Here is a 144,179-nt window from a genome sequence, read left to right on the forward strand (position 1 = left end):
AAGGAAGCGGAAATCTGAAGTTAGCAAGACTCCCATGCTGTGCTTTGTGGTTTTTTTAACCATGTAGGAAGAGACATTTCCCCACAATCCGAGAATGGAAAACGAGAGAAGAAGTGAAAGAGAGAGAGGGAGAGAGAGAGAGAGAGAGAGAGAGAGAGAGAGAGAGAGAGAGAGAGAGAGAGAGAGAACCACAATAACAGACAGGGTCAGCTGTAGTAGAAAACAGGCAAAAGAAGCTCAGCTCTTCCAGCTTTGAGCCTGGAACATCTGAATGAAGCAGGTGCCAAGAGAAAGTATTATGTGGGGAGAACGACATTTGACCAACTTCTTAAATAAACACATGAGAGTCTACATGTGAGATCTTGCTGACACATCAGGGTGCTGTTAATAAAGAATAAAGAACCTCCTTTATCTGTTGGTTACACCATTTCAGCTTTTCTTAAATAGCTTTTGATGCATTTTAGTTATTTAATTAAAAGTTCCATATAGTGACTACCAGTTTAAGAGCCACTGGTTGTTGCTCATGGAAGAAGTAGATAAAACTACCAAAGCTGATATTATAATAGTTGGAATAATCTCGAGGACTCATCTGGTAGAAGTACCCGCAGAAAAACAATAATATAAAGCTAGTCTAAGTCCACTGTCACCGAGTTTATCTCTTATGCAAATCTGCCAGTGTGTAAGGGTGTGTTTGTGTGCACACATAGTCAAGGAGATCATGGCTGCTGTTTTGCAGTGAGAGTAACAAGAATACTGGAATACTTGGAATACTCGGAATAATCTGAACCCACGCCCCGCAAAACAGATGGCAGAACCGTTGATCACGTTTGTCGCACCCATGTTTCCTTTTGTACTGCCAATGTACCAGTTATGCCTGGAGACATGGACGAGATCAGATCACCTCCACCTCCACCTGTTCTGGCGGTGGCACTGGTCAGATACACACTTGTGATTCTTGCTGATCTTGCTGAGTATCACAGGAATGCTGCAATTTTTATGTACCATGTCCTTTTTGAGCTTGGATAGATACCGTGACATTTTCAGCAAAGTTTCCCACTATGTCCACTTCCTGGTCACCTTATTAAACAGAAACTGTGACCGCAACTATGACTGACGATGAGCAACACTCGTTCAGGCCAAAAATCAACAAGCCTCACAAAAAAAACGTTGATAACAGCTCCAGCACTTATCAGGATACTACGTATTAGACAAGGCCGAAGACAGAATTGTGACACCTGATTTTCACGTTTCAGGCTGGGGTGTGTGTGTGTGTGTGTGTGTGTGTGTGTGCTCGTGCACGTGTGACTGATTATGCAACGTGTGTTTTACCATAAATAAACAAACTTTTTTTCTCCAACCCTGCAGACTTGGAAAATGTTGCGGTTTCTCTTGCTGTGCTTGATTTTCGCAACGTCAGGTAAGTGTACCCTTTTTACCTTCTTTGTGCTAAAGCATTGTACAGCATTACTCTCCTGGAGCATTGAAAGGATTTATTACTCCACCATCACAATGACTGTTTCCATGTTGCTTATGTCACAGACACCTGAGCAAACAGCTGCAAAACGAGCTTTCAGATACGCTGCGTCCTCGTGACCCCGCTGACCTGCACGATACGCGGCGTCATTATGATCTCATGACCTGTACAGCGGCGAGCATACGCAATATGGCTTTACTTTACAGACTAAAAGACTCACTCCTGCAGAGAGGTTCACTTGACGTGAACCTCCTTCTGAAATCATAAGAATTTTAGTGGTGGTTTTAACACTCTTAACACTACTACTAAATAATACTTTTATTCAGCAAGAGACTGAAGAGAAAACATTTTGAGTTCTAAATCCCAACAAAAGTAGGGTGATAGAAGGGCTAACTTTAATAAAAGTCTCGTGTTCACAAATTATTGCATCCACAGGCAGCGAACACTGGCAGAAACAGATTGAATTTATTTCCGATGTTATTCATTGGTTTCAAAGTGAAATTGACTTCCGGACTCAAATGTGACCTGTATAATTTGATTCACAGTCTGAGTTTTTTTCTTTCCTCTTCCTTTACAGATGCTGACTATGAAGACTACAGCCCTATGTACGAGCAGACTGAAGGATCCGGGGGTATAATTGAGGGTATGATGAAGTTTGTGCATGCATACCTTTTTCCTCAACCGCTCGTGTTTTTTCTCCCCATGTGAAATCAAACAGGGGGAAAAATTGTTTCCACAAAGTTATACAATTTATTGAAAGTTATTCCACCTCTTCAAATTGAATTGTTCAGCAGGTTAATATAACTTTGCACCAGGTCTTCAAATGTGTTACGTGAGCAAGCGGACAAGCTTTAGGAAATCACACCTTGTGTTCCTCTCTCTCTCTCCCGTTTTTTCCCACCCTCCTCATTCATCCACAGAAGACGACGAGGAATTGCCCGGTAAGCCTTCTTTAGCACCCACAGCAGATGCGTGCGGAAGACAGGTTGCTGCCATAAGGCCAAGCTGGTGCACCCGTCACATTAATACCTGAAAGCAATCAATTAGCCCATTCCCCCGCGGTGCCCAGCTGGATCTCTGGGCTACCGTCATCCACGAGAAACACGCGCCGGACCACTCGCTCCACTCCCAACTACCACTGTCAGTCTTCATCTGCAGAATGATTGCCTTTTGATAGAATTACGGAGAAGTTACGGGAAGCGCAGTTCGCCTCCCGTCCAGGAGACACAGGCCAAGTTTTGGGGGCGCAAGAGTGTGGAGGAAAGCGAAATTAGCTGGAAAGGAGTACGGGGTAGAATGAGAAGCTGTGGCTCCCCAAGTCTTAAGAAAGTTTCCAAGAAAAGATAAATCATGTGATCATGTGTTTACTTTAGGAGGTGCAATTTTACATATGTATTTATGTTAATGTGTGAGTTTGTGTACATGTCTGTGTGTGAATCAAAAGGGCCAGTTAGTTATAAATATGATACGGGAACTTGGTCGGAATCTTCAAATGGCAGTAAACAAACACAAGGTAAAGAAAAACATTAAAATTAACATGTTTCTTAATGGTGCCTCTTTGAGAAATTGTTCCAGTTTAATGTTAATTGACACATTTGAGAAGCTGGCTTAATCGTGTGTGTGTGTGATTCACTTTTGTAGAAGGGTCCTCCATGATAATCATCATAGCAGCAGTGAGTGTGGTTGCCCTGGCCATCGCGGCCGTCGTAGGTAAGAGGTGCACAGAGTTAGCTGCTAGCCGCTCAGCCAGACTTTTAGCAGGAAGCGCTAGCACCCAGCTCTCACTTTAACACAATTGCCCCGGGTACAGAGACACAGCTGTCATTTACGTCCGTCCAGAGTATGCCCTGTAAGCATGCTAACGTTAGCAGTTAGCACAGTTGCTGTGAAAGAGCTGGTGAGCCCTGTACCGATAGGCGTCTGAAACCAACATTCAGTGAGCTAACATCAGCAATATGAGATGATGCAGGCCTCCTAAAACTCTGTGTCTCTGCAGGTTTAGAAAGGAACATTAGGTCCCTTATAGAACTCCAGTGTAAGGTTGAATCTGGGACCATGGCTTGCTAAAGACGTATTAACTATGATTTTTGTATCCCTTTCTCTTACAGCTATTTTTCTCTTCAAACGTCACTTGCAAAGCCGGGAACAAGGGTAAGAACTGGTCTCATTTAATTATGAATGACGCATGCTTATAGGAATACAAGACTAATGGGGCATAGCAGGTTCTCTTAACATGGAAATAACTCTTCGGTCCTGAGCACTGCCTCAGATCACACTCTCACCACAATAGATGTGCATATGACATATTGCCAGTCTGCTGAGCGACTGAAGCAAGCTCAGCTAAATTGCTCCCGGTACAACAGCGACATGTGTACTTGTTAATTACCATCCATTGGTCCCTGAAGCTACTGCAGTTAAGTAGGATTTGACAGCAGTGGGTGGAAGAAAGAAGACTTTTGTTGAGGCTAGCACATTTTTAGAGCAAACCCTCTCGGGGGTTCAGAAAGTTCACCTGTGACAAAGTCAGACTGGGCCACACACATGAGCAAGGCCCGTGAAGGGCAGTAAAAGCTAAATTTACACCTTATTGCCCGGTTTTTCAGAAGTAGCTTTTAAAACCTCCTTTTTTTCCCCCCGTCATGGCATGAGGAGGGATGTTATGGATGGAGGTGTCGGTGGGCTGCCGGAGCAGTGGGGTAGGTAACAGCTCGCAGACACCCCGTGCGAGCTGCCCCATTGTGGGTGGGGGGTTTCAGGGAGGTGAAGTGGCGGCAAGCCAACGCACGCATGCCTGCAGGCTGGGGTCATCTCCTTTAGGCCCTTTCTGCTGTTGACGCCAAGAAATGGGCAGGGAACGTGGCGGACGCCTGCGAACGGGGATGAGATGCGGCCTGCTTGCAGATCCTTGTGAAACAAAACAGAACAAAACAAACCAGAGAGGGAAAAAAAAAATAGCAGGACATATTGTGCTTGAAATCGGCTCTGCATCACGATCCTATCTGACAGAAAGCGAGAGAGCTGAAACTGCCCGAACCAGTTTGCGAGAGAAAGTGTAACAGCAGAAAGAGATGGGGCGGGGGTTGTTTAGGCAGAGTGTTTATGCAGGTTTATTCTGTAGGTTCTGTAGGTTTGCAAGCTGTGGTTTTCTTAAATAAGTACGTTTGACACTTGGGTGACGCTGTGTTAATATGAACAGGCAATCTTTCATCTGCAGGCACTTGCTGTCCATGTAATAGAAGCGTTGCGGGTTAGTCTCTGGATATCACAATCTCAAGTCAGAATACTAATGGAATTCAGTGTTTATTATCAGAATTGTACAATAAAACCACACATTAGGTAGTTTACGATTGTGCTGCCCTTACTGCAAAATGGGTTATGAGGACACCAGTATTTTTCGTCTCCCTTTTACCCCGCGGGCCACGTGAGACGATGTCTTGCCTCTTGCGTCTGTTTCGCACTGTAATCAGTTTCAGTTTGTCACTTAGTCGGGCGTAGTGATACATGACCTCCTCAGCGAGAGAGAAAGAGCAGGAACGCGATAGAGAGCGAGAGAGATGTGGGGCTCCATAAAACCCGATTGCCTTAAACAGCGGCTCCGGTCTATGGCGTCTCCTGCAGTGGGGCAGGCTGCTTCTCTGAAAATCTGTTCGTCGTTCTATTCTCTGTCAGCAAATCTTTCATCTCTGCCTTTTTTCCCCTCTCTGCATGTCTGTCGGTCTGTCCCTGTGTCATTCCTTTCCTTTAGTCTCTTATTCTCCGCTCCTTTTCTCTTTTTATTGGGGATAAATTCTTTGGAAGGATTACTGGCTCCCGCTGGGGAATATAGTTTGCTGAGCTGAGGTATTTTGCTTTCACCAGCAAGAGATAGGATGGCTGAAAAGGCACAGCAACCCAGGGCCCTGTGGATCAACATCGAGTTTGCCATGGCAACGAGCCCTCTCTGAGTCTGCCGAGGGAGCACTGACACTATGAAAGCTAACATAAGCCAAGCTAAATAAAAAATAATACTGAGCAGTCACGGTAAATGTGCCGCGGACAGAGTGCGGACACTGGCGTGTGCTGTGTACCTGTCGTTATACATATGAACCCTACAGAGTTCACGTTGCAGGATAAATGCCACAGAATTCATCAGGGGAGAAAAGGAGAGTGCGTTTACGTGGATGCCGTGCTCGCGGTGTGCATCCGCCCTGTTTGAACCGTTGCCCGAATACAACGTGGCTTGTTCATACACATGGTTAAGAAATGATTAAGCGTTTCTCTGTTCATACCTGACACCGAAGCTGTTCGTGTAGTGTTTCTACAAGCGCTGCGGTCAATGGGTTTAAAGTCAGGAATATAAGTTGGGAATCAGTAGGAAAACCAAACAATACAGCTGTCTCCGGTAGGACAGTATGGATCAGAGGCACTGGGTTTAACTCTTTCTTTCTCTTTCTCTCTGCAGCATATACGATGTACCAGTTGAGCAGAAAGTAGTCGTCTAAACAGTCTGAAGGTCTCCACTTTTCCGGATTCCTGGATTCCACCAGGGACACCTACACGCAAAAGATATTCTACAGCCATAGCTTCAGGCCAAAGTGGCTGCTAACACTTACAAACCCCTCTGCCTAATTGGCCTGTTTGCTCCCCTTCTTGAGCTTTACACATGCCTGCCAATGGATTGACCTTAAATGAATGTACACTTTTGTTTAAATGCAGTGCCAACACAATGCCTCCCAGGGTCAAAAGCGAGTGAAGCTCACCACTATTATCGTCGCCAATAGAGACGAGAGGTTTTGTAGTTTGTTTTAAATTAATGAATGCCCCCCCCCCACCCCCACCCCACGTGACCCCTGTCTGGCCTCCATTCCACTTTATTTGGTGTGTTTTGAATAGCTTTGTTTGTTCAAGGTGATCAGGTGTATTTCCTGCTAATGTTTCACGTCTCCAGTATGCTTCTAGTACTGTTTGCTGTGCTTGGCACATTAATTTCGACACATACACGAGCGATGCGTGAGTAATACGTAAGCATCTGGCAACAAAAAGAAAAAACAGTGGAACAGGCCACAATGAATGGCCATTTTAATATGATGTGGAAATATGGACAGGGGAGACAGAGCCACAATACTTAATATGTCATTCAGGGATAAGCAATCTCTCTCTCTCTCTCCCTCTCTCTCTCACATCTTGTGTTTCTGCAAGGAAAGTGATAGCATCTCAGATGCAGGTGCTAGATCTGTTTCTGTAAACATACAGAAATGCCCGGCTAGCAGGCTGAGGGGTGGGCTAGATCGTGTAGCAAGGGTGGGGGCAGAGGGGTAACTGGGCACCTTTTTGCTGGGGTCACTTTTTTTTTTTTTTTTTTTTTTTTAGCGAAAGCTCTTATGAACGGTCCTTTGTACATCCTGCTGAGGTGTGGGTGTCTATGGCCATTTTCACATTATTTTCCGTCTTCGGGTGTTTCTTTAAGCAAAGGGGCATCACAGTATGCACATATATGCTTCAGCTTGACAAGGAAGTGTGTGTGTGTGTGTGTGTGTGTGTGTGTGTGTGTGTGTAAAAGCATTTGTTTAAGGCTAGCCTATCTATCCTACAGTACAACAGGGCTGTTAAATTTGTTACTGAAAGTGTTCATGCACTGATGCCATTTCACATCACTACAAAAGCATTTCAAAAGAGTCTAGCCATTGTTTAATTGGATTTTAAGACATGCTGTTTCACATTTTGTTCAAGCCATCTTTGTGGGCCAAATTATAGTTGTCATTTTTAGGACAGAGCATCATCTTGAAACCACTTTTGTGTTCTTTGGGCCAAGTAGCCTATTGATTTTACCCAAGAACACAGATAAAAGATTACTTAAGAGTGCCTATTCTGTCCTCCCTGAATTGAAAAGTTATGTGGGCACCTGTTTTAGTAAAAAATAAATAAACTGAGCCATTTTGCTACATCTGTTGCTGGCTTGTAATAAGGCAATTTGTTATGGCATTTATTGATAGAAGAGGAAAAAAGAAAGTGGTGTTTTCTGAAAACAGCCTTTACTTCAAGCCTGCAATAGTAAGCTCTATCCTAACCCTCTCTAGATGCATACAGTCACCCAAAGGCAAGATCATGTGAAATAATACCTTTTTGCCCAAAAGAGTAATTCCATATAACATGCCTCTAGGTGGATTTGCGTGTCATTTTTCAGTGATTGTTAAATAAAGAGGGGTCACTTATATTTGTACACCTTTCCAGCACTTCATTTGAATTTGTTTTCCTTTAAAATGTTTTCAGTCTTGGAGAATTCCAGCTGGGTTTATTTCTGATGTGACATGCCTTGTTGTTGTTTGCTGATGTCAATATTTTGTGTATGGTTTATGGTATATTTAGATATGTTTTAAGAACATTTTTATACCGCATTGTATAGCAACATGTTCACTTTGTAATCCTTGTTTGTGGATGGTTGTTCTTGAAACATGGGTGGTGCTTTCACTCTGACAGTCATGCTCAAGTTTAGGACTTGGCAAAAGGCCAGGCAAAATGCTGTCAGACTTCTGAGAGGGGAAGAGGTTTTCTCCTTTTTTTGATTATTTGAATTTATCTGCAAGTCCAATTTTAAAAAATCAAATAGCAGTACTTTTTAACATTTAATGTAAATCACATTGTGATTCTTCAGACTTGTGAACATGGAACTGCAAGCCTGCAAGAAACAGCCTACTGCATTCAGCCTTAGTAACTCAATGAACTCGGGGATTTTTAATATTAACCTTCACTCAGAGTTATATGGCATGATTTCTACTGAAGATTACATGATAAAAATGAATGTTTTATGGATAATCATTTTTATTGATGGTTTATTGATAACCATTATTTTCATATATTCTTGAATTATATTTTCATGTATCCTTGAAATTCCATTGTCTTCTTGAATTATATGTTTTTCAAAGACTTTTCTGGATTTTCTTTTCTTTGCTGTTGTGGTGGAGGCAGAGATCTAGATCTAGTATGACCAGAAACAAAACTTTGTGCAATCTTCTGTGTAGAGGGGCTACGGGTTTGATAAGAGTTGTTTTTGCCATCATGTAATTACTTTTTTTCCCTGTAGGTCATGGAACTGTGATGTTACTGAGATGTTCTTCATGATAGCCTTTCGTCTGCTGTCAGCAGCAGACCTATTTTCCACTGTTTAGGGTCCCTCTTCACGCACTGGTGAGCTTTCATACCATGTACAAAGTAAATGAAGCTGCTAAAGGCTTAAAAAAACAACCTCTGGGCAAGTATTGACAGAACTTCTCTAGATGCCCCACTCCCTTTTCAGGGCTGACATTGGAATCCAGTGATGTGATTCAACACACAGCACAAATCAAGTTCAAAGAAGAGTTTTATTTCCTTCTTTAACACTGCTTAGTTCCTTGCTTAAGAACTGTAGTCCTTTTTTGACCTCTTGGGGGCACTTTTGAGCTGTAGATTCTTCCCCCGCCCCCCCATTAAAAAAAAAAAAAAAACATTATTAAAGATGTGATAAACGCAGTGTATTAATGGAACCACAACTGCAGAGTGTTGTTGGAGGGGAACGCAGAGCTGATACTGTTCCACTGTGAAGAGAGGTGTAGAAGGCACAGATGCCTTTTTGAGAACTGCTGCCAGAGTTTAATGCAGCAAGATGGTTCAGAACATTCTGCCTCCAAGACGCTTTTGTTACCAATAAGGAGGTTGGGCTTACACTGTACAAATACAGCCACACACTTGTACTCGCTCGCTCAAACACACAAAGCATTAGGACATTTGAACAAATTGGCATCTCTCTCCATCTTCTCTTTGACAAAGAAGTTTATGTTAGAAGGACACATGTGCACAAAGTGCAACAAGAACAGGTCTGACTGGCTGCCTGTCTCAAGCCACTGGTCTCCTGTTGCACAAGGGTTTATTGCCCCAGGGCCTTGGTTACATTCGAGTCATCTGGTAGGATCTGTATACAAAGGGTCAGACAGAGGAGAATACATCAGCAAAAATCATCCACCTAAAGACTATGACCTGTATGTTGGCATATTTCTATATCACCCTGCCCTAATAATCTGATACTTAAGACAGTGAAAGTTCACCAAGTTTTGGCTAAAGCAAAAGTATTTCAGTTAGTGGCTCAGCTGGTCTTTGTGCTTTTAAGCTCTATTTACACATGGCTGCTCTCATATAAGGTCTACAGCGCTAAGCAGTAGAGGGAGGAAGAGTGGCTACACTAAGACCCAAAAGCATTTTGCGGTTAAATAACTCACGGCATGGCAGTGCCAAGGTTAGGTGCATTAGTGCTTGTATGCAGTGGTTGAAAGTCAACGGTGCCTCATTCAAAATTTGAACCGGCAACTCCTGTACTTTCTGTAATGGCGCTATTAGCTAGTATCCCACCTCTTCTCAAATCTGATGAGCTACACAGCATTTAACAAACCGATGGAATGCCACATTTAACACGTTTCTTGACATTTGGCACGTCGTTCACTTGCTATCTTGCTTTAATTTCAAAGGCAAGAATGAGAGAGTTCACGTGGCATTGAAACCACAGAGGGGTGTTGTAAATTCCTCTGACTAGTGTGGTCATCATAACAGCAGCAGTGAGTCAAAAAAGCTTCTGAGGGAATTTTGGCATTGCTACTTTCACACCAAAAATTATGTGAAAGACTGGGTAACATTACGCCTCAGACTGATCACTTTATACAATTGCATTTTTTTGTACACATCAATTTGGATAATATTTTGCATATGACAGAACTGCCTAAACTGTATTCTCCAATAAGAAATTCAATATTTATTGTCTATTTACTGTCTGGCTATATCAAGAAAACAGGTTACGCAGGTCCTATTTGGAGCGGGTCGCATGTCTTCCTATAGAAATTTAACAATGAACATGCTATGGTAACTGCCTAAACGTGTCTATGTAACGCATGTGAGATTCAATAAGCACACATGAGAATTTGGTAATACTATAACACTAAAGGGCTTTTAGTAACACTATTCCAGTATTCCTTGCATGTGTTCTCTTCAGCTGGAGAACTGTGTGTGGTGAAGGGAAACGTTGGCACTGAACTTGACATTAAACAGGAATAGGGTCCATGTGCACTCGGAACAACCTGTGCACTGAGGACACTCTGTAGCATTACAGAAAAGAGGTCAGAACGTGGTGGAGCGTGCGCTGTAGTCGCCAGTCTAACCCTCGAGCATGGCTCGGTGACGTGAACCCAGCCTCATTCCTCTCTCTCACACACACACACACACACACACACACACACACACACACCAGCCACCCTTACCGTCGTTTGCTGCGACAGCGAGGTATCCATCTCATTTTGCCACCTTGCATTAGGAAAGAGAAAAAGAGAGCGAGTGTGATACTGAGAGAGAGACATGAAAGGGGGCTGAGGATTTCCGTATTAAGGACACTGTGAGAGAGTCACAACAGAGATCTGCCCTTTACTCACACAAGATCACCATGATGCCAAACAGGAAGAGAACAGCCGCAATGCTTAACCCCAGTGTCCTCAGAAACGTATAATCTGCACACATGCGCGCGCGCACACACACGTACTACTGTACCAGACCAACATACTGGAAAACATTTTGCTTACAGAACTAACTCTCAGTGCTAGTCATATGGTGTGTTCAGCTGAAAAGACATTGTTGCAAACATGTACAAAAAGTTCTAAACTGGCTGATATGGTACACAGAGCATGAAAGCCTTACATAAAACTCTGTCTCATGTATGACTAACAAGCTGAGTGTCCACAGCAGCAGGTCTCAGCCTGTGACAACACTTAACTTTAACTACTGTTCACATTTTTCGATGCAAAAAGCATGTTAGAATACAACATTATGTTTAACACTTTAATACATTTATAGCGTTTTACAAGAAAATTGGATTTCATGTTAGAATATATGAATAGCTTTCGTTTAATGCATATAGGTCTAAATAAAAACTCATTCCTAACATTCCTATACCTCATGTTTGTTATAACTAAATGCAGGGTGTTCCAGTTATATAAACAACTACTGTTAGAACTGTAACCAATGATAATAAAAAACTCTTACCATAGTCGAAGGGCAAATCCCATTCTTCTTTCCATTGCTCTGTGGAAGAAATTACATGTGAACACGAAAAAAGAGGCTTTAAAAAACAAACAAACTCAGAAACACACGTGTGTTTGTGCGTGCGTGTTGCCATTAGCAACTAGAACAACTGTAAAAGACCAGGCCAGCCCATGATCAAATCTCCTCTCAAATCTGCACTGCACTGCCACAGTGTCTGGGCCAACTAACCAAAGCAAGAGGAGGCCTATCTATCTCCCTAAGCTCAATAAATCTATTTATCTGATCGGGAAATACGATACAATTGAGCAATATCATTGTATACAGTCAGCTACAATGATGTGATAAACTTGATACGGATCCATTCCTCTGATGTTCTAGGGGAGGGGGCTGGGTAATATTAAATATTACATTTGCGTAGATTGCCCCTTCCCCCAATTCATTTAATATCGTTTCGTTTGGGTTAATTTCGTTTCAGTTCATGTGGATTGTTCCCCCAGGAAAAAGCTCCTGTTCTCAGTGCGTAGTGGTGAGGAAGGGCTCTTACCCTTTATTAGAGTCTTTGCCTGACTACTAGACGGTCCTTTTATCGCTGTCATATGGATCGGGCCATAATTACTTCTAATTAAATTTCAGGTGCGCTCATTTTCCCTTTGACCCGTCTCTCAAATTGAATTTATTTGTGTGTTCAGTTTGACAGCACACCATAAAGCGAAGCTATTCGCCGCCGCGGCCCTGACAATTCAGCAGAAATAACGGATATCTTTAAGTCTCTCTACATGGGAAGAGGGTGGAACAGTTTGTTTTTTTTTCTAATTACCTGCTAATTCGTTTCCGAGTTACGTTTGCCCTTGATATGAAGTGCCTTACTGCAAGTGGGCGCGACGCTCGCACGCTTTCGTTCCCCCCCCTCGAGCAGCTCGCAGCCTTCTCGACGCGGCCTCGTGCTTTAAAGGAGCAGTTTTCGTGTCAGTCTGCTGGTGACACATTTTTAGCCTCTCGCGAGAGGCGAAGGCAAGTCGTTGAGAACGAGTTTGTACTCGCGTGCCATGGTCTTTTCTTGGAACGCAATGTTTCAAAAACGAACGACGTTTTCAGTGTGATCAAAGGCAAAGAGATGGGTAAACCGCAGATAAGATGAGAGCATCGGAAGTATATGGTTTATTTATAAATAAATGAATACCGGTACAACAATGCGCCTACAAATAACTGAATCCGTTAGAGAAGCGATAGCCGCCCTTACGCCCCCACTAATGTGGTTTGTACGGATGCCCTTTAAGCGACGCTTTAGAGCTCACAGTAATCTAACGATGTAGCGAAAGGACGAGAGAGACATTCCTTCAGCAATTAGTATGCTTCATTTGTTCATGAAATGTCAGCCTTTTATCTAAATGTGTTGACGCTCCTTCTGGTCATTTTAACTGAATGCAGGTCTTTTACTGCAAGTGTTTTCCATTTGCACTTCGCATTTTCTACGGTCCCTGGTAACATTTATTTATTCATTTATTAATTCTGTTTTGTTACAAAAACGGTGCTGGCAAAGCAAGTACACATTTGACATGATTGACAGAAAAGAAGCAAAATAAGGAGTGGCGGTTTACCGGGTGTGTTCCGTGGTGAAGTTAGAGTGTTCCGTGGTGAAGTTAGAAGGGTACTGGTTGAACTTACTGAGCTGCTGCTAACAGCAGCAGTGCTACTCTTAGGAGACTGTCTTTCTGTGCCAGTCTGGGGAGTAATGCCAGATTCCTCCGTAAATACCACTACCTTCACATCATCTCCTGCAAAAACACATTAGATGAAACACAGAAAATTACTAACATGAAATGAAGATTGTGGTTATATAGGAGTATGAGTGGAATCCAAATGCAGCTGGAGCCGTTATCGAAACGGTGTTTGGGAGGCTGCTGCCACTGTTGGCTTACCTGTGACTGCAGGTGTGGTCCCAAGCATGACAGACTGCGTTGAGTTGTCTCCGCCTTCAGTCGGAGACATCACATTTTGACTGGCACAACCTTTGTGAAGAGGACACAAGTCAACGACTTCAAAGTGCTCAAAGTTCACCAGGGCATACCAAGATCAAAGCCTAAAAACAGAAGGCTATTTTCAACTATGCATCCCTTAAATTTTTTATAAAAACTCAAGGAAATAAATATATTGGAGGCATATCTCTGGACAGCTGCTATAACATGCAAGAGCTAAATCACCAAGATTCTCCAATAAGAAATTCAATATTTATTGTCTAACTATTTACTGTCTGGCTATATCGAGAAAACAGGTTACGCAGGTCCTATTTGGAGTGGGTCGCATGTCTTCCTATAAAAATTTAACAATGAACATGCTATGGTAATATGATGTGATAAAGCATAATGAACGGACTGCACACTTTATAAGAATAATCTTTTAGGTGCTGGGGGAAAAAGTCCCAAATTTTAGAAAGGATTAGAAAGCACCATCATAATTTACCTACTGCAGTGAGACTATTAAATGAATATTTGTAGCAAATTACACTGCAGCTGTCTGATTTTTTAAAAATAATGCACGATAATGTAGTGCGCAGACTGCTACACATGCAAGTTTCAGAAAAAGTCATATATTCCTGACGGAGATGGCTGCAAATGTTTGCAACCGCTGACACAGTAATAGTGTTGTGATGTAGAGCTCTGTCCTCTGTCATGAAGGGAGCTTTCTCGGGAATCACACAACTGCACGAAGGTGGACTGTGGTGTGCAAGAGATTGGTGGGAGCGTTGCAAAATCTTGCACTTAACCCCTTCCTAAAGAACTCAGTTGCTCTAGAGACAAAAGATTATTTTATGATTTATGTTACTTGAATGTTTTAAAAGGCTTATTTAGGCCCTTGATCCTCAAGCAGAGGGGTTCTGCTTGAGGTGGTTTTTCCCCCACAACTGTTGATGAGGCAGAACAAGAAAGAGAAAAATTAAGAAGAGAAGCGGAGGAGGCTTACCTCTGAAGTAGAGTAAAATGAAAAGTACAGTCCCTCTCCAGAGTGTCTGTAAAGCAGGTACCATCATAAACATGGAAACACATTGCCCATGATGAAACTTAGTCTTCCATTCATGCTGCATAAACAGTTTTATCAAGCATGAAGTTCTTGTGCTGGTTAAATTTATAGCAGCATGATAGATACAATGCATAGTAAACAGTTCTTTATTGCTGATCTGATATTTCAGACCTCTAAAACCATTAAGTGAACACTGGTTTTGCTGTTTCTCAATTTATTCTATAGTGTAAGTGTAATGTTTAAGTTTCTGTAACTACACATATACCTTTTTAATTAAGTTCCACTGTTCATATATTGATCAACAAGCTGATCTTTTTAATGTTTCATAAATTTACTTTTGGCATATACTATTGCACATAGTCACTATTGCATGACAGTCTTCCTGTGAGAGTTAAGAATGTATATACCTACTGCAAAACCTGCCACTAGGTTTTCTACAAGGTCTTTTCAAACTACAAACCACATGGCACTGTTAATCAGGAGAACCTGCGTGACTTCTCACAGCTACTACCAAAATACTGTCACATTAATATTTAATTTGTCGCCCACACAATCCAGGCAAAAGTGAATAGGTATAAAAACTGAAGGCAAAGACGGCACTGCGCCATCTGCTTCAACGTGACCGTCCTGACTCACTACTGTAGGCAGCATATGGCACGAATGGGAACTGAACCTCGGTGCCTATGTAAGAGTCAGCTCTGAGCAGATCTTTTCCTGGGCCTTTTTGAAGGGTTATATGTCAACTAATCTCTGTATTTGCAGTTGAAAGTGTTGGGTTATGAAAAACTGTTCTCTGTTGCTTACTTCCTTTTCTGTAACGCCACAGTGACACACTAGCACAGCAAGGGGAACACAAGAGGGATCGCTTAGCAACTGACAAACAAGCCGGAATTCCCCACAAGCGATGAGTTAGAGCAGTAACCTCAGATTTTGCAACAGGGACACAGACAGAGTCTGTCACATACCACCTAAACTGATTGGTTTGAGGAGTGAATGCAAGCCTGGAGAATGGGTACAGAACTTAGCAGAACTGAGCTGGGATTGGTGACATTCCCCCCTCCACTTTTCCTTTGGTATCTGGTATTCAGTCATAGTAATCACTGACAAAACTTTATTGGTTTTTATGAGATGTTTCCTGTACGTGTCACTGTGTGCAATGTCTGTATAACTTTTTCTGTTGTCATTGCTGCTTCTTAAAGCCCTGAGATCCTTGGGGGCACATTTAATATATTCAATCTGTTTCCTAAACAGCAAAAACCCACGTGGAGAATTGAATTAGCACCTAGAGTGTTGAAATAAATGCACTCTGGACACAAATGAACACTAACTGTAAATTCATCCCATTTGGTGTTAATCCAAAACTGGGACAAACCACAGAGCCCTGTTTGCAGACTGCCTGATCACATGTTTAACTCGAAGTAGTTTCCAAAGCAGCAAGCAAATTCAGATGAGAGATGGGTTAATCTTATCTTTACTGCATAGTTTCCTGATCTGTAATAAGCGTTATGTTTGGTACATTCTTCAAGCTTTAAAGAATAGCAGTTCTTTGTCTAGTTTATTACCCTGATGTCATTTGTTAAACATATTAATGCTGAGAAAAAGTCCATTTCAAAACATGTCATCTATCAGGATATGTATCATTTCGTCTCTTCAAGTAGTGTAGCACCTCTCTTATTTGGTATCTTTCAGTCAGTATAATACTTAAACAGAGTACAATAATATAAAATAATAATACAAAACAGAATATGAGTGCTGGTAATTACAACAGGCAATCAAGCAAAGAAGAAAAAAGAATCCAAATACATTAAGACCATGTTAACAGTCTGAGTCTGAATGAAAGTTTTTGGTCTTCTTTGAAAGACAGAAAGAAATAGTGCAGAGAGGATGAAATACTAAACTATTCTATGTATTTTCACCATAAGTGATTTAGTCTATTTCCAGAATAAAAGGAGAGCTGGCCTTTGTATACTGTGATTGACAGGTGGGATTCGCCCTCAGACACAGAGAACATGCTCCAGGCCATACAGAAACAATTCCTGGTAAAGTTCAGCTCTACCCACCTCTCATTCTCTACAAAATTTGATCTCTGTTTACACATAACAACACCGAACAACCAAATGTTTTCTGCTTACCTTGGATTTCATGCTGAAAAACTATCAGGTTCAGATCTCAGCATCCAACAGTCAACCTGCTACAACTTTGAGCCGTTATTTGACCATGCCCTTTCTTCACTTCCTTTTTTAACCTCGTGTTTTCCACCTCTATCGCTCTCTCGTTCTTTCTTTCTTTTGGTTGTTCTCTGTGTTTACTTGGTCAGGCTCTTTCACACCACCAGCTTGTCTGGAAGCATATGCCTGGGTATTGCTAGCTCTTTGACATGCTCTCTGTTTGCGTGTGTGTGTGTGCCAGTGCAAGCATATCTACTCTGCATCAGTCATTGTTTGATTGCCACCACACACACATACACACACACACACAGAGGCTGACAGAGACATGGAGAGAGAAAGAGATATTGTGTACATGCTTGTGCCCGACTCGTTAAGATGTCAGTAAACTTTTAGAGGCAGACACCTACATCAATTCCCTGTTTTGCATTCTGCTTAATTTTGGTCAGGGACAAGCCTACATGAACGGAAGAGCGAACTTCTCACAGTGAACTGTTATCTCTCGGCAAAACAATTTTGCCACCAGCTTCTACGATTCTTTTTGAACGCCTCCAGATGGAGGAGCATTGCTCTTCACTCTTTTCTGAGTAGGAAGGAAGTGTTGCATGTCTGAGGGCAGAGGGGAGTCTGTGAACACTCGCTTCCAAAATGACAGCAAGGTCTCGCTTGGCTCTCACCAGGTTCAGCGCGCTAACGTGTTCCCAGCGTCCCCGGCTTCCCCCTCCTCTTTCTGCTTCAAATCTGTTTCGAATTCTCTCGAGTGAAGGCTTCAGATGTCATGCGGCGCTGGAGGTGCAATGCAAACAAACATATACAGTATAAAAAAGGAGGGCGGAACTGCTGTCTTGAGCTTCCTCATTTGTTCTTCTGTCACTTCATGACACCAAAGACACAGGCGTGACTTAAGAGAGATGTGTTGATGGGACCCAGTTGGCTCCCAAGCTTCCGTGACAGTTTGATTAGGCTTACTATGGAAATTCATATTTGATATTTGTCAGTTGCGAGGGGCTGCTGTCATTCTATGAAATCAAAATCAAGAACCTGTAACCACACTCATTAGAATTAGCACATGTGCAGATGCTCCCGCCAGGGTAGAGCGTTACTAATGCATTAAGCCAGGTCACACCAGCCGGCTGACCAAACTAAAAATACACTGGCCTGTTTGTAGGCTGCATACTGCATAAGGTACATGCAGCACGACCACTCATTTAATGCCTTGGTGACAGAGTTACATTTTCAATATGCGTGCAAAATCGATCAGAGCAGAACTGCAACTTTACCCCGTATAAACGTTTACTCTCTGCCCAAATGACGTCTCAGTTGCAGACTTATAGGTTATGAGAACAAAACGTTAACCCTATTATTTATAATTTACAGTTTGTTGCCCTGTCATTAACTAATGCGTGGACCTGGTTATCATGTATTTCCAGGCACTCAGAGTGATATTCACAACTTAATATATCTTAAAATATAATTTACATATTCCAACTGGTCAACATTAACTAGAAAGGGCTGTGCTTAAGGTATAGTCTGGAAAAGGCTTTTCTGGGTCATCCAATCATAATTCTATGACAAGGGTAATCACTTGGGGGATAGCAATGGTACATTTAGTCTACGTGCTGCATTAATTTTCCTGAATATCAAAACATCTCGGTGCCCCGTGACTAGCAATGGAGACGTCAAAACATCTGCCTCTGCAAACTGGGCACGTTTAGCTCGTTACACATCATGTGAAATTTTAGTAATGCAATCAACAATGGGATTATGAAAAACAACCCAACCAATAGTTGTCTGTCTCCTGCTGTATGGGCAGCATTGTGTCGCACATTACACAAAACACACGCTGAAATATGCCACTTTCCCAGTGTCTGCCACAACACACTGGGTGACATTCAGAGCTGCACAAAGGCAAGGCAGTCCTGCGAGTGGAGTTGGGGGTGGTTCTGGAACTCATGTTCCCGCCACTGACCCCCGGCCATCCACAGATTCCCGCTCCCTTTTCAAAAGAGTGCAGGTTTGCATGGTCAACTGCATGCCTTTTTTTTCCAATTCAAAGACAGGCAGACTTCAAGGGCAAACAGTATTTCTTTCAGACTCAAGAGCCCTTTGGAATTCTGGAGTTTGAAGATTCTTGAGAACCGCCCAAGCACTCTGCAAGTCTAACTGTGCCCAAATGTTATTGTGTGATGTTAGCTGGCCCAAACTGAACCATCAGCCTCGGGCTTGCCTTGCTGCAGCTTTGAGCGCTTCATACAATCATACGTTACCCTGTCATCCTGGTCCAAATCCGCCATCCCATCCATCCGAGGCTGCCAGTGGGTGAGGTCCTGCCAAGTCAACCCCCCCTGCAAGCCTCCCCCAGGGTTGCTCTTCAGGAAGGACATGGGTTGCATGAGGGTACGGGCTGGGAGCTTCGTCTGGAGCCCAAGCACTGTATACACTCTCTGTAGCAGCTTATGTTTAAGGCTGCCATATTGTCATTTTCAAGAAGAGGGCACAGCTCGACATGCGTTCTCTGAACTGTGCCAGAAAGACATTCTCATGCCAGTGCTGGCTTCGTAAACCGAGACTCTCCTGGCCAGACCATAAGGCCTTAGACTTCTTGCATATGTGTTTACATGCACATGTAGGCGCACACAGAAACGTAAACAAACACTTATAAATGTACTTGTAAATCCCTACTCATGTTTACATGATGTTGTCTGTTTATTTCCTTTTCCATATACTCTACTGCCCTCCATCACTTATAAGTCAAGACACTGGATCGTTTCTGCTGATGTTGCTTAATAATAACAATAAAAAAAATCAATGAACACACAACACAACAAACTATGAAAGGGGGACCAAGGCTCCAGTCTTTCTAAGCAACTTTATATACACACATACACACACACACACACACACACACGTGACACTTTGGGAAAGGTATGTTCCATGTCCGATTTATGGCTCCAAGTCCTTGGGGGATGAAATCAACCATGATTTGTCACCCAGGGGCTTCGCTGTTACACAAAAATCCCTGCTAACATGCTTCCCCCCCCCCCCCCCTTTCTTTATTTAAGTGTACATGATATTGTTTATCGTGGCACCTTTTGAAAAATGGCCATTAAAATGATGTTTGTCCGTGCCACAGCAGAACTGTGCAGAACAACGGCTGCGAAAAAGTGACGAAAGTAGAACACCCCTTGATTTAGGTCTCCTCCTGTAGTCACTTACCCCTTCCCTACCAATCAGAGCATAGAATCGACTTCCAGGAAACAGCACGATCCGGACAAGCAGCATCCCTGTAGGGGATCTTTTTTACAAAGCTCCCATCCTGGGAGGAGGAGCAAATGGAGACGGTTTGCTGCTTTCTTCCTCGGCAGAGGGTATACTAGGTTTAATTAGGCTTCAGCATGAATCTGAATGCAAGGTAAACATCGCTGATGGAAATCACGTAGGCGAGAGCTGTCGAGACTAATCAAGCTATCTCAGCATTTTCACTTGCAGCAGAGATATTAGGGGGTATTTGAGTTACACAGATTTCACATAAACAAACGACAAATAAGAATAACAATAAGTAGTACTCCAACTACTCATAATGATGATAACAAAGGTAATAAATAAAAATGATTAATAATTATAAATGTTACTAAAATTATTAGTTGTCTAAAAAGACGAAAATGCTGACATAATAAGGTTCTGAAAATACTGATAAGTTCACGGCCCAATTACCTCACGTTCAGTGCATTTGCTGAGACTGTAATCATGCACTTGGCCACAAAGTCCATTATAAACCATCAATATTTAAACAGGTCCATTGTACCGTTCAATTTCCGACTCTTATTGGACAAATCCTCATCTAATATTAACCTCCATGTGTTTGTAATGTCTCATCCTGCAGTCAAAGTCTTTTGTAAGAACATTTTGTTCTTGAGTGGGATGTTGCTGTTAAATAAAAATCTGTATTGACATTTGTGTATATTCACTTAAAACATTCTCACTAAGATGTTTTGATGATCTTTTAACCAATCTACTGCATTACTTGACCTCGACCTGGTTTATGTAAAAACAAAACAAAACAAAAACCTCGTTCCCTATGCATCTTGGAAAACGATGTCAAGAAGGACACAGAACCAGGCCTGATGGTATGAATAAAGCTGTCAGCCAGTTAGCTTGACACATTATCCCATCTCAAAGCACTCGATGGCACACCGGGTGTAAACATGACTCCAACTGCATTCCGTCCATCACGCTGCCGCATGAACCAACAGTCACTCAGTAGTGCATAATGAACACCAGGCTGTCTGAAAGATTGAATAATGGAAGGTGTAAATTAGAAACACTGTCAGAATTATCCAGATAGAAGCTAATTATAATCCATTCATTTCTAATATTCAGCCCATTTGGAAAGACCAAACTTAAAAATGTGTACATTATGCCACTGTGTGAGCAGCATTTTATCTCTGAGCCATAGTACCCTCAAAAAGGGTTGCTCTCTTCACTCAAAACCAGACAAAGCCTGGAGCTAAAACGCTGTAGTCGCAGTGTGGCGGCGGATCCGCCGTGCGTCAAATCAAATCGTGACTTTTCTGCTTTTCTCACGTTTGCACTTGTGTTATCTACTCGTGGCACCTTACTGAAGTGCCTGCATTAGACCAGGTCTTATTTCCCATCTGTGTTGTTTTCGTTAACATGGGACACGATTCGTTTTGATGTGATACAAAAAGGCAGAAAAAAAAAAAAACCAGGCTGACAACATCTCAGGGAATACCAGTTGATAGGCTGCAGTAAGCATGCTTCAGTAATATTTCATCTCTCACTGTGCTTTCCAGTAAAAACTCAGGATTCAGTGCAGCGTGTTAATATTGACAGAATTATCGACAGCAATTTTCTTCCTAATTTAATGACAGAGATAGTCTTCTGCACTGCCGTAGTTGGCAATTTGCTCACTTAATAAGAATCACCCCACAGCGTGTGATGTGTAATTTTCCTGGAGGACCTCAGCCTTAAAATAGATCAAGCTCCAACTACCATATTTTCATGAGAGACTTGAATGAGCAGTCTTTATTACTCCACACAAAACATAACCGAGTCCATTTACCGTGGTCTTCCATTGGCATGAGAAATATTCTGCATTGAAGAGGAGCATGCACCGTGTGTGTGTGTGCAGGGATATGCATGTGCATTCTTGAGGCACATGACTCCTAGTGGTCTGACCTAAACGGACATGCATCATTTTACTGTCCATTGTCTTCAGGACACATGGTGTTATCAAGCATTTAACTATAGGCAGTGTACTTCCTGTACAACAGTCACTATACAATGGGCCTTCTGTCTTTGGCTGACCTCTCCATCCTGATTTGGACTGCTGATATAAAAGCATGCATATTCCACTATTCATATTCAGTGTTGAAACTCGTGTAAAGAACACTTAAGAGAAGATGTTACTTAAAAAAACAATAACAACAAAAAAACACCCCACTTGTAATTTGGAAACAGTAGAAAAGAACAACACACCCTTGGGATCAAGCAAAGAAAACATTTGGCTGAATTTGGCTTTAAGCTTTCTTTAAAACAGAGAAGAAACAATAATAATGAACTGTACAGAAAAGTAGGCCACAGAAATGTCAGTAGTGGTCCTTTTTACCTCAACTTCCAGATTTTCCTAATTACCGTCTCAATGCTGAGAGTAATTAACACTGTTTATTTTTATTTTCATAAACATATCACAAATTAATCCAGCGATGCTTGTCTGTGTATCTGGCTAATATGTCTTCTGAACCTGAGCGTCCCCTGCAGACACCCTGGGAAATCTGCCTCAGAAGAATCGTTAGGAAGCGAGAAGGAGAAGGTTCTTAAGGTAAAATGTCTCTTAGGAGCTCAAACTAAATCACTGCTGGTGTCTCTCCAAACACGCGCCGAGTCCAAATCTTTAAAGGAACGGGATTAGGGGCCTGGATGCCGTGCCGCTCCGGCCTCGACGGCACAATGCCACAGTCGATTAGGGACAAGTAGCAAGCTTTAAACGAGTCAAGTTTTACCCTTTGCCAGGAAACACTGGCACAAGACTTGGCCGTGGAGGGTGGAGCGCTTTGAGGTTGGTGTGCGGGGGTCTCTATTCTTCTGCTATGACACTCACTTGTGGCAGTTTGAGGACCACTCAGATGGACAAGGGCCTGATGGGAAAGGAGAGGAGACGAGACGAAGAGAAGGGGAAACAGAGGAGAGGAAAGGGGAGGAGAGGAGGCGAACAAAGAGGGGAGGAGAGAAAAAGGGAGGAGAAGGTGAGGAGAACCTCTTTTGGGGGCGATGGGTGGGGGGGGGGTGGTTCACAGGCTCAGCCGAGTTCAGATGCCTGTAGGGGACGTGGAGAGAGGATGGGAGAGAGGAGATGGGAAGTTTTTCTTCCGGAGCATTTCTCTCCTGCCTATAATCCCTATCATTTAACTTCTTCATTTAATTTTATCTCAGTTTTGGCCATGGCACTTGTCTGTGCTAGTGCTCAGTGCTGCATTATACAGTAATAATACAGTATAACTAGTGTGTGCTAGTCTCATATATTTATTTAATTTGGGTATGTGTGTGTGCACGTGGGTGTATGCTCTCAAGTTCTTTGGAATAAAGATAAAAGATGAATATCAGCCAAAAGTATGAAATAAAATATCACTGTTTATTTCTGGTTACTTTGGAGATTGTGTGTTTTAGAAAATACCATAAATCATTCACAGGCACTGGATGAAGATCAGTACGTAATATTTTTCATCATACCTCCTTATATCTACAAAATCTTTTCAAGAAGCGTGACCAGTCAAACCGGTACAATTACCGGTGCTGTTGCAATCAGAATGATGGAGTGGACTAAATGTTTTAGCGTCTATTATCAAGAACAAACTGTGGACTAATAACAGCAATTAATCACGGTGCCTCTGCGTTCCTTTTTGTGAAACTACCGCGTGCACACTGGATCGAACGGTGCATCGGGATGTTTCTGTACTTTTCGGCGTTCGGTGACAAAAGCCCATTAATGTTAACACTGACACCTGCCAGGACAGGAGCACAGGCACAGGGCTTAAACGGCGATCGGCCAGCCCCTGATCCACGGCGAGGCGCTGACTCCGTCGCCATCTTTTTGACTACATCTATGATGTTTTCTGTTCAGGGTGCCATTGAGCTACCGAAACGGTTGCCCTTTTCAGCATGTATTCGAAGCTGTTTTCCAAAAGAAAGCACACATTTTATTTTCTTCCTATATATTATGTAACCTCTTGTTAGAAAGGATACCTAAAAAGAGGACATACCCCCCAAAAAAACCCAACATCCACCTTGTCCAGTAATGGCTGCATTGTTTACTTCAACGAGCCATATGTTTGGCAAGAGAGACCTCACCTCTCGCATGTTTCTGACATCAGATCCTTTCCTCTACAAACATAAAGGTGAAGGAGCTTGCCCAAATAACAATAAGATTGTAAAATCACTCCCACCCTTAACTATCACACAACAATAACTGGGGGAAAAAAAACATGAATAATAATAACAACAACAAAAAACCCCTCTTGTTTGTCAACATAGGAAAAACAAAGCATGGTGCCCTCTTGTGTCCACTTCTGGAAGTGCGTTCATGTTAATACTTGCAGTACTTGGCTTTGCTGACAGGGATTATTTAAAGAAAAGTCCACAATGGTGCCATAGCATAAAAGCAAGTGCCTTGAAATTATAGCTGGGCTATAAACCAAAAGATGTGCCACTATCACAGTATGCATTTAGTTATCATAATGTAATATTGCAATATAACCAAAACAGTCTATTCTCAGCCAACAATAGATGAAGCTTGTATTATATTGTTTTTGTCCTTGGCATGAACATCACGATAAAGTGTTGTCATTAAAATCCATGAAAGTATTGTGATATACCTTTTGAGCCTTACCTCAAGCATGTAAATCAAAAGCAGAAATCAAAGCTCAACGTAAAAAAAACAAACAACATATATATCCAATTTATAAGATAATCTGATATAGAGATACATAAAAAATAAGTAATTGAAACAAAGAAGGTCAATGTCAAACGCCAAGTAACTACAGACCTTTCAAAGAAGCTTTCGGCATTTCGCTGTCTTTTAAACCAGCTCGCCGCGCAGTTCAAAGGGCAAGTCAGAGTCCCTTCTGCGTCGGTAAGCCATGGAATTATACACAGCCCTTGCTGGGTCCAAATCAGATCCAACGCGCCACCTCCCCTGGTGGACAAAACATGGGGAACAAGAGAAGGAGACCTTCTTGAGATCTTCTTGAAGCAGCACCACGCCACAACGTGCTAACCACGGCAGTACTGAATCACAGTTAGTACGCACACCAGGTTCGGTCATCTACAACTGAGGGTTTGCGGTCACGTGACCGCTTGACACTGGCGTGGTCCCCCGATGGGGACCGCTGGATCACGCTCACCTCATGATACGCAGCTGGTGGTGCCTGATCCACATTAGGCGGGGCTGCAGAAGGGGATAGAGCAGCCCCCAGCAAGTCCCGGTAGTCCCTCACCTCCTCGTACTCGTGGCCGACGGGGTTCGCCTCACGTCTGTTGCCTGCGGTGGACGAATGAACATCAGCGGAACATCCGAGCGTTGTGTCGCTAGATTTTGCTGGCTGCGCTCGTCTCTAACGGCCTGTCAGCAGGCTAGAAACAGTTAAGGGCCGTTTCATAAATGTTTTCCAGTCTTCACTATGCTGACGTTAGGGTGAACTGCATCTTTGTGAAATAAGCCCTACTCCGTCCCTGCAGCTTCCCATGTGAGCACTTACTGTGCTCCTCCGGGGCTTCACAGTGGGGGTACAGGGTAGGCCGGTAAGCCTCGGCTGGGTAGTAATAGTGGCAACTCTCCTGGTGGAAGACAGTTAGAGAACAATACCGTAATTTCTCCATCATGTGATCCTTCTTGGCTTTTCTTTGTGGTGGTGACTACAAATGTGGGAACCCTAATGTTATCCAGTGTCGTGGCATTACCAAGCCACACAGAGCATACTTGTATACTTGCCAGAACAATTATTCTGGAGAAGGAGACTCACAGCTATGAAATCAAATCTATCATTTGTGGCAGTGCTTTTTTTTTTTTTTTTTTTCAAATTCAACAAGTGATTCCATTCTAATGAATCAAAAAACTACAGGATAAGTCAAGAGTAACCAGTACAAGGATTGACCCTAGCGAATGGTGCGAAACCAATCCCAGATATCACTGCAGATCAGCGGATCGTGGGAGTTTGTCACATCCAGGCCATACATTTCCCTCTGCTTTATTTTCACTGGTTCTATTTGACTTGTTTTCTCCCTTTCCCCTTCCTCCCCGCCCTCTTAGCTCCGCCCCTCTGCTCGCCTCCTCACCCCTCCGTAGCTCTCGTAGACGCTGGTACCGCTGCTGTCCGGCTCGGAGCTCGCGTCCAGGATCAGGGTCCGCTGCGCTGACATGTTGGTCCACTCTTGACTCTCGTAGCGGTTGGAGTTGCTCGTCGTCGACCTACGCACACGGATGGTCGGTAAGGCAAACGAAGATTTACAGCTCACCCCCAAAGGACGACTCGCCGAAGTTTTACCATAACCGATCATGACCCATCTTTGACTTCTGGCCCAGTCGGACCTGACGCAACCTTGTTTTTGTTTTTTTTGTGGAGATCAGTGTTGGGTTGGGTCAGGCATTAGCGTGGATGGCTTTTCAACAAGGCAAGCTCATTCTGAAAGAGCTAGCGTGTTGTAATGGAGATTAGCATTTAAGCCAATTGAACACACAACATGAGTTTTGACAATTTAGAGTAGTTTTTGGTCTCCTTGGAGACACCGCGGGGCCGCTGGTGGTGACATGTCTCTGTTCTCTCCGTGTTGGGTGGGGGGGGGAGGGTGGGGTTGTGGGGGGTGTATCTGCAGCACTGCACTGACTCACGGGGCGAGACTGATGTGACTCACCCGTCATGCTCGTTTTTCTTCCCTTCCGTACCGTCACCCACTCTCCCTGGAGGAGAGGAAGCGGGGTGAGATCGGGGTGAGATCGGGGTGAGACGACGCGACGAGCGCTGTTATTACACAGCGCCAAAAGGGGTGGTGGGGGGCGAGTTGGGCGGTCAGATGAGGGCGATAAGGCAAACAGTGCGCAAGCGTAGGTGCCTGGTGAGTGCTCATTTCGATTAGCAATTCCTCATTCCCACAAATCACATTACGTCAAAGCGGCTCCAGCGAATGTGCAAAAAGGACACTTACTCAAACAGAAGATGCATGGAGGGTGCATAAATAAAGTGGAAAAGTGGAAAGACAAAGTGAGAGAGAGAGAGAGAGAGAGAGAGAGAGAGAGAGAGAGAGAGAGAGAGAGAGAGAGAGAGAGAGAGAGAGAGAGACAGAGACAGAGAGGGTTAGGCACCTGGCAGTTTGAGGGAACGGCAGGGGGGCCCGGGGGGGGGGGGTGCTACAGGAAATGAGTGCGAAAAAGAGAGACGCAGGGGCGGAAAGAAAGGGAGAGAACGAAAGCAACGTGGGTGAGATAAGGCGGAGAAGTTCGAGCAAAAATGACAGCTACTGGGGGATGGAGAGGTGGCAGCCGGGTGAGGAGAGAGAGTGAGCGAGTGAGAGCGATGGATTTGAAAGTGACAGACATATTAGGATTCTTCTGGGTGCTATAGTGTCACTGTAGTAAGTAGAACAGTCAAGGACATGCTGTCTAACGGCGCCAAGGGGAACAAACGACATGCCAAAGAGCCCCTCCCTCCCGTACCTTTCAAACTCCGCCCTTTCCTCCATCTGACAAATAGAAAGAAGCCTAATGCGTTGAGCAGCAGGAGGACTCCGCCCACCAGGATCGGTATGACATATACTGGAAGAGTGGAAGGTGTAGAAATAGCCTACATTATGGACTGGTATGAACAGCCTGCAGACCACCGCTCGAGTCGAGCATAAATATACACAATGTCCACGTGATTAATTTTTAAAAAAATCTTTTATGACAGCTGCGTTTAAATGCATTCATTCAGGGCCACACGTCAATGAACATGCAAGTTAAAGACCGGGGTGCCTTTGGAGCATTCTTCTGAAGGCAAAAAGCCTGAAATCCAGCCTGTCACTCACGGATGAAGCATAACAGTGCTGCAATCGGGCTGGCGACAGACACGGAGAGCCTGCGGTAACACCCTTAAATACAGTATCTGGTTAGTACAGTGTCTCATTTAAGTGCTCAATAGCCCTAGCACTGTCCATGAGTGACTGCCACCTAGTGAACCTTCCGGAAGCTAGAGGCCAGCAGACTGGGCAGGATTGCACGTGATTACATCAGGGACACCATCCTATCCTAGCTAATTTATTCCTTGCTGGCTGCATCACGGCGCATCAGAAAGCCTCCGCAAATTAGCCGTATGGAGGAGGGGGTATTGATCTGTAAGAGAAGGCGGGTGGCCGGTCCGCTCGGCGCTTGATGAATATGCAAATAGGCTGCCGGGGGGAGGTGGAGGGGATGGAATTGAGAGCACAGCACCTCTGGACGGGTCCAGGTGGAGGCCGGGCTGCGGCTCGCTGGGCACGGGCTCTGGATCTGCAGAGGACAGTCAGCACCCACAATCACGGTCAAGTCACAGGAAGCATACACCACCAGCCCAAATGTCTGGAACAGCACACTGGATTACCATTGATTAGGACCAATTCTGATGGTTAAAAAGGATCGGCGATGCTTTTAAACTGGAATCTGTACGAAGCGTGTCCTCACAGTAGCAGATTAGCATTCACGAGTTGCATTGAGAGGTTTTGTTGTTAAATCAACAAGGAAACTTTGTCATTTGTCACTTTGTCAGTGAAATTCCACCCAAAGCGTGCTCAGTATGAAATCATGATCAATTAAAAGTCTGCCATGTCCATCTGAAACTGCTGAAACATCTTGTGTTTGCTTTATAGGGGAAAACAATTTAAAAATCTGCTCAGTTTTTTGACTGAAGTGGAACACAAAGTGGTGAAGTGATTTCCAACAAAACCCAGCAAAACCTTTTTTTTTTTTTTTTTTGCTGCTGCTGTTTAGTTTTCAATTTAAAAGCCAAAAAAATCAACACATCATAATTTAACACTTTGCTGCAGAGCGTGGGCGACGGTGCTAACGACATAGTTCGGTGAGGCGCCCGTGGTGCGCTGCAGTGCGATGGCTGGCGATGCGATTGCGCAGGTGTGCAGCCACTCGCGCACCATCAGTCGGGCTTTGTTGCGAGACATTCAGGTGCTCTTTCGAAATGTAAATACTAAGTACTTCTTAATAAACCGTCAGTTTATTAACAAAAGTCCTTGGTTGCTGTTTGCTTCTAAACGTCATAACATTTCACAAATTCTGCCTCAGCTGAGATATTTACTTAACGCTTTGTTTTTGTGTCTCTAGCAAGCTCAAGGTCAACATAACAGCGCCAGAGCTAAGCTCTGGGCACACACAGGAGTTATTCGAAGTACTCGGACCTCCTGTCAAGGGACAAATGTCTCTCCGGCAGTGTTTTGCTTCTACAACGAGGACTGCATGCTGCAGGGAATGACGCTATTTCAGTGTTTATTCCAACGAGGCTTGTCCCCTCCAGAGGCTGACCGGCCACGCCAGCTACGCCAGCTGCGCCAGACGGGACTCTTGGCCCTGCCGGATGGGATTCACGGCACTGCCAGACGGGGACTTGTCCTTGGCGTGACCCACTCGTGCTTGTATGTGTGCCTATGGTGTCTCGGCTAATTCACTGAGCGTTTGTGGAAATGTATGCATATCTCACGTGTTTTTACATTTTAATCCCTTGGCCGTTAGAACAGGAGGATCCACACTGCAGTACCACTCCTAGGTCCTGGGAGTGCCAACAGTAATCCACGTGTTCATTATTTGAGTCTTTGTTTTCTGACTAGCCCTTTGTCTCATGACGTTCAGACTTCGGTTAGACGTAACTAACATCAACTATAACCTTGCATTTAATTCTAACTCAAATTAGTTTATTTACCTTTGCTGATTGTCACATAAAAAAAATAAACAACTGTGGTGCGCAAATAAATAAATAAACAACGAATGGAAGCATGAATGACTGAATTAATGAATGAATATTCAACCACCTATCAAACAAGTGAGCTGACCTGGAGTGGGTAGTAAAACAAGTTTTGCAAAAACACACAAGGAAGGCGAAATCGTGGTCAAAGAGACAACTGTTTACATGACACAATGCACAAGTAGCTTACGTGGAAAAGCTCCATACTGACCCATGGTGGTGACATTCAGTACTGCGCCATTGTCTGCATAGCTGCTCTCTCCCACGGAGTTCAAGGCGTTGACCGAAAAGCCGTATGTAGTGGACGGGATCAGGCCCTTAACCGTGAAGACAGTGGCTCTCGGAGGAAAGACGTCCACGTACTGATAACTCGCAGACGCCGCCCATCGATACCTGTCAAAGATTATAGGCCACACGATTTACTAAATGCAAGAATATTTCCGTAAACACAACGCAGCATGGATTGTAATCACACAAAAGCTTATCTAGCGTGAGAGGACTGTGGGTCCGCGCAGCGTATGGAGGTTTCTCGGGTGTATTTTACATTTGGGCCTTGCGTTCTTTATGTTCTCCCCACTCACCTGACACGGAAGTTCTGGGTGAGGCCTCCATCAAAGCCAGGCATCCACTCCAGTGTGACAGAGGTGGGGGCGACGCCGAGCAGCTTCAGCACAGAAGGTGGGTCCGGGTAGCCTGAGAGAGAGAGAGATGATGGCGATGATGACAAGCATGCTGCATCGCACGGAGCATTACCATAGCTCCCAGGTTGAGAGAGTTGCTTAGCGCAGGATGCGATCACCAGCTCCCGCCACAGGAAAATGTAAGGTTTGACATGCTAGTCGTGTCTTTCCCGAGTCTGCATAAACAGGTGTTAATTAAATTCACCTGCGACGCGTCTGATGAGTAGCGGTGGGATATGTCTTTATAGGGAGCAGAAAAGTGTGCGTTTCGGTGACGCAGAGTGAAGGAAACCAAAGGGAGAGCGAGCGAGAGAGAACGGGAGAGTCAGAGATGAAGAAGTGCTCTAACTCATTACACGCGGTCGAGTAAATAGTAATTATCTGCTAGAACTCTCAGAACAGTGGGGCAGAGGGGTCATTACCGCCTCCTCCTCCCTACTCCGAAACCCAAAGAAAGCACACGGCGAAACCTGTGCTATTTTTCTCCTCGGCCATCTGATGATAAGAAGCATATAAGATTTATTATCACCGTGTCAGATTAATTATAAATATTCATGGCAGTAAAAATAGAGGGGGCAAGGCGAATATTGGATTGTATTTCATGGTTTTTATGGTAAACATTAAATGTGGCTGCCTGAGTGCAGAGAACTCTGCTGGGGGTGGGGGGTGGGGGGAGGGGTGAGTCTCCCTGATAGATAGAGGGGAAGAAGGGAAGAAAGAGAGAAAAGGAAGACTGAAAGAAAATTAAAAAATGGAGCGCGAGAGAGGGGAGGAGGAGAAGCTGATACAATTAGAGGAGGAAAATTGAAAATAGTGGAGTGGTCTAAATGAGAAAGGGAAGAGAAAGTGAAAGTGAGAGAGAGAGAGAGAGAGAGAGAAGGGGAAGGAGGATATAACCTCTGCTCCCTAAATTGGAGAGTAAGCTGAGGCGTATTAAAAAAGAGTAGAGGTTGATTACCTCACCTGAATAATTAATGTCTCAATGACTTTTCAGCCGGAGAAAACAAACCTACAAAACTGCACGTTCCATGCCTCACCTCTGTGTGTGTGTGTGTGCGTGCGTGTGTGTGCGTGCGTGCGTGTACTGGTGCTGAGGAGCTGTATGTCCAGCGTGTCCTCCCCCTGGCTGTTGCGAGCTGTGCAGGTGAAGACAGCGTAGTCCAGCGCTGCGCTTACGTTCACCACAGTCAGCGTGCTGGTGTGGACAGCACCCTCTTTTGCTTTCCGCACCCTGTACCTACATGCCCGCACACACATACACACGCACACACAGCACACACACAAAGAGCAGTAGAGACTCTTGCGTCACACTGACATTATCATATTCAGTAGTGTCACGGGTGCTTCCTCGACAGTGGACGTCCCAAGGGTACCCACACCTGTTCATCATCATTGCTTCATTACTGCACACACAGGATATATCACCTTTCCAGTGAGTTTCCTTGGTGTAACACAAGTTTCCTTGTGTTTTCTGTTTCTCCGATGACAATAATCATAATTTTTTAGCGCATTTCAAAGATCCTGTGCAATTGGTTCCTCAAACAACAACAATTTGTGGGTTCATAAGGTTACAGGAAGCGTAAATTGGAAGACCTGGGAAAACAGACAGTGTTTCCAACTGTGAGGGAATTCAGAATCCCCGCGTTGTGAAGCAACTCTAGAGAAGACTCTGCCTCGGAATCTGCAGTTGATATGGAGGGATAAGGGGAAAGTCAGGGTGGAGAACCTGAGGGTGGAGAAGAGAGATCGCAGGAAGCAAGGTCATTAAGTGCTTTATATGGGAAGAGAAGAATTCTGAAGCAAATGTTTTGCTTCACTCAAAGCCAGTGAAGCTGATGAAGTGCTGGTGGAATATGGGGTTTAGAAGAAGCGATGGTCTGGACCTGTGGTGTTGTTCTGGACCCGGGTGTTGGTCTGGAGCCATGATGTTGGTCTGCAGCTGTGATGTTGGTCCAGACCAGTGGTGGTGTTCTGGACCATGCAACTTATTCCATTCAGAAGTGAGTTGCAATAGTCCACAATAAAGGCATGAATAAGTCTAATGCGTAACTCCACTGTTTGATGAGGGTAGTATTCCAGAAAGTGGGTTTAACAAACCTTAAACATAACCTTGAACTCTGACTTGACTTTGCCCAGCATATTCAGAGTTATCAGTTCCAGAACAGCCGGTTAGAATTTCCGTGACCGACCTCCATCAACTCTGAATACACCGTAACTGAAGTGCGGTTATGGTTAACTTCCAAAGCCATCCTCAAATGAGTGTTGATAGTGGGATTTAATATGGATGTGAATGATAAAAATTGTAGAGCTTCTTATTCTGCTATATGAAATTAACATTTATGTACGCAGTCTATTAAAAGGTAACTCAGTAATGTTAGCAAATGGACGACGGTTCCAAAAAAAATCCAAAAAAGATAAAGTTTGTAAGACTGAAAAATTGTATAAATCCAATTTATTCACTCAACACGTATCAGCCTAAACTAATATTTAATCAATCAGCTATTTCACTGTTCCTGCCCTTCTGAATTTTGGCCGATTGTGATGGTTCTTTATTTTAATACAGTCTATGTAAACCAAGGGTCATTAAACAGTGTTGTCAGCAAATATGTAAATGTAAAGCAAATGTTTTTTTATGGATAATTCAAAATGGTGAGATTTTTTTACTTTTTTAGCTTCTTTATTTTTGAAGTGCTGTGTTTAAGGTGGTAGTCTTATTGCTGAACTGCACTCTGTAGGTTAGAGGAAGGCTAGTTTCCACATATTTTGCACATAATGATTTTAGCTTACATCAACATATGCCTTCTCGGGTCCACTCATGCACTCGATCCTGGCTCTAAGCCTGTCTGTAGCAGGGTTAGGATATCGTGTCATAATAGAAATGTATGATGCATGTGTGTGTAATATGTGTATGTGCATGGTGTTTATGTGCAGACCGGACGAGTGCGGTGTGTATGTGCATGGTGTGCATGAGGCCGGTGTCTCTATACCTGGGGTTGGTGAAGTCCAGCGGTACTCCCTTCTTTGCCCAGGTGAACTGCACACTCGGGACACCTTCAGCCTGACACACCAGGTCCGCGCTGGTGCTGCCATCCCCTCTGCTTGCTACCTTTCTCCACTGCGCCCTCTTCTGTAACTCCGGTGCAACTGCAGCAAAAAGAAACCGAGCGAGCTTTGCCATGATGCTAGAACGAGTTATTCCACAAGTGGCCCCTTGTGTCTCTTTTAGAGATAATAAGTTGCCAAATTCCCTTTATATTCAATCATTTGGTTGAAATGCATCGAAGGCCATATTATTTTATCTACCCGACCTGAAGAAATGACTGAGTCAGCAAGCTCCTTTCAGCCCTCACCAGCAAATTCTTAGCCTAAACTGAAATAGTTTTGCCCTGTGTAGTTCTGTACTGTGTTGCCAAGCATGCACAACTTACAGCGCACGATGAGCTTGCCCACCACGCTGCCAGGTGGTGCTATGCCGTTGTCCGCTGTGCACTGGTAAGGGCCTGCTTGATCGCGGGTCACGTTGTACAGAGTCAGCAGGCCAGTGTCTTCCTCTTGACTCTCCTCCCCCAGCTCCTCTTTCTCACCATCACCCTGAGTAAGAAGAGCGTACACACACACACACAAACCTAGTATAGTGAAACGATGACTATGAGTTTACAGTGGACCTCCTATTCCAGAGGATTTACACCTGTATTCGATGAATAGAAAGGTAAAACACAGCACTTTTAATGCATAATCTACCCACTTAAGATACCCACTTAACACAATAATATGTTTAATATGAATTTACCATGAATCTTGAATAAAGTGATCAAGGTTAGTAGTTGATTGCAAAGCCTTGGTTGACTACCTAAGGTCTTTAAACATAGCCAGACCTTCAGTGAGATGTCTGCTCAATTTGTGTTATGTCAGACATTGAATGAGCCAGTCAGGAGATTTCCACATTGTGTTGCTCTAGTTCCTTTAGCAGTAAGGTTAAGATCCTTGTCCTTCTGCAAGCTGCCTTGTGTTTCATGGAAAAGGGGTGGACTTGAACAAAGACATTGACAACTTGGCAGCAGTGGGGCTTGACCTGGAAACCTTCCGATTACAAGTCAAGTACCTTGACCACTGCGCTACCACTGCCCTTCACAATGAATCCTCTCTGCAATCACCTCATCCTGGATGCCTGTTCCACTGGAAGCCACGCACAGACACGCCGGCGTGTCTGGCAGTTCAGAGGGTTCACACTGGATCAGGAACAGAGATTAAATAACTAGGATGGCGTGCACTGGATTGGGCAGCTGTGGCTTCAGAGCATCAAAGTTCCAGTGCTATCCTTGGATGGAAACATGAATAATTTCTACCACAGTCTTATTGAAATCAGTTTATCTGTGATCGGAATAAACCGCAGGGACGTACAACTCTGGGACAACCCCCCCCCGAATATGCCCCCCCCCCCTTCTAACAGCCTATAATCATATGGGTTCAGTTTACTCTTTTACTGCTGCATGAATTTCACAATCATGCAATCATTTCCAAGCCTTCCTGCTGCTTCATGGAGGTTTACACTGACATATGAATTAGTCAGTGATGCCTTGAGCTTTCATTAGCCTAGATAACTGTTACTGTTTTCCCTGCTTTAATGTGATATTAAAAGTCATTTCAAAGCTTTGCCGTATAGAAAGCTAGAGCTTGCATAACCAAATAAAGTCATCAACATTACTAGTTATATGAGACATGTCTTTATGCAATAGGCCTATTTCATGTGAACTGATTTTTAATAAATCTCATAGGCAACTTGCGTAAATATGGTGTTTACTGTTTTGCCAACTGGTTATTAATAAATGCACTCAAATGCTACTTATGCCAAACTAACTATCTAGCTAACAGTGCCTGGAGATTAATCTTGGGAATCACATCCATAGTTTAACAGAGATACGGACTGCCAGAGCAAACAACAGACATTAACAGGCAGGACAATGCTGGTTTTACTGGAATGGTCAGAAAAGGATCAGACGAGATTCTGAATCAGAAAATATCATTTTAAAGTCAAAACAAGTTAAGGACCCGCTACCCCACTGTAGTTAAATAAAGCCATCAGTACAGTAAATGTATTGAAACCTATTTAATCTCATATCCATAATAGCTCTGCTGAGATCCCGACATAATAAAACTGAAGAGTATTGTTCCCATATTGCTGCCCAACATGAAGGTGGTAGGGCTCCTCCTCCCCCATCCCTTAAATCCCAAATTCCAAATCCTGAGAAGCCGCTTGTGTCCTGTGGGAATTATGAGCAGTTCTCTGCTCCAGGTTACTCTTCTCTCTGCTCTAGACCTGCTGTGAACTCTGTCCTGCAGGAACTAATGAACAACACATAGGTGGCTGGTCAAGAAACTGTCGAGGAGTTGGCTGTCCACCTACATTTGGGTATTTAGAATGGTAGTGCTGTATATAAAAAGGCTCTGTTTGCTTCACGATGCTGTTTGCTTTACTCACAATGCATGTGCTATTGAGTTAAAGCTTTTAAATTTAACGCCATAGTGTTTGACGCACACACACAGACGCACATGCACACACACACACACACACACACACACACACACACACACACACACAAATGAAGAGGGCGGCTTGCGATATTAGAGAGGTGGACTAAACGCCAGAAGGACAATAGTTGTGCGCTTTGAACGGGAGAGGGGTTTAAAAAAAAAAAGAAGGTCTAAAATGGCACAATTTCAGCTAACACTGACAAATGTGGCCTGTTGGTGGGGTGGCTTTAATGAAAGCTATTTTTCTCCATTTAGGACAGAGGTTGTTGCGCAGAGAGGTGAGACTCTGGCACAGTTAGAGCGGTGAAATATAGCACGTCCTCTTGCTAAAGAGCGCCGGCGACCCTGCGACAGGGAGAGGGAAGGCAACGAGGAAGAGAAGTGAGTCAAAGAGAGGAGAAAGACAAATAAGGCGTTCTGCAGAGAGAGAGAGAGAGAGAGAGAGAGAGAGAGAGAGAGAGAGGAATATTAAAAGAGGGGGCGGTGGAGAGAGAAAAAAGAACGAAACAAAGACAGAAGTCACTCACCATCCACTTCCAGGTGAACATGCCAGAGGTCACAGGGTCGGCGTCGGCTATACAGAGCAGGACAGCGGTGTCCCCCAAGTTCACGAACATGGGGCTCGTCTTCACGTGGACGCTAGGGGCGTCTGCACAACAAGCAGAGGTTACGGAACACTCACTTCTCCCCATTTTTTGGCTGTAACCACCAGTTAATACTGCAAGCTCGTACCTAGTCTACCTAAAAAGAAGCATAAATAGAGGCTAATTAGGCTGGAGCTTACAGCGCGGCTTAATTTTGCGTGACAGCGATGAGAAATTACAACATGACAATATACAGCATGGGGGGAAATTTCTAGGACGGCTCTTCAGCCTTGTAAAGTACAGTATGCTCTCCTGTTCGTTCTGAAGTCTAGGAAGATCTCAAGGACAGGCCTTCACCGTGGTGTATCGCTCTGGGCTGCTGGCTGCGATCAGCCATTCTTTAAAATGAATTTTTTTTTAGAAGCTCACACAAAACCACACTTCTGGAAAGGGCCAGGGCCGTGGAGTGGGAGACACGGCTGAAGGAAGAGAAGTTGGAGTAGCTGTTACATGAATGGCTCATTTCATATACTATGTTTGCAAAAACATGTCTTAATAACTAACAGTGATACTTTCATAAATTCTTGTGAATATAAAAGTTGCCTTGTGACACTGTGTTTCTTAAAGGGGATACTAGCTAGCTCTACTGCATGCTGGTTAGTGCTAGTGTGTAGGCGTGGGAATAACTACATTATGCTAGTCTACATGAGTGAGTAGGTGTGGGAATAACTACAGCATGCTAGTCTACACGAGTGAGCAGGTGTGGGAATAACTACAGCATGCTAGTCTACATGAGTGAGTAGGTGTGGGAATAACTACAGCATGCTAGTCTACATGAGTGAGTAGGTGTGGGAATAACTACAGTATGCTAGTCTACATGCAGTATGCTAGTCTACACGAGTGAGTAGGTGTGGGAATAACTACAGCATGCTAGTCTACACGAGTGAGTAGGTGTGGGAATAACTACAGCATGCTAGTCTACACAAGTGAGTAGGTGTGGGAATAACTACAGCATGCTAGTCTACACGAGTGAGTAGGTGTGGGAATAACTACAGCATGCTAGTCTACATGAGTGTGTAGGTGTGGGAATAACTATACTATGCTAGTCTATATGAGTGTGTAGATGTGGGAATAACTATACTATGCTAGTCTATACGAGTGTGTAGGTGTGGGAATAACTACTGTATGCTAGTCTACACGAGTATGTAGGTGTGGGAATAACTACAGTATGCTAGTCTACATGAATGTGTAGGTGTATGAATAACTACAGTATGTTAGTCTTCATGAGTGTGTAGGTGTGGGAATAACTATACTATGATAGTCTACACGAGTGTGTAGGTGTGAGAATAACTACATTGTGCTAGTTTACACAAGTATGCAGGTGTGGGAATAACTACAGTCTGCTAGTCTACATGAGTGTGTAGGTGTGGGAATAAATACAGTATGCTAGTCTACATGAGTGAGTAGGTGTGGGAATAAATACAGTATGCTAGTCTACATGACTGTAGGTGTGGGAATAACTACAGTATGCCAGTCTACATGACTGTGTAGGTGTATGCCCAGCGGTTTCCTAAGTGATCCATTTTCATGTTAAATCATTTGCTTAATGCAACTATTTAACCTCTTAAACTCCAGGCTTATTATCAAGATATTAATCTTAAATGTTATTATTATACTGTGGATTATTCATTAACAACACCGGAACTAATGCATGTATGTAGCTACATCAGAAAGCAATGAGATCCTGCTCCCCGGAGCATAAAGGGTTAAATGTAAGAGAGAAGTGACATGACCATCTGAGAGGATACTAATCTATCACGATACCCACCCACCATTTTACCCACGATGCATTTGTGCCTTCATCTGCACCCAAACCGCATGAGCCTTCTGGACGCGGCTCCGGTCACTGAACATTGCCTTAGAAATACGGGGCCCATATTTTATTCAGGAACCCAAACGACTGTTTCAGATGCCTCAAAAAGGACCAGGTGCATTTCCAAAAGATTGTTGCCTAAGGGCTTGGCCTAAGAATGCCGAGCCTCCCCACACCTCACCCCAGCCCACCCCGGTTTTCCAATCTACCCCTTTTAAAGCAGTACTCGGTTAATACTCATGTACGCCCGTGTTCTGTGATAATCTCGAGCTGGCTCTTACATTGTCTCAGGCAGGGGAGAGGAACCCTGACGTGGGGTCTCAGTGGCTGTCCATAAAAGCTATTAACGTGGCCCATCCATAATAAATATCTAGCGCTGTCAGCCGCTGTTGTAGCAGGACGTAGCAACCCATTAGTGATGGAGGATTTGCTAGAACATGCAGGCCTAGATCTGAAGCAGAGCTATTATTAAATCATTACCGAATAATTGCAGGCCAAAATCTCTCTCTGTCTCTTTTTCTCTCTGTATATCTGTCTCTCCCTCGCCCTCTTTTGCTCTTTTTTAAGCCATCAGTCAACAATGGCTAATGAAGAATATTTATATCTATGCCAGAACCTGATGGAGGGGTGTGATTGAGACCATCATTTAGGAGGGTTAAATGGGTGCTCTGGCTGCTGCACCAGGGAGCTGGCTTGTTGGTCCGGTGGTCAGGGCTCGCGTTTGCTGCCTGTCAAACCTGTGTTTGAGTCCCGGGTAGGGTGCGTGCCTTCTTCACAAGGGGATTATCCTTTCTCTCTCGCCCCGATAAATTTCACTGCAAACATGCTTAACTATACAGAACTATGGACCTATAAAACTAACACCGAGAGACCACATCGGGGGGGGGGGAAATGACAATCGTTCCTCCATGCCGCAGTACGGATGCAGGTGCGGTGTTCAAAGAGTGCAGCAGCTGTTTGTGCGTCAGTGGCGCTTCTGTGGGAGGTTCTAACATTTAACGTCCAACTTGACTTTGGTGCTCTGATTCCCTTCTGCGTTGGAACACTCCACTGTGTATGTGCCTGCATCTCGCCTGGTCACGTTCCATATCTCCAGCACCCAGCCTCTGGGAAAGTGGTAACGATGATCGTGCTCTGTTCACACACACACACACACACAAGCACACATACTCACAAAACTGACACCACATGAACCTAATATCACAGCTGCTGTAATGCATATGCGTACTACCATCTGTAATACAAGCATGCTCTAATTCATAGTCTATAAACATGTCTGATTACTTACAGTGATATATTAAAGGCTTGTTTATACACGCACACACACGCAAGCACGCGCGCACACACACACACACACACACACACACACACACACACATGCACGCATGACAGGAGAGAGGGAGCACACAGTCTGGATGAGTGAAGGGTGGGGACAGGATGAGTGGAGGGTGGAGACAGGATGAGTGGAGGGTGGAGACAGGATGAGTGGAGGGTGGAGACAGGATGAGTGAAGGGTGGAGACAGGATGAGTGGAGGGTGGGGACAGGATGAGTGGAGGGTGGGGACAGGATGAGTGGAGGGTGGAGACAGGATAAGTGGAGGGTGGAGACAGGATGAGTGGAGGCGGTAGTCCGGAGGGAGCAAAGCTGTAGACTAAACAGGCAGGGAAGGCGGTAAGGTCTGATGCTCTGCACTTCACTGATAGGAAGCAGAGCAGTGAAACATGCCAATGCTAGCATTAGACTCACAACAATTTTTATTTAGCCTGCATACTTTACCCCAACAGGCAGGACCACAGTTGGTAAGACGCAACGCCCACGGAGCCTTCCGGTGTTTTATTGAGTGTGCATATGGCCATGTTTGTACCTGTGTGTGTGTGTGTGTGTGTGTGTGTACATGAGAAAAGACGCCATGTGCGCGATACCACTTGTATAGCCACACTGTAATGTCTGTTACCTTTATTCACCTTCTCCCCGTGGAATATCCACTCACAAGAAATATCATCAGGATTGGCTGACACCATAACGGGAATGGTGACGGCATCATCCTCAGTGATCTCCACTTCTACAGGCTGCTCAGCTGAGAACTCTGGGGGGACTGACACACATGCATGAGAGTACATTTTATTTTATAAGACATTTTGATCCACCAATCCACACTTAATCACACATAATGATCAAATGAAAATACATTTTTATGAGTTTGAAAAATGTATTAAAAGTAATTAAACAATAAAAAAAAAAAAGAAAAAACTTGACAAAAAGTGTCCAGACCCTTTGCTGTGGTCACCCAGTTGAGGTCAGGCTCATCCTGTTTGCTTTAATTATTTTTGAGGTGTGTCTAGAACTCAGCAGGAGTCCACCTGTTGCAACTTGAATTGACTGGACACAGTTTGGATAGGCACACACCTGAGTCTGTAGGGGCCCACAGTTTACACTGCACGGTCAGAAAAAAAAAACAAAAACAACAAGCCACGGAGTTCAAGGAACTATCTGTGGGTCTCCACGATCAATTTGTGGCAAGGCACAGAATATAAAACACTATATAAGGCGTTGATTGTTTCCAGCACTACAGTGGCCGCAGGTCTCTGAATGTCCTTGAGTGGGCCAGCCAAAGCCCAGATTTAAGGCCATCCTTTATCTGTGGAGAGACCTAAAAATCCACAGATCACATGCCATCTAGGCTGACAGAGACTCTAGATGGTGGGTGGAATTCTCTAGATGAGAGAATCTGCCATGAAGAACTGTACAAACAGCCCAAATCCAGGTGTGCTAAGCTTGCAGACTCATATACAAGAAGTCTGGCAGCTGTAATTACTGCCAATGGGGGTTCTAAAAATTAAACGGTCTGAATACGTTTGTGAATAAGAGTTTTTGGTTTTTGATTTTTAATTACTTTTCAAAACTCTCTAAAAACATGGTTTCACTTGATCATTATATGTGTAGACTGATGGGTAAAAAATGCAATTAGACCCATTCAAAATAAAATCCATAACACCATAAAGTGTGCAACGAGGAGTCTGAATACTTTCTGAATACAATGTACATACACACAGATGCACAGTGGCATTAGTATGATATTCTGGGCCCTGACTCACTGTTTGCGACTTAATGTCGCAATTAAGTCACAGCTCTTAAGGCATGCGCCCATACATGTGTAGAATGTGTGACATACAAGCAAAATCATCTACGATAGACTTCAGGTCCAAATTCCTGCCTCTAGCAATTTCAGTGGACAAAGCAGCCAATGCAGTAAGTCTCTCCTTTTCTGAAGTAAGTGTCCTGTTCAGGAGGTCTGTTTAGCTCAGCCAACTGCTCGCAGCTGCCTTTCACTTTTGAGCTCCGTTTCTGTGCTTGAAGTTGCTTCTTCAAGTGCACTACAGAGAACATCAAAAGTTAAAGTCTCATTTAATGTTGAAATAAATGTTTACACTAGACTACCTATTTGGATCGCAATAAGTATACAGCATATTTAGCTAATAAGGTACAGACTAAATAAGTTTTTTTTTTCCCATTACATGCATATTTTGCTTAAAAAAACGTTTTGGTATACTTTAATTGAACTTTCATGTTTCAGAATTTTAGATTAATAAATCATGTTTGTGATAATCATGATATTTCATGCCTGAAATATCAGTGTAAGAACCCTTTGTCGGTTTGTCTACCATGAATAAGGCACGTGAAGAGGGGCATAAATGAACCTCAGGGTGTGCGTAAGGGTGTGCAGCATAATGTACGTAAGAAAGGGCCGAACTGGAATTATAGAGGACCCCGTCAATGTGGGCCCCAGTGTGATTGCCCCCCAGTAGTTACGCTACGGCAGACACACACACACACACACAGAAACACACATTTTGTTAGTTATTTCACTATATTGATAAAGCCATTCTAGACCCTGTATACTTGCTGGAACACTGGTCAGCCCCTGAGCTATTTTGTGATTTTGCTACAACAACGGTGTCAAATTACAGTCCTGGAAAGCCTGAGTCATGCACGGTTTGGTCATTTCTCTGCTCAAACCCACCAGACTCAACTCCTAAGTTCGCTACCAGGGTTAGTAGGTGCTCTACATCAGCACCACCTCTCAGTCTGCTCTTAGCTTGAAGGACACCTGAAGAGGAATTCTTTAAAGAAATCATTTGAGCTACAGGAATGAAATGCACGGATCTTGGTAAGTGACACAGGCTATAAGGGTAAATGGTCCCCACTGAAGGCCATGGTATGGTTGTACATTCAGTCATTTCAGTCCGAGTCTCAGCTGTAGACCTTGTGATTACGCTAAGGCCCACTGTCCTGTCAAATGATTTTGTGACCGGAGTACGTATGTAATCTCTTATTGTCGTGCGTTCTCTACTGCGTTTTTTTTTTATTCCTACTGCACTATATTTGTTTCCTGTCAGCACTGTGAATGTTATACATGTATGTGGGTATCTTGCATCTTGGATCCAGGGGAAATGGTTCACAATGTATATGGCTGTGTTGATGATAAAGATAAAGATCCACTTGACTTCACTTGATTTCCACGAACACGTGAATGTAGCTCCACAGTGAGCTTCTCTGAGAGACAATAAGCACATTTAACACTATATGTATATAAGAAGCTATAGGTGTAGCATATTCAGGATTTACCTGACATTTTACCTCAGAAATACTGTTTTATATTCCTACTTTTGTTATTTGCATTAATTGCACTGATAAAACTTGGAAACCGTGTCACTAAATCTTTGATTCCTTAAAAATAAGCAGGGGCAAATCACCCCTGTCATGTCAGAAATTGAACTGGTTTAGCCCGAATTCCCCAGTCTTTTTTAATTTAATACATTCCAGTTCTTATTATCAGCCTACATAAAAATAATGAAATATTTAGTCATTTTAGACAAATTCATAGAGCCTAAAGCATAATCATAAAACCATAGCTCCGCACACATATACTTTTGACTAAAAATCTTTCCTTTTGTTAAACTTGTTTACTAAGTATATAATTTGTATAATTTATTTGGTTTGAATTGTCACAATAATATCATTTGCATAACGGACAACATTACAGCACTGCAGTTGGTCTTCTTTTTGCTTTCCTTTGGTTTTCCTTTCGCCATTTCTTTTGTGTGCATGTTTCTTAAAAATCTCGGTGCTGTGTACACAGCCCCGCTGCAAATGACAGGCTCTCAGTGGACTTTTCCCACTCCAGACTTTAGGGAGCAGCCATCCCGTCCCCACCACCGAGTGGCCGCCACATTATTTACGGATAAAGCCTGGGAAAACAAAAGCATGAAGGGCAACAGAGCAAGCACTGTGGCGCTCCACCCATCCCCAAAACTCCGCCCCCTTGCAGTCAAACAAACAAAAATATATAAATAGTGAAATGGAAAACGTCTCAAAAAAAAATAAGAATAATAATTAAAAATGATAAGGATCTAGCCTTTCATTTGTCTCCTCGGTGGCTGATATGCAACCATGCTTGTGGTCTTTTATATCTCATTGCGTTATAGTTGACAGTGCAGAAGTGCTATTTATTAGCTATGAGTTGCCATAGCAAAGATTTTTAATCAGTGTCTGAGTAATTATGAACACATGCTAATGGTTTATTTACGAAAGCGCTGTTTGTGTTTAATGTGTAATGGATTTCTTTCTTCCAGCCAGTTTGGCTTCTGTGGATACTAGCAGTTACACAGGCATAGACGTAAATCTAATTATTTGTACAACAGAGTTCAAACAGTCTATTCAAACTCAGTAATTTTTCAGTCGCTCATGGCCTGGATGACTCCGTATGTCTCAGACTAAAGCACACTTTCATATTTATTGCCTGTGTCCTAATTGTGAGTTTGTGTGTGTGCGCGTGCCGTTACCAAATGTAATTTCCGAGCGGATGGGGATTCACATGCAGACTATCGTGCAGAGTATACATGCACAGATCAAAAGAAAAACTCATCTAAGGAAAAAAAAAAAGGAAAAAAAATAATTATACAGAAAAAGCAATTAATGTTCAGAAATCTCAGTCAGATGAATGATGCAGCCTTTTGTATAGAAAAGCAGAGTGCCAGGTAGGGATAAAAACAACCTCAGCATGTGAATGTGCACACACACACACACACACACACACACACACACACGCACTTGTGTGTGCACGCACACATGCAGGCAGGCTTTGAAGATGCGTCTGGCTACATCAGGCGAAACAGCATCAAAGTCAAGTGTGCCTGTTGTGTTTGACAAAGCCATGACCACTGAAGACACGATAGTGCCCGTAAACCACAAAAAACACATATACGATTAAACTTACAAAGCCTAACAGCTCTTTCAAAACACACACACATACATGCACTCACACGCACACTGTTGCCAATCTGACAAAATTCACATATACCCTCATGGGAAAACAGGCACAGACTCCCTTGCACCCCAACTCCACACACACATGCACTCATTCTCTCCTTTCATACATACACAAAGAGTTATAGAAAACAAATATGCCTTTATGACAGTGATGATACTGGCATGCCCACACACACTTTCCCACACTCATACACACACTCACAGAGAACATTAAGAGTGTAGAAGGTGTTGACTCCTTCAGAGAGCAGGTTACTGAAGGCCTGACAGGTGATCCTGTTGCCGTGGTGATGAGAGCCCAAGGGGAGAACAAGCTGGCTGCTGACAGATACTCCACCGTACTCCGCCTTCTTCAGAGGCTGGTCTATTCCCACCAGCCTGATTTGGGGGGGGGGGACAGAGAGAAGTAAACAGTGTGAGAGAAAAGAAAGGTAGAAAGGGGAGGAGAGAGAGCAAGAGAGGATGAGAGTGTAGAAAGTGTAGAGAAATGGCGAGGGAGGAAGGGAGACATCAGTAAAGGACAATGAGATATGCACGCAGGCTGTTCAAATCGAGTGCCTCTTCTATGCGTAAATGTTCATTAGGAATTCAAACTTTGCCCACAGGCAAATTTCGTCTTGATAAAGACGGGAAGTAGCTTGCGGTGAAAATTCCAGAAGGAAGTGCAAGAAGAAAAAAAAAAGAAAAAAAAAGGTTGTGTCACAAAAAAACTGGTCACAACTACTGGCTGTATTTCCCAGCATTCCAAAATTAGAGCATTGCTGGGTTTTCCTAATCAAACCAATCAATAGCCTGTGTATGTTTGAGAAAGCCCTTGGCACTGAATCCCTGCCTGCTTCCAGTCAGCCTTCTTTCCACAGCAGGTCTAATGGAGCCCTAGGGAGAGCAAGTGCAGTCCTATCCTCTGGAACTTTCCGAGATGAGCTTTAACATAGGGGAAGATTCTCCGGCTGCTTTGGCTATCGACCGCGCTGAAGACGGACCTTAACGAGGTAATGACTCAGCGTTCCGCGTGCGTGACAGGGGATTGGAGCCAGATATGGATCGCCGGTGGGACCGCTCCACACTCAGCCCCACGGTGTTCCAGAGCCATTACAGTGGAGCCATTACATCGTCCTTCGGCACGATGTTAATCAGGTGGTGGGCCGGAGAGCGCCTCTCTCCCGCCGCGCTCTGAAAGCAGACGAGCTCTCCAACTCTCAGTAGAGGGAATCTGTGAACGCTGTGGACTGTGGAATGGAGAACTACACAGAAGGTGTTTTTTTTAAAAGCATTTTTATGTAGTTTTGCTCTTCACTCGGTCTAACTTTCCATTTCCACAGGGCCTGTCTCGCACCACAGAGCACGTTACAGGCCAGTGACGGCACACAGTTCCTCATGGGTCTCCCCGATTGGAGGGCTCTGCAGCACGGCTTGACGTCTTCACATTCTGGCATGACCCGGCAGAGTCCTCGCTGGACCCCGATAGCTGGCACTAGTCCAGCCCTACCCAACCATGTGCGCTAGGGTCAGAAAGAGCCAGCAGTCGCTGGGCATCCAGGGCTTGTAACTGACAGTTTCCCACACAAAGTGCAAAAACACTAGTGCTAATTAAATCCAAACAGACCTGCTAGACAAATACTCCAAGAGATGCTGGCTTTGTGAATGTGTGTGAGTGTGAAGGTAACCGTGTTAATGACCAGGGGATAAGCTATTTGACAATGTACAGGCTCCAGGCAATGTTGGATTGTGTGTGTGTGTGTGTGTGTGTGCGTTTGTGACTGAGTGTGAGAGAGTGTGTGCATGGGCATTTGCATGTATAAGAGACTCAGACCCAGGTAATGTTAAATAAACTATGTATGGATGTGTGTATATGTTTGTCTGTGCATAGTGATAGACACTGATTTAGTACTTAGTGAACTGGTAGGGGAGTGTGTGTGTGTGCGCGTGTATGTGAATGAGTGAATGTGTGTGTGTGTGTGTGTGTGTGTGTACATGTGTGTCTGAGAGAGTGACTGTGAGTGTGTGTTTGAGTGAATGATTGTGTGTGTGTGAGAGTATGTGTGTGCGCGCGTGTGTGTGTGTGTGCGTGCGCCCATGTGTCAGTTGAGTGACATGGCCCCGGTACCTGGTGGATCCCAGGCTCCAGCTGATGTTGGCTCTCGGGTTGCTGCTCCCAGCCACACAGAGCAGTCTGAGACTGTGTCCCGCTCGCAGCTCCGTCTCACTCACCACTATCTTCACACTCACCGCAGGGACTGTGCCAGGAACACATCACACCGATGTCACACTGTCACTCCTCAACAACACCTGTGTTTCACTAAAAGCTCATCGTTGCTAGAAAAGGTGTTCACACTGACACCTTTGAGTGATCCAGCCCCGCACAATTCACAATATCTCCACTTTAGTTTCTATCTAACATAAATTAAGAAAACTGTGGTCTGAAATCGTCTCGCGGTTGGAGCAGAGGGGCTCGACTCCTGCTCTTGGACTGCTTCAGACGAACTGTCTCTGAACCAGGACAGAGAAGCACTACCGATTTATTACCAGAGCTCCATTCATTACAATAAAATAAAGGTGTATCAGTGGTTCAGAATAATAAAGGCTCTCAGTAGCTGTGGAGGACTTTACATCTGCCTCTCTCTCGCTGACTTCACCACCTGTTTTATTAGGATCGCCCACTGTGCACCTACTCTCACTGGCCACTTTAATGGCTACGTCTGTCTCATAGGTGCTTTTTATAGGCGTGCAATTACAGACTATAGCCCATCTGTTTCCCTGCACAATTTGCCAGTCACCCTCTATCCTGCTGGTCACTGGGCAATTTCGGAACACAGGACAAAGCCAGCTGACTGATGGTATTAATGTAGGCGCCGCTATGAACGCGTCAGGCCCAGTGGTGCTGATGGATTTCTTTCTGTGCGGTGTCCGCGTCATGCTGTCTTTGCTGAGACTGGTGAAAAGTTTCCAGACAGTACCCACGATCCTATGCTCAGACACTGATCACTGAGAAGCTGGAGGATGGCTAGCTCAAACTTGGAAACAGATGGGTGTTAGTTCCTATCTGCATGGCCACACATATAAAGAACAGGGTAAGAAGCATTTTTAAAATCTACATCTGCTCTTATCTTTCTCACAGAAAGTGCGTCGCCGCATGCGCACTTTCACACAGGCTCATGTACTGACGTTGGCGCCTTCGGCTCAAGGTAACGAACTTCTGGTGACGGCACTATCGCAAGTGCGTGGCTTGTTTTATCTGGAAGGTGATGCAGGAAGGCTATTGACCTATGATTATCTTAACAGAGCCATTTTAAGGCAACAAGAAGAATGCCATCACAGTTCATAGCGCATGCACTGCTTTTGGAAACTATATTAGAACAAACGATTGATTATATATCAGTTTCTGTGTTCGGTTTTCACATTAGAATGGTTTTACTGGCATAGACAAACTGGTGGGACTGGCCAGTTAGGGTGATGTCTAGAGTTCTATGCTGATTGTATGGGTTCGGTTTGGTGGCCATTTGGACCACAGGGCTGAACTTACAGTGCACGTGCAGCTTGGTCTCAGTGGAGAGCACGGTCTTGGCCTTGTTGGTGGCATCGCAGCGGTAGGTGGCCAGGTTGTCGTTGGGTTGCAGGGTGAGGAGATACTCCCGAGAGACCCCTCGCTCAGACTGCATTTGCCGTGAAAGACCCTGCACTGTCCTACCATTCTGTCACATCATTATGCATACAAATACACACAAACACACACACACGAGCACAAACGTACGTATGCACAAACCAAGGCCAACAAGCACACACGAGCACAAACACACAGACATAAAGTCAACAAGTACAATGGGTTAAAAAAGTCACAGCATTACACAACCTTGTAACTTTAACACTGACAATGTTTAGACATTCTATGTTAAACTGGAAATTCAAATGGAAAGGTTATTAACCCAAGCCACATAACCAGCCTGTTTCGATCGAAAACTATCATCAAGTCAAGTCAGCTGATAATATAATCCAACCTAAAGACTAACCACAGCCAAGCCATTTCTCAGGAAATGTCAGAGGACATGCTAGAGAAATTAAACATATACTAAAGTGTCCAATCAAATTTCAGGAAAGGATCTGATGATGTCTTAAAAGCTAAGCTTTTTTGCCCTGCTGCATTTCAGCTTAATAGATATTCTCTAGCCAACTGCTAAGTTGAAAAGTTCCCCCTCTTTTCATAACATCCTAATTAAATGATAAAATAACACAGGCATATGGATTTTATGCTCCCTGTATTGTGGGCAAAGATGATCTCAGTGTGCTCAGAGCGTGTATGTTTTACAGAGTTAAGAGCTGTTTAAATGCTGAATTCCACAATAGCATCCATTTTGACCTGGCTTTCCCAGCGTGTGGGCAGCTCTTAGCTTGGTTCATTGGATGTGATGGTGGACAGCTCGCTAGAGCTGGCCAGAGCTGGCTGTGGTGTGCTCACTGTTAAAGCCACACTCACTTCACTCTTAAGGGCCTATTCGTTTGGTCTTTAAAGTTACTGCACTAAAATCGAGAATGGACCAGTACATGGGTCATTGTTTTTGAGGTCTGAATGGACTAGAAACTGATTTGTTCAGACCTTAACATTTCAGAACTAATTTGGGAGTCACAAAGTATGGCTATACCCCCCCCCCCCCCCCATGGAAATGTTCATTCTTCATTCTACATAAAAGTTTCCAGCTGATTCTGAACATGCTATATTATAAATTAATCCATTAAAAAAAATCAGATATTAAATGTAGATTTCTGTTAGTGCATATGACTGACAGTAACACGTGTGACACTTAGTCTATTATTTCTTTAAAAGCTCTCCAAAAGCCTACAGCCTTCAAACAATTCTACCTGCCATCTTACATTTAGTAGCAATTCAGATGTCACATGTGCTTTGAAAAGCTCTCATGTAAAAAAGGTAGGACTGCTTTTCTTTAAAAAAAACAAAAAACAACAACAACAACAACAAAAACCCACACACACCGATAACAGCGTTTAAGATAAGGGTTCATGTCACAAAAATAAGTACACACACACACACACACACACACACACACACACACACACACACACACACACCTTGAACCATGCCAGATGCCCTGTTGGATTCCCTCCACTAGAAAAACAGACCAGTCGTATGGTTTTCCCTGAGCGCAGAGGGGTTCCTGTAGGAGGGACATCCAACCACACCTTTTGAGGAGGATCTGAGAGAGAGAGATGGGGGGGTGAGAGACAAAGAGAAAGCATCACTGAGGATTTTGTTGTTGTTGCTACTTTGAAATCATCATTTGCATGCCAACATTGACTCACAATAGACACTGAGGGTCTTGGATTTGACGCTGGAGAATCGTGTGCCTTTGTTGAATGCCTCACAGGTAAGCAGGAGTCCATTCTTCTCCCTGGACACCACATGAGTCAGGTTCGACATTGTTGTCATGCCTCCGTTTTCACCCTTCAACCCAAGAGACTCATTTCAACTCATTTCAATTATATTACAGTAACAATTAGAAGAAAAAAGAAAGGGGCATTTAGGAATAACACATCACCATCATTTAGGAGATGACTGTGTGGCTACAAGTTGCCACACATCAAAGGAAACACTTGGCCTGTCACGCTGGCGGCACAGAAGCGAGAGGCGAAGTTGAGCTAACGTGCTCTTTATTATTAATGACAAACAATGTAAACGCTAAAGTAATCCGCAGGGATGCTACGAATGCCGTAGTATCCTTGACCACTAACGTGCAGCGTTGTTCTTCAGGACCTGCGGGTGCATAAATAGGGAGGAGTGAGGAGGAGTAGGTGTCTCCGCAGGTGCAGCCTGTGAAAGGAGGTGATGAGGCCGGGGTCTAAAACCTGGGAGGCCGGGACCCAACTACATTCCTCGACAGAATGGTAGGACAGTGCAGGGTCTTTCACTGCAAATTCAGTCTGAGCGAGGGGTCTCTCGGGAGTATCTCCTCACCCTGCAACCCAACGACAACCTGGCCACCTACCGCTGCGATGCCACCAGCAAGGCCAAGACCGTGCTCTCCACTGAATCCACAAGGTATTGCAACCCCCTGCCTCTCCTCTGGGAATCGAGCACAGTCCTCACCTTGTACATCGGGCCCCCTTCCGTCTCCAGGGGCGGAGACGGGTTGGTCGAAGGACTGTCCTCCTCGGCGAGGGGACCCTGCGTCATGGGCTTCAGTGCCGAAATGTGGAAGGCCCGGGAAGCCCAACTACGCCCTGCCAGAGCAACCCAGTAAGTTACCTCACTGATCCTCTCCTCGACTATATACAGGCCCTCGTATTTTGCGGCCAGTTTGCCAGTGGTGCCCGCACGGCTGTCTCTGGTTGAGACCCACACCTTCTGTCCCGGTGCGTATCATGGGGTCTCCCCCCTTCGCCTGTCCGACTTCCTCTTGTGGCAGTTGCCTTGCGCGGTCACTGATGTGTCTCCTCCCAAGTCCGTTCGCTCTCTTTGCACCAGATTTCAAACGCCGGCCGGCCTGAAGCGGGGATGTTCCAGGGGTAGAACAAACGGTGGTTGATACTACCTTCGAGTGTGTTCTAGGGTAAGGTCAGTACTCGCGTGACGCAGAGAGTTTTGTGCTTACTCCGCCCAAGGGAGGTATACGCTCCATGTCTCAGGATGGTGTTGACAATATAGACAGAGGAACTTACCCAGTACTTGGTTAACCCTCTGCGCTTGTCCTTTCGACTGTGGCTGATAGCCAGACGTCAGGCTGACTATGATGTTGAGCTTGCCCAGCAGTTCTCTCCACACTTGAGACATGAACTGATGTCCTCCGGCAGACCCAACTGGTGGAATACTTGGTGGAACAGCAGGTCGGCCGTTTCCAGCATGGTAGGCAGGGGGATAAACCATCTTCGAGAACCTGTCAATGACTGTTAGAATTACTGTATTGCCCTCAGAGGCAGGTAGGGAGGTGACGAAGTGCAAAGCGAGCTGCGACCAAAGTCTCAGAGGAGTAGGCAGGGGGAGCAACTTACCGATGGGGGGAATGCGTGGGGTCTTGCTGCAGGCACAGTCCGTGCAAGAAGACACATATTTCTCCATGTCCTTGTGCATAGTGGGCCACCAGTAATGAGTGCCTATTAACTGTGCCATACGTGTGGCATCAGGTTGTCCCATTCCCACGGAGGTATGTGTCCGTGTGCTCAGATCACTCCGATGTTTTAGCGGTATGTAGAGGTGGTTGGATGGGCACTGCAGATATGGATTCGTGACCTTTATTTGTGGGTCAAAGTCCCACTCCAGGCACGGCAAGAAGCACGAGAGGGGAAGAACAAGTTCTGCAGTGATCAGTAGGGCTTTTGCGTGGTGTTGCCGGGACAGTGGGTCCGTCCTGGTGTTTTTCTCCCCAGGTCTATAGGTTACACAGAACTTGAACCTGGAGAAGAAAATAGACCGGGCTTGCCTAGCCTTCAGTCTTTTTGTGGTCTGTAAGTACTCCAGGTTTTTGTGGTCGATGTATATTGTAAAGGGGTGTCGCACTCCCTTGAGCCAATGCCTCCACTCCTCGAAGGCCAATTTCATGGCTAACAACTCACAGCCTCTTACACTGTAGTTCTGCTTTGCAGGGCTTAGTTTCTGGGAAAAGTAGGCAATAGGTTGCTGTAGAACTGGTGTGGTGGTGAAAGCAACCTTGACCACCTTGGAGGTCCACCTGACCCGCTTAGCTAGTCCACGAAATTGGTCTGTGCGGGGTTTTGTGATGGAACTAAAGTTCCTGATGAACCTCCTGTAGAAGTTCGCAAAGCCCAGAAGCTGTGTTAGTGCCTTGCATGTGTGCGGTCTAGGCCAAGCCCTCACTGCCTCCAGTTTACACGGCTGCATGTGCACACTGCCCTCCTGGATGACCTACCCCAGAAAGTCTACCTCCCTACGGTGGAACTCGCACTTCTTTGCTTTGCAGTATAGGTGGTTCCTTAATAGGCTCTGCAGCACGGCCCACACGTCGAGCACGTGTTGGTTCCAGGAAGAGGAATAGATCAGGATTTTGTCAATGTAAGTGACGACAGAGCTTCCCAAGTACTCCCTCAGAGCCGGTGACCTGCTTGTCTGCTCCGGGGCTCTCTATGGAGGTCACCAGGAAGGGCATTATCTTGTTGGAGACAAGAGTGTAGAATGTGGTTGTCGGGATGGTGCTGTACATAGGCTCCTCTGGCGGGTCGGTCTGTCCGGCTCCTAAGGTTCCCTCCCTTTGTGGTGAGCCGTGGCTAAGGTACTGATGCCGCTCTTGCAGGAGGTGGCTGTAGGTAATGGCAAGACGCACTACCTCGTTCAACGAGGCAGTTTGCTGCTTGCAGGCCAGCTCTGCCTGCAACTCTGCCCTTAGCTCTCCAAGGAATGTGTCGAACAGCGTGGGTTCATTCCATCTTGCAGCCAGGGTCCAGAACTCTATGGTGTAGTCAGCAGCTGGTCTGAGACCCTGCCTCAGACGCAACAGGGCTTGTCCGCAGAGCCACCCCTGATGGAGGTGGTTGAACATAGCCCTTAGTTTCCAAATGACTAGCGCCGCACCCCAAGTGCAAGCTTTACCTGTGAGCCTGATCACGAAGGACACATTCACGTAATCCTTTAACCAAGACTGGTACCCAAACAAGAGTTCACAACGAACCCCTCACAAGTTTTTGGGTTTCCTCCATATGCCTCAGGGGTAGTGATCAGTCCTTTAACCCCTTCAGGCACCGGTGGACTGACCGGGGTGGGGGGGGGGGGGGTCGCCCATTGCTCTGGACTCGTGACCAGGCAGTGCACATACTGCCCGAGTACCTGCACCATTGAGTGAACCTCCCCGATCTTCTGCTTCTGCTGGTCCAGAGCCGCCATCTGAACCACTAGCAGGTGAGCCCAGTCAGGGCTGCTTGCTTCACTTCCAGGTGGCTGCGCATTCTGTGATACTGGCGGCACAGAAGAAGGGAGAGGCGAAGTTGAGCTAACGTGCTCTTTATTATCCATGACAAACAATGTAAACGCTAAAGTAATCCGCAGGGGTGCTACGAACGGCGAGTTGCAATGCACCGAGGGAACTCCGTAGTATCCTTGACCACTAATGTGCAGTGTTGTTCTTCGGGACCTGCGGGTGCATAAATAGGGAGACACAATGATGAGGAGCAGGTGTCTCCAATCAGTAATCAGGTGATTGAGAATGGGGTAGACAAAATGGTACGGCCCCCGTCCGAGGTGGGCATGTCCCTCTCGGTGGGGGACCAGCCAACCGTGACGTGGCCATTCTGTGTTTTGAGTCAAGCTTTCTAACACTGTATGGTGTCCACAGTTACAGTCACTCGAATCCACTCAATCAGTTATATATTATACAACACTAAAGATGTTTTTTCAATATTAAGAATACTGGGTTAAAAAAAAAGGACGCCAAGCCTGGTGAGAAGACTTTCACAAGATCTTTAACCTGGTAATTCATATTTATGCATGTATGCATTAATATGCTCCCTTTAATACATATTATTTTACAGTGAAAGGTGTCTCCCATCCCCTGTACCACCAGAACAAATGTTGATATCTTTTCTCTGAGGTGAGTTCGCTTGTGAGAAGTCTCGTTTGGCTCCACGCGGCTTGCCGAGAAAACTGGCCTGTGCTTCACCTCCTCACCTCTGCATGCTTAATTACTGTCAGCCGAGCAGAAAACACGTCATGGAAAGCAACAGAGGTAGCAATAGAAAACCATACTGCCAGAAAGGTCATTCCTGCTCTCTTGTAATCAAAGCTTAATCAATGTCTGTGTGTGTCTGGTGTGTGTGTGTGTGTGTGTGTGTGTGTGTGTGTGTGTGTGTGTGTGTGTATGTATATATATATATATATATATATATATATATATATATATATATATATAGAGAGAGAGAGAGAGAGAGAGAGAGAGAGAGAGAGAGAGAGAGAGAGAGAGAGAGAGAGAGAGAGAGCGAGAGAGAGAGAGAGAGGGGGGGGGGGGGGGGAGAGAGAGATATTCAAAATCGTAGTGAAGTACACAAGGTTTCCAGAGAAACAGGACGTTTCGGACCAATTCCTCCTCCTAGAAACTGCTGATGAAGGACCTCTATCTGTCCTGTTTCTCTGGAAACTCTGTGTACTTCACTAGTTCTGAATATCTCTACATCTCTTACTACTGTACACTGCAGTTACTGGAATCTTCTTCAGATATTATATATATATATATATATATATATATATATATATATATATATATATATGAACTTTAGAATATATATATCATGGCAATATGTAAATGAAACAATATAAGGAAACAATGTTAATCATATGTAATACACATCAAAATGAACAAGTGTGTGGCTCCCTTATTTTGGCTTTTATTCACCTACATTTAATTCAAATCAAACCCCACAGAAAATGAACAAAGAATGAATAAAACATGTTAGAAAGCCTCTGATCTCACAGGTAATTAAGTGGCAGCTAATGGAATCCAAACTAAAAGTTGGTGCCGCCGCTCTGTGTTAGGGTCAAGGTGTGTGCCTGTTATTTTGTAGTATAATAGCTGAATTATACTTTTAATCAAAGACTCCATCTTGGAAAGCCGCTTATTGTCAGTGGCGGCAGCCCGACCAGGGTTTGCTTGACGGTGGTTTTTCTTGTGCCTGACTTCAAGGCTAAACCCGTCAAGATATCAATGAAGAAACACACTGAGTACACATTTCTTCATTCTCAGAAAAGGGAGGATTTTTTTTTTTCTGAAGCATGCTTAGAAACTTAACGCAACGGAATGAATGGTTTACCCATGACTGAATTAGTCAAAGCTGTATAAGTTGCAAGGTGAGCAATCTTAAGCAATTTCTAATGATATGCTGTCCTCAATTAGCCATATTACTGTGCCGTATAATAACTATATTTCATCTTAGGTGCTTTTTCATTTTTTTTTTTGCTAAATAAATAAATAAATCTATAGTAACAGAGTAGAATCTATAGGTTCAACCAGTAAAGTCACATCATGTTGGTTGATATCATAATGGGCGTGTGACTAATTTGCCTCAGTAGCTGTAGTTAGTTCTAACTCATTCTAACTCCTCTGAAGCAACGTGGTTCTAAAAGGACATTTGTCCATGTGTCCCATTGCCTGTACCTTGGAGATGATGGAGATGTTGGTGTTGAGCTCTTGAAAGCCAAGCCACCAGCGGATTTGGACTGCCGGGTTGCTGGACGTGGTGTGGCAGCACAGTGACACCTCCTTACCCTCTATGGCCTCAGACGAGCCCCTCAGAACCACCTCGGATGGCTCGACTGGAACAGATGGGGAGCACCAGAACAATAACTCTCTTAAACATTTAAAGATACATGTACTGCTGCATTGCTGGGGGGGGGGTTAGGGGCAGGGGAGTGGCTATCGCAGAGACACAGAGACCCTGCTGGTTGTTACAGAATCTTTCACATTAGTTTCAACAGAGGTACTAAATCATTCACAGACGCTAATATATAATACATTAAACAGATGAATCATAGCCAAACATAACTAAACATTAATAACTAAACAAGAAGCTTGGCATTTAAGACTATATCAAATGTAGAGACTTCACCCAACCTCAGACCCTCATATTGCAGATAGCAAATGGGTACTTGGACTTAGAGCGCAAGAAAGTCGGCTCCCTGGCAAAACAGTCCTCTCTTTCATGGGGTGATATCCTCCATCACACTGTCCTGTCCTTCAAAAAGATGATGAAGACTACCACCACTGGCTCCCTCCTTCGAGGAGCACACCTACGTCCTTCACATACTCTATGCGTCCCTCAGACATGCATGCAGGGTCCCCTGCCCCTCACCAAGGGATCCCACTGAGCTTCATAGCCTCTCATCACAGCAGTCAAGGTTGCTGTGACCATAGGTACCCTCCTGATGGCTTAACCTCACCATCCCTCTTCTGACACCATTTGTAGTAAAAACGTTGACCACACCAGGCCTTGAACCCGGGCTAACGTGTGCCCTGACCACCAGCCCAGAAATCAAGATCCTGCCCTCTTCTTCAGGTGGTGGCAGTGTCCATTTCAAATATGTTAACACAAGCATTTAAAGCCATTAAATATACACCACTCATTCAACCTAAATTATTTAACAGTATAGTTTATTTAGTTTTCTCAACAACATCAAGCATAAGGGAACAAAAACCAAATCCTCCTCAGCACCAAGCGGCACCGCTTGCTCGTACAACAGGGTCGACTAGCATGGTTTTCTTCACCTTCCTCCGTTAAACCTTCCACTGTCGCCTGCAGATGACTTTGTGTTTTATTCGTCCTGCTGACGCGGCTGCCATTAGGAAACCAAGATGTACAAATGCACGGGTTACGTGAGGTCTCGGCTGGAACTTTGAAGACGAGAACACCGACATTCCCTTGGGGCCGTAACCTGTGACGACACAGTCCTCTGTGCCTTGGAGATCGAGTGAAACGCCAGGCTCTTAAATAGCTACCGTTCGCCGAAGGACGGAAAGTAAAACTTGGGGTGGGGAAAAAAAGACCTGTGCAGACGCCACTCGTGCAGACGCCCACGCAGGCACATGCAGGCACATGCAGCGTCGCTGTGCATGCCTCGAGCAGACCAGGTTTGCATAAAGGAACCATGTTCGCATATTATGAGCTCATACAACAGTCTAGGAGTTGCAGGGCATGTGACCACATGTGCAATCCTGCAGCTCCTCGGATGCCACTCACCGCTCCCGGCGGCCGAAATCAAGCCAGAATGCCACGAAAAAGGTTTATCCAAAACAGGGCCTCTGTGAAGAGCCACAAGCCGTTGCAGGATATTTCACAGGTCATAACTTAAACTGGAATTTTGACAGTTTGCAGGCCAAAGCAGGCAGTAGCATATCTGTTTGGTAAGCTTTCAGTGGGTTATCAAATAGGCTGTAAACCACAGTCTTTTCCTCTGGTAGCTGATCCCTGTGCCTCCTTGGTGACTTCTCAGATTCTTATGAATCAGAGCGAGCACTGAAATTAAAAGGTGCACTAATTAATCTTCCCTGCTTTAAGGCCATTAAAATGAAGCTAAAGATCTCTGTCTGAGCTTCTGTTATTTAAAAGAAACTGACAAGAACAGTTTAACTCTCAAGTTTCAGTTAAACCAGTTCATATATTATATTAATTAGAAAAACAAAGAGCATCTCTAGACTCCAGAGGATTTAAAAGCCATTATGGAAGCAAGAACAGCATCTTCCACTTGAGACAACAGATTTCAGATAACCACTAAATGAAACTCAAGCTCTCACCAATTTTACTCCTCATCAATTAAGTCTTAGGACAAAGTCTTATCGACTACAACTTGAAATCTGTAATGTCCATACAACCTAATTATTATTGCTATCTTTAGGATTATTAATAACCTACTACTGCTATTACTATCACCAAAGGTGATTTCCACGATTTCACAACAAGAACAGTGTGGAGCACCTGTTTTGCAAAACTAAAGAGCTTGGAGATATAATCCTCTTCATTGTGAGTGAAATATATATTAGTAACCTAGCGTTAATTAAATATTAAAGCAACCCAGTTTGCTTATACCACCACTACTTGCAAACTGACATCACACACCTACACGTCAGTTCCCACGTTAATTCCCACGTTGGTAGTAACGTCTCTCTCTGCCCTTTTCATTCTTCGTTTGGGGCATTTTAATGTCTTATATGTATAGGAAGTACAGGAAAGTTGCATTTTTATTCTTAAATTAACACAGAGTGTGGCTTCAAAGACTCACAGAGAACAGAGAGAGCCCGAGTGACGGACAGAGGTGACCGGGACACCGCGTTGACGCTTTCGCAGCTCAGCGTGGCTTCGTTATCTTCTGGCTTCACCTCCATATTTAAAGCGCTACTGGCACTTTGAGAGGCGGTGTCCACCTCCCAGGTTGTGGACAGCACTTCGCCATTCTGAGGAAATGGAGAGTTAGAGAACGTATGTGGGAGGGAGTTAAAGAGAGCGACGGAGAACGGCAACAAGAGACATATTCAGACGTTTCGCATTTCTTTCTGCTCTTCTCGAAAATAACTCGAAAATAGCTTTCTGCTGGGAAGGCTTGTTTGTTTCGGGTGCTGGATGTTAGTGTTCAACACCAGCCAGCGGAATACGGAATAATCCACGCAATTTATTCACAAAGCAAGAAAACAGAAAAAAAAACAACAAAAAAAACTTTCCCCTTGCCGGTACTTCAGAGCTCAAAACTTTGAGTTTGCATTCTCTTTCTGTCTCCTTTCCCCCCGCGCGTGTGCCCGTTGCGCTGCGCTGCGGAGGTTAAAGTGTAGGTGCGCGACAAATGGCACACCTGCCCGTGCGTCTTTGAGCGTAGCGGATGAGTGACACGTAGAAAGGTGATTTGGTGAACGGCTGAAAAGAAGAGTCGACACTCGGAACGGGCTGCGAAATACCCACGACGGCGACTCCACACCTCCGCGCGAGGTTCAATTCAACTGGCTGCCGAAGCACATTAGCGCGCGAGCTATCGCGCTCTTGGTGATGGTTCTGTGACCCATTTTACGTGGTCAGTACGCATCTGGTGTGCAGCGGTGTCTGCAGAAAATATCTGATATATTTAGGGGGGCCAGAGGTAAATCTTGGGATGGCACGCTAAAAATGGCTATAAATCACGAGGAATTACAGGGTACGCAAGCTAATTCAAAGCTACAAAGACACTATATTATAATCAAACTATAAACTATATTATAAACTATATTATAATCGTTCTGTTTAAATTCATGGCTGATCTAGTGCGAATATCACATTAGGACATTCACATGAGACCAGTCAAGGAATCAATATGTAGCCTAATAAATTCCAAATTTCAGTGCGTCATTGCCGGGTCTGGGTTGCTTAAACAACATTAGAGAGCAAAGGTTTCATTTATGCCCAGCACATCATATGTTGTATTAGTCACTTCTATTATTTGAGTCAATTCAAGCCACTGTAACTTGGCAAATACAACGTTACTAAAAGCGGCCCATTTTCATATGGGTGCAAGCGTAAAAGTCTAGATACAGGCTACAAAAATTGCATAAAGCTTACTTTTGGCGAAAGGAAAAATGGCTATACTTCGTAAAAATTAACAAAAATGAGGGTATATGAAAGTTAGTGTTTATTTCATTTTGTTGTTCATCCAAAAAATAATGTTTAATGCGATAAGTAGCTGAACGTGTTTTAGTGCATCAGACGTGTGCCGATTGACTCCATGGGAACGGCCTGGTTAGCCCGACCGTTGGAATCTCTGGAGCAGCACTTTCGCAACTTTTTGTACTTTTAACGTGCAAAAATAGAAATGAAAATAACTACAAATTTGTTGAACTAATTTCCTGACGCATATGGTTAAGTTGTGGTTATTTTCTGGAGTCTTCTCTGCATAGTTGGCCAGCAAGTGCCCCTTGTAACAGTTCTAGAATTTATTTATTTATTTTCCAAATTAGCCTAGAAAGAACTCGACTTACCGAAACAAACACATACACACAATTCACCAATAAACAATAGGGATACTCATTATAGGTTAATAACATTAGCTATCTACATTTACTAGCACATGAAAATACTCAACGTGGAAAACACCATCAGTTGGCGGGCCAGTAGGGTTGCCAATAATTTTATTGACTTCAGCCCCCCCTGGGGGTGATTGAGCTGTGAGTGTGTTGGGGATGTGACGGCTCTTTTCCTTCCCACCTTGGTCCAGTGCAGAGTGGCCAGAGGGTTGCCTCCATATGACATGCAGACCAGCCTCAGAGAGTCACCCGCTTTCACGTTTTCACTTCTCAAGCCCTCTATCACTGGAACCTGAGGTGGAACTTCAAACAAGGACACACACACAGAGAACCAAGGGGAGGAACAGAGGGAGAAGTGAGACATAAACCACATTACCGTGATGAGTGTGCATAATCCCCTGCAAACCCTGTGCAAAAGTGAAGAGAACAGTGAGAGACGCATGCTAGGTGGATGAAGGACAAAGCGTAGGGCTCAGCCGGCCACGTGGATTGGCCTGTCCATCTGATACCGGGCTGCGGTTTTGGCTGGACCGAGTGCAATGCGTGGGGGGCGCGAATGAGCGAGGAGGAAACACTGCGTCGGCGGGAGCCGGGGCAGCAGCGGCGAGGTAGCATCTCGCTTTACCGGTGGACGGCACCCTCAAGCCACAGAGCAGGGCCCCGGTCCCTTCCACGACGGCGTTAAGTGCCAAGCGGGAGGGGCATTCCTGGCTCCAGTCCATAAAGCAAAATAACAGATGTTTAAACAGTAATAAGGCAAGACGGAATATGAATAAATTACGGCACGGCTCCTGAATAAAACATGCGCCGTCGAGTGAGTTACGGCTGAGGAGGGGCCGGCCTTTGTTGGGTGCGGGGTGCGAGGGGACGGACGGAGGAGGGTCTGCCGTGACAAAGTGCCGCCTCGCCGGCAATCTGGAGCCGACGGGCCGGCCGCGCTGACTAAGGCCGACGCCCTGGCCGTCCGTTCTGCAAGATTAGCAGTTCGTGCGGTGGCTGGGTGCTGATGGAGCCGGGAGCATGAAGGGGAGAGGGGCGAGCAGAGGGAGAGAGAAAGAGAGAGAGGGAGTGAGGGAGAGAATGAGATGGATAAACAGAGGGAATGGGGAAATGGAGAGATAGAGGAGGGCACAGAGAGGCAGAAGAGACATAAGAAACAGCCAAAAATACATGCGAAACGCAAAGCGTGACAAACACATGCATACAAATAGCAGTACAGGTGCGAATGACATGGACTGACAAGAGTTCACAAACATTTTCATTTACTAAATGCAAAAATCTCCATAACCATGAAAGCAGAAGCTAACAGTTCACAAAGTAAGAATGAGAAGAAAATTAGCTGCCAGGAGAAGTAAGGAGGTGTAAGGAGGTGAACCTATGACTTTTTGCAAACTTCAAATGAGTTTTCAGTTCCTCTGCTCGTAGTTATGGTATGAAATTGGAATTGGTGTTAAGCAGGGGTTAGATTTTGAATTTGGTTAAATGGCCCTGCCACTGAGACACGAGCTAATCAGAGAATAAAATGAGACAGAGATGGTGTACGAGGCGAGAGTCCGGCCACATGCTGTCCGAGACATGCAGTATGGGTGAGGTTACAGAGACTGAACACCTGACTAAACAGTTTTAAAGGTTTTGGTGCTTGGGGGATTCAGGTGCTTCACTTTCCCCGAACAATTAAAAACTTGGTGTCAGGGTTTGTCAGTTTTCATGTTGTACAATTCGTATAGTGTCATTCTGAAAATGTTTGGTGTGAGCTTGTCGAATTTATTGTTTCAGACTCATTTACTGCAAACAAGCCTTAGGTCCGGCTCCATTTTTCTTGGTCGAAAACTGAAGTTACTGGGCTTCATTTATTCTCCTTGAGTGAATTCAATAATTACATTAGATTATGTCTTGTTCTGGACATTCTGGAGACCGAATGCTATGGCTGGCCTTGAGGAATATTGAGCAAAGCTTCACTGTCAGTAAACAAACATTAGGGGGTGTTAATGACAAGACCAGACAGACCCTTCTAGTACAGTCTGCAGTTAGCCAGGACCACCGGCACAAATCCAAGACTCTTCCACTTTGAAAAGTGACCCTGGGCGACCCTTTCTGGGGCAGGGTGAACTGTGGGCAATGCAATACAGGCCAAAAAGAAAAGAAAAGTAACTGGATCCAGTACAACAGGCGTTCTAGGCATTCACAGCCCTGCTGTGTGACTGTTGTTACAGGCATTCATCGAGCCATTGCCCCCAAAAGATGTTGCTGGGAACTAACTAGAGCTTATCGATATATGGCATAATTAGAATCCTGAACAGATGCCATATTGGGAGGCAAAACCGAGCAGAGACATGAATTCATCACGCCTGAGATGAAACCGAAGCCGTAAGAAGAGGCTCTAATGGCCAAGTAGAAGGCCGGACCCAGACCAGAAAATGGGCGTTCAGTTCAAGAGCATGAATGTAAGTTCAGACAATTCAGATTCAGATATCTGAGCACAATTCAGATTCAGATATCTGAACATGATCTAAACACATTTCAGATTCAGACATCTGAGCATGATCTGAACACAGTTCATATTCAGATATCTGAACATGGCTTTCAACACCAATACATTATAACAAAATCTTGAGTACAAATGAACAACTAAGAAAAAAAGAATGTATCAATACACAAAAACATACCTCCAATGCGTTTCATTCATTTATGCATTAATTCATTAATCCTCTAAACTGCTTAATCTGATCCAGGCTTGCAGCGCTACAAAGCTTCTCCTGGCATGGCAGGACACTGCATTTTATTCTTTATAAAAAATAAAAAAAAAATCACATAACTAGATATGAACATTTTTTAATGTAAGCACTTGTTTGAATTTTTCATGGTCTCAGGAAGAATTTTCACAGTCATGATAGTATAAATTCTCTCAAGAGAAGACTAACACTCAAGAGAGAGAGATAGATATATATATATATATATATATATATATATATATATATATATATATATATATATATATATATATATATATATATATATATATATATATATATCTCCCTCTGCTTATATTCTTCAATTAACTCTGAATCCATTTTACTTTTTTTTTCTCCTTCCAGTAATAACATGTGCACATCTGTAGTGGAGTCAATGTCAACTGGCAGTTCATGTAACTCTCTCTCGCTTATCACCTTGTGCTGAAAATAGTACAGATTATGCACATATACACAAGCACATGTGTACACGTGTAAGCTTATACACGTCTGCACAAGTACACACACACACACACACACACACACACACACACAAACACGCCCATTAATACCCCTTTCTTCATTGCTTTTCGAGACTTGACTATTCATTAAAAAGTTAGAACTGATAATTGCTTTGTGTTAGCCCAATCACATTTGACGCCAAACACCATTGTGGCACTCTACGACTAATTTATTTAATTCGCTAAGCTTTAATGATAACATTAGTTAAAACCGTTGCCTTACATGATGCCGGTTGATTAAATTCTCCTGACCTTTTTTAGGACTGCCCGATTAATCATACCAATCACTGAAATCACTATTTTGTGTACCTTAAGTGCACTAAGTAAGCTGCACTCTTCTGAGAGGTCCAAACGGCTTTGATGCAATACAAGCAAACTCAAGTCTCCCTATTTGTGAAGTGTGATAATGAGTGAGAGAGGCACATTCAAGAGGTTTCACCTGACACTGAAACGTCACAAAAAAGCAACAAGCAAAGAAGTCAACAGGGATTCTTACAGTACACATTCATGAGCTGTTTGGTTTCCAAGGCATGGGAGAGGGCAGGGTGTTGCACCCGACATAGCAGCGGTCGCCCATTGTCCGAACGTCGCGCTCGGACCCTGCGGGACGAGAAAACGCAGGAATAACGGCCGTTAGTGCATCTTCAAACAGCACCCTGCTCCCCGGTGCCACTAAAGGTTGCCTCGGCGACCGCCCCTGTATTCACAAGTTTGGAGCCCAGGCAGAGGGAGGCATGTGTGAGGCATGTCCGAGCTGATTGGCTGGCAGTACCTTCCTCAGAAGCACAGCTATGCCGCTTGGTACAAAATGAACACCTTTAGAGAATGATGCAAACTACTGCCTGTTCTCTGAAACCATTGCTGTGTTCAGACTTTGGGAAATACAAACAAACCCCATGCAATTTCATTTGATTTATTCCAGTTCTAGGGTTCATAGGACATGACAAAAAAAGAATAAAAAGATAAAATGATTTAAGATTCACGTTTCTCCTCGTGTGGCTCTTCCTCTGTGTTACACCATTGTCCTGGAGGAACATTTTTTCGGTTCACTGTATACCTGTATATAGTTGCAGCGACAATAAAGCCTTTTGATTCTCTCGACTTTTGATGTGGTAATAATTACACACGGGACAAAATAAATTAGTAACGTTACTCTTGAAAAAAGATCCCTGGGCGTCACTAGTCAAGAGGTGAAGCTACTGCCACTAGTGAACTATAGTACTAGTGAACCTAATACTCTAATGGTAGCAACTTAAAGCAACTGGACTTATAAACTTGAAAAAATGTTACTTGTTTTGCTATGAAAGGTTTTATCAGTTGATTTGTTTTTGAGATTATACAAATTTTAAGTCTTTAAGTAACTGTTCATTGACCTGGTCCGCTGAAAACCTACACAAACATGTTGCAACACATTTTGAGCAAATGAAAGATATGCAAAAGGAACATGACTTGGTAGTCAGAAATATGAACTAATATACAGTAATCAGGGCATGTTACAAATCATCTTCCAATGGTTTACAGTGGTATAGAAGGCCATTTTACGAGTCTCCTACACTCCTTAATTGCGCATTAAACAGATGGATTTATAACATGTTGTTAATGAGACATCATTGATCAGGCTACAGGGAGAAAGCAAAATAAATAAATAAATAAACGAGTAATAAAATCTCTCGTTTAAAGAAACCTCCCACGCAGAATCAACCAGTTGATATGTGGCTCACTGTGGCATTATTGCTGTGGTCTGATATGTGTGTATGATTCTTCACTGTGGAGCCAGGACTGCTCCACATGCACTGTGCAGCGTGAAGACCTGGAACCCACCGGGACGCGGACTACACTCACACCGTAGGCCGTCGGCAGCCCGACCTAACATCTGAAGCAGTGTGAATGTGCGTTTATATGTGGTCCTAGACTGGACACAGACTGTTGGTGTTGCCATCCTGGTCCTCTGCCACTGCTGTGTCCTCTCCTGGACCCCGGATGTCCCTCCTGGAGTCTGCTCATCTCTCAGATTAGAATGGCCAGCACTGATACCACCTTTTCCATATTATCTTCCAGAGGCTGACAAACTTGGTTTTTTTTGGCAGGGGGGGGCTTTTTCTACAGATTTTACAGAGAGTTTTTACCAAAAACAAAGGCCTTTGAATAGTAGCTTATTCTGTCCACCTGCAGAAACCCTGGGAAATGCTTTCTAAAATCCTCCAAACTAAAATATAGTGTCTTATATTTGTATAAGCAAAAATAATCTTTCAGAAAGAATTGGAGTTCGAATTACCTCGGCAGATTACATTTGTCATTCAAACAACACTTCAACCGGAAGGCTTTTGCCCATGGTACACTTTCACATCAATGTAGACCTTATTGTTGTTTTGAAATGAAAAACGAGTTCTCTTAGGACTTCATACTATGAACAGCACTCAAGGATGGCTGTTTAGAAGAAAACATGAATGGATAAAGGGCATATGAGAACAGAGATTTGCACAAATCACACACACACACACACACACACACACACACACACACACGCAGGCACACACACACGCAGGCACACGCGCACACACACACACACACACACAGACACACATACATACAGACTCACAGACACACACACACACAGACACACACACACACACAGACACACACAGACACACACATACCGGACTACAGCATGAGTGTTCAGGAGTTTATCCTCAGAACCTGACATCGTAAAAGGCTGTGTATCTGTCAGTTCTTCTCCATCTGAGAACGGGCGGGAAAAAGAGGCAGAGAAAGAGAGGGAGAGAGTTAGAGATATGCATGTCTTCTCTACACTATACAAATGCATACCAGAATTGCTTTACATATTCACTCATTCATTTGGTCACATTTATCCAGGGTGACGCCCACAGTAAATTGCGCAATAACGCAAGCTCACAGAAGCCCAGCAATGATCTAAAGTCAAGAGCTTTCAACCACCTTCTGCCCATCGCTGGACAAATATGGGCCCTTCTTTCAAATTCTCTTTGTATCCAAATCAATCGTTACCTCTGAAGAAGGTGATGGCAGCTTCTGGCTTCCCGTCCGGGGCGATGCAGGTCACGGTGTACTCGTTCCCTTCCACCCAGGGCTCCTCGGAGTCCAACTCAATGGAGGGTTGTGATGGGGGGACTGCACCAAAGAGTCAAACAAATATCAGCACTCTGACAGGGTGCAGTGGGGATCTGACAGGGTGCAGTGGGGATCTGATTGGGTGCAGTGGGGATCTGACAGGGTGCAGTGGGGATCTGACAGGGTGCAGTGGGGATCTGATTGGGTGTAGTGGGGATCTGAAGGGATGCATTGCGGTTCTGACGGGGTACAGAGGAGGGGCAGCAGCTTCTCCAGGGACATCTCGAACTGCAAAATACCGAGCTGAGTAATTACACACTAATCCCGCATGACAGGGTGCTGGGCTGAGACTTAACACCGGATAAACGGTTCCACTGTGGTAATATGCTCCCGCACACGTGGCTTGTCCCGATCAGAGCCTTTGATGACCAGTGGATCTTCACTGAGTCTAATTCCCAAGCGCTGACACTCATCCTGCATAAAGCCACTGCCAGACACCTGATTCGTTGGCAGGGTTTGGTACATTCATCTATGTGATTCCTATTGCACTCACACAAATGAGGGTCCAGCTTTCTAGCTGATTGGCTGAGTTCCATGTACGAGATGCAAAGTGAATACATAGAAAGACAAAACACAGGGAAAAACGTAATAACGTTTAGAATATAAGGTTATAACATGACACATTGCAATAAAACATTTTGCAAGACCAACAGACAGATTTGAGGGGATAGAAGGAATGTCAAACATCACAGGTCACCCTCCACACAAAAAAAGGATGTCATGACATCAGGTATATGTATTTGTACCATTTTCTCCTACACTTTTACATGGGGCAAAAATCTTGTGTCTACACCCTTGAAATAAAAAAACTGCATTCTGTGGAGTTGATACAAACTTGACATACACACACACACACACACACACACACACACACACACACACACACACACACACACACACACACACACACACACACACACACTTTGGCGGTGTACTGCAAAACGCTTGATCTCCCTATCAACTGAAGTGCCTCCCACAAGCCCATGTTGGACAGATAGGGCTCTGTGTTGTCGATAAGCCACTGGAAAAGGACCAAGTGTTAACCCCTACATCCAGGCCAGCTTTCCCGACTTCCTGCCCCCGGCCGGAGTGTCACCTCCAGATGCTCCAACGGAGGATCAAAAGGCTTGTTCTGCTATCTCTGCCCGCAAACACTTCTGGATGCTCTCGAGGGCAACTACAGCTTCTGTAACTGAGCTGCGGAAATCATGTGTCTGTTTGGTGGGTTAGCTGGCTATGTTTTTCTAAGTCTTTTCAAGCAAAAACTGCAGGCTAAGAGATGTTGTCCATTTTTTGAACTGCAATTAGAGTGTGCACTGTTTGCCTCAGTCAGGGGGTTGTTTTTTTTAGTTGGAACGGGGCGTGACATGTGACCACTCATGTGTATCACAAACCTAGTGGTTAGAGGAGATCCCACATCTGTAAGTAGTGTGAACGCAGCCTATCTGCCCATAACTGCGTAGACATCCACAGAAACGGGCTCCAGTGCACAACGAATGACCACATCGACCCGTTTGTGGTAATGCTGTGTGCTCTTCACTTAATTTAACACTTAATTTAAACTTTCATGGTTCACAGCAACAATTTGCTGATATTCCAGTCTGTATTTCGTGAATTCAAAAGCACTTTATTGTCAGTCAAATTCCTTCTGACTTTAGGTAATTAAAAAAAAAAAAAAAAAAAAAAAAAAAAAAGGAAGCTTCACTTGTGTCTGATAACCTGTCATCTCTCCTTATGTGGACGGCAGGACCCGGTAACTACTCTGGCCTGCACTTGCAGCTTTCCAGAGACCCGAAGTGACCCGTCGGACCACTTGGGGGCGCTATTGCAGTATGAGGGGCGAGAGCTCTCATGTTGAGACAGATGAGATGTGGCTCAAGCTTCAAACTGATTTAAAGGACGCGATTGGATCTGTGTGGACTCGGATGGCTTAGAGATCACACTGCAGAGGAACACGTCCATATAATGAGATGCATTTGTTCTCTCTCTCTCTCTCTCTCTCTCTCTCTCTCTCTCTCCAGTCTGTCTCTTTTGTCTTTCCATCTTTCTTCTGCTTCTTTTCCCCTTTCACCACTTCCCAACATCCCTTCTTTCTCTTCTTCCATCTCGCATTACTTTCTCTCTTCTCTCACTCTTCCCACTCCCCACCGCCCCCCCCCCTCCCTCTCTCTCTCTCTCTCTCTCTCTCTCTCTCCCTCCCTCCCTCCCTCCCTCCCTCCGTCGCTGTTGCCGGGCTCATCGTTGTTGTGCTGGAGGAGCCGTCGACCAGTCACACAAATCTCCCAAAATAAGAATGATGGTCTGCGTGTGCAAAGCAGGGAGGGAGGACAGCAGTTTTTTTTTTTTTTTTCTCCCTCTCCCCAGAACCACTTTTCCCTCTCTCCCTCACTGTCTCCGGATCTTTCCGTGTGTTTCTCTCACTCATTTATTCCCCTCAGCCAACTCAGCACACTTCTCTCTTACAATCTCTCCCCCTCATTGTCGTTCTCTCGCTCTCTTGTGCACTCTCACTCTCTCTCTCTGTTCCATCTACCTCTCACTCTCTCTCTCTTTTCCATCTACCTCTCACTCTCTCTCTCTGTTCCATCTACCTCTCACTCTCTCTCTCTGTTCCATCTACCTCTCACTCTCTCTCTGTTCCATCTACCTCTCACTCTCTCTCTCTGTTCCATCTACCTCTCACTCTCTCTCTGTTCCATCCACCTCTCACTCCATCTTTCTCTCCCAATCTCTCTCTTTCCACATCTTCTCTCTCTCCCTTTCGCTCTGCCTCTCTCCTCTTTTCCCACTGCAGGGGATCTGCTGAAGGGAGAAAGGAGGTTTTATGGTGTGTGGGTCTGAATGTCTTCATGTTACTGGCTACAATGGGAATGTGTGTTTGTGTGTGTGTGTTTGTTTGGGGGCGGGGGTGGGGTGGGTTGGGTTGGGTTGTGTGTCTTTGTCTTTTTGGATGGCTATGGAAAGATAATAAGCAAATTACACATTAATAGACATAAAAGTGAATTCATGAAATCAACCAAAACAACAAAGAATCTCCCACATGAACATACAAAAGCATAAGAATATCATATTAATATTTAGATACATAATCACAGGAGCACACAGCCCGTGTTCGAGCACTTTCTGAACGAAGAATGTAAATACGTATGGATGCACACGCACACGCACACGCACACACGCGAGACGGGAGACAGCGAGGCGCAAAATTCGATTCATTAGACAAATACAGACGGATGGACAGATAAGCAAGATAAGAAATAGATTAACACAGACAGATGCACATGCACACACACCCATTCCCTCTCATCTCCTACCCTGTTCTGTCCCTCCCTCATGCACTGAGCAGCGCTCAAATGCAAACACCAAAAATGTGTGCGGAAAAATATTCATGACAATCTACATGTCTTTTAACTGACTTATATATCAGAACATCTACATTAAAGGATTAATTAAAGAATTAATTCAGTAGTCAAATCCTTCTAGAACCTCCATGTACATTAATAGCTGACCATGATGTGTTGGTGTTGCTTGTCTAGTTGCCAAAGCATTCTGCACTGGCTGCCTGTTATGACAAAATCATGCAAATATGTATTGAATATGGTACTTCACTTGTTACATATCATCAGAACAGAACAGAGCAGGCTGGTAATAGTGTAGGCTGCAGTTTTCACTTGGAAAAGGTTTGGCTTGTGTTTTAAGTCATGACAGACACCGTTACTTCAGTCTTATTGATGTCCCTTAATAAATGCAATAGTGTAACAACAGTCAGACATATGCAGTCTCTCCAACACATGCATGGGCACAGACACACACCCACCTACACACACACACACACACACACACACCCACCTACACCTACACACACACACACACACACACACACACACCCCTACACCTACACACACACACACACACACACACACACACACATACATACACACACACACACACACACACACACACACATATATCAGCAAAGCATTTGCATGCACACAGAGACCAATGCCACACACAGACACACACACACACACACACACGCATGTTTATTATCCTGAGGACTGGTGCAAGTGCCTCAGAACGAAGCAGCTCTGACAACACTGCTACTCTTAACAGATGGAGATACGGGACCCGCGTGAGAGTGCTGATATCCAAATAGACAGCCGTCAACACACGCCAACAGTGTGCATCCTGATGAGAGAGGACTGGCTTGCTCGGTGCACCCAGCAGAAGGCACCGGGGCACACTTAAGAACCATTCATCTACACCCAAAACCCCACCCCCATCACCTGCCCTTAAACCCCCCCCACCCAAGAAGATTCTCACACACACACACACACACACACACACACACACACACAGAAACACACACGGCAAGTTAGAGACCACGTACTGTTATATAGCTCGAGGGACACACACATGCACGCTCGCACACGTCCTCACAAACAAGCCTCCCCCCCACTTACACACGAACATGCACCTCGCGCCCCCCCCAAACATGCACACCCACACAGCCTTTCTGGGGGCTCAGGTGCACCTTTTGAAGCTGAAAGCTACTGAAGCCGTCTCTTTCCTCTGGCTCTGCCCTCCCCATATCTCCTTCTTTTCTTCTCCCTGCTGGCGTTCCTCTCTCCCCTCCTCCCTGTTCCTCTCATCACTCCCCTTCTCTTCATGGTGGGCGAAAAGGAGCAGGTGTGTCTGCAAGCAGACCAGTGATAGCAATACCCCCCCCCCCTCCCGTAAGGACAAAGATTTTATTCGGGAAAACAAGATCCCGAATTGAGCAAGCGAATAGCCGGACAAGCAGCGCTCACTAGGGACGGTGATGCAGGGTTACGGATGACGAGCGCCAGCCTGATGCCGGATCCGAGGTGGGTGATACAGATGTGGCGCACGGCATGACACAGAGCGCCGGCGACACCGGAGATCGACAGCAGGTGGACGGGAATGCCAACGAGATCCGACGCCAATTCCAGTGCACCGTGTTATTGCCTGGACAAATCCTTAAAGCTCTTTAGCACACTTCACGCACTGCGACTACGGCCTTTTGGAGTGGGAGAAAAAAAGCAAAACAAACACCGCAGGTTTCACTGACGTGTTCCCATGCCAACACTCTTTAGGTTATCAGGAAATTCATTTGCCTGACGATGAGACGTCTGTGGACTGCTACAAGGCAAAAACCTGGCAACGTGGCTGTTCGCTGCATCTGTTCACCGATGCATCTGTTTGCTATGGAAATGGAAGACGATTCTTTGGATTTGGTGAGCCCATGTGACTCAGTGTATGCGAAAGACCCCCATCAGTGCATGGCAGAGATACAGGTGGGGAGAAAATACACACACACACACACACACACACACACACACACACACACACACACACACACACACACACACACACATGGTCATAGTATTAGCCGCGCGCAGAATGTCCCCCTATACGTAGCACCAGTGGAGACAGCTATTGACGCTCTGGCCTTGCCCCTAGCTGCGAGCTGGCACGGGGTGATTCATCTCGAATTAGCCCATTATAAAACATATCACATGGACACGGGGAATCCGATTAGGGTCCCGCCTCATCCTTTACTCCCTTTTTCTGGTTTCGTGCCTCTTCACTCCCCCTAGTAAAGACATCTTGCCTTTGGAGTAGATTTTGGAAGGTGGATTCAAAGAGCGCTGCCGAGCCAAACGGAGCAGGGGAGGATGGGAAATTAACACCACCTCCAGCCAAAAAATAAATAAATAAAAAATCACCCCAGACAAATGAAACCAAGCAGTAGCTCGACATAGCTATTAGGCACCACTGCATATCCTGGAAATGACTCTGGCGTTCATGGCCTCTGGCTGCTCTGTTATTACTTAAACTAGGGGTAGCTGATATGGGCTTCCTGTTGATGACACTTCCATTAATGCATGGTTTTTGGAATAGATCCTCACAGTGTACTCACGTGAAAACACCGATACTTAGCAGGCAGGTCCGTTTTATTATTTTCCATTCCCATTTTCCCGCTAATTCCATTTTATCGTATAGTGCTGAGCACAGAAATGCACCGTGCGGATCTGAAATCGTTATCGTGTTCCTCCAGAACATTAGCCGGGCGCTGCCTTCAAAACGCTGGAGCTGAAAGCGGCCGGAAACGACCGGCCGCGTGAAGTTGTTGGGGCGTCTGGCTTGAAAACCAAGAGCTAAAGCAATTCCGTCATAATTTTCCCATCTTTACAACTCACGTCACTAATCACGAGGAGGCTATGCCGGGATTACGGGCCCGCATCCTCCTCCAGTCGTTCCGGCTTCTCTGAAAAATGATGTGATGTGGAGAAAATCCCTGAGCAAGTCATTTTTAAGTTGGACCATTTCAGAAGCAAAATAGTATTTTTCTATGATATAACTGGGCCTTACAGAATGCAATTGAAATAAGTGGATTTTTTTTTTTTTTTGCATCAAAGCGTACACAGCCATAAATTACATATAAATACAGTACAAAACAAACGAGCTCTGTAACTTGCTGCCAGTGCTTAGGGACTGACCTTTTGTCCCGGGAAATTATAAACAATTTTTTGAGGATCAATCTTCAAACTTTAAAGGACAAAGGCATTAAAAAAGAAAGAGCACAGCGTGGACACATGGACATGTTTGCAAATCTGTCGGCTGAGGGTGATTAAATGTGTGAGGCACGCGGCTGGTGCGGATGCAAGTGTGTTTCTTTCTTTCTCTCTCTCTTTCTCTATCACACACACTATCTCCCTCCTCTCTGTAATGCCACTGCAACCTGTTCCTTTCCCAGGCAAGAAAAAAAAGTCACCACGGTAACCCCACCAACCCTCCCTTCCAAACCCGTGCTTCCAAACTCCACCAGTCACGCTTGCTTAATCGCTCCCCATGGGTTCCCCAAACGTGGGACGGACTTGCGCTGTAGATGCGCCCTGAACCCCAGCTTTGCTCGATCCACATGGAAAACCCGGAGATCCGAATCGCGGTCCTGGAGAGCTTGCACACCGCTGGCAAGTTTATCCCTGCCGAACAGGAGCAAGCATGAGCAAAACGACCCTTTGTCGGAGCACGTAAAACCCCGAAGTGGGCTAGTGACCCGTGGGATGGGCGTACCGCCACCGAGCTGATCGTACGAAACCAGGACTGCCGGCGAGTATGTCTAGAGGTACGAATTTTCTGGATGAATGTGTGTGGCCCTGTCACCTCCTACCCATCACTGTAAGCAGTGGACTAGACGACTAGCTAGTGACATATGCAGCACGCCTCGACAGGTCCGCCGCAGGATGCCATGCGGCTGGCAGGCTGAGCTGCCTGTGCAGAGACGTCTAATTCAAGGATAGAAACAATGAAAGGAATACAAACAAAGTTGTTGGTACCATACACAAACCTATGCAAACTGAGGGTCTTTCCGCACTCTCTAAACATTCACACACACGCGCATACGCACGCGCGTGCGCACGCGCGAGCACACATACACAAGCGCGCGCACACGCCGACGCCCAAAGAGACACAAACAAGCCTGAGAAGTCTCTCCGCGGCTCCCACTCCTACTGAGCACCTGTCAGCGACTTCCTGCTGTGAGGGGCTACACTGTGTCGCCTCAGCAGTCACATCGAAATGTGGGACTTAGGCAGCGGTGACTCACAAAGCGCGGAGACGGCTCACAGGCGGGATGAGACCCAAAGGCGAATTTGAGCGTTCGCTCTGAGCTTTAAAGGAGCCCGGCACCACGCAGCGCGTCAGAGGAAGGCGGGGCTTAGCCGCCGGGAGATGGGTGGCGGCCGCCGACGGCACGCGCGGGGGGCGGGCTTCCCGAAGCCTGAGCGCTTGGGAGGCGACGTGTACAACCTTCGCCTTCCCAGGCTGATGGCCTGAAACCTTGCACAAGATAAAGAAAGAAGGGACCTCGTGGACACGCAGGAGACATGGGTGGAGCGCAGGCTGCACACCAGCGCCTGCTGACAGATCAGTGTAAACCAAACGAGTCCAAAATCAGTGGAGGCTTAATGGAGGCTAATCAGCCGTTCCCATCTATCATGCAGACAGTCCTGAACCAGAGGCTCAGCCAGGACTGTCCTCTTGCATAGGCGCCCTACATCTCATTAGTATCCTGAATGTAGCTGGAAAAAAGTGACAATGTGTGTCACCTTATCGGTGTGTCGAGCTATTAGTGGTCCAGGCCGGGCTATCTGTCATTGCTAAAGTTGACCTGCACTTCTCTAGTATCCTCCTATTAACCCCCCCTCAACCCGTGGCAGTGAGCATTGGTTCTGCTTACTCTGCACATTGATCCACACGGTGCGGGAAATGATGGGCTGACTGCTTTTGGACCGGCTCACTTGGCACTCGTAGGGGGAGTCGTCTTCCAGGCGCACGTCTGCGATCTGGAGATGGTACTGGCCTTCTGTGGAGCGAGAGAAAGAGGTGCCCGGAGAAAGAGAAAGATTTACTTACGCCCAGAACCTACAGGAAATGGCTTTTTATGGAGAGCCAGTTACAGCAAAGTCACACTTTATTAATTGTGGACTGTAAACGACCTGTTTTACATTTTGGTTTTGGGCTGTTTTCAAATACTTCCATTAATATCCATTCGAACGTCCATTTGAACATCCCTGCAATTTTAGGTTATTAAGACCAAATCATACATCCAAGCTGACTAAATTAGCATGAATGAATTAGAATGACTGGAACTCATGTGAAATGCTGGCCTAATATCACAAAATATTAACTCTGAAATAACCAAAAGCAGAACAATTTACCGTATTTGATGTTATCCCCAAGAACCTCGCTTTCCCTTTGTACCCTTTGGGTTCTGTTTATTATATTTATATTTGTTATATGGTTCACCAGTTGAATACTGTGCCACCCAGGAGTACGTTTGTCAAACTACTTGTCTGTGACAATAAATAACAGCTCCTCGAGGTCCATGCAAGCAGTTCAAACTTAGAACTTTTTTTTTTTTTCCTTTGTCCCTTCCAAAGAAAACTACCATGTAGAAAATAGTATTTTGGTATGACAACCAGTGCAGCTGGATGAAGTAGGAGGTGTCAACCAAGCTGGCAAGATAATTAACACCAACCAGTAGCAATTTTCGGATCTATGCTATCATAGGAGGCACTTTAGAATTATTAATGATTTTCCACTCTCTTGGAATTGCACTTAGTAAATGCTGCAATGATGTTTGTGTCAGGGATGTTTTTGAGCGTGTGCATGTGTTTGTGGGAGACCAGTAATTATGCCTCTGACATCCAACACGAGAAGCTGACAGGAACCCTTATATGCATACTTTTCTTGTCCCGGGTTCTGAGTGCGAGTGTGCGCGTGTACACTCACATATCCGAGAAGACCTTTATGTGTCAGAGAAAAAAAAAAAAAAAAAAAATGACCATGCATCAAGTGCATTGGTATCTTGTTGCAAAACCCTTTACCCTATAAAAAATACCCTCACCCACATAACGGTTTATTTTTGGTGTTATGCTCTCAGTCACACAATGAAATATTATTCACACAATGAATAATACTCAAAATCTTATAATTTCAAAACCCACATCAGGGTAAAACTACTTTAGGAACTATTTTACTGTGCAAACACCCAATGGCATTGGGGTTAGCGACATAGCTGCTGTGTCTTCTGCCGAAGACGTGGCACAGGGATCTTTTTTTTAGCCTGGCCTTTTAATTACGAATGGCTTTTTATAGGTGTTGCCCGCCTCTCTGTCTACATCCGCTATTCAGCGGTATGACCCGCCAAGCAGCAAACTCAATTTCCCCTTATTTGGTCCTAATGGCCGATAAGGGTAGGCGCGATTCCGAGCTGTTTTCGCGCAGGCACTCGTGCGAGGAGGGGAAAAAACGAACAGCTCATTTCTCAAACCAGTCCCCAGTGCTCAAATTAGAATCTCCTTTGTTAGCGTTTCACTAAGCTGCTTTCAGAGAACAATGCTTATGGGATTCCGTGGTTCCGGTGGCTGCATAAAAAGCTATCAATGACTCAAGCGCATGCCTAAATGAGAATATTACTAAAATATCTGTTGTCAGCCTCAGATTTCAATAATTATTATAGTGAGGCAATCTCGGCCGCCAAATAAGTCATGGGAGCGCATTAATTCCCAAATGGCGCATTTAGTGTTTCTACCACTAAATGTGCAGATCCATTTCTCGGGCATTTCTTGCCGTACATCCTTGCAGTTGCCGACATTAATTCTTTGTGTCTCACCTCGGCCCTCGTCGCCGATCATGGTGTAGCGCGGGTGGCCAGGCAGGGACCTGAGGGGCCCGAGCAGCAGGCCGTCTTTGGCCCACTGAACAGAACCGGAGAGGCGCAACACCTCGCACTTGAGCAGAGCCGTGGCCCCCGCCCTCGCCGTTACGTTCTGGGGCTCCGTCTTGAACGCCTGCTGCCCACGCACACCTGCGGAGGGTTGGCGGGATAGAGAGGGAGTGCGAGCAAAGGAGAGAACGAGAGATGGAGAGAGATGGAGAGAGACAGGAAGAGGTGGAGTAATCAGAGGTTGAGAGCGAGAAAGGGATATTGGAAAGCGAAAGGAAACAGAGGAGGAAAGAGACCGAGAGAGAGAGAGAGAGAGAGAGAGAGAGAGAGAGAGAGAGAGAGAGAGAGAGAGAGAAAGAGAGGATGCATTCTTTAAACACTTTTTGAGAAGGCCCTGAACCTCCTGGCTTGATGAGATTATCTAACAGTTGAGATCTCAGGTACATGACATCATAATATTACAGCAACCCAGATGTACTCATAAAGTGCTGCCAATGGACCCTTTTTCCATGAGTCAACTAGGACCCAATATACTTACATAATTGCTTTAGTGTGCATAAACTTTAGAAATAATCTCCTGATGCATCCTTTCACAGAGGTGCAGCGTCTGCCCTGATCTGGGACCCCTGCACGTCCAAACGATCCTGCATCTCTGCATTAAATTACCCATATTAAACATGTCGTGTCTGGCAAACTCTAAGCACTAAGCAGGAGGAAATGCAACTCTTTCCCCAGAGAGAAAAGCTGAGCCACTCTGCAGCATGAGGACCTGCCTTAGCATCACTATTCCTCATCCGCGTGTATGTTTTATCGATGGCAGATTGGAAGCAATTCGGCTCGGCAAATGAGTCAATAAAGTAATTACTGTGAATTAAATCTCTCCTGGGCAGGGATGAAGAAGAGATGGAGGTTGTGGGGAGGGGGGTGGATAGTAGAACCTCACACCCCCCCACAGTTTTTCTTCGCAGTCAACGTGCCATCAAGCCAATATTCACTCCGAAGAATGATGACCGGGGGTTGAGGACCCCTAATTCGTCAAAAGTGGGCTGTGCCTCGCCAATTTGTCTGACAGTTGTCGACTGAATGCTCGGCACTTCATACCTGACTTGTAGCCATCATAAACATGATTTAAATCCATAACACAGATGAGCACTGTCTGGAGATCTGGTATATATCGTTTCAGACAAGTATTATATGTGTGGAGAAATATTGCACATCCTAAAAGATGGTTTCTGATAATTGTGTTTGCTGATGCTTACTGTTTAAGTGGTTAGTTAACATCATTCCTTTCCCATAATTAAATCCACTGTCTTGCTCAAGCTGTGCTGAATATTATGTTTATTAATCTGACTTTACTATAAAATGACCTACGCGTTTTTAAATGCACTCCATTGGACCTTAGGCAACTTAGAACAACCCAACCTATATATAGTTTCAATGATTCCAGAAACAACAGGTACCATTTGTATAGCAAAAACCCCAAGACTGAGAACAGGCGGTTTTAATAAGCACGAGAAAGGTCACGTAACATGGAAAACACAGCTGGTTTCTCTTTGCTTATCACCAGTTTGATTTCAACATTAGTTACTGAGCATTAAGTAACATGTGCTCTTACAGACTCATTCATGATTCAGTCCAGTCTGGTTTGTTTTCTGGGTTAATGGTTGCTCCTCTTTACTGTTTAAATGACCCAATATACTATATCATTATTGAAATATTCAGTGCAAAGCTTTAAAACTATATTGTTTAAACATGAACCACTGGGACAGAAAGACGTTAATGCCTTATCAACATAAAGCAAACAACCTTAGTTTCAGCCTGATCAATATGGCTAAAAGTCCTTTTTCCTACATGGAGAAATATCTACAAGATTTACAGTCTTGATGTTTCGCAGTCCCAGTGCAGAAGGGTTTGGCCGTTTCACAAGCTCCTTGTGCATATTTCTCAAACTGAAATATTTTCTGGCCTGACTCCAAGACAGCTAGTTAAAAGGTAGAGTCCACAGTAAAAACCACACCCCACTTCACAATGACTTAACGATGAATGATAATGCTAATAAAAAATGATGTATATAATGGCAAATTAATAATTTCATTAATAATGAGTTGTTAGTACACGTTTAAACCGGCTGGATGACATGGAAAGTGTTTGAAAGGACTTCCATATCACATGAAACCATAATATAAGCCTAAAACTCTAAAATCTCTGGCTGTGGCACTAATGATATTCCATCGCGGAACTTGTGCAGATATGTGATATCTGCTTGCTCGAATGCAGCATGTGTTAACACCTACTCGTAAGTAGGGTACCAAGGAAGGCTGAAGTATACAGTTATTTTCGCTTGACATTTGACAGTGATGGGTTGAACTCCACTAGTCCTCTTTAGAAAGAGACTCATGCTTCTGAAATTGCATTAAAAACCGTACCAGCGCTGCACGAGCCAGATTTCCCCGCGGAGAGCACTGGCAGGCACCTCGAGTGTCAGGTTTCTTTTGCCATGATCAACTTTGGCATGCTGCCCCTATAAGTGTTTAATCCTACACTCATCCGGGAGTGGAATAAATAACTAGAGATGCTAGAGGAAGTGTAATGTACTTTGTTTCTGTGTTCCAGTCGTTCTTCTAATATCCTACTAGAAGGCGAGGGCTAATTTTAATGACCGCGCGCGGCAGCGGACCTGCTGAGCTTGGTGAACGGGATGAAGGATATGACTTTTGTGGTCAAGTTTTATATTCAGCCTACTTATCGTCCGGTCATCTTCAATGTCTTGGGTAGCAGGTGCTACTGCTGAGAACTGGTCTATGGGTCTTAGGACTACGGCACTGTGGCAGTAGCATTGTAATGGGTGAATGGGCTGGCACTGGCTGTGGGGTCTATGTGTGCTAAACTATCAGCCTGCAAAATCCATTCAAATCAAACAGATTCCACTGCGGGCAGGAAGAGGAAGAGGACGAGGAAGAGGAAGGAGAACGGTTACACAGACAGCATCCTGCATGGCTGGCTGCCTAACTATCAAATAATATATGTGAATCACAAAAACTCACCTAATTCACCTACATTCACCTAATTCAGACACTTTGGACAAAGAACGAAACAGAAAGAAGGAAAAATACAAACAATCACTTCATTTGGCACCATGGCAACTGGGTAGCAGCATAAGGCAGCTGCATTAACTTTGTTTTGTATGGATTTTACTTCTGTGTGTACTCCTCAACGCTGTTGCGTTATGCTTCCCCATAAGATTAGGATTTAGCATCTGTGTTCTCATGTACACAATGCACCCTGGCCTTTCAGGGACACAGCAAAAAAAAACAAATAAACAAAAAAAACAAAACAAACTCCTGCTCCTTGTGTGAGAGCCCTGTGTAAAGGAAGAGTTTGCAAACCCCTCGACCCTGAGGGGTTTGAACCAATGACAAATTCTCATGTGCGATGGTCCATGCTCGGCTGCACCCACGAGCCCTGGTGAGGGCGTGGGGTGCCTTTGCATCAAGGCTGCGTCAGTCACCTCATGTCAAACTTGAAGGGCGCGATCGGACATGGGCGACAAACCAAAAAAAGAAACACATTAGCATAATGTTTACATAAATGAATACGCAAATGGCCGTAACATAATCAGCCGTAAGATAATTCAAATAGGACTGCCCTGCGAGCACCCCCCCCCCCCACGCCCCCAACTGCCTGAGAAGAAGAGGTAGGAGAGGAAATACATGTCAAATGCTCCCCCATCTCAGAATCAGACCCCTGATGTGCCGCTTTGACATCTTAGCCAGACAAGATAATGCCGTAAATCGCGCTGCCAAATCTGACTTTCAATCTGCACCAGGTGCCGCAGAAGTATGGTCTCGGATAGAGAGTCTCCTAGATTGCCCTTAATACAATGTACGACATCTCATTATCCTCTCACTACCAAGGTCCAAATATCCTCAGATCTTAATAATCACCATTGTTTGTCTGGTTTAAAAAAAGGTAAAAAAAAAAAACTTCACAGAGAACGATTCTAAAGTGGATCTCAAAATGGCCCAACGCTTACAATGTGCCCGTCAGACGAACTTGCCGAATGAAGCCGGAGGAGAGGTTTGTTTCTTTAAACATGTTTCTTTAAACATGGATATTTAAATGAGTATTCTCTGCAACAATACAGCTGTTATCTGCCTAAATTGAGGCTTAGCTCAGCCACTCCGATCTTTTTGGTTCAGTAAATTGTTTAACAGGATATTCGAGGCACTGTTGCTTGCCGTGTGGCCTCTGAAACACAATTGTTCATGACCTGCAACGGCATGTATGAATACGGCGCTGCCTAATTAAAATGGACTTCCCTGAGAAGACAGCATTTACAGTCTGACACATACATCAAAAAAGGGTTTATTTTCCTCTACTCGCCACAGCGTTAAATCCAGGGATGTCAACTCAAAGTCCTAACTTCTGATAAACCCAACTCAGCGAACATCGATTCTTATCATCTTTCTCAGCAGAGAAAACAAAGAGGCACTTTCATTTCTCTAAACAAATACATGGAAATGTGGGACACACCCAACGCGCATGCCTGTTGTCGCCCCAGAACAGGTAGCGGTATCTGAACTGATTGTGCATAATGTGTAACATACCTGATTGTGCTCATATAACCAGCCTCCATTACATTATTAGTGTGTATGAAAGGTTGGTGTAGGAATATTAGGAAGCGTTAACAAGTATGTTGGTATTAACAGTATCACTGCTTGGGATTTGGGTTACATATTCAAGCTGATTGATCTGTCATATCACATTCTAATCCCTTATAACTTACCATCTCTATATTTAGCATGAGTGCAAACTTACCCCCAGACATTGTGCCTCTCCTGGCTGATTTACAAAGCCCAAATTCAATGAACACTAAAACTATATTATTGCATCATTTTTTTTTTTTCAAGATTTCTTTGGTATAAAAACAGACCCGTATGTAGAGATGTGGGCCATCTGGGGTCTCTCATCAATGCAATTGTTATGGAGAATTCGCAATTTATTTCCAGGAAATTAAAATGATAATGGTAATTTATCTCTAGCCTCTATCAGAGAGTCCCACTGAAAGCTGTTGCAAAATGAGCCCACAGTCATAATATGAAAAGGTATTGTTGTATTGTTCTGTCTGATCTTTGTTTATTGTTATTATTATTTTGAGATCAGTTCAAAAGGTTAATTATGGCGTTCAAATGATCACTACAAAATACAACTTATATATGTAAAAAAAAAACTGTCATAGAACTCCTCTCTTTGAAGGTACTGGCATACCTGGCAAACCTAATTATGTTGTTTGCGGTAGCCATGGCAACACTGCGGCACCATGCCATGCCTCCGAGCCTCAGCGGCCGATTTGGCCGGAGCGGACAGCTGGTGCGTGACCACGTGCAGCCGTTCGGCGACTGCGAGCCAAAGCCACGCGGGGGCAGGTGAATGGAGGCGTGGGTACACACCTGGAGCCCGGTCACAAAGGTCCCGCGCGTCGGGAGAAAAAGACACAGCAGGAGTTGCGGGTTCGCCCGGCGGCAGGCTGGCCTCTCGCGCATTGTGCGAGCGAAAGCGCGGCGCGGGCGAGTAAACAGGCCTCCAGTCAAGACGTAAACAGATCTGACATATTCTTTTAATCCATGCCCAGTTTGGGTTTAATATTCACAAGTGTTGGGGGTCCAGGCCGGTCCACAGCACTTGCATTTTTAAAAAGGCATGTTTAAAAGGCAACGCCAAAAGGGGAACGAGTATGTAGAGTTCCGTGGTCGGCGTCATTGGGCTAGGTTGACGATAGTAGCTTCTCGTGGTACCTCTCACACCGCTAGATCAGTACATTGTATGATTCACAAAAACTGCAAGTGTGTGAATCTTTTTTCCCCTCTAGCGATACACATATAGGAGGCAATTCACAAGGAATTTGCTATATTGAGACATTTTCTACCTGCAAAATACTGTCTTAGACAGTGACCAAATTTTACTACCCAGATATGTGAAACTCCTACACACCACTTGAGCACAGTTGTATGACACAGTGTGTATACACCCAGCATTTTCCAGTAGGAGAACCTGCGTATCCTTACCTTGGAAATCAGCAAGGAACAGGAGAACACCGCCACGAAGGAGCAGCAATGGAAACACAGCCATCTCATCCAATCACAGGCCAGGAACTATCCTGCAACGATCACCCACATACGCACAAACACACGGGCACACACACCCACACAGACATACACACACATACATATGCACGCATGCACACAAATGTATATACACAGAGGTAAGGAGTGAAATGCAGCAATATGTTTCAGAGAAAGAACACAGGCTTTCCCATTTAACAGGATCAGGTAATTAGAGAAAGAGAGAGAGAGAGAGAGAGAGAGAGAGAGAGAGAGAGAGAGAGAGAGAGAGAGAGAGAAAGAGAGAGAGAGCTGAGCAGGACTAGGCTTTCTTCAGGAGCCCACAAGACCAGTTTGCCAGAGCATGTCCAGCACTCTCTCCGGGTCTGGGACCATTACAAGGTACTTCACACTCCTCTGGGTTCTGCACCCTGTCGTCGTCTCCGAGCCAACAGCGGACTCCTCTTATGCCGGGCTGCAGGCCACCACGGAACAAATAAGAGTGATTCACTTAATTAAAAACCAAATGCTCTCCTGTGGAAATAAACTGGAGGAGTAGTGAAAAGTGTTGGCTCTTTGTGGCAGCTACCCCCCTGGCCATTAGTTGCACTTCGACAGGCTTTGATAAGACTTCAGCTCACAGCCAATTATTCTCCGTGACTAGCAGATGCTGAACCCCTAACGCGGCTACTACAATTTCAGCCTTCACAGATTTACAGAGTGAAGGAGATCGCTCACATTCTGAGCAGCTCCTTCGTACCCTTGGCGCTGCCTGTTTTCTTTATTCTTTCTTTCTTTCTTTCTCTCTCTCTCTCTCTCTCTCTCTCTCTCTCTCTCTCTCTCTCTCTCTCATTCCCTTTCTAATACCCAGCTGTGGATTCAGCCTGCAAACACACTACAATCCTAAGCAACGGTCTTTAATATCTGGGTGGCAAGCTCTAGCTTGTATATGACAATACCTGAGCTACTGGATTTGATGGGAAAATGAATTGTTCTAAGCCTCTTCCTGGCCTGGTGCCCTGACTGAAAGAACACAGTGCTCCTGTTTTTAGGAGGAAAGAATTACTGTGTTTTGCCGTCTGACGGATGTGAAGGGTTCTAGGTCCATCAGGAGCTCCAAGAGTTGAATGACTCAGCACTTTCATTCAGCCTCTGTAATTAGATACTGGCCCAGGTCAGTACTGACCTCAGGACCCAAGCACAAACAGCCATATTAATTGAAAAAATGTCGCCACCACGCGCCAATGGAAATGAATGACTAACCCCCACCCTCCTCCCCCGCGCTTGCGCACACCTTCCCAGGTTTGTTCTGTTTGCGTGTCTCGCCGGGCTCCGCCGTTACGCTACGCTGAAATATGCATTCAGACAGGTACTAAAGGGTAGAGAGGGAAGGAGCTTCGATTCGGTGTGAAAGAAACAGCAGCACCACGCCGCTCGGAACGACCCGCCCAGCTGTCCAAACGCAAAGACCAAAGCAAGCGCGCACACACGCGCGCTGATAAATAAGCAACCAGCCGTTTTAAAACCGAAAACATATTACGGACAGCAACAGATGGATGGCTTCAAATACAGGCTAAGACACAAGCAGTCGCGTTCCATGTGCTTTTTTTTTTTTTTTTTCTTTGCTGTTCATAAACTTCGATTCGAAATGTCTGCGACTATCAGAATACGCATCGCTCCTGGCAGATAAGGTCTACACTAGCGTAATCTGTTTAGGCACGAGCCTGCTGCGTCAATATGCTTTCTGGGGGCTATCAAGGCAGCTGGCAGCGCACACTGCGACTACTGCGTAGCCCGCATATCGCACATTTTCTGCTTTCATAATGCCTCCTGACCTTGTCTCTCTCTCCTCAAGCTTTTCAGTCATGGGATGAAAAGTTCGATCTGAAATTTGATTCGCGAGGCTCCGACCGGCCGCGGCTGCTGGGGCGCGACCCCCGTCAGGTGAATTTTAATGTCTCCTTTCACCGAGACGCCCGACAGTCCAATGCTACCTAGGCCTATTTGATGTGGAAGTCCCATGAAATCAAGCGAGGTCCAGAAAATGAAGCCTTCAACCCTCGCCGCCCCTGGGCAGTCTGGAGCGTAGGTCCAAGCATGCTGTCTCTCACCCGACCCCACCCCCCCAAATCCCTGTGTGGGCCCGCAAGTTCGCTAAAATGCTACGCATTATACAGTACGCAGCAAATGTATGAAGAATCTGGTTGCTGAGTTTACTTTAGAGATGAATATGAAACTGCTTGATCCATTTGAATTGTCTGGCTGTGTCATTCACAGTGAGCTGTTTACTACAAGTCTTTCCAGAGCAACTGAACCAAGTAAAAGCAAAAACAGTCATGTGAGGTAACAAATCAACAAAAAAGAGTTAATCGAGTGGAAGCTGCCATCAAAGCGTCGAGTGCCTTGTGACTGATGACATTCTGCTGAAAGATGACTCCAGCCATTTACAGAACATACATTAAAATGATTCTTCCCATCAAATTATGCAGCATGCAGTAATATAAACCGACAGTTACTTTTGCAGCGCAGTCATGACACAGGCCTCTTGAAGCAGACAACAACTGAGACACCCACTGAGATCGTCCCCGGCTCAAATTGAGCAAAGTTGCTACGCGGCTCTTGTTCCTTTCGCCGCCATTAAACCTTCAACATTCACCCTTCTGCTTTCCACTTCCAGACAGGCAAATTTGCCCTCCTCTCCCCACCTGTTGTGGCGTCGGCTCGGAATTGACGGAGAGAAGGGAGAAAGGTGGAGAGAGAGAGAGAGAGAGAGAGAGAGAGAGCAGGCTCCTTTCAAATCTTTGTCACCTCTCTCTTACCTGCCTTCTGAGAACACGCAGAGAGACAGACAGAAGTCTCCCACAGATTGGGTGGGTGGGGGGTGGGGGTGGGGGTGGGGTTGTGGTGGAGAGGAAAAGAGGTTTCCGAGTCTTTGAGCGAAGCAAGAGGATTTGCATGAGAGCGAGCAGAGCTCACCTGTAGAGCGGCGTTGTTGGTAGCGGCGGCTCTCGCTCAGGCTCTCGGGAGTGCCTCTTTGTCTTGCCTGGCGTGGAGAGCACTCTTCGAGCGTGTTCTCCGCCTCAGATGGCGAGCATGCCAGTGGGACTCCCTTAAACTCACTCCCTTTTCTCCCTGACAGCTCCAAAATGATAAGGAGGAAGAACGGCGTGAGGGAGAGATGCTTTTGTGTGTGTGTGTGTGTGTTTGTGTGTGTGTGTGTGTGTGTGTGTGTGTGTGTGTGTGTGGAGGAGGGAATTGCAAAGAAACTGCTGACATTAAACAACAACAACAAAAGATTCCCAGACCATTCCCACACGAAGCTCCAGTTATTTGCACATCAGTGGTCTTTCTCTTTTAATGAGTCATCTTTTAATAACCTCTAAGATCGAGCACAGGAGAGTTAACGGGATGCGACAGCTGGCTGGAAAAGCCTTTCTCGGTAGGTTAACTTAACTCTCAAACAATATGCAAGAGTGCAGATCTTTTCGTGTGTGTGCGTGTGTGTGTGTTTACCGACTCTTAAGCATCAAGAAATTCAGACCCGCCAGACAGCTGCAGACACAAATACAGAAGTCTCCACAGCCACCAGTTTGTAACATTTATACCCATGCATAATAAATAAGAAGGAGGCTATCCACTTTATTTCCTGCACTGAGCCCTCCTGAGGGGCCTCCTCAGCTCTTGCCTGGCTCGTATACACATTTCACACACAATTCGTTTTCCACATTTGATTTCGTGCGAAATGTCCCCACTTCGTCTTTTCCCAGTTTTTTTTGCGTCTCCTTGGATCCGCTGCGAGTGTCACCTTAGGAAAAAAAAAAGCCGCCCAAATCTTCAGGGAGCCAGCGAGGGGGATTTTCTTCAGAGATAAGCACAGTTTTTAAATATGGGACAAGGTTTTCTACCATTTGGAGAAAATCACCCCAGTGACGTCTCCTGAGAAATTAACGTCAAGAGACAAGAAAAATGGGGAGTGATTTTTCTGTCTGGTATCTTACACAAGGTTTTTGCATTTATGCAAGAGCATAGAATAAGCATGTTTACATATGCACATAGTGTACAGAGTGTGTTAAGAGTTCCGTATTTCTTTCCCAGTAATAGAATTTACTGCTATTAAAGTCATTTGATTGACATGTCTGACAATACGTTATACATCTTTGAAACAGACCTGAGAAGTAGAATAGAAAATTTTACATCTCATGCCAACATTTTTTTTTAATTAAAGTAATGTAGTTCTTTCAAATAAAACACATTCCTGAACCATATTTCTCAACAAATGCAAATGAAGTTAAGTGAAGTTGAAAATTACAGTGCTGAGGTCTTATTCACTTTGTTGCTTTACAAGATTTTCATTATTAGCCAAACATTTGCTTGTGTCTTTTGCTTGCTTTTAGAAAAGTAACCTAATCAAATGTAAAATGCCAAATATAATATTTCTTTATTCGACTGTTCATCATTTATTGATTGAGGACTGTTATTTGAGTTCATTTATTTTTGTGTGTGTGCTTATAGTGTGAGTGCTTATAGCCAACTTAAACTTTAAAGGGTTGTATCAAAAGAAAAACCTTAAACCTTAAAATAAAAATTAATGCAATTCTACAAACTAATTTGATAAATGCCAACAGAACCTGTTTACTCAGACACCAGACTAACACTGAAACACAAACACTGAGCTCAGCACAGTCCAGTCTCAAGAGAAAATTACTTAGAAAGGGGAGAAATCTCTGGATCTTATATTAATATGATGCCATCGCTTCCACATACAGCACATATATTTACACACACCCCCACCCTCAAACGCATCAGTTACGATGCCCAGATATATGTGAGGTGTCGCCGGCCTGGCATTGCGGGGGAGCGCAGGGTTACAAAACGCAGACAGAAGGGACAGTTGTGAACAGCTGCCCACCCATGTTTTGTCATTAAGCTCGGCAGCCAGGGGCCACAGAGGTTAACGCTCCTCCACTGGTGGCCACACCCCGCGCGTCCACGCAGCCTGCGCGGAATGCTGTGCATTTCGAGCAGGGAGGGGTGACTCGTGTAGCGACCACATCCGCAAGCCACGCCGACCCACTGGGAGACGAGGAAAGCAGTAAGTTGATAAAGGAACACACTTGGGAGCTGTGGAGGGGTAGGGTTGGGGGGAGGGAGCAGTTGGGAAAGAAGACTAAATGCATAGGGAGAAGATGAAGAGAGAGAGAGAGGGAAGGAGGGATGAGAGAGAGAGAGCAAACTAAACCCAGGGCCCAGGGAATGCACAGTTTTAAAAAGTCTGGAGAGAGAGAGCTAAGCAGAAGAATAGTGTGCAAAGTGCGCAGCAAAGAGCAAGAGACTGCAGCAGAGCTAGTTTATAGAAAAGAGATGAATGCACACACACTTGACTGATGCGCGCGCACACACACATGCACACCTCATCAGGAGAGATGTGGGCAGGTGAAAATGGTCAAAGAAAGCAATAAACTCTGCAATCAAGCTCATGGCAGTGGGAGAGCTTGAACGTCCAGAGGTTGCTGCCAGAGTTCTACACACACAAACACTGAACCCTGAGTGAGTGACTCTTTCGTCTTCCACAGCTGTAAACATCGCTCTTACGCCACTCCCCAGTGCTTGTTACCTTGCTTTAGCTGTGACGAAAATGTTCATGAAAAAAAGAAAAAAGTACAGTTTGAGTTGGGCTTCTGAAACATGAGAAAATGAGAGGAAAAAAGACCCAACGACCAGCGCGCGATCTCCACCGGGGGTGTCTACATCGTTTTTGTTAGGAGCCCTGGTTATTGAATGAAATTTTAACAACAACTAGGGGCAGGGGCCTCTCGCAACAAGACCAGCTAGGGAGCTTCCATGTCGGTGAGTACCACGTCTGGGACTCCGGCCTGCTTCTGGCAAGCCGGTAATCCCACCAGACATGGGTGGAAGCCGCTAGCATCTGGGCTAACCTGCTAACGCCTCATAAACAGGGCGGTGGCTTTGTCTGAGGCTGCACGGAGTGTTCCTCATTTCTGGCTCTGGCAGCCAGGCGTTTAGGTTTAGATGGAGCTGCCCGGCGCGCTTCTTGATGAGCTGGAGTAACGAGACGCGCCCCGAGGGCAAGAATCGAACCGCTAACTGAGCACTACTGATACAGCAAAATCCGTCAGTGCTTCCTGAGGTCTCGGGGGTAACGGTGCCAACTAACCAAGCTCCACTAGACTGCTTATTTAAGAGTGCACAGATCTGCTGCTAAGCACACGGTTGAAGTGTTTGGCCAGCATTTCATAGTCACAATCTGGGATTCGCCCAGGCATTTTGGTGTACATCAAGTTAAGAACACATGCTATCCCTGCTTCTTGAAGATAACGGATTTTAGATACTTTGGTAGCCAGGTGCAATCTCCGCACCCTGTCATGAGCCAAAAGAAGAGGGCTTTTTCTCCAGTGTTTATGCAAATCGAAACCTCAAACAATCCACTATGATTCTTAAAATGGTCATTGTCATTGGCTGTTTGTTCTTAGGAGTTGGTCCAATGAATTTAGAGCAGGGAACGGCGGTCCCGGCATGTGTTGTTTCAGACACTTCAGAGAACACTTTGTTGTGCTGAACTCCCTAGATGTTGCCTCAGAGTGGCATTCGAAACAGCACCCCCTACTTGGGAGAACATCGCGCTGGCGTTTTTGCTGTCATCAACATTAAAGTGTGCTCGAGGTGCGCTCACACACTTACATGCGAAAAGTTTTCCTTGCATCATCAACAACAGCAGACTGTGGAAGTACAAATTATTGTCACAGCCTACAATCAGCTACAAACTGTAAACATTTTCAGTAGCCGCAGTTACCTTCCTACTCCAATTGGCTAAAAAAACCTTTTTGTTTGTTACCATGAGACAAACAGTCTGGTGCAGGTAGAAGCCTTTGCTAATCTCAGTTAGCGAGCCTTTTTGTATAGACTTGAGTGAGATGTGGGCTAGGCAATGTCTTTCCTGGGTTAGAGGTCAGGGACATGGGCATCTGTGAACTCCTGGTCCCGAGGGTGAAAGTGACAGAGAGAGATGTTGTTCAGCAGGTGGGGAAGTCTTATCTGGGTTAAGAGGGACTTGAGTACATACACACGCATGCACGCACACACACACACACACACACACACACACACTTGCTCTGGCACTGATAGGGGAAAACCAGCTGTGATGGCCAGATTGGAGAGGCACTAATCCCCATATCAGTGCTGTTTAACCTAAAACCCTTCTCTAGCTTTTAAATATCAGCTATTTAATACCATTAATACGCCAGCTTTAATGTTGAGAGAAGGTCACACACAGTGGCCGACGTGGAGCAGTCAGGGGCGTATTTTCCAAGCCGCTGACAATCCCCTCCCCCTCAGACCACGCCCACCGATGTCGCCTCCCGCTTCCCAAACCGCAAGCCCTACAGGCTGTGCCCCCATTTCGTCCCTCCTCTTCCTCTTCCTCCCAGACCCACTCTCACTGTAGCAAAGCACACCACGGTTGGCGCCGCACTTTCACCGGTTTTATGCTCCCGGCCATTTTGTTTCAATCCGCTTGCTTTTACAGAAATGGGCTCCTCCAGCAGCTGCAGGAATGCCCTACCGCACAAAGAGTTGGAGGAGTGTGTACACAGCTTATTAATAACGTACCCCAGCAGGAACACTGTTCATACAGCACAGGCACCGAGGCCACGCAGACAGTTATCCGATACACACTGTTGACTTTTGCCGTGCTGTAAAGTGAGTAGTAGGGAAAAATTAATCTATCACTTGCTTGTTGTTATAGGTGTGTTAAAATTCCCTCTTTCTCAGGGGCTGGGTGTTGCTCATGGGTTTCTACAGTTATTGATGTCCAATTTTGTTCCAAATATCTCCAGCCCTGTAGTGACTCCATGATGACTGCCCAGCTTATTACTACAGATATGTTTATTACACTTTATTCAATTTTATTCAATCTTATTACAGCTAATTATATTATTCAACATAACAAAGGTTCAGTCCAAAAATATATGTTCCTACAGTATCTCATGCATTTGAGCATAATTTTACTTAGTTTGCCATACGTTGGTTAACAATATACCGTGCAGAAAAAGCACGAAAAAAAAAAAAAATTAACACCTTATGTTTCTGTGGTGATTATATATACTCATTATCCACATTATCAGAAACATCTACCATGCACCTACACTTTCTGGCAATTTCATTAGATACACATATAACAGAAGTGCAGTGTACAGGTGTACTGTAGCATCAGCTCCCATCTACCTGGCTCAGTTACAGTGTCTGACCATGTCATACCACAGCGTCACACCGCTGCTAACAGGACAGATATCCTCAACCCCAGCAGCGACGCTGACATGACAGTGGTAAATGGCAGCTGTGGCTGATGTCCTGGTCCTGTATTGGCAAACGGACCAGGAATGAAGACTTGCCTGTGCATGGCAGCTGACAGGCTGCAGTGTCTAACTGAAGTCCTGCAAGGCGGTTCTGAGGAACAAACGCTGCTATTGCTATGTAAGTTGGCGTGATTTCAGGTCATCTGCTCCTTCCTGTCCTTTCTTCCTCTTTTATGTTGTGTTTAGACCCAGCCTGTCATTATTCACTGGAAAACAAAGTAGACACTTGTTTTTACTCTTCATTTGTTATGCTGTGTTCATATTCCCAGACACGCTACTTTACTTTACACGTTTAAGCCCAATTGCGTGTGGATTCCTGTTTTCAAAAATGTTGACATTCCTATTTGCACAAATCAAAACATTCCGCAAAAGTGCTAAGAGATATTAGCTTAGCACTGAATATAAATCATATTAGTGCGCCCACAAACTAAACTTCTGAAACATTTAACATTAACGCAGCCAAACGCTATCTTCTTGGGCTAAATATAGCTTTTCTGTGTGATATATGGCTTATAAACCTTTTGGACTACAGTTGGCTTGACTCTGAGAGTCTGTAATTATAGCCAGCGATGTTGTGCTCGACAATAGAAGGGATAGCTAAAGGTGTGTGTTCGTGTTTGTGTTTGTATGCGTGTGTGTGTGTGTGTGTGCGTGAGAGAGCACGAGAATAAGAGACGTGTCTGACATGTGTGGGGGTGGTAAAATATGAACAGGCCAGTGCAGAAAGGGAGTGGGTCAGATAATAAGGAAGACTCAATTGAGCTGAGTGAAACAGACTGAGCGGGAAAATGCTGACGCATCTGCTTTGCCTCATTCATCCAATTGCAGGAGCTCGATCTCTCCATCTCCCTCACCCCCTCTCTCTCTCTCCCGATCTCTATTGCTCTCTTATTCCCTGTGTCACTCGCTCTCTCGCTCTCTGGCTACTTTTTTTTTTTAATGCACAACGATGCTGGCTCTGTGGCCCACAAACTTTAGCGCTGTGCTAAGCCCCTCTACTGTCCCATCTATCACCATGAAGTCCTGGTGGCGGGATGGGGAGACAGATGAATAAAAAGAGAGAGGGAGGGAGAAGGAACGAGAGAGAGAAAGAGAGAGAGAGAGAGAGAGAGCTAGACAGTGGGGGAGGGGTTTATATTGAAATGGGAGGTTGAAGAAGTTGAGTGTCATTGACATCTTTGTATGTCCCATTCTCTTATTTATTGCTCCAGCACCGTCAGGCTATTACTGATGTTATCGCACAACATCCCCTCCTACACCCACCCACCCATCCACACACACACACACACACACACACACACACACACACACAAAAAAGCAAATGCTGGACACTCAAACAAACATACGTACGTTCAAGGGAATGTGCAAACACGCACATATGTACATACACACTTAAAATAAACAAAACACAAACACACTCACAAGCAGACCCACACACACAAACATTTGTGTACTGGTTTCTGCATGCAAACACAGTGCCATTTAGTGCAATTCCTCTGTCTAAGAAAAGTGTTAGGCTGCAAGTTCTGCGGGGAGATCCACTGTTGTCTGGCAGTCTCGGAGATAATGGCGGTGTAGGAGAATGGGTGGCAGAGTGCCACAAGTAGGTTGCTTCCCAAACCTCTACAACAAAACTGGCGGGATTAGCATCCGAATCGGAGGGAAATCCTGCAGGCAAGAGGAGGGGAAAATGGCGAGTTCGGAAATAGACTGGAACAGAAGGGTTCGGCACACAACCCTCAGATGGGGGGAAAACGATTAAGTTGTAAAACAGTGCTTTAATAACTTAAGCCATGTGGTCTATTATCTTCCATCCTCTGCCCACACACAGTCTCATGGCTGCTTCTGCACACACATACACACACACGCACACACACAGAAAATAGGCACCTACCCCAACAGATGGGTTTTTGGATTTGTTTAGCTGTAAGCTAACCTTGCTGTCCTTCATGTTTGTTTTTTTTTAAAGACAAAGTAATTAACATATCAAGGGTCAAAAACTCAGCTGAGACCTTACTTTGCACTGTCTCTTTAAAATGGCACCCCACCCACCAGCCAGTGTCTGGTTTTGAAACTGCTCCAGCATGTCTGAAGTGCATTCAGCCAACCGTTAGGCCAACCACCAGGTGCACTCGGAAGTGAACAAGTGCGGAGGCTGCTCACTCCCTCACCCAGAGGAGGGAACGAGTGCAGATGCTGCTCACTCCCTCACCCAGAGGAGGGAACGAGTGCAGATGCTGCTCACCCCCTCACCCAGAGGAGGGAACGAGTGCAGATGCTGCTCACTCCCTCACCCAGAGGAGGGAGCGAGTGCAGATGCTGCTCACCCCCTCACCCAGAGGAGGGAACGAGTGCAGATGCTGCTCACCCCCTCACCCAGAGGAGGGAACGAGTGCAGATGCTGCTCACCCCCTCACCCAGAGGAGGGAACGAGTGCAGATGCTGCTCACCCCCTCACCCAGAGGAGGGAACGAGTGCAGATGCTGCTCACCCCCTCACCCAGAGGAGGGAACGAGTGCAGATGCTGCTCACCCCCTCACCCAGAGGAGGGAACGAGTGCAGATGCTGCTCACCCCCTCACCCAGAGGAGGGAACGAGTGCAGATGCTGCTCACCCCCTCACCCAGAGGAGGGAACGAGTGCAGATGCTGCTCACTCCCTCACCCAGAGGAGGGAGCGAGTGCAGATGCTGCTCACCCCCTCACCCAGAGGAGGGAACGAGTGCAGATGCTGCTCACTCCCTCACCCAGAGGAGGGAACGAGTGCAGATGCTGCTCACCCCCTCACCCAGAGGAGGGAACGAGTGCAGATGCTGCTCACCCCCTCACCCAGAGGAGGGAACGAGTGCAGATGCTGCTCACCCCCTCACCCAGAGGAGGGAACGAGTGCAGATGCTGCTCACTCCCTCACCCAGAGGAGGGAACGAGTGCAGATGCTGCTCACCCCCTCACCCAGAGGAGGGAACGAGTGCAGATGCTGCTCACCCCCTCACCCAGAGGAGGCAACGAGTGCAGATGCTGCTCACTCCCTCACCCAGAGGAGGGAACGAGTGCAGATGCTGCTCACCCCCTCACCCAGAGGAGGGAACGAGTGCAGATGCTGCTCACCCCCTCACCCAGAGGAGGCAACGAGTGCAGATGCTGCTCACTCCCTCACCCAGAGGAGGGAACGAGTGCAGATGCTGCTCACTCCCTCACCCAGAGGAGGGAACGAGTGCAGATGCTGCTCACCCCCTCACCCAGAGGAGGGAACGAGTGCAGATGCTGCTCACTCCCTCATCCAGAGGCGGCCAGTTCCTATAACCTTTATATAGTTTATATGTTGTGTTCCACAAATAAAATATAAAAAATACAATAAAAATTATTTAAAAAAAAAACAAAACTCAAGCATGTATATATTGGGAAAAAAAAAACAGTGTTACCAAGTGGGAGAGTTGAATACAGTCATTTATATGTTTCCAAGCTGCAGGAGTGCTCGGGCCAAAGTGCATCTGACTGTCCCACTTTGAGCTTCCACTCTAAACTGGCATCACTATATCAGTATAAAGAAATGTCATCGCACAGCACCAAGGGCCACAGTGCTTTGCAGGAGTCCTGAAACCTTGTATTCTTGCATGCGGTTTCTTATAATTGGCATTCCGGCATGCCACTTAGACATGATTTCCGTCTCTGCAATCTGAGAATGAAATTCGGTCATGCTGAGTGCTCAAATGTACCCCACTCTGGGGACCAAGAATCATTATGTTATGAATTTTTGGATCGTTTTTTGAATTTTCGGATAGCGAATTTAGGACGTCTTGATTAACAGTACAGTTCATTTGTTTAGTTAACTTTTAGTTGATTACTGGCATTTTTCAAAGTGTCACTCTCTCATTGCCCACATTCAACATGCCAAACAACAGTGGCATATACCAGTAATTTACTGGATAGGGCAATGAGCTAATTATTACCACTGCAGAGTCTTTCATATTAATTTAACAAATTTAATCAACTCAAAATGTTTTTCCCTTAGTTGCTTTCTTCCTCTTTTCCTTTTCCCTCTTCCTCTTTCACATCGATACTTCTTGCTCCGGATTTTTTAAATAGGGCACACATTTTAGCCATGATCTCGGAGAAGGCTGAAACATTTGCAGGTGTTTCCCTTCCCGAGGCCAGCGTGGGGTGGGGCACTCATTAGTCTGGCTCTCTGTTTCACCTCTGCCACTCTGAAAGCGCTTAAAAAGCAGCATGGCCACCACCTACCTCTCGCTGCAGCTGCTAACGCTCACGTACCAGCCCCCTCTCTCTCTCTCTCTCTCTCTCCCTCTCTCTCCCTCTCCCTCTCCCTCTCCCCATCAGGGAAAGTATCCATGGAGACTGGGCTTGGATGGCTAGGCTACCCTCCACCTGTGCCGAATTGAGTCACTGTGTCATGGGGCTGCAGCCTTGCCAGAGGAGCTCTGGAAATGGAGCCGAACCAACAGATGGAGCCTATTGTCTGGAGGGAAGCACAATAAAAAGGGCACGGTGGTGGAACACAATGTTTTTTGTGTGTGTGTGTGGGGGGGGGGGGGGGGGGGGGTGTTGTGGTGATGAGGTTAAGACAAGCTGGTTAAAAGCTGCTAAGCTCACAGGACGTCTGTGGGAGGGGGAGCTTGGTTAATAAAGTCCCCTGGAATGTCGCCTTGCTTGGTTTTTAATGAACCCCCCAGCCAATGGGCTTAATGAAGCATGCAACCTTTGCCAGTCTCTCTCTCTCTCTCTCTCTCTCTCTCTAACTCACTCACTCAAACACACACACACACACAAACACTTGACCCTACCACACCCACCCCTCAGCAAGGATTCCATTAATGTCTAACTAGAAGTGTGGAGGGTCAGCAGTGACCCTCACAATACAAGTGGCTTCCCCTACACTGACTGACATCTCCCATTACCCACCAGCCCTGTATTTGCTACTGTTTTTTCATCCTGGGTTCATAAGCTGGCATTTGTGTCCTGCAAAAAAGAGGAGAATCGTGTTAAAGATTAAATGTACTGCATTTAATGTCCCTCTGTGGTAATACTGTATCTGTGCTATAAACTATAAAATCTAACAATTGTGTAATTTTTCATTGCACTGTATTTTTTCATAAGCAGACAACAAAAACTGATTTATATACAGAATTTCATCTCTAAATCTCAGATCACTAAAAAGTTCAGCAAAATATATTGGTCAATTTTGCTAAAACTTTTAATAGTTTATGTTTGCCTTCTGTTTGAAACTTTATGTGTATATACGTTATAGTATTATCTAAAAGATGTTATCTGGTTGCGGTTTAAGGTCTGTATCAACATTCATGTGAGAACAACATTAATTTATTAATTTCCAAAACAAACCAGACAAAGTGAAAGAAATGCACGTTTGTGGGTGCTGTTTCTTTGTGTGATGTCCCCTTTATATGCCAGGGCTACTAATTAACCAGGACTTTTCTTTATGTTCAGTAGCAGAAACATAAAGCAGCTCTTCAGTGTGAGAACAGGCAAGATAAGCATTTTAATGGACATTGAGGGCCCTAGAAATTGGCCAACTTCAAAGGAAGGAGATTTTCCCACCAAATTGCTTAGCTTAGAGTTTATGTGGCATTACTTGCATGATCTTTGGAAGGAGGACTCGGTTGTCAGGAATGTCAGTTAGGTTGTTAATGGTAGGCAACTTACCAGTTAGAAATTAGCATAGAAAACACACACCTACACCCACTCTTCATGCATGGTTTTACACCCATGTATCCATGGGCTGTAGTGCTGGCCCATGTATTAACTTGGGATGGAGGTTTTGGAGGAGATTGTAAATGGCCCCAAACCCTAGGCCCCATTTAAAATACAGTGCATCTGATTAAATAACTGAATACTGAAAACCTACTCGTGCTAATTCGTAGATATCGCCACCCCATGCCTCCGTTTCTAAATTTCAGACCGAACTTGAAAACAATATAAGCAAGCTTAAGAGACTGTATCCCTGTAAATGTCTGCAAGGGAGCCTTTAATTAAAAGTGGTTTTATTGTGCTGGCTGGGTTCTGAAAGAGACTCTGTTCTTCAGGTTTTGCCAGAGTTCACGTATGTGCATAATTGCAACACCTTGGATGCAGTGGCCGGACACCGCTTGGAATAGAAACAACCATGCGGCATTTCACACAACCATGCAATCGTCCTTATGTAGAGAGATGGAATTACAGAAGATATGATTTCGCCTAAGAGTCGTTTGCACTGCTCCCTTTAGTACGCATGCGCCCAGCCCTTATCTCTTGGTTTAAAGGCCCCCGTGAGATGTAACGCACGATGACAAGCATCGCTTGCTTCTCACTTCCGAGCCAAGCCTCGGTGTCCTTCTCATCCAGAGTTTGGAATCTGCAAACTCGCATGTGGTCCTGAAGACGGTTATGATTGACTGTAAAGCATCACCAGCGTTTCAGTCACACACGTGTGTGAATAGTTTCCTAGTGTGCACACTCACCTAGTTTGACAAACGATGACAAAGTAAGCAGCGATCGTGGAGGTTAATGCAGATATGGGAGAAGAAATCAAACTTGTCTCTTCTTTGTGCAGTTTGTTTACGACCATGCACTTGATTTGCCCCACAGCGGTACCACAGTGCCGAGATGATGGTGCGGTGGAAAAGAGCTAATATCATCCTCGGTTGTAAAAGTGCTAGCAGCACTGGCAGGTAACTAACTACTTCATTATACATTCTGAATCACGGCTCTTAAGATTGTGGGTTTGCTGTTTTTTTTGCAGGGCCGAAAAAAAATCCAAGTGAAGCAAAGGAGAAGTCTGGCTTTGTTCGCTCCTCAAGCATAAAATACATTAAGGATGGAAAACATGGATGATTGGCCTTTTTTAATTAAAAATGAAAAATGGAAAAAAAACAAAACAAAACAAGGAAGCAGGACTCCATTTGGAGGGGAAATTGAGGCGAGAGGGAGGCAAAATGTGTCTGTATTTATGGCTGTTAGAGAAGTCAAGAGTCAACTGATTATGTCATTTATTATGAGCCTTATTAAAAATAAACATGCTGACTGTATGGGTCTTGTACGCACACACCGAAAATTCCCCACGATGTCTTCACAATACAACATTCATCTACACACACGCACAATCACGCATGCCAATTTTGTATATTTTGGATAAGACCTTTTAAACGTACAAAAGCACACACACACACACACACACACACACACACACTTGCGCACAGGCCGCAGCACACATTAGGCATGAAATAAAGCAATCAAGGTTATGTAAATGAGAGTGAATGGAGCGCTGCAGGAGCGGAAGGCGAGCCGTGCCTGTGCATACCCCCACGCGCATGCATGCTCGTCTACCTGTGTGTCTGCGGGTTTTCCACTGGGCTATGCATATGCCCACACCAAAAAAAAACAAAAACAAACACTAATCACAGTCTTAAGCTCAGTAACCAGGAGGAGAACAGTAAATCTTTTAACCAAAGCTGCATGTTCTGTACAAAACCCATACACTGTCCATGCTGTGTTTCTTTTTGACATCCCCGAACAGGACTGTAACTAACATTTACATACGTATAGAACGCACGCACTGCGGTCATTGGTGAGTATGCATAAATTAGGCAAGGATCTTTGTCTTTGTTTCCTGAGCTTTCTTGGGCTTTACTATCTGTCTGCTTGAACTGACTGTATGTGTGCAGGAGAGGGAAAGGAGGAGATCTAAGCGGAGTGAGCGAATCAGTGAGGCAGGGAAAGAAAAAACACAGGGAGCCTAGTGTTGCCTAGTCAACATTCCTTCAGCACTAAGGCTAATTGATTGGTGTGTGTGTGTGTGTGTGTGTGTGTGTGTGAGAGAAAGAGAGAGAGAGAGTCAAAGAAAACACCATAAACAATGTATACTGGTTGGCTGAAGAACTGCAGGTTTCTGTTCACCTGGTTTAAAATGACAAATTGTTTGACAACCTTGATTAGTTTAGGGTGCGCCATGCGGTAATCAGCTTTCTTATGTATGTTTCAGCTATTGGAGCTTCAGCCATTACATCACGCCGCATCTCATAGCTAGCTGTTTCCCCAAACTCAAAATGTCTGTTAGTAATCTGGCTGGTATGGAATAAAGACCGCTGCTCAGTTCGTACAATGTAAAACAAGGGTATTTAACTTGGATTCATGTGGGTCACATGTGTCTGTCCTGCTGAAACACATCCAGATCAATGCAGGCAGAGGCTTGTTAATTAACTGACAAATTGATCTAGGTGTGTTCAAGCCTTGTGGTTTGGTGGCTCTCTAGACATTGACATGAGGTTGACCACAAAGTGGCTTAGAGGAAATATATATGGTGGTCCTTGCGAGTTCAAAGTTTCCAAGATTGGTTCTGTCCACTAACTTTGTTGAAAGGTCCATACATGTATTGTTTAGGGATTAACACAAAGCGATGTGGTTTAGGTTGGCTAGTCTCGAAAATCGAAACTGAATGGACATTGTGTATTCAAACAAGCCCATAGTGTCAAGGACAGTACGTATTAAGTTAGTAAGGTTTGCCGTATAGTTTTGGATACAGACATTAATGGTGTTAAGGCTGTTGTTTCAGGCTTGACAGGTGAATGGATGGTATTGGCTTACAGACCTATTGGCTGGTGCATTTACAGCAGAGCTAGCAAAGATATATCACAGAGAGATTCTGTACTCTGAAAGTGCTAACAGTTTGACAATGCATGAGACGGTGTTAAAAGAAGTAGCCTTAAATGTTGTCTTGTGAATTGTGTAAGTGCAGTAAGAAACTGTAAATTTAGTAGTGCAGGATATAAATGCAAAAGAGCGAAGAACACATATGAGTGTTCAGGTAACAGGCTAATGTTTGTGCGTGAGACTCCGCTCCTCAGAAATGGTTTGCCTGTTCCTGCGCTCCTCATTGGCTCGGTCCGGCTCCACCTCCATCCTGGTGTCTCCTGGCACGTTAAGTTTTGTCATGCCCTTGTGAAGTCTTGCTAAAGTTACTTAGACATATTTATTTCCCGTTGTTATCCTCCTGGTCCACTGTGTTTCTGTATTCTGACCTAATTTGCCTAGTTTTTGAGTTTATGATTATGGATTTGCCCCTTTGTCTGCTGTTTTTATCACTCTGACTGCCAGTAATGGCACTTGGAATATTCCTAATAAAGCCGACTGCCTCTTCCTCTCTCCTGTTAGCATGTCGTTACACTTTTCAGCGATTTACCTCAACACTGAAGGTGATAGACACTGAGGAAGACATTAATTCCCATTGCATTACCAGGCCTTTCATCTTTCTTTGTGACAGTACATTTTTTTAAACACTTATTCAAGTAATGAGACAATTTATCAGGCATACAACAACAGAGAAAGGGTAGGAAGAGCAATAAGGGTGTCAATTTTATTATGTAAAGCAATACATTTGCAGTGGTTTAGTAATAAATAATAATGTATACCTAAGACCCCATTGTATCATATTTATATAGTTTAGTAAATGTTATTTTTGCAGTAAGATTCTGATTTAATCAGATGCTTTTTCATGGATTTTTAAAAAATACTTCTAAATATATGCCAATGTGTACATGTGGATTAGAATTTGTTGCCTAAAATTGCCTTTCCTGGTCTCATACCGTCACGCTTATAAGGGGCTTTCAGTGCAGTGACCTGGTGCTGAAAGACTGGATTTTACTGAACCTCACTGCGGCCAATGCAGACGTTGCCCAGTTTTCACGGCTTTCCGAGTCTTATCTGTGCGTTTCTCTGGTCCGCCGGTGGAAATCATTTCCCTTTCTCGGCCTTTGTAAGCTTCCCCAAAGCCTGCATCGGCCAGCAAGTCACCTGGAGCGGGGCGACGGGACCCCAGAGAGCGGGCCACATCCAGCAGGGAGGGGCAGCCGGCCCACCATGACCACCACCCACCCTGGGTTGTTTCTCAGCTGGATCCTGGGGGCAGGGCCAAGGGTGGGGCTATTCCAAGTGTCGCTTTTCAGGTTACGCAAATCATACACAATCTGAATGTCTTGATAAATCTTAAAAATTGTTCAAGGGGGTGTTTGGGTATGTTTTTTTTAGGCAGTAATGGCCGGTGGCAGCTGTGCTGTTTTCGTGGTTTCCGCAGCAGGCTAATTGGTGTCGTGGTGGTATCTAGAGTTGGTGCTGATCATCTGCCAGTGTTTTTATTTCTCTTTCAGTTTCCTACTGCTGGAACTGTCTGCTAATGCAGGCTCATATAGATCGGTTAAGTTAACATCTATAAATTTGCATGTTATTTAGCACTAAAAAAAAAAAACCCTTCATGAATGGGTTTTTAATTAGCCTAGCCTTGGGTGCACACTTCAACTTGTATCGCCACCAGTAACCATGGAGATCAACAGGTAATTACCCAGGTTTCGTGGAGAACAAAGTGGAGTTCGTCTGGCTGCGAGGGCAAAGTTGATCTCCAGGGGTCTGATGGGTTAAATCAGAAAAAGACTCCAAGCTACCTTTTGGTCCTTAGGTGAATTGCACAAAAGAATTGGTCACATAATGACTTTAATTGTGCACAATTAGCTTTAATAAGACTTGTTTTGAGAGATATGTAATTTCCGTCTCAGGGGAGCACATATTTCCTTTTAAATGTCTTTCAGTTGCCCATGCTGAGACAGTGAGGGACTGGCTGTGAAGAGCAAGGCCACAGGCTTCTCGAGGACTGCCGCACCCTCCACGGCCGGTTCCTTACACCCTGGTCCTGTAATTGAAAGGTTGCAGGGGCTACACTTTGGTGGTTTCTTGCTTTGTTGTGAGCTGCAGTCTTTAGCACAACCACTCAGCTGTTGTTGCTGCTGCCTTAAAATACCTGGGCTCCGTGTTTTTCTCAGGCCGTACAGACTGTATCCTTTATAGACAGACGTAGTCGTGCTTTTGTTTTTACTGCTGTTGTTTCAAGTCGTTCTGAACATGAGATGTCTCGAGTTTCACACATATTGGATAAATGTGTAGGAGATGTGATGCCATCTATCACTTGATCTCCAAATAGATTCGACAGCTTTAAGTAAAGAGAGAACTTAGACTAGCCATTGAAATCATCTGGCAGGAAATTTTAATTTGTTACTTTTTTGATTATAGACTGGATTTCCGAGCTGACTGTCAAGTAATACCATTAATAGGAAGGGGAACTCCTTCTTATTATTTAACGAATGTCTGCCGCTGTTTTCTGAAACTTCACACGTAAACACACACGCCTGGACCTTGGAACACTGGAGAGATGGCCTACCGATCAACCAGTTCTTTGGGGGTCAGAACCAGGCTGTTTGCCTCCTAAACGTCTCTGGACTTCAGAAAGGATTTTTTTTGCAGTTTGACCAGGAAACAAATAGTTGATTTTAATGTTGTTTAGTGTAGAATGACCAGTTTGGATATTTCGATGTGACGGTGATGATGCATCTGCTACCACACTTTGATATATTATCATTAAATGTGTAATTGGATGCTTTGCAATTTCAAAGGAACATTTGATCATATTAGAAACATTACTGATTAAACATTACTGCCCCTTAACTGCCTTTCTTACAATAGGCTATTTTGGGTTGTCAGAGCTCTATGTATTAGTGTGTGAGTGTGTGTATTTGTGTCCGAACATGTGTGAAGTAGTCATTAAATATTATTATAGTTTAATGATTTTGTGTGTGTGTGTGTGTGTGTGTGTGTGTGTGTGTGTGTGTGTGTGTGAGAGTGAAAGAGAGAGAGAGAGAAAGAGATGGATAGGTGGACGGGGGTATTGCTCGGATCTGGGCAGCAGGCACTGTCCACATGCTCTATTGTTTTTAGCCTGGGCGTAATGGAAGAGGGTGGATAATTTTTAACTAACAGCTCTCCCTCTCTCTCTCTCTCTCTCTCTCTCTCTCTCTCTCTCTCTCTCTCATGCCCTGTGTGCTCTACATGCCTTGGCCAGACCCATCTACAGAGTTAATGACTCATAAATAGAAAGAGAAGAGAGCAGATGAGAGGGTGGGGAACAGCGACAGAGGGAGAAAGAGAGAGAAAGCGAGAGCAGGTGAGGTAAATAATGAAAGCGATAGCGGCAGCTCTTTCTGAAGAGGGCTAACTGTGTCGTTCTGCAGCAACGTCACTCCAGTGCCATCAACATCACACTGAGGATTTTTTTTCCGCCTTAATATTCAGAATCTGACATCATTTGGCATCCTTTGCCGGTTAAGAGAACTGTTGTGTCGTTAAGCTTGTTCAGGAAATAAATTATACAACATATTGCAGATTTTCACAGTCCTTCTCTCTAACGCAATTATACCAGCAGTCTGAGAGTAGGAGCAGTTAGTCTGGTGCTTCATCAAAGTGAGAGGAGGAGGGAGACAGACGGAAATTGAGAGAGAAACACAGTGACACCGTAGCGTTGTAAAACCTTGGCAATACAAATATGTATCTTGGACACGCCAATAAAGCTAATTGAAACTGAAATTGAATTCAGTGAATAAGAGGCAGAGGAGCAAATAAGACAGAAAGAGAGAGAGAGAGAGAGAGAGAGAGAGAGAGAGATCGTATTCCGTGAACAGGAGGCTGTATGTTGGAAGCTACACCACTGGTATGGATTAAAGTCACTGGCGCTTGGAGGCAAATGTAGTATTAGTCACTTTAATAATTAATCACCCCACGAGCATGCTTTTGAGTCATGCACTGACCTATTTTTTTTTTTAATTTCCACTCACACAACAAAAATAAACCACACAATTCCCATTTCCAGGCGAGGCAAAATTACGGACAGGCGGTGGGGGGGTGGGGGGGTTTACGTTGTGGTGGGGTACGCTGGGTCAAACAAACTCATCAATTATCAACATTTCTAGGGCAAATAATGGAATTTCTAAGTTTGAACATTTTACGCCACTTGGAGACCATGTGGGGTTGGAGAGAATGGAGGGTGGAGGTTGAGTCCAATAGGCCTGCATGGATCCTTCCTTGAGATATACAAGGCCCACATGTAGCCTGCTCCTTGTGACAAAAGAGCTCCCACTGTGCTCCTCCTGGCTTTGATGCTCCCCACCACAAAAGCAGATGGCTCTGCCCCAGATCTCGGGGCTTTTCTTGCTACCGAGCCTCCGCTCCCCTCCCGCCAACCTCCCAGACAATTCACGCCGCGGCCATTAGCCCCCCGCCCGGCTTGGCTTTCTGCTCCTGACAACCTCTGGGCCTCTTTCAGGCCACTGCCCAGGCCCCGAAGGGAAGCGGGGGGGCTTTCCACGCTCAGCGACCTAGTCAAGCATTCTCCATCGCTGGATAGCTCTGAATGGAAGCCAATGAAGTGAGAAAGTCATGTTTTAAAAGGATGGAGTGGAAAAGAGGAAGGACAGAGAAGGTGGCAGCAAATCGACGCAGCAACTGCAGTCCAGCGCCGGGCCCCGGCCGTCGCCAAGGCGGCAAACCTGCGCAGAAGACCAGCCAAGACTCCAGCCAAGGCACACAAGCAACCTGAGAAACCACGAATGCTGTAAGGGACCCGAAGGCAAGGCCAGCACAAACGAACTCTGAGGGCTCATCTTTGATAACAGACCAGCTTTGTCCCAGAACTCTGACACAAGCCAATTAACCGCTCGATTCAAAGGTCTGGACAACGGCCTAAATTGATTACACAGCTAAAGCGGATTCACTTATCAATTACTGCCCCCTCCTTGATTCCTTATGCCATTTAAATGAAACCGGGAGATACACGGTCAGCACAATACCTTAAATGACACACATGCAACAGATTGATTTCTCATGGCTTATACACATAATTCAAATTTTATATATATATATATATATATATATATATATATATATATATATATATATATATATATATATTAAAAATTATTAAATATGACGAGCAAGGACTGGTCTTTTCATCACATTAAAATTATTTGCATATTATACAAAAATCAATCATGTAAAGTCATTTATGTAAAAATCAATTATGCAAAGACATCAAGCAAAAGTAAAATGCTGTGATTGCTTTACTTACAAATTACTTACAAAATGTTTCATTCTGATGACGGAGCAGAAGATCTCTTTTTTTGCAGATGTGCAGAACCTATTATCAGTACAAATTTGTTTAATGCATCTGGGTTCGCTGTGAGTAATAATTTAGCATAAGTTACAGCAGGCCTAACACAGTGTAAATTTATCAAATTACGTTGATGAATGGCCCATTTTATGTAGCCAATGGCATATATGGAATCAGGGCCATACACGCTAATGGTAAGACTGTTTGTCATCTGACATGGAGGGCAATGTAGAGCTGTATATGTATATGTATTCTTTTATGGTATGAAATAAGAGCAGAATAATAATCTTCAAACTGACGATCAATAACTGTATGACTATGACTTGGATGAACAGATGTAGCCTGACATAGAGGAATGAACGAACTGATCAATCAATCAAAGAAAGATTAATGATTCTTTTTTTCCTTTATGCCTGTTTCATAACTACCACAGCACATGCACCGTGGCTCCAGAGTGTAATCTTGCTCCATGGTCCCTGGCAAGCGCGTACTTTGACACCGGAGCTAGAATGGCGCTGTAGGGCAAAGCTGCTCCCTCCCGCACAGCGAATGAGAAATCCAAAGAAGCAGACCCCAGTGTAAACACAGACGCCAATCACACACAGTCAAAGACTAGAGTTGGTTAGAAGGTGCCTGTTGTTGATCAGTGAAGAAGAATTTCTGTTGAGACAGGCTGACAGACAGAGAAGGCAGTGGCGTGTATGGCCTTTAAGCAATTATGTGAAAGCATCAGGGTGAATTTTGTTATGTTTATCCAACAAATGTGCAACATTGCTGCGAAGACTCATTTTCATACATTTGGCACTTCCAAATGTCAAGGTGTTTACAAACAATCTTTAGTTTGACCCCCTTCCATTTATTTTCCTGGCCAATGAACAAGCAGGGAACGTCTGTATCACCAAATGAACACGCCGCATTGCTCGGGTTTTCAAGTGGTACGTGCTCTTGCCCGCGGCCTTAGAGAGCGGTCCCTGCGGCCAACCGTTCTGTTCGCAATCACATCATAGAAGTAGCTGTGAACCAGGCTTATCCACGCGGTTCAAAACTGTGAAGAACACACCTCGCAGTGTGCGCTGCTCCGTATATAAGTATGTAAAGAACTGTGCTTCAGAGAGTTTGAAAAAGCATAGTGTGAACGGCCTCTTATGATGCAAAAAAAAGGATTTAGGGCTGAGATAGATGGATGGATGCATGCATGGATGAATAGATAGATAGATAGATAGATAGATAGATAGATAGATAGATAGATAGATAGATAGATAGATAGATAGATAGATAGATAGATAGATAGATAGATAGATAGATAGATAGATGAGAAAACTGGTTATCATATGAGGTTACACTGATGTATTCACAGCTACCTTTCCTACGTGTGCATGGAAAGGATAAGCAAATTACAAAAAGAACACAAGCAGATGTGTGTCGCTGGTGTCCAGCACAGGGTCCATCATCCCTGCTCTCTCTCCAGAGCTTAAATCAACCCGCCCAAAAATATGGAGAGGAGCAGGGTTAGGAGATCTGGGTCACAGATTGCCACTGGGTCATTCATGGCCTGTAAAGATACAGTATTCTATTGCGGCAAGGCGGTGAACCTTCAGATGCCTGGAGGATTTGTTCCCAGGCTCGGTTTCCAGCCTTAGATGAGGACCTACCCTGCCTGCTGAAAGACCACAGAACGCTAGGCCGAGGATATTACCTGCCTTTTCCTGGTTGTTTACGGAACCACTGAGGGATTACCCCTTCTCCTCCACTCTCAGCAGTCTGGCACACTAGCTGGCTAATTTCCCTGGGCAGTAAGCGTGGCAGGTCCTGGCCTCAGCCAGTGAGAGCACCAGATGGGGTGGTGGTGGAAGTCAGACCAAGCTGGATCCAGCAGAAATGCAGTGGTCACCGGTGTGGACACATGGGAAACATGCAGCTGCATCTTTTTTGTCGCATTTTCCCATATTTTATGTATCGCAGTTGGGGTATCTCTTTTGCTAAGCGCACACACGGAAAAACTACCTGTGTGTGTAAAATAAAACCCAGGGAGGTGCACTGAACCGAAATGAAGCCTGAATTTATTTGAGCACAGTGCTTGCTTTATTGTGGGAAGCATCTAATATATGCAATACTCACAGGATTCATATTTAAAGCTCATAAAATATAGCCTCAATTGTTTTTAATAAAAATGGCACACCTTGACATAGTAATGGCACGTCATCAAAGACAGACCTACGTATATGGATATGCAATAATAGCCCTCAGTCACCCAAGTGGCAGTATGGCCATATAAATAAATGACTGTTATAGATAATATGTAGATCTAATCTATAGGGGCTAAATTCTGTGCACCATATAGAAAACAACTCCGCAAATCCTGCCACTGGCCTCACAGAGTGGGTTGGACATGAGCTTCCATGACTCCATACTTTACCACTACACTCCTACGATTTATTGTCTCATAACTTCCAATCACACTCGTCCTAACCTCTTGTGAAATACCGCGGCTCATTTTAACTTGTCCCACCTCAGGCTCCTCCTCCGCGATCATTATCCAATAAAATTGCCGGTGATGGAAATCGCAGCGGGTAATTGCAGGCGGAGTGGAGGCTAGGACATTTTTGCTTTCAGCAGGACTGCAGCTGCCTGAATGAGGATACCAGCTGTTGGGGGGGGCGTGGCTTGGGCAGATAGAGACGCTGTGATTGGCGAAAAAGCCAGTGGCCAAAAGGCTTTCCCCGTGCGGGCCAGCTGTTTAGTGGAGACCTGTGCACAGAGCAACTCAGTCAAGTAAGAAGGGTTAAGATCTAACAATCAGGTGAATTTTCCGAGTGCTAAACTTCTGCACTATTGGCTTCTAAAATGGAATCTGATCTAAATTATAAATCATTTTTAATCATTTTGATTATACATTTCATTTGAATATAATGGGATTATATTATTCTATGGGGCAGTGGTAGCTCAGTGGTTAGGGTACTTGACTTGTAATTGAAAGGTTGTTGGTTAAAGCCCCACCATGGCCAAGCTACCACTGTTGGGCCCCTGAGCAAGACCCTTAACCCTCAAGTTGTTCTCAGTCATAATTTTAAATCACTTTGCATAAAAGCGTCAGCTAAATGCCATTAATGTAATATATATTCCAACACAACATTATTCAGAATGATACCTTCATTCAGCAAATACTTAGGATCAATGATGGAAAAAGTATGTGAATCCTTAGACTAGACATCTAGAGTGTTGGAGCCCAAATGCAGTTTATTGATAAAACATGACTGGAAGATAAATGGATAAAATGTAATTGGAATTGGAAGTCGTATAAGATCTGATGTATATTACGTTTGTAATATTTGGGTATAGTGTCTATGATAGTTTTGTCTACATATGCGATGTAATCTCATGAGAAGATCCAGACAGTTTTCAGACCCATCGTTCTCTCATGTTAGGTTAACTTTAATAGGTGTATATTTTGTTAGCAGTTTGATCACTTTTATGTCTACACCATTTTTTTTTTTTGGTTGATCTTAACCTCAACCAAGCACTTCATAGTAGATAGGGGTGACTGACCCATCTGAACTGTTTCATGTACACATCTTGGATGGCGTACTTTAAAGGTGAATACAACCTCTATATTTCACTGGTACAGCAGAGCAGCCCAGCGTCTTCTACTCCCCCCATCATGCTTCACATCTGGGAAACAGTTTTGGTGTTGGTTTGCAACAGGAACATAAAACATAGGGAGCATCTGGCAAAAACCTCAAAATCATTTTATCTGTCCACAGAACACTGGTATATTAATGCTGCTGTACCTCCAGGGACTTTTTAAAACCAAATTCTCAATATTTATTGACTTTTTTATTATAGTTTTTTTGTTTGTTTTATTCTTGTTTTGTCTCAGTGATAAGTGGTTTCCTCCATGGCAACAACTCTGCTACCATTCTGTGTCTTTCATATATTAAACACACGAGCCCAGCCATTACTGTGCAGGAGATGGTATCCATAGACGTCACCCTACGATTCTTTGTCAGACATTTGCGGACTGCACGGCCTGCTCTCCCACTGATCTGCGTTCACGACACCTACTCCCGCGGAGTGTGGGAACAGCGTCGATTTGACTGGAGCACTTGACTCCACTCTCAGCGGGTCATTATCCTACATGCTCACATCGTTCTTACGTAAACTTCATCTTCAGTAATCGTACGACACATGGCAATGTCAAATGTGTTGTTTGTGAAATAAGAGAAAGGCTCCGTTTATCATCACTCGAACCATTCCAAAAGACTGCCTCCGCTCCCCTCCCCCACCACTGAATGTTCGATGATTTGTGGGAGTTTTTTGTAGTTTTTTCATGGCTTGTCCTACTTGCAGAGGAACACTCGTTTGAGGGGATATGAAAGGCAAACAGCTCCCAGAAGAACTGAAACCATGTGCAGACTGAACCTGGGCAGGCAGGCACAGACTGACCAAGGCACTGGTGCAGAAACACACACACACACACACACACAAGAATGAAGGTAAAGACTATGAAGGCTTATGTACCAAATGTACCTTGTTTCATGCTTGCTTGTGTTCTTTATTTATTTCATCCACTCTTTCTCTGTCTTTCTTTCCATCTCTGTATTAAAAAACACAAGGGTCTGCATGAAGGTGTGCATGTACTGAGCTTTCGTAGTGGACAGCACAAACATGTTTGCGCTTGGCACATGGGACTCCGCAGACTGCCCCCGTGAACCACGCTCTCTGTGGCTTGAGAAACTTTAGTCACCTCAGAGAGCGACAGGAGGCAAAGCAAAACTTTCACGACGGGGCCACTCTGCTCGTAAAACAGCATAAACCGGGGACGAGTTAATAACAGCGGCAGGCTTGATCTATAGAGTGAGGGAGATGGTTGGCAGAAAGGTTATACATCATCGCTGAAGGGAAAAGGGGCTAAGTATTGTTAAGAATGACACAAAGGAAATGAGTGTGTTCAGGAGGTGGGAGGAGACAGATGAACAAGCGCAGTGCACAGCTGGAAGAAATGAGAGGGATAACGAATGCTAGCACTACTGTCGGAGAAGGTGTTTAAAATATGGGAGAAAAGGAAACAGACGGAGAAGCAAAGCAGAGCAACAGAGAGTGTGGGCTTGCAGAAGGAAAGGTGGACGCTGTAAGCAAAAAACGAAAAACAAACAAACAAACAAAACAAACTTAAATAGATCGTAAGAGTAAAACATTATTGTGAGGGCATGAAGTGTGGTTCCAAAGGGAAACTAAACAGGATGAGAGAGAGCGAGAGAGACAGCAGTGATGGTTGGATCCTTTGCGGACACACTGCTGGGCCTGTTGTCAGTGGTAAATATGGTCTCTCACCTCCAACCAGATGGTTCTTCAGCTCTCTCTCTCTTTCCCTTTGACAGCCTGGTACCGCTTTGCCCAAGAAACTTTGCTAAACATCGTCACCACAGCAACCTGATGGAACACTGCCATTAAAACCAGACATACATATGCACGAGCGCGCACACACACACACACACACACACACACACACACACACACACACACACACATACGATACTTATGCATGCACTCTCACTCTCTCTGCCTCTAAGGAAAAAAAGAAAACATACAAACAATGTTTTTGAAGAGACGCAAGCTCAGCTGGGTGGAAGAAAGACAGCGCGGTGCGTAGCTCTCACGGGGGAGCCTCTGACCTCGCGATGGGCATCTCGGCGGGCACCTTGCACACGGACGCGGCGCAAAACGCCAGCCGATAACGGAAAGTCGCTGCGGCCCAGAAAAAAGCGAAGTTTACTTATTAGCCGCAGAACTTTCTGCGAGGCATCAATCCGAGATGCGGTGCATACGACATCAAAGGCAGAGCTCCGCCAACCCGCTGCCATAAATATTTGAGGTATTTGAGACACCCATTGTAGTCGTTTTTTAAGCAGCAATGTGAAGGAGTGTTGCATTACACTTACACATGTCACAGTCAGTCGGCGCAGAGCCTCTTGTCTTATTACAGTTTCATGAGGCGCTCCTCACTTTCATCCGGCGAATCTTAACCTGTACAATCAGTCGGGTTGGTGCTGCTCTGGCACAAATGACAGTAATTGCATAAAATGTCAAAACTCTTAAGTGGGGGGTGTGTGTGACGACTTGGCATATAAGCCTTTTATGAGGGTGAAAAAAAAAGGAACTGCACCATTAACAGTACAACAACAGCAGCAGTAACGACGTCACGTAAAACCAAAGTTACACGACACCGCTGGCCGTGGCGGGCGAGTCGTGTCTGAAGTCCGAGGTAGCTCCCAAACACACTAATCACACTTGTAAATACATGTTGAATAATTCACGGCTGTTGCTGAATACCAGGCCCTTAAGATCAACGGCTAAATAATAAGCATAGAGTTTAAGAGCTTTGATTATGTGCTGCAGGTTCCGACACTGGTGACTCGCGATACCTATCAGCTAGGTCGAGCTCATTAAAGCACAAACCGTGAATTCGTTCGAGCACCGATGCTCTCGGGCTTTTTTTGTAGCCCGAGCTTGCAGTCAAAATGGCAAAGGGTCAGAAAGCAGCTTCAGACGATCCCGCACGAGATGTCTGGCTGGAAATACCAACAATTCAGGCAAAATTCTCTGAAGGTCGTAATCGCTGCACCTTTAAGCAAATAAACGTATCGGTCATATCGGAACAATCGGAGCTAATAAATCACCCGCGCCCGCATTCAGCGCCTGCCGAGTGCGTCCACGCTTTCTTTCAGCGTTCTCTCCGTCTGTCAGAGGGCCTGGGAGAACACACACATGGTTCAGGGCCGAGCCAGGTCACTCAGAGAGTGAGAAGAGGGGGCCGGGCTGTATGTGCCTGCTTGTTTGTGTGCATAAACCGCTCGGGGTGAGGTGGGGGTGGGGGGGGGGGGTTGGTGAGTTGGTGACATAAAAGCCCTTTTCTTCTCCTCTTCTCCGGTTCTTTCTTTCTTTTGGAGGTGGAGGGGTCTGTGTGTGTGGGGGTGGGGTCAGGTTGTCAAGGCGATGAGGGTGGGAAGTGCAGCAGCTTGCTCTGACATTTACCGAAGGCACGGGAGCGGGAGAGGAGAGCGAGAGGGAAAAAAAGGGGAGAGAGAGGGAGCTAAGAGGAGTGAACAGGGAATGGGGGGATGGAGTGTCTCCTCTTTCCATGGCATCGTGGCTCCACCATCACCTGACTCCTCCCATGTCTGTTTATGCCACACCCCTCTGCGCCTCCACCTGCAGGCAGGAAGTCACCAGTCACTGTAATAATCAAAACGCACTCACTCTCCTGCCCTCCGATTTCCTCCCATTCTCTCTAACCTTCTCCCATAATCCTGTACTGTGAGCTGTCTGTCTCCTGGCTGCGAGTGGACTGAGCATGCTCAGATCCCCCCCGCCCTGCGCTCTGCCCAAGTTCTACCCCCCTATTTACAGACACTCTTGACCATATCGACTGGCAGCTCCTGCTCACCCACAGGCCACCTCAAAGGGGCGTGGCTGGTAGGTGGAGACACCTCAGCACCGCCCTCACCATGTCAGGGGATGACGGCTGACGAAACACGTTCCAGCCGGAGGACGTTTGCGCTGCGATATTTTACCGCAACGCGTAAACAACCAAATGCCGCCGCTGACGTCTTGACAAGGACAGCACATTAATCTGCTGTTACGGGCTGTATAACAATCAGAGCTCTAAAGACGGGCGACTCGCCGCTGTCCGGCTTTGCGGGGCGTCACGAGCGTCATGGCACTTGCGCTTGCTGATCTGGGTCTCCCAGATCCAACTGATATCTCCTACAAAGACACAAACTAACTGGCTCCTAGTATGTGTCTAATGCATGTAGACCATAAAGGTGCAGCTAAGACAGGGAGGAACAGAGCAACATCCTCTTCTGCTGTGTCGTTACTGCAGTGTGAGGGACTGTGGCACTGTGAGATTAACCTCGAGGCTCGAGCAGACAGTTTCGCTACCTGGTCCGGGTTACGTAACCATATCCCTGACATGCACTCTGTGGGCACAGTTCACGAGCGTCTGCTCCCTTCGCAACCTGACTCACACTTAGCCAGGCGAACGCGGCCGGCAGGACGGAGGAGACTCCCTCGGTGCGCCTAACGTCGCCCGCTGTTATATGCAAGCATCGATCTCAAAATATACTTACGTAATGGCGCTCGGATCGCCGACGAGGCACTGAAGGCACTAAAAGCGTTTGGCAAAAGCATAGTGTTAGCTTGCATTTTCCATCCTCTGCATGAGCAGCATAGGGGGAGGAGGCCAAGAACTGGACTCACAGAAAAGTCCTGGGGTGCCCAGGTCTGATCACGACCAGCCAGTGGACCAGAGTGGGCCTGAGCAGGTCAGGGCATCAGGACGTCCCCTAGCGACATTCCTCATAATTGCCTCACCCAGGAAGCACGCACACACACCTGGCTTTGAGTCAAGTAGTGCTGGGGGGCAAGTTGATTAAACGGAGGCGACATGCTGCCTGGGGACCGGGTGAGCCAACTTTATTTAAGGCGTGAGCTTTCACTCCCGGTGTAGGCCATGTCTCAAGCCACACAGTCCTTTAGCACACAGGTAAACAGCGTATAATACCCAGAGCGGCCTCTGGTTTGACGAACCAATAAAAGAAAAAACACAGTCAAACAATAAACTATTTGTTGTTTGGGGGCCAGCGCTCTGACGGAGGGGCAGTAAAGACCATCTGTCCACCATCTAGTGACCAACAGCAGTCGCATAAAAAAGCAGGTTTTCCGCGACTCTGGAGGAGCCGGAAAAAAACGTCCAGTCTGGCTCTGCCTGTGTTAGGAGATGAGAGGGCCAGGCGCACGAACTTCCACGTGGTAAAGCAAGCTGATCTGAAGCACGGAGGGTAAAGACAGAGAGAGAGAGAGAGAAAAGGAGGCAGAGAGAGAGAGGCGGAATACAGAAGAGTCACATGCTCACTCTGCGCGGCGCACATATTGGAATGCACTGCAACTTTTTTTTGCCTTCCTAAGTACCAAGTACGCCTTGTATTTAAATAGAGGATGTGTGTGTGGGGGGGGGGGGGGGTGCACGCCTGATGAGGGTGGGGGTCGCTGCTCAATGCGATGTGTCAGCGGCGTACTCGGCAGCTGATATCAAAGATGTGAGGCACTGTTCATTAAAGGAGCAGTATTCAGAGCGGCTGGTCCATATGCAGTGCTTTATGAACCTGAGACAGAGGATATGCTAATAGGAGGGGTTTTTATTATGAAGAGAGAGTGAGTGAGCTGGAGACAGGGAGAGAGAGATTCACGTACAGAAACCCTTCTAAGGCATTTGCAAATGAGTACGTGTAGGGTCCCCCCCACTTCTGCTTTTCGCTCCCTGGAGCTCCGGAGAAGCTGTGATCTCCATAGACTGCCAGAGCAGAGGGCTTTGCTCTGTGGGAACGTTGGGAGCAGCAATGCCCAAGCCTGGATGTCCACCCTCGCCCCCTCCACGCCCCCAACCGCCACCCCCTCGTACCGCTCAAATCGGCCATCCGCTCGCCGAGCACCTGCTGGAATTACACACGCAACGCTGTTTCCGCTTTAATCCGGTTCTACAGGAGAGCAGGGTGCCAGAGATAGGATGGCCAAGGTGCCCCCCTGGTGACCTTCACTCCACCCTGCTCCCTCCACGGGCCACCCAGGCTCGTCCGGAGGAGGCGCGAGGAGATTAGAGCTCCTTGTCCTTTGGTAGCACCTTGCTCCAGGTGTCTGGACCTGCAGACGTGATGGGCAGGCAGAGGCAGAGGTGGTGCATGTAGACTTGGAGGTGCCTGGAAGCTGTAAGCTCCTGCCACAACTGTGCCGGGTGGCCGCTCAGAGTATTTCAGAGCACGTGCCACTTTTTGGGGGGCTTATTTGTTTTTTGTTTTTTTTCAAAGTAAGCAAATCCCCTCGCTTCTTAATCCCTATCTCTTGTCTTATCAGTAAGTCGTCTTTTCAGAGGCTCATGGGACACTTTCCCTTTACACAGGCGCACACTCGCCCACACACGCACACGCTCACACACGCCCGCACACATACCCGTCCAGCCTGGGAGACGCACTTGTGTGATCCTACCCAGGCCGGTCAGGGTTTAAACTCTAAGACGCAAGCCAGACAGGACGGGGCCCATGGGGGTATCCTCACACCGTGAGCCTAGCGATTACGTCCTGCCCACTGAGTTATGCTAATGTATGCTAATGCATTCGTCTCCAAAAGTGCAGTGATTATTTAGAGTTCCTCAGCAACTGTTTTAGATTTCTCTCACTCGCCAATTTTGTGCAAAGGCAGGGCTTTTTTCACGCCCCAGCCCTTCTTATTCACTTTACCCTGTTTCAGGGCATACTTGTTGGAGATAAGTTAAAGGCGGTGTGTTCAGGGGGCGGACTGGTCTGGGGTGGAGGGGTGGTTACGTGGGGCGAGAGGAAATTCACAAGATCGCTGAATACTTTGCCCTCTATGTTAATGTGCCCTTGATGTATGAGTGAATGCAAATCAAAATATGTCTTTCCTTTCAGAAGAAGAAGAAGAAGAAGAAGAAGAAGAAGAAGAAGAAAAAAGGAGGTGAGTGAAAGAAAGAGAGGGAGGAAGAAAAATGCGGTGGAAATGTCGCAATTTTGCTAAATTGCAGGAGGGGGAGAAATCACGTGAAGTGTGTATAATTTGCCCTGTTCTTCCTTCTCTCTCTCCTATTTAGATTGCCTTTGTGCCATCAAAGGGAAAGAACCTACGTGGGGTTTTTTTTGTTCCACGTACCAGACCATCAAAAAAAGATGTGGCACTCATCTCTCCAAGTCGAACAATGGCTGAACAAAGTTTTTAATTCTGTTCTTGCGGCAGACTTCAGCGGACAGGATGTGTCCTTTCGATTCCCGCAGGCCCTCTCCCCGTAAGTCTTGTCAGGACCGTCGGAATGCGGCCGAAGAGGAGCGGCCTTCTGTGCTCGAAGCCGCCGGTGAGTTCCGAAGCTGCTTTTTCACGATGGCTGCTGTAAAAACATGCACCGTGGGAACCCGCCACCAACGCCGCAGCTACGTGTGGGTGTGCCTGGCAGCCCCCTAGCTGGCAGTATATATGTACGGAAGCCTGTTGGAGCAGCTTCTCTACGAGTGCCTTACTTGTGTGCTGTTGGGAAGGGGGGGGTGTACAAATGGATGGAGGAGTAGAGGGGGATGCAAAAGTGTTTAAGATAGCTACAGCTATAAATGGAAAAAAAAACAAGTGTAAGGATGTGAGAACACTTGTGGGGGGAAAATTCTGGAAAGGGGAAAAAAGTGACATGCAGAACACATGAAATGTTTGGCACAAAGATGTGATGTAAAGATAGGAGCAAATGAGAGGAGAGGAGAGGAGAAGAGAGGAGGAAAGGAAAATGAATGGAAGGGGAAGAAGGGACAAACAAAGAGAACAAGGGAAGAAATTTAAATGGATTTGCAGGATGTCAGGGATTTGTGACGAATTTGTAAGAAGATTTTAAAATTCTAACATTGTCCAGATGTGCTGCAGTACTGGGCAGACCCCGCATTAATTACAGTGGAGACACACACTCCATGTCCATCTCACACTAGCACACACTCCATGTCCATCTCACACTAACACACACTCCATGTCCATCTCACACTAACACACACTCCATGTCCATCTCACACTAACACACACTCCATGTCCATCTCACACTAACACACACTCCATGTCCATCTCACACTAACACACACTCCATGTCCATCTCACACTAACACACACTCCATGTCCATCTCACACTAACACATACTCCAAGTCCATCTCACAATAACACACACTCCAAGTCCATCTCACAATAACACACACTCCAAGTCCATCTCATACTAATACACACTCCAAGTCCATCTCATACTAATACACACTCCAAGTCCATCTCATACTAATACACACTCCAAGTCCATTTCACACTAATACACACTCCATGTCCATCTCATACTAATACACACTCCAAGTCTATCTCATACTAATACACACTCCAAGTCCATCTCACAATAACACACACTCCAAGTCCATCTCACACTAATACACACTCCAAGTCTATCTCACACTAACACCAACACACACTCCCTATCCATCTCACACTAACGCACACTCCTTACCAATCTGACATCATTTCATAACTCGTCTCACTCTAACACACACTTCTTACCCATGTCACACTTACATACATTCCTTTCCCATCTCACAATAATGCACAGTCCTTACCAATCTGACTCCAACACTTCATACTCATCTCTCACTTACACACACTCCTTACCTGCCTTATGCTAGCACACACACTCCATACTCTGGAACCCCCCGTTCGCTGTAACACCTGTTTTCTTTCCGGGGGTCAAGGTTATAGGGATCGGTTCCTTTTATGCCTCCTCCTGATGCAAACAGAGGGAAAAATAATGAGATCTCTCTTTCTCTCTCTCTCTCTTGCTCTCTCTCTCTCTCTCTTGCTCTCTGTGTGTGTGTGTGTGTGTGTACATTTCTTTGGTTAAAAGAAACTCATTTGTCTGGAGATAAAACAGTGATTAAGGCCATAATATAAACCCTAAACCTAAGCCTTGTGTCTGGTGGTCATGCATAGATGTAAGCAAACCAATTCCTTGGTTCCTGATTACTTCAGCGCACTCCACAGCAGTTCAATATAACCAGCAACAAAAAGAATGCCACATTTGTCTAGATCAAGTATAAATAGTTTTTGGTACAACAAAATTAAACTGGTCTGTCATGATTGAATTTGTTTTCAGGAGGCAAAGAGAAGTCAGATTGTTTTGGGGTAGACTGTTTGGTAGAATATAAGAAATCAGAATGCTTCCCATAGACTGTGAGAAGGTTAGTATTAAAATGCCTTTGTCTGAACCCTGTGGTGTGAGAACAACCTTACAGAAACCAGTGTGCAATGTGTTAAAAACATCTGTTCAGCAGAAAAATACGGTGTGGTGCATGTTTCTCCGTATGTTCTTACTGGAATGAGAAACACAGGAATCTTTTAGAGCAAAAAAGGTCGGGTAGATCAGGAGGGGGGGACTAGACTGTGAGGTCATGCTCAGGCCTTGACCTTTACCGAACAGTGATAAGTCTGGATCGTGGTACTGGGGACTCGTCTGTGTGTGTGTGTGTGTGGGTGGGTGGGTCTGTACAATGTCAATGTGTTAGTGTGTACATACCACGGAGTGCAGCCTAGACTGTACACTGTCAGTCACCTGCAATGTAGATCAAGGATTTTGAAGGAGGAATTTCACAAGGTGGAGGGGGAAGTGAGATGGAGCCTGAGATTTCTCCACCGCAGTGCTGCAAAAAATGGCATCTGTCTCAGATTAGCTGCTCTGATCCAGCAGAAACGGGCCGATGAAGTGGTATTATCAGCCATGGTGAAAAAGGGCATAAATCTTCTTTTTTCCACAGGCAATGTGATTTGCGGCTATGGAACTCTCTCACAGGTCTGACCATGGGCCTCTCTCACATACCTGATCTGGGTACAGGAAAATGAAACATCACCATACACAGGGCCATGCAAAAGTGTAAGCGCCCTGTCTGAATTCCTGAATATCAAACACGGAATGACAAAATGTCATAAACCAAGACTATAATGACTAAAAGGGACCCCGAGGTAACAAAACACAACGTTTTGATAGATGTATTCTATGTATTATTAAGATTTTCCACACCAAATCCCTCTGTGTGAAAAAGTAATTGACCCCTTCCTTTAATTAGCTGGTTATGTCCCCCTTAGCAGTAAGAACTGCAACCAAATGCCCACCAAGTGTTCTTTTCTCCTTGCTGAACTGTTTCCGTTCACTGGAATTAGTAGTTTGGGGTTTTTTTTAGCATTTCAGGTTGTACCATAACATTACAATATTGTGGACTTTGACTAGGTCATTTAAAAAGTTTACAAAAGTTTTACTTCGTTAATCGTGGAGAGGTAGACTCGTTCTGTATTGTCATCCTGTTGTGTGACACAACTGACCTTCAGCTTCAGTTCAGGGACAGATGAGCAGGTGTTCTCTTTGAGATCTCTCCGAAACAGAGCAGGAATTCCGGTTTCCTCGGTGACAGCGAGGTGTCCAGGTCTTGATGCAGCAAAGTATACCCAAACCATCACACTTCCAGTACTGTTAGGTTTTAGGTTTTTTATTATGAGGGCCCATACTGGCCAATAAACTCCACTCTATCTGTCCATTGTTCCAGAACCTAGAAGGATCATCTAGGTAGTTCTTAGAGAACCTGAGATGAACATTTATATTCTTTTTCGGTAGCAATGGTTTCCAACACCCTAGTCGACCCTGCAGGGAATTCTTGCCTGGTGTTTTTCTGAGGGTTGAGTTATGAACATTGACATTAGCTGAGGCAAGAGAGGCCTGTGGTTCTTCAGTTGCTCGTGGGTTCTTTGTCACGTCCTGGACGATTTTGCATCTTACTCTTGGAGAGATTTTGTGAGGGCGTCCACTCCTGGGAAGATTGACTGCTGTTACCAAGTTTCTCCATTTGGACAGTTTGGCTCTGATTGTAATCTTGTGACGCTCTAGAGCCTTAGAAATGACTTTATAACCTTTTCCAGACTGATAGGCATCCACAACCTTTTTTCTGAAGTATTCAGGAATCTCCCTTCTTTGTGGCATGATATGCCTGACTGGACAACCTGTGTGCTGCCAAGTTCACTCTGATTTAAAGGCTCGAAGATAGATTTTGATTGGACAGGGCTGTGCTAAGTCATGGCTGGTCGAACTCACACTGATTACTGATCACTGATCCTAATTACCTTACAATTTGGTTGTATTACCTGAAGGGAGGCTAACACCTTTTCACATCTATATAGCGCATGATTGATACCATACAATCCAAAGGCAACAAGTACCACATTTTTTGCCAACTTTCCTGCCAGACTGTATGTACATACTGCTACAATTCCCTGTAAATATAATGCGAAAAATGTGCTCGATTCAGGACTTCAGACAGGGAGCAAACACTTTTTCACAGCAGTGTTTTATACACACAATTAAATTTCACCAAAAGCTTGGTCTAACTCAGATCACATGTTTACACACTGGTTTAAATAATAATACTACAGTTGTGGCCACATGTTTTGAGACTAGCACAAATTTTGGTTTTTACAAAGTTTGCTGCTTCAGTTTTTATGGTGACAGTTTGCATTAACTCTAGATTGTGAAGAGTGGTCAGATGAATTGCAATTAATTTGCAAAGTCATTCCCTGCCATGAAAATTAACTTAAGCACAAACATTAATTCATTCCAGCCACTGCAATGCAGCCCTGCCACAAAATGCTAGCCTGCTAGCATCATTTTAGTGATCTTCTTATTAGCTCAGGAAGAAGTGTTAATGAGGACAAGGCTGCTGATTTCAATCTGTCATGCTGATTAGAAGAGCAGACTGGTTGCTTTAAAAGGGTGGTGGTGCTTGAAGTTTTCCTCTGTTAGCCCTGGTTACCACTAAGGAAACACATGCAGTCATCACTGCATTGCATCAAAAGGGCTTCACAGGCAAGGATATTGCTGCTTGTAAGATAGAACCTAAATCAACCATTTGTTGAATCATCAAGAACTTCAGGGAGAGAGGTACAGTTGCAGTGAAGAAGGCTTCAGGGTGCCCAAGAAAGTCAAGCAAATGCCAGGACCGTCTTCTAAAGAGGATGCGGTTACAGGATCAGGTCACCGCCAGCGCAGAGCTTCCTCAGGATTGGCAGAAGTCAGATGTGCGTGCACTTCTCTCCATGCCACTTTTCTCCAAGAAAGACATCAAGGACAGACTGACATTCTGCAGGAAATATAGGGATTGTAGGGCAGAGGACTGGGATAAAGTTATTTTCTGTGATGAAGCCCCCTTCAGACTGTTTGGGACATCTGGACAAATTATTGAAGAAAAGGTGAAGCACTACCATGAGTCCTGTGTCATGCCTACAGTGAGGCATCCTGAGACCATTCATGTGTGGAGTTGCTTCTCTTCCAAGGGAGTGGGTTTGCTCAAAATTTTGCCTAAGAACACTTCCAGGAATAAGGAATGGTATCACAACATTTCACCAAGAACAACTTCTCCCAATGATCCAGGAGCAATTTGGTGATGAACAATGCTTTTTCCAACATGACAGAGCAGCATGTCACAAAAGTGATAACCAAGTGGCTTGGTGAACAAAACATTGAAATTTTGGGTCCATGTTCAGGAAACTCCCCAGATATCAATCCCATTGAGAACCTGTGGTCAATCCTCAAAAAGACGGTGGACAAACAAAAACACAGAAACTGTGATCAACTCCAAGCACTGATTAGGCAAGAATAGGTTGCCTCAGTCAAGATTTTGCCCAAAAGCTGATATCCAGCATGCCAAGTGGAATTGCAGAAGTTTTAAAGAAGGGTTAACACTGTAAATATTAAGTCTTTGCTTAAACTGGATGTATTTGTCAATAAAACATTAAGAAAAAAACTTATGAAATGCTTATAATTGTACTTCACTATACCATATATAACATCTGACAAAAGGAGCAAAAAAACTGAGGCAGTAAAAAAAAATAATAAAAATTTGTCAGTCTCAAAACTTTTGGCCACGACTGTGACATTCCAAATAAGGATGTCATTTCAAGGCTTGCAGGAACAGATATTTCATAAGACAATTTGGAACTATTCCAAGGTCATTGGTAATTTTGTACATCTAATATCAAGCATGTACTTCAAGCCCCTCTGACCAGAAATCTGAACCCAAAATAGAGCTGGCTGCTCTACACCAATAGAGATAACAAAGACACAGACAGAAGAAGCAGAGCAAACTGCGTTCTCTGCGTCTTGTGGAAGCCCCGCGCCCTCTCCGGAGACTGCCACCATCTCGCTGACCTCCTGCTGAGAGCCAGAGTATTTAATTCTTCCACTGATGTTCCGGGATCCCAAACAAAAAGCTCTGCGGCGAAGAAACGAGATTAGTGGTGGTGGCGACGACAGCCACACCAGCTAGTCTTATCATGTCGGAGCAGAAAGGGAGCAGCAGGAGCACCGGGGAGAGGAGAAGAACGCGGTGGAGATGACAGAAGTGTGGATGGGCGGGTCGGAGCGCCGGCCAGCACCCGACACTGCTGGGAACAATCGTTCGGAACCTTCCCCTCCCTTTCCCTTTTTTCTCTCTCTCTCTCTCTCTCTCTCTCTCTCTCTCTCTTTTTCTTCCTCTCTGTGGAGTCAGAGCTGGGGGTGTCTCTCCACCCTCCGGCCTGTGTGGCTGAGAAGAAATCGCTCGAGCCCACACTGGCAGCCTCTCTGTTCTAGCTATGCTTCAACTGCACAACAAATGGCTCGGCCGAGGGAAGGGGGCGTTTTTTTTTCCCCGTTGTTGTTGTTTGGTTTATTTTTTGTGTTTGGGAGCATGCATGTGAGCCATACAGGACTAGAAGGTACCCTCTGCCAAACCCTGCAATGGCATATGACCCCTTTCTCACTGAGCAGACTTCTACAGAACAGGCCTGTTAGGTTAGTTGACTGGTGCTACTTCACGACGCGCACCTTTTATGTTTGTGTGGACATATGAGGACTTGTGTGACATGCCCTTATAAGGACCCCAGTTCATTAGTGTGATCTAAAAATTGGATAAGCCAAACAACACTGAATGGATGAAAGAGGCAGAAATTAGACAATAAACGTGCAAATTATTACTAGTCTATATTGAATTTATTTCTGACTTATGAATAATTTATGGGGTAAACTAAGTTGAAAGTGAAACTGCTTTGCTGGAACTGTGGAGGATCCGAAAGTGCATCAGAAACGTACTAACTAGGTGGAGAAAAAACAATCCACTCACATTACAAAAGGAAAGCCGAAGACTCAGGCAGGGCCTTTACAAAGTGTGTTCGTTAAAATAAATGCACTTCTAATGAGCAGAGTAGGAAAAGGGTGAAAATGTTTGAGAGTTTTGTGCTTGGGACCAAATTCCATGCTAATTGCACTCTAGAGTATAAAAGGATATCTATGTACATATGCGCACATGCAGGATTGTGTGTTTGTGTGTGTGTGTGTGTGTGTGTGTGTGTGTGTGTGTGTTGTGTGTGTGTGTGTTTGTGCGCGTTAACATGGCAAAGGCATCCCTCAGAATAAATCTAAGATCAGCATCCCTCGCAAGAACTAAATATATCCGTTGTCCATTGTCATCCTCATAGCAGAACTGATCCCAGACCAGCCAAATCTATAAGCAGGCAGTGGGCAGGAAAAGGGTGTCATTAAGGGCGTAGTCTGTTAAAATGGATTTGTGCCCCCATATCAAACTAAACGCTGAGTAGGTTAAATAAGCTCTGCCTAAACTTCTAACTATGAGGTTAATTTGTGACTATATGCAAAGAAAGCCTGAACAGGAAGGAAATCAGCATCAAATGGCCACCAGGATTGTGGTTTGGCATTGACAACTTGCAGCTGAGAGTGCTGTGAGGGTAGCAGAGAAAGAATAGAACATGTTGATGAACAATAAATAATTAGGCCATGCATCAGTAGTGCTTTTCATTAGAGGGTAAAAGGCTAGGCTGACTACCTGTAAACACTGGACCAATTCAAATACAATGGATTTTAAAAATAATAATAACAATTAATTAGGTGAGAAAGAAAAAGAATTACGTGTCACGTTATACATGTTATTGGTTATTATAAATCATTAATTCTAAGTAGTTAATGCCTTGGCATGTGCAAAAAATGATAAACATTAGAAGAAATGGTTGTAATAAAGGCTTTATAAAGCATTTTATGTATATGTTAGTCTATGTTAGTGGCTGAGATAGGACTCTGATGCTTCACGTGACATCGATGTAATAACAAGATGAGGATTTTCTCTGCAGATCTGTGCATCAGAGCACTTCCTTGAACATAGTAAACTAACCCACAAGGCCTTGCAGTGAGGCTCTGATGTTTACATGCAAAAGAAATGAGCATGCTCAGAAAAACAATAGACATCTCAACAACATAGCAAAATGAGCACTGGAGGACGCAGCCGAGAGTCTAACGAGCACTGGAGTATGCAGCCGAGGGTCAAACGAGCACTGGAGCACGCAGCCGAGAGTCAAACAAGCAATGGAGATCGCAGCCAAGAGTCAAATGAGCACTGTGTGTGTGTGTGTGTGTGTGTGTGTGTGTGTGTCTATATATATATATATAGACACACACATATATATATATATATATATATATATATATATATATATATATATATATATATATATATATATATATATATTTGTGTGTGTGTGTGTGTGTGTGTGTGTGTGTGTGTGTGCGTGTGTGCGAATCTTCTGGTCCCTGCATGGAAAGACCAAGAAATTAGTCCAAATTAAGGTTGAGAATAGCCAGACCCCCCACCATACACACACACACACACACACAGAGGCTTTTTAATCCAGGCTTGCTCTGGCTTCCATCAGCCCTTGTCCATTAGGGTGGGCTCACTCCCCCCCCACCCCCAAACATGCCCCCCAAAACCTCCTCACTTTGCCTTCATCAGGACGTAAAAAGCCACAGCTGCTCATCAACACCTACCCACCCACCCAACCACCCACACACACACACACACACACACAAACACACACATACACACAGACACATTTAGTTCTCTGGTCACTTTGTCCCATGATTAAACATAGAAAACACAGCACAGTGCTTAAATGTAGTCTGGAGTACAGCTTGAACCACTGCCTGCACATTATATTCTTGGTATGAAATTTTGTTATTGTTCATACAGCCATCTTGCTATATCAGCCAGAAGCAGAGCTAATCTGCCCTCTGTAGTGTGTTGACTGTAAAGCACTAGATCCTTTCACTCGAAGGAGCCACTGGGTCCAGACTCCTTACTCTCCTATCTACAGCCTTCACGTTAGTTTCAATATATTCAATAATTACAGTTACTACTGAATATTATGCTTTAATATTATGATCTTAATAATAACCCTACAGTCTTAGGGGTTAATTTCTTTATGGATGCTGTAATGCACTATGTGATGCAGAGATGTTAAATATGTTTTTGGCCTGAAAGACAGGACGGGCACCGGAAATATCTCACTATATTCGCTACAGTGTATAAATTTGCTTCCCGTATTTTGTCTTCAACTGTAGTAAAAATAAATGCAGACAGAGTTGTGGGGTTTATCTGAGCTTGTATCTGGACCTGCACCCGCTTTGGTTCTCAATCTCTCTCTCTCACATACACAAACTTGTTAAATAAATGGAAGTGATAAATGGATGGTGGTTTTCCCCATGCATGTTCATCCACTGCCAAAACATAAAGCAAAACAAGAAACAAACAACAAAAAGACTGGATTAGCTGCATTCTGTGGATCCTTAACATCTTCATGATTACTTTCATCCTTCGTCGACTACGGGTCCAAGATTCATAAACGACACGGCACCCATTTTCCACGGCGTTTGCCTGCGACGTTTCTTCACCTGTTCACGCTGTCCCAGGGGGTCCTTAATCGCGGCGGCCGAAGAAAGGCGACGCTCGGCTGTCTCGTGAGGACCGCACCATCTGCATGCGCGCGCGACCCATTAATGAGGAAAAATAAATAAATGAACCGAAAGCCGTCTGCTGCACGCATGACGAACACCTGCTCGTTCTCTGCACCAATCTGCCGCGTTTTGAACTCGGAGTAGACGAGAGCCAGGTGAGAATAGGTGATCATATTTCTCGTCCCGACGGCCGGAACCTCGGAAACTCAGCGCGGCGATGGAACAGCTGGCATCACGAGTCTGAAGACCCCGACGCAGAAGAGATGAAGAAGAGAGCCAAGCGGAGACGGTGCGATTCTCTGGGAAAAAAACCCACTAGGATCGTGATGGTATATGCATGTGTATTCTGAAGGAGTTTGCACATGAACTGAGCGCCGTGAGCGCGCGTATTTGTGGCTTCTGCACGGGGAGCCTGTCGCGGTGTTTTGGGGGCTTGCTTTGACACCGAACATGGCAATGCTTGTACATGCTAATGTGTACAATGTGCTGACGGAATAAACAATGACTCACATGTTCAAAGTTTTGCAACTTGGGGTATTTGCCAAGGCTGCATGCGGTGTGTTCTGCTCAGAGCACTGGCAAAAGGGGTTTGTCTACGTTTTGTGGCCCATCTTAATATTTTGCCCATCTCACCTTCAGTTAGGACCCAGGAATGTTTGTTTAAATGACGCTCATTATATAAAGAGGAGCAATACAGACCTGGACTGCATACAGATTAATGTCAAGTTTGTGAGTTTCTTTAAACAATGAATCGACTCCCCAGGATGGCATAAATTGTACTTTTAAAGCCACAAGTGCCCCTACATGTTCAACACATACCTGTTGTACTCTTACAGTATTCATTATTGGCTCAATCTGAGGGGATTCATTTGCGATTAAAATAAGATTTAAATTCCACTAAATCCGTAATTTTGCATCCTTTTTTTCATGCATTTTGTAGGGATATTATATATATATATACACACACACATATATATAAATAACTAAACCTACTCTAAATTCTAATGCCGTGGAGCCACATAAACATGCACTCAATAAATCACTCAATAAAAGATGCGGCCCTGAATGGTGGCTGGATTTGATAAGGCCTACAAAGAATTAATTAACCATTAAATAAATAAATAAATACATGAAATAAATAAATAACCAAACATAACACACACACAGTTACAGCGCTCACGACACCTTTCGGGGCTGATAGATTTTCAGCCGTAAGCTTGTGACAGTCTGTTTAGATGGCAGGAAGATAGCGGGTAATGAACAGAGTCCAGTGCTGTGTACAGGCAGCATGTGAGAAGATAGTTCTCTGCCAGTGGCTAAAGGCGATTATGCCAGTCTCTCAACATTTCTGTCAGGTAGCCTGAAACTGTAGGTGTCTTGCATCGATACGCTTCACACAGTTAAGCAATTTGCACCACACTGTGGTTTCGCCTGAGCTCACTAGTTAAAGCTCGCAAGTTTCTGCCCACTTCTTGTTAAAAGATATGATTAACCGGGATAATAAATGTCTATATGGAGGTCGGACTTCAGTGACATTTTATAGTCTTTGTTACAATAATCAGCCCAATACGTTTTATTTTAATACCCCCCCCCCCCCCCATATTCACTACCCAAAAAGACTAACCAATGAATGATGAATAAGTGGAATGTCAAGATTAGAAAGTGCACTATTCAAGCAAAAAAAAAACAAAAAACGTAATTCTGTGGGATTATCAGATTGCAGCATACGTTTGAGTCTAGCTGTTCAGTCTGGCTTCGCTAAAGAAATGTCCTTTAAAACTGATTCAGGCAGTCGTGCGTCTCCCGCTCTACAGCCGTCTAACAAATTCCCATCTCAAAGGTAAACACCCAGAGCCCAGAGTGGTTGCCTGGGTAGCAGGGAGCGTTGTTTGGCCGATCCTGGGCCTGGGAAAGCAGGCTCCATGCAGAAAGAAGCTATCTGTGTGATAGGACGAGTCTTATTGAGCGGTGGGCTAAAGATTCGACTGTAATGCCGCTGCGTTGGAATGGTGAAAAATTCACGCGCGGGTGAAAGACGCCACTGCTCGGCATGTCATTCCGCTCCATCTGACTTCTGCGCGGGCTGCTCGACACCCCCTGTACTCGCCCTAGTCCGTCGCTGAGAGGGGGCGGGGTGTAAATTGTCTGCTACTCTAATGAGCGAGCGCTCGTCAGTGTGTATTTACACACACTCTACACACACGCACACACAGAGAGAGAGAGAGAGAGAGAGAGATCTGTGGAAAACGCAGGCCTTCACAATATGTATGTACTGCATATAACTATCCTCATGCATACATGGTGCTCCTCACTCACGCATGTCCCCTGGTTTGCTTATCTGTTTGGCAGCATTCATATGAGTGTGTGTATATGTCTCCAGGTGAAGCGAGGTGGTTCGTGTGTGTGTGTATCTAGTATGCATGCTGAATCCCAAGAAGCTGACCTGTCAGTCATAAGAGAGTTGGAGAGCTTGTTGGCCTCTGATAAGTGCGTTTATGGAAAAGGCCTGCTCACCTTTATCTGCCCATTGCAGCTCAGTTTGCCAATACAGGGATTGAGCTGAAGGTGTGTGTGTGTGTGTGTGTGTGTGTGCGCGCGCGCGGGGGTGAGGTGTGTGAGATAAAAGACGTGCCCCTCCGCCTTACCTGGCTTGCGTGAGCCACCCCCCCCCCCATCCCACCCCCACAGCACCAGAGCAACACCACCAAGACCGTCCGCCAGGCTGTGACCCGATCTGACCTGCTCGCGGCCGGTGCCGCTGGGATGACCACGACACCCGGGATAAAATGGTTCCCTTATCTACCAGCACCGCCGGAGGGTCCGGGTGGCAGGCGCATCGCCGGTGCAGAAAGTGGAACAGGGGCAGCGTCCCCCCGGTGAAATCATTCCGACGGCAGCTGTGTGGAGGGTTTCTGCCTAGCTAGTTTTAATTTGCTTATTTTACTCCATATTGTGGAACAGTCCTCTCTGCACATTCTGCACAACCTCTGATTATTTCTCTAATGAAGGTTTATACACAGCCTTTGCGCATAGCAGGTTTCGAACGTGTAAAATATTCCATGGTCACGTAGGTTCTAGTGGAGTATGCCTTTCGTTCCCCAGGTTATGTGGAGAGTCCCAGAAAACAGTGCGTGTATTTTTCTCTGTCTGTGTGTTTGATGAAAACCCTGGCACCACAGAGAACATCTATTACACGCCCACTCAACTGTCTGTCTGTCTGTCTCTGTTCCTTCCTCTGTTTGTTCACTCACTTATGGTGTTTTCCTTCTCATTATCCACAGGAGATAATGACAATATTTCTCTCTATCACTGCCTCATCGGATCTCTCGCTCTCTCTCTCTCTCGCTCTCTCTCTCTCTCTCTCTCTCTCTCTCTCTCTCTCTCTCTCTCTTTTTATCTGGACACCGGCTACGGTAGCGGCACCGTAAGCAGTGAAGAATCACAACTCACAATCACGGCCCCGATCCGCCGTCAGGCTGCTGTGCTGTTCGAGGGTTGCGGGGAGACACCACAAGCGAAAAGTATGCTGGCATCCGCCCCTTCGCGGCGGAGCAACGTGGCCGTGTTTCATGTTCTCTGACTGGGGAATTTAATTTATGGGCATGACGGTGTGCGTGAGAGAGCCTTAGACACACATACGCACGCATACACAGAGAAGCAGACGGAAACGCACAAAAGCCCTGGCAAGTGTCCACAAAATAAAGTGACACACACAAACGTGCGCCCGTACACGCTACACACGCTTCACAAAGTGCACACGCAGAGGCTTCGCAAATCTGATGTTAATTCTGGCACGCATCTCCAGCGATTAAACATCTTTTCTTTACGTCGCCATATCTTTTACTCCGCTCTCCCTTTCCCTCGACAGCCCCGGTCTTCCGCTGGCTCCCGTTTAGGAAAGGCCCATTCATTTTAACACTCTTCATTTTTTCTTTAATCCTTAGCTTAACCCTGACCATTTAAATATTCACGAAATATTCAAACGAAAGGGTGCACGTTTGCACGTCCGACCTTGTCGTAATCCGCGGCTGTAATCTGCTGTATGCGCGGCGCTACAGTCGGCGGCGCTGGGGAGAGGCGACGCTCCCGCGCTCCCCGCCCGGGTTCCGGCACCACGGAAGGGAAAGAAATGGCGGAGAAATGAGCGTGGAAGAGGGATGAGTTAAAACTCGGGGAAGCCGTTAATTAAGACGTGAAGGCGTTCAGGCAGCGAAGGAGCTGTGGTAGACGGGAAACTGTAGGTTTAGAAATCCGCACCGGGAGACAGAGATGGGGGCAGGTTGTCAGAAACAAAACAGAGATGTGAGTTTTATTCCCAGGGTAGACGTAGTCAATCTCTCTGGATCCGAGAGAACCATATTAAAATAGAATTATATAACGTCGGAAGAAGCCAGGGACGGACTGTGACCGGCCTTTCTTTTGCGTCCATGATTGTTCTTTCCCTTGGCTCTCCCTGCCCTGTTATTTTTCATCACCACACCCCCCCCCCCCCCCCCACACACACACACACACTCACACACACCTCCACTCCATCCCCCCTCCCCGGGTTGGCTCACAGAGCGGGTGCCTTTGGGAGAGGCTGACGCGCCAGGGGCCGGAGCGAGCGCCCACGTCTTCGGAGGCGGAAGGCAGAGAGGACGGGGTGCTCCCCGCAAGCAGCCATATGGATGCCGGACGGCTTGTCAGGAGGAGAGGGGGGGGGGATGGGATCGCTCCCGCCAGGCGGAGAAAAGCAGGGGAGGTGCTGAGGCGGCGAGAGAACAGCATTCCCGAGGAAGCACTGGGAGCCTCTCAGCGGGGAGACGCGCGGACACGTTTCAACTGAGATAGTAAAACAACCTCGGGAAAAACTGGGAGAGATGAAGAGAGAGTGAGTGGGGGGGGGGGGGGGGGGGGGGGGCTTTCTTAGCTGAAAGACAACCCACTAGCATTGTTATGACACTGCTTTTGAAATCTCTGTACACAACTGAAGCTCCAGCACTGTGATTATCCAATCTGTTTGACGTGCTCCCTTTTCAGAGGGCAGCTTTTCTTGTGCTTTTATAGTTCAAGAAGCTTTGATCCAGCTGGATAAAGAGGTAAATCCCAAACCCATAAAAACCCAGTGAGAACATATTTAAGATATTAGGAGATCAGCCGCTATAAATAAATAAATAAAATAAAATAAAAGGATTATGGGATTTTTTTTTTCTGGTCCAGTATCGGTTTTTCATTCCAGCGCAGTGGCATTTCCAAGGAACTTAAGTTACGTTCGCATGAAATGACCCGCCACAAAAACGGCATTGTCCGTTGTGCCGAGGATCGTGTGAACATGGGCCGGGCCGGGCCACGTGGGCGTAGCGTGTTGCCCGGGGCTGCTTTCACCGCTGCCTTCGGGTCTTCCCGACGTCGAGGGCGTCCCATCGAACATGAAGCCGTGCTCATGTTTAATGGCCGACTGCCGCAGGACAGAGCTCAGGTTTGGAGCGTGCCTCTTACTCTCGCCGGTACACGTCTCTCCCATTCTGTCTCTCTCTTGATCATTTGTGTCTCACAGAGGCTCCTTCTCTTAGCAGAATAAGACTGACTCCTTATTAAGAATTAACTTTAAGCTTTACATACCTAATTATGGCAGGGTGGGGAAAAACAGAAGCTGATATGAACATGTTTACCATTTTGGCGTGGAGATCGTATAAACAACAACAACATCACATCAGAAGGATAATAAAGACTGGTTAGTTTTGGTGTCCTAATGGGCCGGTAGAAGGTAGCAGGAATCCTCCAGCAACCTTAACAACGGTGTCAGGGCCGACCTATTTTGGGCCAGACCTTTAGAGCCTTCTGGGGTCACGATAAATATGAGAGGAAGCAGAAGACAATAGGGGCTTCTTCCTTTGTTTTCTCAGCAGTGCCATCGATTATGTGCCACGTAGCCTCTCCAAGGCAGCCCGGCACAGATCGCCCGGTGCAAGAACCCTGAGCCAGGCCGGGCCAGGCCGGGCCAGAGGGGGGGAGTCCAGGCTTCCTCGCTGTCTTCAGGACACAGGACCGCGGGGGCCTGGCAAGGCGGTCTAGGACACTGGGCTCTCGACCAGCAAACATGGCCCCCGATTCGCAGACCTCGGATAAACCCCGCCCCCCCGAAGTAGGTCACTGCTGAGGAGAGCTGACCTGCCGAAATGCAAAATTCCAATTCTTTATCCCCCCCACCCCGTTCGATGTCATTGTTTTGCTAACGAACAGGCTAAAAATAAAAGACAACCGAGAGAACAAGAGGCGGAAACGGGTGGAAAGAAAGATGGTGGGTGGAGGCCGGCTGGCGAGTGCGAAGGAAAGTTGGATGAGGCCACGACTCCTGGATTCCTGCGCTGCGTGTAGGATTGTTGTAGTTTGGGTTGAGGATGTGTGACGTGAGCCTCATCTTCAGGCAGGGTGTTACAGCAGGAAACCCAGGGAGGCCTCCACACAGCCCAGCCGCGCCCCCAGTGGGACGCTGGGTAATCCCTCTGAGACGCGACCTGGAGAGGATGTAATCGAAGCCGGCTTGACAGGAGCAAAGGAATGCAAGATTGGGGATTTGAGAAAAGGGTGAGGATGTGTGTGTGTGTGTGTGTGTGTGTGTGTGTGAGTGTATGTGTGTGTTTGGAGGAGGGGGGGTATGCATACACAGGAAATGGCAGATGGTTCATTTCCTGTGGGTAAGACAGGGGTAAGGCAGCTAAAGACAAAACCAGCATGGAAGTTGGACTCTTGGGGAGGTAGGCCAAAGCACCAAGAGCAGAGGAACACACACACACACACAGACATACACACTAACACATGTGGACGCACACGCATACGCACGCACACACACAAACACGCGTGTGCACACACACAGAAAAGCCAGGGAGCTGCCTGTAGGGCTGTCTGTGTCGCTCTTTTCTGACTTCCCCAGAGCTCAAAGGCTATGCCGTTGCTTGGATGTCTGTCTCCCAGGGAGAGAGGGCTGATGAGAGACAGGAACACCGAACAAGGGGAGAGACGTGGTGCGATAGAAATGCCGGCTTAAAATTCGTGAATAGTATTCTGATATTTTTGCTTCCATCTATATGCAGCTCGTCCCTTTGATGTCCCCGGTAAAACAACATGCCGGAAGGCTGGATAAGGCACGCTCCAGGGTTTGGCATCTACGCGGGTTCGGATGTTGTAGACGTGGGTGCAACTGGCCCGAGCTGGTCCCTGCTGACACATTGCTGGTGACCACAAACACTGCACGCTCATCACTGATTGCAAACAACAAAGCACACACTTAGAATCACCACACATCATCTGACACTAAGTCAGCAATGTATACTTCTCCCCACCACACACTCGTCACCACCCACGCTCATAACCATGCAAACATCACAGCACACTCCACAACACGATGACTACTAACACACCCCAGGCACACCTACCACCGCACGCCAGGGTTTAATATAAGCACGGGCCTCATAGCTCAGGGCCAGTACCAAAGTAAGTCAGTTGATTGCTCAGTCGCTGTGATAGTGTTTTGCCAATCAGCCAATCAGAGTCACGAGTCAGTTTACTTGTGAAGCTAAGTGATTGAAATAGTTTCTCAAAACGTTCACTGATTTTAAAAGACAAATGCTAGCATAGCTAGCTGCAGTTCGTGGCGTACTATTAAATCGCACTTAACTAGCTAGAGCGCTGAGTGCTAGGCCTCATTAACTCTCCCTGAGATGAGAATACTTGTCCGTGTTTTGACACATGCCGTGTTCTTCATTTCAGAGGACTGTCGATAGGCAGCGACATGTTAAAGGAAGTTTAGCAAGATAGTGGAGATTCAAAACTTATAAAACGTAATAGGGATGTTTGTGTGTGTGTATGTGTGTATGTGTGTGTGTGTGTTTGTCAAAACCAGGAATGTTAGGGTTTAATCAGAAATCAAAAGAGGACCTTTTACAGGTCAAAAATGCACAAACGTGAAATGCAAGGTTCTCCTCTGACTCATCATCATAGCAACAGACAAAAGCGACATTCAATTCTGTCCGGTTAAGGCACGTATCCGTTCATTTCCCCCCAATTTCCCTGCATTTCCAGGAAAATCAGACATTTCAACGCGATTGCATGACTCTCATCAGTGAATCTGAGTGCCATGTGTAGAATGATTTAACTTTTAAACGACATTTTAGGAATAAACTGCATTCTATCGTTTAGGTAATATAACCCAAGTGAGACATTATTCTGCAAGATGTTATGAATTTTGATCTACGATGATTATGTAACACATTGCTCATGGGACTTCCTGCAACTACAACAAACCTCATCTTGTATAATGTATACATGGTTAATAAATTAACGGTTTTATGGAAGTCTTTTTTTGCTGTTTTGTTTCCCCAGGCCTGTAAAAATATTCAATGAGCTAGTAAAACTGTGATTTACTGGGCCGGGTAGCCACCGGAGGAAAAATGTTATATTGGGCACTGCCACACACTCCTCAACACCACACACACTCTCCTCATCACTATGCAACCAATGCCACACACTCATGACCATATGTATTCATAGCCATCACATGCTGACTGCCATTTCCTCCACACAGTTGCCACACGCTCTTAACCCCCACCACACACACACTCACACACACACACACACAGGCATGCACACTCATCACCACACGCGCTCATAACCACCACACAACATCGACCACCACTTTTGGTGCCACACATATGGCACGACACACTTTTCATCACTCACTCCTCACAACACACACACACATACGCACACACGCACGCATGCACGCTCATCACCACTACGCAATCACCTCCACACACTCATCACACTTGGCAGCACTGCAGTGGAGATTTCTTTTTTGGCTGGATATTTTTCGCTTGGTCAGTTAAATATATGACTTCTGCTTCTTCTGTCCGCCCACATCGGAGACAGGCGCTGGGCTTTATCAGCCTCAGAGTAATGACCGCAGGTCAAACCAACTCTGTCCGTGTAATTGCATTGCTCGGGACAGGAAAGGCACACACTATCTGAGTACTTACGAACTGACTCACACCAGAGGCTCTGCACACTCACTAGATCACTTAGATGTCGGAGTCCAGCAGAAACTAATCCGTCCGCTCCCTTTTGGCAGTCCAGCTTTGTGTTCTCGCCCTCGCCCGCTTCATGTTTTTTGAGGTCAGACGAGACACCGAACCAAATCTGAGCTTGAATATAACCATTGTCTGTTCACATGTGACCGCATGAGAGGTGGAGGCGTGGGTGGGGTTTGGGGGGGACGTAGCCTCACAGCTTGTCCCAGCACAGCGCTGCGGTCCCCCCTGGGCGCGCATCGCTCCTGTGTAATCACCCGTATCGGGGCGGGAGCATCCCTCAGGGGCCGTAGCAGCCACGGAAATGACCGAGGATGCAGGGCGTGATGGCGATGACTGTCATCTCTCTTTATTGCCCTTGCCGTGGCCAGCGGGGAGACGTTAAAAATCGATCGCGGGCTGCCACGCCCCCCCCCCCCACCCCAACCACCACCCCCACCCAACCACTACAGCCGACACCCTCATCCCGGCACCCTGCAGAAGAAACTGCAGCAGCTACAGGGGTGGAGAGAGGAGGCAGAGCCCAGGGAGAAGAGAGAGAGAGAGTGGCAAAGAGCAGAGTGAAAAAAGAGAGAGAGGGATAAAACAGGCGTTGGGAGAGAAAGGAAAGACAGAGAGGGGGGTATGTTGGTGGAGCGAGATAGGGAGCATCCAATTCCTCCCCGCTGTCGCCGTAATCTGACGGCGGGGCTGCCGCCCTGATCCGTATCGGACGGCGCTTTTAATTGATCTGGGCCGCGGTGTGTGTGCGCGTAGGCGGGGATTAGGACTTATCACTGCCGACGGGAGGGGCTTCGGCAAGGATCACAATCGCTGATGATCACACCCTGTCACCCTTGTCGAAATGGATCCCGAGTGTGGTGCATGTGCGTGCGTGCGTGCGTGTGTGTGTGTGTGTGTGTGTGTGTGTGTGTCAGACTAGCAAGGTAAAAAGCTTTCAGCTGAGTCATTAATCCCCTCCGTGTGTGGTGTGTGCGTGTGTGTGTTTGCACGTGTGTGTGTGTGTGTGAGAGAGTGTGCGCACGCACACGTATACGCCCATCCCACAGGCTATTTGTGGTCCTCGGAGGACCGGTGCTCTGCCTTTAATCACCGCCTCTTATGTTGTCCTGATTTATGAGAGCGGCACTCGATCTCTAGTCCTGGAAAAGACCGGCTCGAGACCCACACCTGACCGGGGGGGTGTGTGTGTGTGTGTGATTGGAGCCCACCAGGGCTGCGTGCTGACAGGGGGTCACCTGAGCCGCTCATGCCTCACTCCTCCAGTCCATCCCAGCAAGTCGGATTCGCTCAGTCGGATTTTAACCTCCCAGTTGCAGTACGAGGTACCGGAACGCGCGCACAAGAGCCTCGGGCCCATTACAGTGAGCCTTCTCTCCGTTCCCGTGTGAAGATGCCCGTGGTGGTGATCAGGGACAGTACAGGGGCCGAACTGCGGCGACGCTCGGCGGGTCCCGCTGGTGCCGATTGGCACGACAGCTCCTGCCTCTACCCTGTCAGTGAGATTCGATTCACGTCTAGAATGCTTTTCAGAGAGTTCTTCCTATGTAGTAGAATGCCAGCTCTACTTCAAACAGTAGAGATAGAGAGAGAGAGAGAGAGAGAGAGAGAGAAAGAGGGATGGAGAAAAACAACTATGGCAATGGAAGCCAGTTGGTTAAGCTTCAAAGCACGCAAGGCCACGGTGTTCCTGCTGGAGAAAGATGGCAAATCCCTCCCTCCCCTGCGAGGTACGGGATGGTAGGGATTTCCTGTGAGGAGCGCGAAGGCTGCGCGGGGGCGGCCGGGGGAACAGAGGTTCACTTAACAGTGCGGCGCTCTGTATCAAAGAGAGCGCAGCCAGACACAGACCGGCGCGGCTGGACCGAGATGACTGACACGTCCCCCGAGCTCTGGCAGGGCCTTTCTGCTTCGGCTCCGTCTTGCTCTTCCTTTGTGTTTTTTCTTTCCTTCCTGTCTTTGGCTCATCATTTAAATGAGTCGTTTGGAGGAGAAGCAAAAATCGCTTAGCGGGGGTGGGGTGTATGCCCTCTTTCACTACCCCCGCCCACCCCTGAAGCTATCCTCATTCAGACCGTGATGGACAGTACACCACAGCGCTAAAGCCTTTTGAATCACGCGGTTCAGTCCCCGGAGCCAACCCCCCCGCCCCCTTGATGTTTGTGGTCTCCTGAGTTTTCAGCATGTAACCCAGAGGGTAACGGACTGTACCATTACCCCGCGGGTGGGTAGATGTGGACGGAGGGGAGGGTAGTTAAATGGGAGCTGCTCACAGAAGACAGTCATGTCTGACATTTAGTTAAGACGTAAACTGAGAAAGGTAAACATTAAAGACATATTCCACATCCCCTTCTGTCAGAGGAGCTCACGTCGAACAAAGTGCTCCGACTGTTTGATCACGGATCCCTGGTAGCAGCAGGGGCTGGTCACCGAATCACGATCGACAAGCTATTGATCCTCAAACACTGCAGATAATTCAATTAAAACTACCTTATGACTCCCGGTATGACGCATTAGGGCTCGGCAGACCAATCACAAGCCTTTATTACTACATGGCATATTACTACATGGCCTTCCACTCATGTACACACACACACACACACACACACACACACTCCAGACATGCCCTCTTTCTGTGACATGCGAGTGTGCACGTGCTGCGAATGTCCTGCTATAAAAACACATTTCTGGGCGCGCGAAGGCATCCGTGCACGCCGATGTTTGCCATTTTCTCTCTGCTCCATGGCTTCCATCCACACAGCAAGATTGATTTTGAGAGCCCTGACTGTGTTTGCCCTCTTCCATAAGGAATATGTATTATTCAGCAGCCAGTTTTTCCCCTTCTTCTTCTGCTTCTTCTTTTCATAAATGCATGCTCACACTATTACTGGCCAATGGAGCAAAATCAGGCGGAAAGAGAGGATGGGGAACTGTTAGAGGCAGTCTTTTGTGCCGCGCACACGCGCGCGCGTGTGTGTCTGTGTGTGTGTGTCTTCTTCCCCACTGAGAGCAGTGAATTTGGAGTTGTGGTTGCAGAGAGAACGGAACAGACTGCAGCATTGCAGGATGCTGCCAACTGGACAATCAGTCGCCCCATTCCGGCCTGGCCCCTCTCTGTCCCCTCTGCTCCTAATGTCCACAGCAAGCCAGCTGCTCAGGGAAATATACAGGGCAGAGCCGCATAAACACACCCCCACACACACACACACACACACACACACACACACACACACACACACTCGCACACAAACTCAGAGTCCCAGGCTTTGTCTCGAAGCCAAACAGGGAATGCCTAGGCATTTAGGCATTTAGGTGAGCATCTTTTGTGTGTGTGTGTGTGTGTGTGTGTGTGTGTGTGTGTGGTTGAGAGCATGTGTATGCGTCCATGTGCGTGCTCAAGCGTTGATAATCGTAGCATTTTTTTGTGCATCCATGCAACTAGACTTCGACTAGATCACAATAGCGATTCGCCTGTTTGTGCTTTGGTTCAAGTGCTTGGGGTCTGTGCACGCATGCGCAAATGCGGCCAAGCGTTTGTGTGTGTCCTGGGGGGCTTCCACCCGATCCAGAGCGCCGCGAAAATCAACCGTCCCATGGGGACGGCACAACCGTCGACGCGGCTACGCCCGCACGCCCACGCAAGCAGATGGCCGAGCAGATGATCCTCGCTCGCCCCGCGTCCCCAACACACCCTCCGCATTTCTTTCCTGCCGCCTGCTTCCAGGCCTGTCCCTCGGCCCAGGCCTGCTGCTCTGTCTCCGCCCCGCGCGGGACGAACACCAGGAGCCAGCCCAGGGCCGCGGGAAGGGCCCGGCGCGAAGGAGCCCTCGGGGAACCCCCCCAAACAACCCGACCTTCCTGAATGGCACTTGAAAAAGCTAGGGGTGTGCAAAAGATAAAACAAACAATTACACATCCAAACTTGTCCGGCGGTAAGCCTCTCAAAGTTCTTAACTCTGTATTGATCAAAGGGAGCAGCAAATCCATGAGTTGTTCTGGGCTACTGATCGTGACTGAGGAGCCAGTCGATGGGAGTCCGCCGTGATCTATGCGGCTTCCTGCCGTGCCGATAAACGAGGCGCCTGATTAGCCGTGGGATGAGAGCGGGAACGTCACGGGGCTTTTTTGATCACCGAGTGCTTCCTTCTGGAGATGAGGGTGTCCGTCTTAGATCCTTGTCAGGAGATGGTTTTTGGTTTGGCTGCTTGCCCAGGCCGAGAAGCCCAAAATATGGCCGTCATCTGTAGGCATGCTTAATGAGACTGCAGATGTGATGAGAGAGCAGTTTTTTGGCGATTGGAGTGGCCATGAGAGTGACCAGAAACACCACAGCTCTCTATCTCCAGAGACTGGGAGTCAGAGATTGCAATGTTGGATGTTCTGGATTGTTACCAATCAAGAATTGCTTCCAAACTACATGCACAAGCACAAACACACACTCAAAAGCACACACACAAACATGTACACAAACACGCATACACGTATGCACACATGAAGAGAGCACCACTATGCGTTCTCCCACCAGTCTGAGAAGATCTGGCAGCTCTCTGCCATGACACCCAACGCCTAGGTTGATCTTCAGAAGTGACTCGGCCACCTGCCATGTTCACACTCACGCTTCCGTGTGGAAGTGCGAGCGTATAACCCTGAAAGAAGCCTGCTAGGTTTCTCCGCCTTAAAGATCACAGAGGAAGATCCGAATGGCTATTGGGAACGCTGCCGCATCTAATTACAGGAGTGGAGTTTGCAAGACCCAGCAGTCTTCCACGGCAGCCTCCAGATGGATCGGCGCCAGAGCGTCAGGAAGAGTGACAGCAGCCAAACTCCGGTCGGAGCTGTTTATTATCACAGCGACAAAAGTCGGGCCGATGCAATCCAAACCATTTCAACTGTTTTGCAGCCGGAGGACACAATAAAATGGAAATAAAAGTAAGAGCCATTGGCTTTGTTGAAAGAGAATTGAGCAGAAAGTTTCCCCATCTGGAGGGCTCAACGCATACTCATTAAAATTATATACTTATTTATATATTCATGTATATTTATGTATTGTGTTATTCTAGATGCATATTCAGAACGCTTATAATTAAACATTAATATATGCATTGTAGATAGTGTAAAGTAGTATAACAGGCATATAGATGGCTGGACGTCACATGGGTGTCTGAATGTCACGTGACTGTGTCCCAACTCTGAACTGCATCATTTGTTAAGCAGGTTGAGAATGTCCAGTCCTCGTAGTCTGGTTTGTATCAATCATTAACCTCTATGCCCACTTTGTCCACAATCCTGTGCAGTTAGGCATCAGCCATCACGGTGTCCTATCATGGACTTGAGCCTGGGGTCTGGGCCCTGGGGTCTGTCTGTGATTGATGAACTCTGTCAAGAGCGGGGACGGCTCTGAAAAGTCATCGTTCAAGTTGTTTTTTTCTGCAGTCCGTCCTGCCTCTGACTCCGAAGACGCAGCAGGGTAGGGCCGGACGAACACCTTTAAGCTCACGTTTCCCCGAGCTTCAGGCGCCCCGGTCTGCTGCAAACGCATCCATCAATCACGGTTGACAGCCCCGCTCCCCTTTGATCTCTTTCTCTCTCTTTCTCTCTCTCCCTCCCTCCCCCTCTCACTCGCCCTTAGACGTGGACAGAGAGGCCTCAGTGCCCTCCGAAACGTCGGACGCCCACGAGCGTGGCCCGGGGACCCCGTTGCCGCGGCGATCGCGGAGGGGACGGCCGTGACCCCTCGACCCGCCCAACGTGAGCTCGGGATAATGAGGCGGCAAGGAAGAACGCTCGAGGTGGATCTGGTGCAGCCTACCCATGTCATAATGAGCAGCGCCAGTGCTGGACAGACTCTTAAGCATGGCAATGAAAAGCGGAGGGGACAGGAAACATAACAAAAAGAATTCTCCGCATTACGAGGAGCTGGTGGGGAACGTTGGAAGAAGGAGCAACGGCTCCTGACGTATTGAGGTCACGGCTTGTGTGGTCTCCCTGCTGCAACTCTGACCCCTCAGCATTAAGGACGAGATTCGTTATAGGGAAGAGGACAGGAGATGCCTCTGTCGCCATGGAAGGTGACTCGCTGAGGGAGAAGCCGCCGTAAACATCCGAACGGTCTCACCTTCCGACACATGCTAAGGCTATCACTTGTTATACACCCACGCGCGGACCGACTTTTCGCGTCTGCTGCTAACAATGAGGACACGTCGCGCAGGGCTGGGATTTCAAGCATGGCCAGCTTGTCATTCTCCGCCTCCACGCAGGACAAAGGGAGGGAGAGGGAGCTATAACGTAACTGAAGGAGGAAGGAAGGAACCGTGCGTTTGTGCATGCCCGCACGTGTGGCGGAACAGGGTGTGTGGCAAGGAGAATGTTCGCTTCGGAGCAGTGGGACTTGTCAGTCCCAGAGCGCTGTCAGCCGCGGACTCCGGTGACAGCTGTGTCACACCCTGGGTGAGCTGCCTCGTCCCCCGCCCCTGTGAACATTACAGCGATCACTGTCTTCAGCCGCACGGAGAAGCCGCCCGGGACCCGTGCCTCCAAGCTAGGGATGTGGACGGACACCTCTCTCACTCAGCCACAGAACCCACGACGCACGAGCTCAGAGAGGAAAGCCTATTTTTTCCCACATGCAATATTCAATAGGTTTAGCGGACTACTAGGAATAGATTGGTAAATAAACTGAGAGCGCAATTAACTGGAGTTCTGCAGGGCTATGTCTTGGGACCGGCTTTTGTCATGCTTTGCAGGACTGCAGCTTATTGGCATTCATTGCAAATGGCATTGGCAGGCTTGATTTTTGCGGTACTTGCCAGTCTCCAGCAGTCACAAAGGGACAAATGCTAGTGAATAGAAGTGAAGTGAATAAGGGAAAGAACCCAGACCCCCCCCCCCCCCCCCCCCCCCCCGGCAGAAGCTGTGTCAGCAGCAGGGCTCCGATTTCTGGGATAAGAAGCCCGGACTCCTTCTGAAAGATACTAAACAGGATCCAGTTTTCTAGGCTTTGCAGGCTAAGCACATACATGAAGACATTTGTCTGAGCCCCAGTATCAAAATGCCATTTGACCTGGCACCAACCGTTAGATTAAGAATCTACAGGAGGAAGTCATCATTCTAATGCACGTTTTATAGATTGGCAGAGACCACAACGTGATGGTCCTGAAGGGTCTTGGGTTGCGCTTTTTCACAGCATGGACTTTTTTTTAATGTGTCATGGAGCCACCTCTTTTGAATTATTTCCATTTTTTGAAAAACTTGGTGATTATTATTTTTAACTCAGTTCATGTCTTCCTTTTTTTTTTTAAATACATTTTCTGAAATTGTATCACAATTCATCAAAGTGTATTTTTTTACTTTAAGCCCACATGCAAAAAAAACTCAAATTCAGTTCAGCAAAAGGTGTCTCAGTTTATAAACTTTGTTTATAATGGAACTTTGCCTTCAAAACAGGAATAAATCAACTACATAGTCACTAATAATGACCACCAATGAGATACTGAATTATACTGCACTGACCGCCCCACCCCCCTACACACACACACACACAAACACACATACTTTTTTGTACAGTTGTTACTAATTACAGTTGTTAACATATTTGCTAACAGTGTTTTCAGTAGATAGCACTAGTGTCTAGTTTATGGTCAGGCATGACCATGTGTTTACCTGACTTGGGTGTTTTGAAGGTGAAGCTTCATTAAGAACAAAGTTTAACAATTTTTGAGTCAACAGTCTGCTTTGCCTGAGATGTTTTTTTGTTTTTTTTTCCAAACTGATTTTGAGGTTCTGGATTTGTGTCTAAGGTTTTAAAAAATGTGATATAACCACAGAATATGAATGTTTTAGCAATTTTAAAACAACTTTAAGACACGACGTAGGTTAAAATTCTAAATTAAATGAAAATAAAATAAATCACTAAGTTCACTTTTTGATTCATTTATGTATAATTTTTTGCTTTGCTTGCCAGTCTGCTGGTCATTTATTTATCCAGGTTAGTCCAACTGAGACTGCGGTCACTTTTACAATGAAACCCTGCGCAAGTTGCTAAAATCATTATTCAAAAAAGCTAGAAAGAGTCGGTGATCGTGTTCTTTCATTCTGGCATTTCAAGAGACAAGAGGGAGTGGATTTTAAAATGGGTGAGCCTCGATCAAACACAATTGTTCCAGGTCCTCGCCGTTGTTTCTTCCCGTTGTGTCCAAATAAAGGTTAACAACGTTAACTGACAATCTACCAAGCCGAGAGACACTAAGTGAAACGCAAGCAGTCAGACCTGGCCAACTGTGAACGACCCATTTCGCTGACAAGATACCATTAATTAGCATTAGCATATCGCCGAGACACGCACTAACAGGAAGCGCAGTCTCCTTAATAACCTGCGTGGGTGACATTTGAGGTTTACCGCTTTCCCATCTGCAGTGCATTGTCTTCCAATTAGCCAACAGAAAAGGTGTGTATTGAGGAGCTGACTGAGACAGAGGAGGATTGATAAGCAAACCTACGCCATCGGGGGGTCCCCTCGCAGGGCAGTGAGACTGCGTGGGGGTCGCAGGGGCCAGCCTCCACAACATACCCTTCACACTCGCGCACACACACACACACACACACACACACACACACACTCATTCACCTTCATTGAGCTGGAGCTCTCTCAGAGCCTGATAATAGCCATCCTCGGTGGGGCCGTGATTGCATCAAGCCTTTGATCTGACCGCTAATCGCTGATGACAGACAGGCTACCGAAGGTGCCACTTCCTTGCTCGATGCGGGGGCCTCTTTTCCTGTTCCCCCACAGAGAGAGAGAGAGTGAAATAGAGAGCGAAAGAGAAAGGGAGAGAGAGCGCGAGAGAGAGCATAGAGGCATGGGCTTTAGCAAGCTCGATTTAATCAGGTTCCTCACGGGAGTCCAGATAAATCCACATTAGCCCAGCCCAGGATTAACGAGAGAGGAGAGATCGGGCGTAAACTCGTTAAGGTGATAGTGAGCTAGAGAGGCAGCGACTCTGGGGCTATCTCGCCAGTGTAAAACACGCACATGCATGAGCACATTTATGCTGGTGCAGAAATTGCACTGATGGAATTTTATTTTATAGACACAGATTAATATCAGGTTGCTCGCGCACCTTTACAGCATGCATATGCTTTTAAGAGTGTCATAAAACTGAGATTATGAACTAAGCGAAACATACTGATTCAGCAGGCACATGAACGCAGAATCAAGTTGATAACTATTTTGTGTTGTGGTTTTTTTTGTTTTTTTTTTGCTCATTAATATTTTGCTTGCTTGCTCATACATTTAATAACACAGAGACAACAATAGCCTCAAAACCGCTAGAGTGCACACTCTCTCTCTCACAAACACACACACACACACACACACACACAGCTCAT

General features: G+C 45.6%; 3 protein-coding genes across 6 annotated transcripts in view; 1 reads left to right on the plus strand and 2 right to left on the minus strand.

Annotated features, from left to right (window-relative positions):
* The window catches only part of si:dkey-262k9.2, a 13,938-nt gene extending 5,004 nt beyond the window's left edge, over positions 1 to 8,934 (plus strand). Inside the window, exons 2-8 of the mRNA XM_035534103.1 lie at positions 1,366 to 1,417; positions 2,052 to 2,117; positions 2,395 to 2,415; positions 2,919 to 2,987; positions 3,116 to 3,184; positions 3,583 to 3,625; positions 5,916 to 8,934. Coding sequence (XP_035389996.1) covers positions 1,375 to 1,417; positions 2,052 to 2,117; positions 2,395 to 2,415; positions 2,919 to 2,987; positions 3,116 to 3,184; positions 3,583 to 3,625; positions 5,916 to 5,955 — 351 coding nt within the window. The 5' untranslated portion in view covers positions 1,366 to 1,374 and the 3' untranslated portion in view covers positions 5,956 to 8,934. The remainder of the gene's footprint in view (positions 1 to 1,365; positions 1,418 to 2,051; positions 2,118 to 2,394; positions 2,416 to 2,918; positions 2,988 to 3,115; positions 3,185 to 3,582; positions 3,626 to 5,915) is intronic.
* Positions 8,793 to 16,985, minus strand: fxyd5 (FXYD domain containing ion transport regulator 5). The gene is made up of 8 exons (XM_027027079.2): positions 16,657 to 16,985; positions 14,468 to 14,513; positions 13,426 to 13,515; positions 13,105 to 13,281; positions 11,507 to 11,545; positions 10,900 to 10,974; positions 10,732 to 10,774; positions 8,793 to 9,398 (listed from the first exon to the last, which is right to left on the minus strand). The coding sequence occupies exons 1-8, from the start codon at positions 16,666 to 16,668 to the stop codon at positions 9,374 to 9,376; spliced, it is 507 nt and encodes a 168-aa protein (XP_026882880.2). The 5' UTR covers positions 16,669 to 16,985; the 3' UTR covers positions 8,793 to 9,373.
* A 3,873-nt stretch (positions 16,986 to 20,858) lies between these two features.
* nphs1 (NPHS1 adhesion molecule, nephrin) lies at positions 20,859 to 86,037 on the minus strand. 4 transcript variants are annotated; one of them, XM_035534429.1, is made up of 31 exons: positions 85,897 to 86,037; positions 82,885 to 82,976; positions 76,766 to 76,960; positions 74,828 to 74,953; positions 66,439 to 66,561; positions 66,072 to 66,153; positions 63,911 to 64,014; positions 60,346 to 60,467; positions 58,403 to 58,574; positions 55,785 to 55,942; positions 49,996 to 50,137; positions 49,765 to 49,889; positions 48,206 to 48,374; positions 46,790 to 46,919; positions 44,888 to 45,060; positions 40,310 to 40,450; positions 39,347 to 39,487; positions 36,424 to 36,545; positions 33,793 to 33,955; positions 33,352 to 33,508; positions 31,450 to 31,601; positions 30,266 to 30,377; positions 29,896 to 30,077; positions 28,169 to 28,225; positions 27,416 to 27,514; positions 26,617 to 26,662; positions 26,041 to 26,173; positions 25,464 to 25,542; positions 25,110 to 25,246; positions 24,752 to 24,901; positions 20,859 to 20,975 (listed from the first exon to the last, which is right to left on the minus strand). In XM_035534429.1, the coding sequence occupies exons 2-30, from the start codon at positions 82,946 to 82,948 to the stop codon at positions 24,785 to 24,787; spliced, it is 3,723 nt and encodes a 1,240-aa protein (XP_035390322.1). In that variant the 5' UTR covers positions 82,949 to 82,976; positions 85,897 to 86,037; the 3' UTR covers positions 20,859 to 20,975; positions 24,752 to 24,784. The 4 variants fall into 4 exon arrangements, 3 of the variants coding, with proteins under 3 accessions (XP_035390322.1, XP_035390321.1, XP_026883993.2); XM_035534428.1 differs by lacking the exon at positions 20,859 to 20,975 and adding an exon at positions 22,319 to 22,847; XM_027028192.2 differs by lacking the exon at positions 20,859 to 20,975 and having other exon boundaries at positions 23,323 to 24,901.
* Between the last annotated feature and the right edge of the window lie 58,142 nt (positions 86,038 to 144,179).

This window comes from Electrophorus electricus, chromosome 15 (genome assembly GCF_013358815.1).
Source record: "Electrophorus electricus isolate fEleEle1 chromosome 15, fEleEle1.pri, whole genome shotgun sequence".
Taxonomy (NCBI): domain Eukaryota; kingdom Metazoa; phylum Chordata; class Actinopteri; order Gymnotiformes; family Gymnotidae; genus Electrophorus; species Electrophorus electricus.

Coding starts and splice junctions, on each gene's coding strand:
- nphs1 (XM_035534429.1), bottom strand. CDS start 82,948: ATGGCTGTGTTTCCATTGCTGCTCCTTCGTGGCGGTGTTCTCCTGTTC. Junction 40,451..44,887: donor CTACACTCTTAATGTTCTCT/GTGAGTGTGTGT, acceptor CATGTGTGTCAG/TCCCCCCAGAGTTCTCAGCT. Junction 30,378..31,449: donor CATACAGCTCCTCAGCACCA/GTACACGCACGC, acceptor TCTCTCTCTCAG/GCTACCCGGACCCACCTTCT.
- fxyd5 (XM_027027079.2), bottom strand. Junction 10,975..11,506: donor GGATTTGCCCTTCGACTATG/GTAAGAGTTTTT, acceptor GCATGTGTGCAG/ATTATACGTTTCTGAGGACA. Junction 9,399..10,731: donor CGCTGTCGCAGCAAACGACG/GTAAGGGTGGCT, acceptor CTTTGTATACAG/ATCCTACCAGATGACTCGAA.